The following is a 144179-nucleotide window of genomic DNA, read 5'->3' as shown; positions in this document are numbered from 1 at the left end:
TTCTTGGTGCTTTGTCCAGTTGGGTTTTGAAAACTTCTAAGGATGGAGATTTCCCATACTGTCTGGGCAGTGAGCTCCAATGTTTAGTTGTCCTCAACGTGATTTTTCTTTATCCAGTTGAACCTCCTATTTCAGTTTTATATCATTGTCTCATTTCCACCGTGTCCGCTTCAGTAAAGAACCTGGCTCTTACTCTTGGTGACTTACTCTTCACTGTTGGAAAATTAGTGTTGGGTTGCCTCACCCCCTTAAAGACTTTTTTCCTTTAGGCTGACAAACCCATTTCCTTAGGTTCTTCTCACAGGTCATGTCCTCTAGACACTGATCACCTTTTTGGCTGGGCTTACAGCTTACCAACAACTTCTTCATACAAGAGGGCCTGACGGTGCAGTACTACAGATTTGGTCTAGTGAGGGCATAGCAAAGAACAGTCCTCAACCCCTCAGTCTTCTGGTGTGCTGTTGTCACAGCCCAGGGCATCATTCATCACCCAAGGAGTGTTGCTGACTTATGTTTATCCTGCTGGCCCACAGAACCCTCAGGGTCTTCTCAGAAGAACAGTTCCCCAGCCACTTAGTCCCCAGCATGTGCTAATGCAGGGAATTTAATTCATCCCAGGTGTGAGACTTCGCAGTTTTCTTTGCTGAATTTCATGAGTTGAATTTCCCTAAGCTAAGAAAGATACAATAAGTATTAATAATGAGCAGGTACTCTTTTAACCTTTATTCTGCCTGAAGCACATGATTTTGTTAGATAGGAAATTTGTTCTTAAGGTTGGAGTCCAAGAAAAATAATGTTTCCTATGCACAGCTTGGTGGTAGTTACTTTGATTTGGAGGTGCCTACACTTACACTGCATGTTTTCATGTATTCCTTTAAACTTATGTCTTTAAATAACTAGAAGCTAAATTTAAATGCTAAATATTTACATACTTTACCTTTTCAAATCAACTTGGAGGTTTGCAAATTCCTGCCATAGAAATATGTTTTCTGGTGTTCTGTTAAGGTGCTTGAAGATGCAACGGTTGAGGAATTTGTTCTCTTTATGAAAATATTGTCTGGGTTAAAAAACTTACAGAAAATAAGTGGGAGGCAGTGGAGCTGATAGCTGAACAAGCTGGCCTGGGGCAAATGTGCAATCCATCTGATCCAGATTGTGTGGACAGACTTTTACAGTGTACTCAGCAGGCAGTGCCACCCTTCTCAGAGTTTTTTGCTTTGCAGGAGGAATACTGTGGAAAGTTACTGGCTGTAGCTTCTCTTCAGTGGTTTTCATTGTGTTAGAATGACAGCATACAAGTACTTCTCCACATTCATCATCTAATGTATTAAAATGTTAGAAAATATCCTTAAATCCTCTGAATGCAAGGATCTTTTGTGTTATTCTCTGCTCTTTGACATGTTCTTTCAAATTTAAGATGTTACAGTGAATGAATGACAAAATTCTCTCACTGGGTTCATGAATGTGTGAGTTTGATTATTTCAAGTCTAGTGCCAGGCACATGCAACATTTAAAGGCCTATTCTTGACTTACAGGCAATCTTTTCAGCCCCTGTTGCAGACAGCCTCTGAGTTTAAACTACCTGGAAGGGTCTCTGTGTTTTAGGAGTTAGAGGGAACTAGCAAAGCTTTAAGGTAGCTGTGTGGTAGGCATTTATTTATGAAGGTGGCAGAGTGATGGGGGAAAACATTCAACTCCTTCAAACTCAAAGAGTACCCTGAATCACATGTTTTCTTCTGCAGAAAAATGTTCATTCCACAAAATTTGTTAATTACTCCTGTGAGCAGGTTCTGCCAAACCTTAGCTCTTTGGCTACTCCAATAGAGGGTCTTGATATCCAATTAGAGCTATGCCAGAGCTAAAATGTCTTTGAAATTGTAAAAAAAAAAAAAAGCACCTCAAGTGAAAACAGCTATTTTAAAAATTGCAAGCTCCTTTCCGAAGAGTTTTTCAGTTCTTGGCTTGGAGGCAAAAGATGCTTGCTGCATTGAGGCATGACTGAGCATTGCCTTTTAAAGCATGTGTCATTTGTCTCAAGCTTTTGAGGCAAGGGTGGAATAAATAAATGGGTGTAATAATTTTTATATTACTGTCAATTTATTTTTTTTTAAGCATATAGCATTTACTGAAATGATTGTTGCATGGCTTGTGCTAATTTAGCCTCCTAAGGGAGTGCCTTAATGCCTGTAATTTTGCCTATGTTAATCAGTGCTGCAGGTTCAGTTAAATCTGTCTGAATCTCACTTTGAAAGTGGGCTGTGATGCAGACATGGGAGGTGAAGTTTTGTCTACCATTAACAAATGATGTTTGTTGGGATTAGACACACAAACCTGTATTTCTGTTTGAGGACATGAAAAACAGACTAGGTATGCTCATTTTTGCAATCTATCCTGATATTTGGGAGGGGTTTAATTGTAGTAGCTGACCAGCTGCCTGTGCCAGCCAGAAGACTCTTCATCAGGGATTGAAGCAATAGAGCAAGGAGTGATGGGTTCAAACTCAAACAGTGGAGATTTAGGTTAGATATAAATAAGAAGTTCTTTACTGTGAGGTTGCCCAGAGAAGCTGTGGCTGCCCCATACCTGGCAGTGTTCAAGGCCACATTGGACAGGGCCTTGGGCAACATGGTCCAGTGGAAGGTGTCCCTGTCCGTGGCAGGGGGGTGGAACTTAAGATGATCTTAAGTTCCTTTTTAGCTGTCGTGGTTTAAACCCAGTCAGGTAACTTGTTCACTCACTCCCAGTGAGTGGTGCCGAGGTGACAACAGTCAAGGTCCGTGTCCGTCTCCCCCCGCCCTGCACCGGGGCTCTCCCCTTCCCCGCTCCCAGAGGAACGGGGAGGAGGATCGAGAGAGTGCAACTCCTACGGGTTGAGACAAGAACAGTCCAGCAACAAATCACCACCGCTACTATCAGCTAAAACAATGATAAGGGAAAATAACAAGAGAAGAGAATACGATACCACCGGCCAAGAAAGCGAGTTCCACCCGGAAGCCCCTGTCCTTCCGGGTAACTCCCAGTTACCCCCCACCCCGGGCATGACGTGCTGTGGTATGGAATACCTCCCCGGCTAGCCCGGGTCAGGCGCCCCGTCTCTGCTTCCTCACAGCCTCCCCTCCTCCCTGGCAGAGCATGAGCCTCACAAAGTCCTTGGTCAGGGTAAACATCACTTAGCAACAACCGAAAACATCAGCTTCACCAACACTGTTCTCAAACTAGAAGTCAAAACACAGCACTGCACCAGTTAACGCAAAGAAAAAAAAAAAAACATGACTGCTACTGCTGAACCCAGGACATTATCCACCCCTTATTCCATACCATTCACGTTGTGCTCAGATCCCACATTTTCAATACACCATCGCTCTCCCACATATATACATCCATATACATACAGACCAAGAGGAAAAAATCATTTTCTTAGTGCATGGACCAATCCCTATAATGCTGCCGAGTCCATTCGGTCCATGATGTTCCAAGTTCATTCTCTGTTGGGATGATGGCTGGAGGGAAGTCAGGGCCAGTCGCTGGTGACCTGGAGACATCTAGTTGATGGGCTATAAAAGCATTACACAGCAGGCAACGGCATACAATTGAGTTCACTGGCTGTTTTCCCCTAAAATCAAATCCCCTTGAGGTATACATCAGACTTCCCCATCTTCCCGCATTACCCACCAAGTATATCCAGGTCCCTGAGCAAAAGCAATCCCACGAGTGGGTTTGCCCTTACCTGAAGCAGGAATAACCCAGACTGTCTTCCCCAGCAAATTCTTCATATGCACCACGGGAACTTTGTCCCCCTCTACAATATGTAAAAGTTCTGACTGGGCTGGGCCAGCCCTGTTGGCAGATCCTCTGGTGTTGACCAACCAGGTGGCCTTTGGTAAATGTGTATCCCAATGCTTGAAAGTTCCCCCACCCATCGCTCTCAGTGTAGTTTTTAACAGCCCATTGTACCGTTCGATTTTCCCAGAGGCTGGTGCATGGTAGGGGATGTGATATACCCACTCAATGCCATGCTCTTTGGCACAAATATCTATAAGGTTATTTCGGAAATGAGTCCCATTGTCTGACTCAATTCTCTCTGGGGTGCCGTGTCGCCACAAAATCTGTTTCTCAAGGCCCAGGATGGTGTTTCGGGCAGTGGCATGGGGCACAGCGTATGTTTCCAGCCACCCGGTGGTTGCTTCCACCATGGTAAGCACATGGCGCTTGCCTTGGCGGGTTGGTGGCAGTGTGATATAGTCAATCTGCCAGGCCTCCCCATATTTATACTTCAACCATCGTCCTCCATACCAAAGAGGCTTTAACCGCTTGGCTTGTTTAATTGCAGCACATGTTTCACACTCATGAATAACCTGGGCAATAGTGTCCATTGTTAAGTCCACCCCTCGGTCACGGGCCCATCTATATGTTGCATCTCTGCCCTGATGGCCTGAAGTGTCATGGGCCCACCGGGCCAAAAATAATTCACCTTTATGTTGCCAATCTAAGTCCATCTGAGCCACTTCAATCTTAGCCGCTTTATCCACTTGTTGGTTGTTCTGGTGTTCCTCAGTGGCCCGACTCTTGGGTACATGGGCATCTACATGACGTACCTTCACCACCAGGTTCTGCACCCTGGCAGCAATATCTTTCCACAGTGCAGCAGCCCAGATGGGTTTACCTCTGCGTTGCCAGTTGCTCTGCTTCCATTGCTTCAACCACCCCCACAGGGCATTTGCCACCATCCATGAGTCAGTATAGAGATAAAGTACTGGCCACTTTTCTCGTTCAGCAATGTCCAGGGCCAGCTGGATGGCTTTCACCTCGGCAAATTGACTCGATTCACCCTCTCCTTCAGCAGTTTCTGCAACTTGTCGTCCAGGACTCCATACAGCTGCCTTCCATCTCCGATGCTTTCCCACAATACGGCAAGAGCCATCAGTAAACAAGGCATACTGCTTTTCACTTTCTGACAGTTTATTATATGGTGGGGCCTCTTCAGCACGCACCACCTCCTCCTCTGGTGACATTCCGAAATCTTTGCCCTCTGGCCAGTCCATGATGACTTCTAGAATGCCTGGACGACTGGGATTTCCTATTCGAGTTCGTTGTGTAATTAGTGCAGCCCATTTACTCCATGTAGCATCAGTTGCATGATGTGTAGAGGAGACCCTGCCTTTGAACATCCAGCCCAGCACGGGCAACCGGGGTGCCAGGAGGAGCTGTGCTTCAGTGCCAATCACTTCCGAAGCAGCTCGAACCCCTTCATAGGCTGCCAGTATCTCTTTCTCAGTTGGGGTATAGCTGGCCTCAGATCCTTTGTATCCCCGACTCCAAAAGCCGAGGGGTCGACCTCGAGTCTCCCCTGGAGCTTTCTGCCAGAGGCTCCAGGTAGGACCGTTCTCCCCAGCTGCAGTGTACAGTACATTTTTTACATCTGGCCCGGTCCGGACTGGTCCAAGGGCTACTGCATGAACTATCTCGCGTTTAATTTGCTCAAAGGCTTGTTGCTGCTCAGGGCCCCATTTAAAATCATTCTTCTTCCGGGTCACATGATAGAGAGGGCTTACAATCGAACTGTAATTTGGGATGTGCATTCTCCAGAACCCCACTGCACCCAAGAAAGCTTGCGTTTCTTTCTTATTAGTTGGTGGAGACATTGCTGTTATCTTGTTGATCACATCTGTGGGGATCTGTCTACGTCCATCTTGCCATTTTATTCCCAAAAATTGAATCTCCTGTGCAGGTCCCTTGACCTTACTCCGTTTTATGGCAAAACCGGCTTTCAGCAGGATTTGGATTATTTTCCTCCCTTTCTCAAAGACTTCTTCCGCTGTATCACCCCACACAATAATGTCATCAATGTATTGCAGGTGTTCTGCAGCTTGCCCCTGTTCCAGTGCAGTCTGGATCAGTCCATGGCAAATGGTAGGGCTGTGTTTCCACCCCTGGGGCAGTCGGTTCCAAGTGAACTGGACACCCCTCCAAGTAAAAGCAAACTGTGGCCTGCACTCTGCTGCCAAAGGAATTGAGAAAAATGCATTGGCAATATCAATCGTGGCATACCACTTGGCTGCCTTTGACTCTAGTTCATACTGAAGTTCTAGCATGTCCGGTACGGCAGCACTCAATGGTGGTGTGACTTCATTCAGGCCACGATAGTCTACTGTTAGTCTCCATTCTCCATTAGACTTTCGCACTGGCCATATGGGGCTATTGAAGGGTGAGCGGGTCCTGCTGATCACCCCCTGACTCTCCAGTCTACGGATCAGCTGATGGATGGGAATCAGGGAGTCTCAGTTGGTGCGATATTGCCGCCGGTGCACTGTTGTGGTCGCAATTGGCACTTGTTGTTCTTCAACTTTCAGCAACCCCACAGCAGAGGGATCTTCTGAGAGACCAGGCAAGGTGGACAGCTGCTCAATTTCCTCAGTCTCCAAAGCAGCAATACCAAAAGCCCACCGGTACCCTTTTGGGTCTTTGAAGTACCCTCTCTTGAGGTAGTCTATGCCGAGGATGCATGGAGCCTCTGGACCAGTCACAATAGGGTGCTTTTGCCACTCCCTCCCAGTCAGGCTGATTTCAGCCTCCAGCACAGTCAACTCTTGGGATCCTCCTGTTACTCCAGAAATATAGATGGGTTCCACCCCTTGACAGCTTGATGGCATCAGGGTACACTGTGCACCGGTATCTACTAGAGCCTTATACTTCTGTGGGACTGATGTGCCAGGCCATCTGATCCACACAGTCCAGTAAATCCGATTGTCCCCTACCTCCACCTGGCTGGAGGCAGGGCCCCTCTAATGGTCGTCACAGCATTGGACACTTAAGTCGTGGTGAAAGGGATTATTCTTCGTTATCACAGGAGCTGGAGTAAAATCAGCTCTTCCACTCCACCTGGGAAACTGCTCACCAGAGACTGAAGCCGTAGCTCTCATGGGACGATCAGTCTTGGCCCTTGCTCCCCTCTTCAGTTCACTCACCCATTCCTCCAAAGCTGAAGTAGGTTTTCCATCCCACTTTGTCATGTCTTCTCCGTGATCCTGCAGGTAAAACCATAGGGTACCCCGTGCCGTATACGTCCTGTATCTCCTCTCTTGAACAATAGGACGCCTTTTGTTAATAGCTGAGACGTGTGTTGGTACACGTGAGGAGCTGGATAAATCAGATACATCGTCCCTCAATTGTTCGAGGTCCTGGGACAGTTTTTTCACAGCTGATGTGATGGAAGGGGTGAGGTTGTCTTCGAACTCTCGGAGTTTATGAACCATTTCATCCACTGTTAGTGGCACTATGTCATTCCAGGTCACCGTTGCCAATGAATGGGCATATGATAACGGTGCATTCCGTGTAAGTTTTCGCCACATGGGCTGTGTACATTCAACTTCATCTGGATCTATAGGTGTCTCCTCGTTATTCAGCTTGATGTGATAGAGCATCTCTACGATGGCCGATTCCCTCAGAGACTGGATGCCTTTGTCTGTAGTAGTCCACTTGGCTGAACGACTCATAACATCGTCCTTGTATGTAAACCTTTCTTTCACAGCTGCCAAGAGCCCCCTCCAAAGGCTGAGGGACGTTTTCTCTCTTGCGATTGCTTTGTCAATTCCCCCTTCTCTAGCAAGTGATCCCAGCTGCTTGGCTTCTGTACCTTCTAGTTCGTGACCATCGGCCCCATTGTCCCAGCATCGGAGTAACCAGGTGATGATGTGCTCCCCTGGTTGACGGGTAAAATCTTTTCGCATATTCCTCAGCTCGGTTGAGGTCCGAGGTCGAGAAGTTACCTCTTCTTCTTCGCTATGTGATGATGACTCCTGATCAGATTCTGGACCGGGTGGTGAATTCATTGGTTCTTCATCTCGCTTCACCCTTTTTGCCTCCTTTTTGCTTGTTCTCTTGCGTACAGGGGCAACCGATATTGGTACGAATTGGTCCCCTGATTTGGCTGCAGTGATTATCACTGTGGTTTGAGTAGCGACTGTACTTGTCGCTGGGGTTGGTGCAGCTGCTGTGCTTGGAGCTGGGGTAACCGCGCTGTCTGTTGCAGTTGAAGTTTGAGCAGCTGCTGTACTTGCTGCTGGGGTAGCTGCTCTGTTCAATGAGGCCAAAGTTTGAGTAGGAACTGTACTTGTTGCTGGGGGTGGTGCAGCTGCTGTGCTTGGAGCTGGGGTAACCGCACTGTCTGTTGCAGTTGAAGTTTGAGCAGCTGCTGTAGTTGCCACTGGGGTAGCTGCGCAGTTCACTGCAGCCAAAGTTTGAGTAGCGACTGTTGCTTTGCCCTCAGATCCGCTGACATTCTTTTCCTTTTGAAGGTGCTGGATAGTGTTGAACAAGGCCCTGTAAGCATAGGCCAAGCCCCAGCACGTTGCCATGATTTGTCCATCTCTGGTATGGCCAGAATGACCACACACCTCATTTAAGTGTTTTACTAATTCTTCTGGATTTTGCAGTTGTTCGGTAGTGAAATTCCAAAGTACTGGAGGGGCCCACTGACCTAGATACTTGCCCATACTATCCCACACACCCTGCCACTCATGGCTGTCCAGCCTCGGGGAAAATCTCTCGGTCCTCCTACATCGTCGTTTGACTCCAGACAAGACCCAAACCTGAATCTGCTTAACTCTTGAAATCAGTAGTGGGCAAAACACACTGTGTGCGTGTTAGCATGGTGATTCCCATCACCATCAGCAAACAAGTCTCAACAGCATTAAAAGGCCATTCAAAAAATTCAAAACTCTCAAATGTAAATGGTCTGGGGGGACGACTAGGAGGGTAAAAGGATGTCTCCTTCACAGGTTGAGCACCTGAGAAGGAGAAAAAAGATGTGTAATTGCTAAGCACCTCCATCATATACCTCCCAAAGTATAAAGGTGGTGACCACACTGGGAACATAAGCCAGATCAGTTTCATGATCAATGATTCTATTGTATTACAAGTCATTACCATAAAGTACAATGGGACAAAAACCTTAGCCCAAGCCCCACACTTGAAAAACACTAATACAGCCAATACCGGATGGACGTAAGATATGATATACTGAAACTGTGAGATCAAGAGGAACAACCTTGAGAGCCAATAAATCAGCATTGTGACGAGTGACTATCAATCCAGTCAGATCTGTTCTTATCTCAACCCCTCGTGCCCCACGTTGGGCGCCAAAAAGAACTGTCGTGGTTTAAACCCAGTCAGGTAACTTGTTCACTCACTCCCAGTGAGTGGTGCCGAGGTGACAACAATCAAGGTCCGTGTCCGTCTCCCCCCCCCCGCACCGGGGCTCTCCCCTTCCCCGCTCCCGGAGGAACGGGGAGGAGGATCGAGAGAGTGCAACTCCTACGGGTTGAGACAAGAACAGTCCAGCAACAAATCACCACCGCTACTATCAGCTAAAACAATGATAAGGGAAAATAACAAGGGAAGAGAATACGATACTACCGGCCAAGAAAGCGAGTTCCACCCGGAAGCTCCTGTCCTTCCGGGTAACTCCCAGTTACCCCCCACCCCGGGCATGACGTGCTGTGGTATGGAATACCTCCCCGGCTAGCCCGGGTCAGGCGCCCCGTCTCTGCTTCCTCACAGCCTCCCCTCCTCCCTGGCAGAGCATGAGCCTCGCAGAGTCCTTGGTCAGGGTAAACATCACTTAGCAACAACCAGAAACATCGGCTTCACCAACGCTGTTCTCAAACTAGAAGTCAAAACACAGCACTGCACCAGTTAACACAAAGAAAAAAAAAAAACATGACTGCTACTGCTGAACCCAGGACATTAGCCCAAACCATCCTGTGATTCTGTGATTCTATGATTCTGTGGTGGGTTAATCACTTTTAGGTTTAAAGTTAAGCCTTCGTCCTTTTCAGTTAACACTTTTCAGTTAAACCTGGCTATCCTTACATATCGGTTTTGAAGCTTCTTGCTGAAATGAGTTCATGGAAAAGCTTGAATCAAATTTGAAGAAGCTGTTGGATAAATTACTAGTAGCACTCATTCAACTTTTACTTATGTAATGCACTTTCATCGTAAGTTTCGATGAAAACTTATTTTAGTTTTGATAATTAATGGTTTTTAAGAAAACATTAATAATGGTTTTATCCATTAATTATTTATTCTTTTTCTTATGTGGCTATATCAAAGATAGCTCTGTCTGCAGCAGAAAATCAAACATCATTTTGCAATTCAAAGCCTTTATAGGCTAGAGAGCTGCTACTATATAATGCTTTTAATCCAGTAAACCCCTGTGGTTTTGTTCTCGTTTTAATTTTACAGTCATGAGAGTCTCATGCTGACCTCATTAAAGGCTATACCTGCACTAACAATTCTAAGCACTAAATTCAGTTCTGTTACAGAAGCACTGGCAGTACATTGTTGTTCTCTGTGGTAGCAGTGCTACCCTAATGTCTCCTCTGAGTCAGAGGCGTCAAGTAAGTGTAGGCAAACCATCTGCACCAGGTCTTCATGCAGCAGTTCATCATGTTAGTATAGGCATGCGGGATACTTCTTAAATTGTGCTAAAGAAGCACAAATCAGATAGGTAGTAAAATTTATTAACAGATTGCTTTTACATTTTTTAGGTTCCAGTATATTGCTTGAGGGTTGCAGGTGTATATTTGACAGCTTTGTCTAGCACTGCAAGGCAAAACAGCAGGAAAACTCCTCTTTTCCTCTCCTTGAAAGCAGAAGAGGTAAGTATTGTTCAGGAATTCTGATTTTTCTACTTGAATCTACCAAAATAATCATTGACACAGATGAATGGGCTGCAGTCTGTTGTAAGTATGCAAACAGATTAAGGGAATAACACTGCTAATATTGCAAATGGATCTTATCTGATGCTGCATTTTGCCATCTAAGATCCTACAATCCCAGACTGGTTTGGGTTGAAAGGGACCTTAAAGCTCATCCAGTCCCAAACACCTGCCATGGGCAGGGATACCTCACACTAGACCAGGTTACTCCAAGCCCCATCCGAACTGGCCTTAAACACATCTTTTATTTTCTGCTGTTAGCTCCTCACTGCATCCCCATATATTTGGCTTTTAACTGGGCTCTGTTTTTGTTATGAGGGGAAATTTTCATATACTGGGGAGAGGAGGTTTAGTGGGAAGTACATTGGAACATTAAAAGCAACTACTGTAAAACTGCCAGAAGCCTAAAAACAGTTGTAATGAAAACTCAGAAGTGTACACACTTTTCACTATTGTTGTAGTGATTTACTGGGAAAAGCAGTCAGTTTTACAACTTCAACAAATGTAGTTGGCATAATTTAAAGCTACTGGAATAGTTGTTCAGTGGTGTTTCTTCTTTTACAGAACAATATCGAAGTGGCTGCATTGAAAATAACTGATAACACTAATGTCCTAATCAAGGCAAGTCCTCACATTGGGTAGGAGTAAGATAACACAGTAGAGCAACCTATGCAGAAGAAAGGAACAGATTAATAGATTTTAACAAGGTTGTGCTGTGGTATTAAGTTAGTCGGGGGTAGCCAGCTCAGAGTTGCTGCTGCTTTCCTGTTTCTGAAGAGACATGGATCTCCTGTTCATGAAAGCAGCTTAGCTTTTGCTGCTGCAGCTCTTGGGAGGGTGTCACTGCCTTGTTTTGCAGTATTAGTTGAATGTCTCTGGAGAAGGACACTCCACAACCCTCAAGGCAGCCTGTTCCAGTGCCACCCTCAATGTAAAAAGTTCTTCGTCATGTTGAGGTGAAACTTCTTGTGTTTTAGTTTATGGCCACTTCTCCTCATCCTGTTGCTGGGCACCACTGAAAAGAGTCTGGCATCATCCTCCGGCCACCTGCCTTTGAGATACTGATCTGCACTGATTAGGTCCCCTCTCAGCTCCTTCGGTCTCTCCTCAAAAGAGAGATAGATGCTCCAGACCCCTGATCATCCCTGTGGCCCTCACTGGAACCTCTCCAGTAGCTCCTTGTCTGTCTCATACTGAGAAGCCGGCAGAGGTGGCCTCACCAGGGTCGAGTAGAGGGGGAGGAATCACCTCCTTCTGAGTACTGCCACACTCCTTCCAATGCACGCCAGGACGTTCTTGTCCCTCCTGGCAGCAAGGGCACACAAAGGCCATATCAAAGCCATGCTCCCAAAAAGGCAGGATTCCTGTGATGTCCCTCACTGGCAGCCGTTCATGAAAACGGCTTCTCCCCTCCCTGTGCGGCTTCTGCTTCCTCTGGAAACAAGGGCTTGCAGCTTGGTCTTTGTTCCTTTTGGTCATGACATGAAATAACTCCTGACCTTTAAAAGGGAATGAATGGAGAAAAAATTCAGTCCCTGTGTTCTAAAGGCACTTTTTATGCAAGGTGAAAGCTTGTGAGCTTTATCTTAAATGGGACAGTTTGAATTCATCCCATTGTTCTGTAGGTCCCCAAGGTCAGAAAAAACTAATTCGTTTTCCTCACAGCAGGTGTAGGTAGATCAGTGATTTCCTTGTTCCTCTGTGGCCACTGGCATGTTGATTCCCCAAGCTACCCCATTTCTAAATTGTTTCCAGTACAGCCTTTAGTTTATTATTATTGCAACACACAAATACACCTATGGTCCTGATCATTAAATATTGCCATGTCAGATACATGAGCTTAAGTGTTACCTCCTGCATCTCCTTCTCCAGGCTCTCATTCCAACATGAAGAGAAACTCCTACTTCCAAAACATCTGTAAAAGTCCAACAGGCACAAGCATTAGCAGTATTTTCTTAGATTTTTAACCAGATAATCCCAAAATTGACAATAAATTCCACCAGCCTCCTTTCTCCTCTTTATGTTGCTCATCCAGGAAAGATGACAGAGCACCTTACCATGCCAACCTGAAAAAGCAGCCAGCATGCATATTAACTTGCAGTCTCTTAGGTAAAGTATTAAACCTGTTTAAAAGAGAGAGTGTTGTTTAGTCTATAAATGCTGTAAATTGGAGGGAATTCACCTATTGCAGGGTAAAATGTGAGAGGAGTTGGCACTAAACTTGAGCTGGGGTGAGATGTGCCTGAGTTGAGAGCTGTGTTTTCTTTCTGAATATACTTTGAAGTGAAGTGTTAAGCACATTAATAAAAAGGGTAGTATGATGCCAAGGAGAAATATATTTGCAGTGTGTAGATTAATTTAGAAAGCAGATCTAAGCTTTAGTAAGAACGTAAGAAGTACAAATGAATCCAGTTAAATAAAATCTAATTTTAATTTGGCCAAGGAAGGTGACTCTACAAAACAGGAGGAGCCAAATCACTTAGCACATAGCTTGTGACTGGGGTTGGCAGCCAAATTCAGAGACAAATCTACATGAAGGAAGTATAAATAAATCAGTGTAATTTATAGCTTTATTCTCCACCCCTTGACATGCAATTGAATGCAACATCAGCTGAGATTTTAATAGGTCCATACAACTTCAGTGGTCAGATGCAGCACTGATGTATGAGGAAGGGTGAAAGAAATTCCATACATCGGTGTAATTCTAATGGTGTCAGAATTAGTAACAAGCGTGGAGATAAAATACGCAAATCATCATTTAAATAAGATATAAATCATCACTTAAATGCTTTTAAAGTCACTCTTAATGCCTGGCATCATGATTTAGTAGTCCCTTTTATTATGTCTGAATTGGACCTGTTAACTCTGACACATTGACAGCTGAAAATATCCAAGCAACTTGCTTTCCTCCAGTTATTTCCTTTGAAAGCAGTTTGAGAGGCTTTAACAAAGCAAGTATTTGCCAAGGTCAACAGATCATAACTTCTGCACGTCAGAATCAAACTATATAGAAATGATTTATTAGACCAGCTCAGATTTCAGTGGAGATTTCCCAGAAATTTAAGTACTGTGAGTGATCCGGTTCCTAACCAAAGAATTGGTTTCTTGATGCAAGACTATTTCCTGCAAAATACTGCAGAGGGAGCTCGAAGCCTAGGAGTGTTCATACCGAGCCTTTTGCCTTCGTGTTCTCCTGTGAAAGAAGCAGGGGAAAGAGGGCAAAGAACAGCTTCATTTCTGCAGAGCTCTCGGTGAGGTCACCAGGACATTCAGGCCACAAACACCTATTTGGAGACTGTGGACAGGAAACAGTGAAACTGCCCATAGCAGGGCCTGTGCATTGCCAGGGGGCATAAATATATCTGGGGTGGCTGAAAGGTTGCTTGGGAGGGTTCAAGACTGCTTTAAAAAGCTGTATATTAATTCATGTGCCTTGAATAGTCGATGATTTGGTAAAATGTACATGGCTGTATTAAACCACAGGTGACCACGATAACAGCTGACAACAGGCTGAGAGAGCTGTATTTGTTCAGTCTTGAGAAGAGAAGGCTCTGGGGAGACCTTAGAGCAGCTTCCAGTGCCTAAAGGGGCTACAAGAAACCTGGAGAGGGGTTTTGGACAAGGGTTTGTAGGGACAGGACAAGGGGGAATGGCTTTAACCTGACCGAGGGGAGACTGAGCTGAGCTCTTAGGCAGAAGTTCTTCCCTGTGAGGGTGCTGAGGTGCTGGCACAGGTTGCCCAGAGTGGCTGTGGCTGCCCCGTCCCTGGCAGTGGTCAAGGCCAGGTTGGACAGGGCTTGGAGCAACCTGGTCTAGTGGAAGGTGTCCCTGCCCATAGCAGGGAGTTGGAACCGAGGGAGCTTTAAGGTCCCTTCCAATCCAAACCAGTCTGGGATTCTATGATTCTGTGATAAGTTTGCATGGAAACTTCAGCAGGTGCTTTGTGTTTTCCAGCCAAGGCAGCCTGCATTTCTGGTTGGCCCTTCTTCGCTCTAGCATCAAACTCTGTTCTGCTGTGGGGCTGTGGAGATGTCTTTGTTTCTGCAACTGCTGCAATCCCTTTGATGTAGTTTGATTTTCTATTAGGGCACATTAACAAGTATATGAGTTGCTAAATCTACCTTTGATGACTGTTTTTCTCTGTTTCTCTCAACTTAATATTTTTCTGTAAATATTAATAGCTTGCTTTCTTTTTTCAGCCAGCCCCTCTTCTCCAACATGGGTTATGCTTGCAGCCCGCTGTTCACACACCACAGCTAGTTTTAATCCAGCAATTTCAGATGCTGATTGCAACAGAGCTACTTCAGCACAGTACATGGTGTGCTCAAATCAGAGATGGTAACACAGATACTCAAAGTAATCTCTTTTCTGAGGCCCACAGCAAGGTTAGAGTAAGTTTCCAGTGTTAATACCTGTATTTTTCTTGTTTGCTTTTGTTCTGAGCTATGTACCTACTTCTTCATACCTACTTTGCTTACCTTTGATATGTTTAAAGCTTAAGTTTGTTATGTTTGTAAATTTGATATGTTTAAAGCTTAAATTGAACCACTCTTAATTCACTCCAGTTGCATGAGGTTAAAGCTCTGCTCTGGGTTTGTCAAGTGCAAAGGATGTGCTTCTGTAGGGTCTCCTGTCTAGTTTCACATAGCAGAGAGAGGTGAAAGACTCAATGGATATTCAGGTGTTCTATCAGGTTGGACAGAGCCTTGGGTGACATGGTCTAGTGGACGACGTCCCTGTCCGTGGCCAGGGGCTGGAACTACATGATTTTAAGTTCCTTTCCAACCCAAACCATTCTGTGATTGCCTCTTGACAGTCTTGACGGTGTAATTTCTTTAAATAATATGTCGGATGAAGAGGTAAGTCAATAGGTGTCTTCAGAGGTGGAAGCTGGAATCAAGTCAAGGAGAGCTTGCCGGTCTACTGCTCTTTCTTTACAAGCTGCTTAGTGATACTTAACAGATCAGCTGGGCTGATTAAGGGGGAAGTCAAATTGTCAAAGGGGGACTTGCTGCTTCTTTTAGTAAGTGGAAGGAAAGGGGGAAACATCCATACAGTGGACATGGCATCAAAATTGAAGGCATTTCATTATAATAAGAGCAATCTGATGCAAGCCCTGTGGATGGACAGCATGTTGGTTTCCAAAGCCCTGCAGCTAGAGAGGGGGGTACTCTTGCCCTTTTGAGTAATAAAAAACATGATGGGGTGCAGTTTCTAGTCACCCAAGTCCATAGAAACTAGAGTATTTGAAGCTAAGTGTTTTTTAATGAAGCCACCTGGATAACATTTCTAACTTCATCAGACAAATCTATACTAAAGAACCCAGGGAGGATTTAAAACTCCCATCCCTGGCAGTTCTGAGACACAGGTTGGACAAGCTCCTTGACATAGACTAGACCTCTTTTATCCTGTCTCAGTGCTAAGAAATTGTTTCTCTTTTGAGGTCCAATCAATTGTACACTTCTTTGATTATAACTGATGTTTTCTTCTCAAGGAAATTAGGAATCTTGCTTTCTTTTTCACTCCTCCAGTGAATAAACTGATTTTCTTAAAATTGGTTAATGCACTTATCCAGTGTCTCTCATAGATTGTTTGCAAACTCCTAAAATGCATGTTTTCAGCAAAGACAGCTTTTTTTGTTGTGAATTAACTGATCTATCCATGTTTCTTTTATCAGATATTACCTCTCTGTTGCTATAGCACAGAAGGAACTGCTCTAGCAAAGAAGTTAAAGTTGTGAAGAGACTTAGTATTCTAGGAGAAAACTGTGACAAAAGAGCCTATAAGAAATGTCAAATTCTTGTGGGTTGAAAGGGAGGAAATTAGAAGCAGAGTGTGGGAAAAGTAAATAAGTATTGAAAAGAAAGTGAACTTCTGCATGAATAGGTTGTATACAGAGAAAAGATCTAGCCAGGTAATAATAACAAGCAATAAGCTGTTAACAGATGCTTGAACTTAATATTGAAACAGAAGTGTTGATATAATTCTGTTGATACAGGTCTGTTGTATTATTGTTGGCAGAAGAAATCAGTTTAACCTTAGGGGAAGGGTGAAAATTGTGGACTTTTTTTATTTTTTCCAGTTAAAACCTCTGACTTGACTTTCTACCTATTTTCGTAGCGAATTTTCATCATACCATGTAAGTATGAAATCGTTCAGAACAACATTTCACATGCCAGTAAAGCTGTGTGTATACATTAGACCAGCACATTTCATTCTTCTAAACCATATTTATTACTGAAGCTCTGCAACATCAATATAGCACTTGGAAAACCAGAAGAACAGAGAAAACAGAAAACAACGGTTGTCTGCACAGGAATGCTGTTGTGAAATAAGCCTCCCCAAACAGCAGTGAATGGTCATTAGATCTCTTTTGAGTCATAGAATCATAAAACAGTTTGGATTGGAAGGAATGAATCAATTCTATCCAGTTGCAACGCCCTGCCACAGGCAGGGACACCTTCCACTAGACTAGGTTGTTTCAAGCCCTGTCCAACCTGGCCTTGAACACTGCCAGGGATGGGGCAGCCACAGCTTCTCTGGGCAACCTGTGCCAGTGCCTCACCACCCTCACAGGGAAGAACTTTTTCTGGCCCTTTCTATCTCTATTCTATTCAGTCCCTGCTGAAACTAGTCTAAGTTGACATGGGAAGAGCATTGGAAGTGTCCATTCTCTGAGGGTTACCTTAGAATCACTGTGTGAGGCAGGTGTTCTGAGCAATTTCCTCCTGAAGATAAGCCTATGGCAGAGTATGACCCAGGGATATGAAGTCTTGTGTTAACTTATGCCGAGGAATCTCCACATGCCTGTCTTCTGCTGTGCCATAACAGAACCCCACAGAGATACTAGCATGGGTCTGAAGGCAAAATACCTCACTTAGAATGAGGAAGAGCCACTGGACTTAGGTCATTTGTGCGTCCAACACTCCCTCTGGCCCATTGACTCTCAAACCCATTGTTGGGATCGTGCCCCATGGTGCAGTGGTGGGCTCTCTGACTGGCTGAGAATGAAGTCAACGAAAATAGAGGAAGTTTCTATTCACCCAGGCAAAGAATCCAGTGGTTCTTATTCCAGGCTTGAAAGGTTCCTTATTTGTTCTTTATTTTCCTGAGCTGCTGTATTGCTAGTTCCCAAGCCCAGTAAAAACATGAAAAGGTAAATACTTACCATGTTAAGTTTTATTTTATTGGTTAGAAAATAAATGGAGGTGTTCTTCTTCAGTCTTCTTTGCATTGGAAAATACAATATTCAGAGCAGCTATAAAAAAGATTAGAATAACTTAATATTAATTACATGACATGGTCTAGTGTGAGATGTCCCTGCCCATGGCAGAGGGGTTGGATTTAGATGATCTTAATGTCCTTTCCAACCCAAACCAGTCTGGGATTCTATGATTTTGCAGAACGTGGGTAGTTTTTGCACTAGCTTGCACCATTTGGAAGTGTTTCTTCCAAGCATGAAAATATTCCTATACCACAGGACTAGATCCTCCCAAACAAGGCAAGGGGTTTTTTGCCTTTCCTCACCAACTACAGAAGCACTTTCAGTTAGAAAAGGAAAGGCAGGGATTTATTTTTTATATCTGTGAATATTCCAGCATTAATCTCTTCTGTATTAACAGACTCTGCTTTGGACCTGGTCATTATCATGAAAGTGATATGAAAAATGTAATCTTTTCCCAGCTATGTCTTTGCAGCCAGACTTTTTTCAGACCAGAGAATATCCTGGTCTCTAAATGTCTTCCACGGTTACTAAATTTTTGCTTTAATAAACATAAAGGAATAAACGTGGTCATACTTGCTTGATTTCATGAATCATGGAATGGTTTGGGTTGGAAGGGACCTTAAGGCTCATTCAGTTCCAATCCCCTGCTAATCGACCAGGTTGCTCCAAGTCCTGTCCAACTTGGCTTTGAAGACTGCCAGAGATGGCATTTCTGAGTTAAACTTAGCTCATTACAGTGACTAGAGGTAATGACAAACCAAGAGGGTAAGGGATACATTTCCTTAAAACAAGTATTACCCTAGATATCTGTGATTGTCAGTGAAATCACCCATTTGAGGAAAGATCAGTGGTTATCTGTTCTTCCCCTTAGGCATGTGCCAATACAGTATTTTCCATATGTCATTATCTCTCTATCATTGAAGTTGGAAGGTGTAAGGGTTTCTTTCCAATTCAATTAGGTAGGGAGTGCCTTGTCTGTTTGAACACAGTACCGTTATTATCCAGAGCCCTCATTTCCTTTTGAAATATAAATAGTTTTCTGCAAGCAGTCAGTGACACAGGATATGAGTAGGTTAGTTACTCATGAGGGATTTAGGTATAATAAATAAAAAAGCAAATCTGATTTCGTCATCCCTTTTCCTTGATTCTTCGGGGGGAAATATGTTTTTCCGCTCTCTAAAGAAACACTTTCATTTGAGCTAGTGTTGTAGTTAGAACCAGATGTGAGTTAGTCTTAAGCCACCATTTGGAATTCGTTTTCATACACAAACATAAGGGAAACTTGTTCCCAGAGATGAAAAGTCTCTTACTGAGAGAAGATTGGATTAATATAATATGACATATAGCATTTATGTATTTTCCTTCTGGTCTGCATACTTGACAAGTAAGGAAGGCCATATTGGATGGGGCCTTGAGCAACCTGGTCTAGTGTGAGGTGTCCTTGCCTGTGGCAGAGGTTTGGAACTAGATGAGCTTTAAGGTCCTTTCCAACCCAAACCATTCTGTGATTATATGATTCTTTAAGTTACAAACACAACAGCTTTATTAGCTTTATGCTAGCAAGAGCTAACATAACTGTATATGGTGAGGGGAGTATGGGTATATGTATTGTAAAACACTACCCAAGCAGAACCTAAGTTTAAGATAGCCAAAAAGGGCATACCAGAAGCATCCTGGTGAAGATGAGAGAATGCTAATGTCCACAAGACGATTGGGACCTAGCCAAGTAGAGAAAAGGTGAAGAGGACAACCTGAGGAAGACTTCTTACTTCATCTGAGGAAGACTCCTTCATCAGGGCGACCACCAGAGGGGGCTGCGCAAGCGCAAAAGAGGCTGATGTCGTAATAGACTGATGTAGCAATCCTTGATGCGTATGTATTAGTCAATGATGAAATCTGTGTTGAATATGTATTAGTTACGAAATTTTTAGTGTATAAATTGTGAACGCAATGTGATGGGAGACGGAACCAGATTTGGGTGCATACCCCTGGTTCCCAGCACCTCAATAAAAGCACCTCATATAACCATCCCGGTGGTTATGTGTTTGTCTCGACGCTAACAAACTGAATCTCAGTTTTACTTCTTTTCCTCTTTGAAGACATGAAGATGACGTAACTGACCACATTTACTCTCAGGACTTCCACTGTTCCTTCCCTGCTCCCAACTCCCTCCCACTCCCAAGGGTGCCCGAGTGGAGTAAAATTCTTCAATAGATCTAGGAGTGTGGCCCAGAACCCACCAGACTGCAGAGCTGCTGACCTGGGAGGCCATGCAGGAGACTTGGAATAGTCTTAGCCTGCTAAGATTCAGTACTCTCCCACTTGATGGTGACTACTTGCAATTACCTACCTTCTTTACGTACAGATGTCTTTTGAAGATTAACAGTAAGAAGTGCAAGCTGCTCATCCAATTACATGCTTCTACCAGGACAGATGGGAATTCCATGCTTGTGAGCACTGTGCCACAATGATGGTTCAAAGCAGACAGCACAGGCAGATCAACCACATGCCTGCACATCACCTTTGGGGCTTAAGAACCAAAAGCCTTGTGCCAACTGGGAACCAACTTCAATGTTGGAAGCTGTGTGAGAGCTTATAAGTTGTTCTGATCAATGTTTAAAAGAAGTGTATCCTAGAGGAACCATTTAGTTTTGATTGCCTAGGATCTTATTATTTGCAGTTTAGTACATCACTGGGGAAGGCACAGTCACCAAGCCCTTACTGATGTCAGTCTTCTCACTTTTACTCTTCGTTTCCTTCCAATGGAAGTGTTCAAGGCCAGACTGGAGAGGGCTTGAAGCAACCTGGTCTAGAGGAAGGTTTCCCTGCCCAGGACAGTTCCAACCCTTCCTGGCAGGGGGTTGGAACTGGACGAGCTTTAAGGTCTCTTCCCACCCCAACCATTCTATGATTCTATGACCAAAGCCTTCCATCTTCCACCTGAACACAGTATCAACAAAAACCTCAGCAAAAGCCATCTAATGACCTGATGATATTCCTTTCTCTATCTGCACCTTTTCCCTAGCCTCCATTCTTATATTTGAAGTAGAGAAGATGAACACTCTTTTTTTCATTTAGAAGTAAAACCAAGGAATAACCTTTCCTTTTGCTCTAAGGAAGGTGTCTTAATACCCACACTTAACTCTTGCTCTGAAAAATGGATTTGTTACACTGTTAAGCTTGTTCAGCACAAGAATTCCTCTAAATATTTTGATTCTTTTTCTCATGAGCATCCATATGGATACATTTCCCATTTGGGCATGACTTTTTTCCCCCACAGAAAAATGAAAGCTGTAACCTCAAAACTTTCAAATTTGTGGAATGAAGTTCACATGACTGTATCATGCCTTAGATTTTCTGAGTCATTTACCTCATGGGAAGTAGCACAACTTCCTTGCTGCTTGCACAACTCAGGTGAATGAATGTATTTTGGCTTTACCTGACACTTTCGCTTATAAAAGTAACCAAGCTTCACAAATTCTTATTGTAACTTATCAAGAAGCAATGCTTAGTCTCACGTAAGGTGCACTGCAGTCAAGGGGAATCAAAAAAAATACTTTCTTTGGCTTCAGGTGGCCTTGACTCAGGTGGCATGCATGGTATTATTAAGGAAGGAGCTTAAAATTACAAAGAAGCCACATTAGTAGCTTCTTCTTCACAAAAGGCCTGCTGGGCTTAAAAAAAGAAGGAGGTTAAAGAAAGAACGTTTTTCTGTGCTGTACTAAAAATGGCATATTGTGTTTGGTCATGGAATAAATAGTACTCAAATGTGCAAAGAATTGAAGAAGAGTTTGAATGGAATCCATATAAATTTTAAGACAGTTTCTTCAGTGGCAAAAAAGGGGAAAAAAATGTTGCTTGCTCTGAAAACTTCATAGGAAAATATAAATGCACTCGAGTGATCTACGGGACTTCAGGAGAGTTCAGATTCCTGAGGTGGTAAGATGAAAAGTATCTAATTTTATTATTGCTTATTGGAAATCACAGCAGCCAAAAAGATCATTAACAGCTCAGGACCAGAGAGCATGGAGGATTTAAAAATAGAATAGTGTCTGTGCCTTGACGTGAGACTTATTCACCCTTAAGCTATTTAAGACTGCAAAATATTTGTAAGACAGTATCTTAGAAACACAATGACATGGAAATCCAGAACATTCAGACTCATACCCACCCTATTGTGCTGACAGGATGATTTCCTAATACCTAATGAACCCCTAGCTACTATTTTGTCTTCAAGAACTGACAAAACAAAACCAGTTACCAACTAGGCAGAGATTTACCTGCTTCTGGTTTTCATATCCACTACCTCGAAACAGAATTCTCACTTCTAACTAAATTTTGTTAGTTAGAGCATTAATATTTTTCTGGTTAAAAGGGGAGAATTGGTATGAAGCCACATTAAATGGGAGAAGGAGAGAAAATTGGAAAGGACAGGCCAGGTTCTGAGCGCAGCTTTACTTGTGCAGGTCCCACAAGGCAATAAAGGTGTGACATACACAGTGGAGCCCTTCTGCTTCCTCAGTCACTTCCCTTCAGAGCTGAATTCAGCAAGACGCAGCAGAAGGAATCCCCAAGTTTAATTCCTTCAGTTTTACCATTTCATTCGTAAGAGTGAATGCATTTTTCAGTTTAAATGAGCAAACCAAACAGCATCCCTCCTTGTTGCAAGCCCATTTCAAATGCCTTACTGAAAGTTCTTACATGTTAGATCCTGCTTAGTGCCTAAAACTAAAATCAGAAGCAAATTAAAGCTCCCAGGGTAAAATCAATCAGCTAATATTCAGTGTTTAGGTCAGTGCTGGCAGCTCTCCCATTTTAGGTGGGATTCACTTCATCCCAAAGTGAGAATCTAAAGCAGCCCAAACACAAGATCTACCTTGGATGTTGTGGGGAAGATGTCTGGAAATGAAGTAGTTGGTACCTGCAGATCTCAGTTATGGCCTCTGCCTTCCAAGTACACAAACGGCATCATAGATGCAGTCTGGAGCAAACTGCAGCATGAATTCCTGCATTTCTCGAACAGTACTCAGTTGCGTGTTCAGATCCCAAGGAGGACTGGGAACAGAACCTGTCCCACAGAAGAAACTCGTGCATATTTATTTCAAATAAGCATTCAAAGGAAAAAACAAAACAAACCCACAAAAAAAAAAAACAAAAAACCACCACAAAGCACACAAACAACAAAAACCCCCAAACAAACTAAACCAGAATTTATATATATTTGCTTTTCTTAAAAAATCATTCCATGAAAGTTTTATAGTTCTCCAAGTAGTAATACAGGGGTTTTATATATACAAAATTCCATTTCAAACAATTTACTGTACAAAAGAAAGTATAAGCAACTGTTAATATTTCATGATTTCAGCAAATAAGGAACAATTATGATAAGTATGTGTTCAGGATATAGTTCCACCATTTACAGGAATGTCAGTATTAAGTCGGGAATACTTTTGGATAAGTATTTACAGATAAAATCCCCTTTGAGGCGGTTCCCCAAAGATTTCTCTTCTGAATAGGTAGTTCACATTTGGCTTTCTTCTGGATCGTTTGGGTTCCAAGGAATGAGAGGAAGAACATGGATGTACAGACAGAATTCTGCTTGATCTATTCCCACTCACAGTCCTGTTGCAGTCAGTGGGCCTGAACTAGTAAATACTACCAGGAGTAATGCTTGTGTGAATAGACCAGGCAAGATTTGTCCCTACAGTTGTAAGCTATCAAATTTACAAATCAAAGTTACAAATTTTTAAAATAGTGGCATTCCTGCAGGTCAAAGTATAACAGAAACAAGAGTTAACAAAATATAAGCCCTTTATTAATAAAAATCTTTGGTTGGATCAATATCTTAAATAAGCTTCAAGAATACTTGGTTAATACCATTTTCTTTCTTCCACACAATTACTCTTCTGGTACCTTCTTTGGACAGACTATAGAAATATATCAAGTTTATCACATACTTTAAAACAAATAAATAGATTAAAAGCTAAATATGGCATTTTTCTTTTTTGAAGTTCTAGCATTTATCTTTAAATTAGTTTGGCAAAGAAAAAAAGGAAAGGAAAAGGGAAACAACTAACTTCTCTTGAAAACAGTCTTTTGATGTTTGGTTTTGTAACAAACCATACAGTAGTTAGACTTTAAAGGAATCTTTCATTTTTGTTTTATTTTTCAGTTTGATATTTGTAATGTAAGCGCCATGGACAAAACAAAGCAATAAAAGAGAGGAGGTTAATTGCACCAATATTATTTGGAAGTGCAGTTTTGTCATTTGACAAAGCAAAACTGAAATGTCCTATGCTTCAAGAGGTGTATTGCTGGGATTTAGCTAGGCATTTTAAGTAAGGACTTTAGACTTCTACTTTAAGGAAGCTCCTTGTACAAAAGACAGAGTATTTTAAGACAAAAGAAAAGTCCTGTGACTAACTGACGGTCTGGTCCTATAGCCATAGTGCAGGCAAAACTTCCATTGAGGACAGTAAATGGGACGTGGTTTGGATTTACCCCTCTGGCACAGCCTCCTTGAAGTGCCATTCAACAGCAGAACGTCTGCAGGAACAACTGGCTGTGAAAACCTCTTCTGCAGAGGATAGAGGGCTACAGACAAAAGCCTGGCTGAGAAAGGGATGTGCTAAACTAATGGGAAAAGGGAATTTCCTCAGCAACACCAGTGTCTGAGTACTAGGCAGGGCTCTCTACATGTGCTAATTAATTCAGGGCATTTAACCAAATGCTCTGTGATCATCTACCTTCTGGGAGGATCTCCAGGGTTGTGCTGCTGCTGCCTGGCCGTAAGCAAGGAGCTGCTGGGGTTCTGCAGACACACAGCTGAAGCAACTTCATACCCACATCAGCCCTGCACTGGTAAGAAAGAACTTTTCCAGGTTCATTTTTCTGATGTTTCTGAAAAGACCAGTACCCTGGTGCTTGTTTCACACCTCCAGGGTCACACTCAGATGTCTGCCAGCAGAGCTACAGCCTGACAGGGAAAGCATGTCAGTCTGATAGGCTTTACATGGTGTCTGTCCTGCCAAAAGGAATACTAGGGCACACTCTAAAGCTGATTTTGCATACACTTTATGGAGTTATCCCATAGACCTTCAAGCCTGGGATTTCAAAATTTTTTTAAATATTTTAAATTACTAGTATTATCACTTAAATTACTAGTATTATGACTTAAAAGTTACCTTTAATTAGTTAATTAATAGGCTAAGGTCAGATTCTCAGAGAATATCAAGACATACTAAGTACCTGCATTTCTTAACACACACCACCATCAATAGTGTTATTAAAAATTCCCTGCATTGCTGCTTGTGCAAAAGAAAAAAACACATTATCAGAAAAAGACTGTGGTCCTCCATGTTTGTAAGAAGAGCTTTTCTCACAAAGATGGGAGTAAAATGGCAGCACATCCTTCAACATGCACCAGGTTGTCCATTAATCAAGTCCTGCTCCAAATGCAATGGCTTGTGTATCAGTGGAATGCCCTGACATACTCAATTCCCTCCTCTTCTAGACATCAAGAGGGTATGAATGGCAGGAGGACAAGCTTCCACTGTGGCTCCTGGAGAGTCTGGGGCTGTGATTGTTACAGTTTTCACCTTTTTTCTTCTCCTTGTCTTTCCAGGTTTCTAGCAACTGCAGCTTCCCTTGCTCTTCTCTCATGAAGACCTCCACCATGAGAACTTTCTCCTTATGAATCTGCTGACTAATGTCCTTGGGAATGTCTGGGATAATCCAGTCAACAAATTCACTCATAAACATGACCAAGTTCTGAAAATGAAATTGTGAGAACATGTCAGCAAGATCAAATGAAAGGATGACTGTAGGGGAAGGGGCCATTCTCAGTGTACTTATGAAGGCAGAATAAAGAAAGAACAGTGTTTGAGTTGGGTTCAACTGCATGTCACAAGCCTGATACCAAGCCAAATTCACCTCTACTCCTTGCTAGAAGTAGAGAAAAATGGCAGACACAGATCTCTTGTTTTATGTACAAATACTGTCACAATCACCTAGAAATCCAGTAGAATACTGCCATTGATACATGCCCTAAAAGTTTCACATCGGAAGGACAGAAGCAAACAGCAAGAAGTAAAATGATGCAAGTTAGTAAAATACATTCCAATGAAATGTTCCTTATTTAAAAACTCTAACTTCGGAAATTTTGGACATTTAATTTCTTGGCTAGGTTTAGAAATTATTTGGGATGAAACTGATGCTGCTTCAGTGAATTTGTTGTTGCTCCCCTGGAGAAATTGGTGGGATCTAATCAATATTAGCCTTGTGCTTTGCTGCTTACTAAGGTTATTCTGTTGCTTCTGCATCAAACCGGTTCAGGGATTCTCTGGGGGTTACTTTTTCCACTGAGGATATAACTGGCTCTGCATGGGTGAAGAGGGTGAATAAGGATGGGCAGCTGAGAAAGAAGATCATTATTTTTTTTGACCTAATAGCTTATTTCCAAAGGTGGCTTGCCTTATGCAGCTAAAGAAATAGTATAACTCTTTTTCTTTCTCAGATAGAAAGTACCTGCAGTACAACCTACCTGGAAAACTATCACAAATGCTAATCTTGCTGCTAGGACAGCCCAGAAATCCTTTGAAATGTCATACTTGTTTTCAGACCAGGGGGGTTCTCGATAATCTTTGTATCTGCAAAACAAGACTCAGTAAATCAGTGATGTCATTCAGAAATTTTAGCACTATAAGGAATTAATACCAAAGGGTTGAACAGCAAATCAAGCCTTCTAAAAAAAAGTTCACTACTACAGTATGAGACATTATTAACCTCTTAACAACTGAAAGCCTCCCACAAGCTTTACTCCAAATTAAAGGTCTTCCATCTTACTACCCTCTGATTAGTACACATAATACCAATTCTGCATAAAGACGAAGTAAATTACACAGTTAGATAATTTATTTTAAGATCGGTAAAACCCAAGCCAACCTATATTTATAAGACTAATTTTAAAGACACAAATACTGATCTCAGATCCATGGGGTGTGTTATACTATGTAGTATTCTCCTTGCTCATGATCAGCTCATGTTTGCCATATAGACAGAAGATGAGTATTTTGCCTTAGCTGTTGCTCACAGAAAATCTATGAGCTCATCAACAGTAACTTGTTAGAAACGGGACCAAGAAAAACCACACTAAACTTGAATCACAGCATGATTCCTATGTTGAAGCAATTAGGGTTCTATGATTTCAAATTATTTAAAAGTCCATAGAATATAAAGGAAATGATGAGATGGGAAAGAGTCTAGGAGTAGAAAGCAAATAAAACTGGCATTTTTGTACTGGACTTCTATTCCATAAATTCTGTGCTAAAAATATGTTTGCAACCTTATTTATCCTGTGGCTGAGATGACCAGGACAAAATAAAAGGAAGCAAAGCTAGTCAGCTTTCTCTTTTTTCCTCCTTGAAATGTCTCTTCCCTCCTTGTTTTCCTCTTCTTCACCTCCTTTATCCCCCTTTCAGTTTTGCTGGCCTAAGTGCTTTCACTGTTATATTACAAGGGCCTGTAGGGACAGGAAAAGGAGGAATGGCTTTAAGCTGAAAATGGGAAGATTGAGATGAGCTCTTAGGCGGTTATTCCCTGTGAGGGTGTTGAGGCGCTGGCACAGGTTGCCCAGAGAAGCTGTGGCTGCCCCATCCCTGGCAGTGTTCAAGGCCAGGTTGGACGGGGCTTGGAGCAACCTGGTCTAGTGGAAGGTGTCCCTGCCCGTGGCAGGGGGTTGGAACTGGATGAGCTTTAAGGTCCCTTCCAACACAAACCAGTCTGGGATTCTATTATTTGGCTTTGGTCCCCAATTCTAAATGTTAAAATATTTGTTTTGAAGGTGATGCATATGCAAGGAAGCTTAGACAAAGTGTGTGTTTCAGCACTGACCTAGACTGCTTCCTAAGCCAAACTATGTGACAATAATTTCCTTTAAAAATGAAAAGAATATGTAGATATTGTTACAGGCATGCAGATTTCCTGTACAACAACAATTTAAATAGGTCTTAAGTTCCAGTGGAGAAAAGGATGCTATTAATCTCATCAGGAATTGTTACAGAAACATCATATCAACAGCATGTGGTATGACAACATGACATCAGAGTAACATCGTTTTCTTCCCTTAAAGCATCACTGTACTCTTTATCATAATTTATCTCTTTTCTTGAAAAAAGGAATACATAAGAAAAATCATTGCATGGACAAACACTGACTTGAACAACTCTAAGCCCTGTTTCCCAAAATAAGCAGGTTTTGTGGTTGCTTAATATGTAAGTGAAAATGTTCAAGGCAATGGATCCATCTGATAGAAAAGGCTACCAAGGTGCTAAAAAGGTCTTGAAAATACAAGGGACCTGCCCCAAGAATGTAGAAATTTGTCCCATTCTTAGTCAACTGTGAAAATACTTAACATTAGTTATCATTCAAGAGAGTACCTGCATATCTGAACCTCGTAGCCAAGATCCATGGGGTCATTGGGAGCTGTTCCTGCTTGAAAATCGCTGACATTAAAAGAAGACAGTGTATGGTTCACGAAGCCATGCATGGTGCCATTCTCACTGTACATATACAGGTACACGAGGCGTGGAATGAAGTCGGATGTGAATGAGATCACAAATGCCTAAGCCATAAGAGTAAAGAGTGAGCGCAACATTCAGGCAGTGGTTAAGTTCATAATATCCTCAAGTATGTCTTGTCCAAACAAACTCATGCAACTCAGGGACTGCTTTAGTAAACAAAGGGGGAGATTCCGGCCAACGGGGTCCTAAAAATGGAGTATTCACTGATGCAACAAGGTAGGATCTATTGCTTACTTTTTTTAGTTGCAGAATATTAGGTGGAATAGCTCCATGTTGACTGAGATTCCTACCTGGATAACAACTTGGACTCTGCAGAGAATGAAGCGGCCATACTCCCAAGCACCAGAGGAGAGCAAAATATGGCACTACATAAGCCACAGCTTGTCCCTGATGCATTGTATAAGGTCCAACTGATTGATTTCCAAGTAATTTTGTGTTCCGCAAACAACCAGCAGTGAAGTGACTCTTTAAATTCTCACTGCATTGTAAAATCAGGTATGTATTTCAACTCCATCAAGAGAAAAGGATGAGCAGGCTGAGCCCAGTTTTATATTAATAGTCCCCAAAACTGCATTGTATTTTGTGATTTAAAAAGGCTTTCTAAAAATGTGCTACAGAAAATGCAAGAGAACCAGTTCAGCTGAGCTCTTCAGGACTTTAGCCCTTCTTGTCATTCTTATGAAACATTCTCACTGGTATTAATCTCATGTACATGTGGAACAAACGCAGTACAAAACATTTTACTTCTTTTACAATAAAGAGGCGTAGTACATAGATCAAAGAGGGGAAAAATAACACTGGATAATGACAAAGAGAGACTACAAGGAGGAAAAGAAAAAAAAAACAAAAAAAAAGGAGACATTATTTCCAAAAGAAAAGAGAGGAAATGGTAAAGACAAATGAGGGCAGTCTGCCAAATAACCAAAAGAATGGTTTGGTCATTGCACAACAGACACCTGTGAGCAAAATGAAGGGATTTCTAGTCTGGGTAATGGTGGAAAAGCCATAAGGGCACATGGAGACGTGGCTATAAGGCCCTACACGGCCCCTGTTTTTCTGTGTCTCAAATATGTTTTCAACTTGTCATTCATCTTTTCTTGTTTCAATTAATGAAACTGATGATGATCATCGTGGATGTCTATTCATATAGAATATTAGGTAAGTACATACATTAATATATAAAAGTGAGCTAAAATTTTCTAAGGGCTGGGATGTTCTAATATTTCAGAAAATATTTAAATCTACTTTCTCTTGATTTTAAGGGATTTACACTGAAATAAAACTACTAGAGCAGAATGGAAAAGCAGGCCTATTGAGTTAAAATGTTATTCATGCCAAATTACTTACATTTATGATGACGGCAAGCTTTCCAATACCTCTGAGGATATTATACCAGATTCCTGAGGAAGGAGACAAACATGTAAATGCTATTCCAGTCACTAAATTGTGATAAATTACTTTTTTAGTTAACAGTGTTAGGAGCACTTAAGACTGTGCCAAACTAGCGTTATATTTTAAATTAAAAGCAGAACAAATTATAAGAGATTAATTTGACAACCTGTAGGCAAAGGGAGCCCAACTCTGTCAATGTTTAGGCACCTATTTTTTGAGGTCTTAAGTTAAAAACTTCTTTGTGGAAGAGGGAGGCAAGTGTAAGACAGAGGAATGCCTGCATAGGTAGAAAAGAAAAACATCAGGAAATCTCATTCACACTTTTCAAATGCCTGAGGAGAAGAAAGCTACAGACAGGGAGCTGGAACTTTCATACACATGGTGCAGAACATACTGATTTACCAGCTTTAAAGATCTACCTGAATCTGTGTCTACACCTTCTCATCACTCTTGATCCTAGCTCAGTTTTGAGAAAGCAAAGCTCCAGTGGAGCCACTTGATGGGATTTTTCCAGTTGCATCTGGAAACCACACAGGTACGGCTTTCCTGAGCATGGGCTCTGTGCAGACAAAATGTAATACCAACCAACCCTATGCTGAATCAGGTTCAACCCCTCCAGATTTAGCCTGAGAATGATGCATGAAGTACCCCAGCTCTGACCCATCCCCCTCTGGAGATCCCACTCCTCATGGAAAAGCTTCTTGATGAAGAAATACAGGGCTGCTACAAGATCCCTGTGGTTACAGTGCTGACGAGCCACTCTCCTATTCTGGGTCTGAAGAGGAAGAAAGATGTAGGAGGCTTTACACAGGGAGATATCCCTGTAAGACTCCTCCAGCCTGGCCAAATCATTTGCTTGAAAACTAACTGGTCTCCTGGCACAGCAGACAAGCCAGCCTGGACAGAACTGAAGGTCAGAAGTACAGAACTGAACTTCAGGAAAAGATATTACAGTAGCAGTGGAAACAGAGATAGATCTGTGTTTGCTGCCAGTGGTTGCCCACTGCGTTGAGCCGGTGGGACTTTCTCCCTTTCCTAATTTTTCCTGATTCTGCTGATGCCTGCCCTAAAAGCTTGTCTGGTATGTCTGTGACCATCTCACAGTCTCTGACTTCAGATCGTCTCTGAAAGAAGTGGGCTTCTTTCACCCACAAGATCAGGATTGAATTGCACCCTCTCAAAACCAAAAGAAAAACCTCAAAACCCCTACCACAACCATAAAACCAACAACACCCTGCCTAAAACGTCTCACCAGCAACCTTCACATACATCATCAAGCTGAGCCAGCCACAAAACACCCCCAAAAAAATGTGGTAAAGGCAACAGCATGCTAAAATGCATTGTGTTCTTCAGCTCTAGGATGATCTGAAGGCACAAGGATGAGCCCAGGGAAAATCTCTGCTTCCACAACTGGAATAAACACTGAGTTTGGTAACAGATCATGAACTCCACTGCTCTGGCTGAGTGGTCCTGTAACATGAACAATTACTTGAATGACCTTTTTAATGATAAGTAACCAATGCTTGGGAGAAATAGGTTCCTCATTACACACACCCATAGCTGTTACCCCCCATAGTAGGGGGAGGATTGGCCTGGTGTCGCCATACTGCTGCAGAGCCCAGTCCCACCTAAATTCACTGAAGCTTTCAGCTTAACCCTTCCAACGTTAATGCTGTGTAGGTTTGAAGGGATACATTTACCCACAGACTTCTGAGTCTTCTCTCATTCCCAAGGGTATTTCTCCAGGCTAACTCCAGAATTATTAAATGCAGGAATTTTTACTTCTGCAAGAAAACTGCGTGGCCAGGAAGGATTGTTGATGTGCAGAGCCAAGTGAGATATTTAACTATTGCATTGATCATTTTGATTTGAAAAATGATATTGTTTACTTAATAAAATATTCGAGCTCTGGTGTTTCTATTTTAAAAGTAAATCCTTGATAAGTTATGACAGTTCACAGTTAAAGTGCAGTCTAATGTTTTGAATTTTCCTATAAATATCTTCCTGTTAATGAAACTAACTCAGTGTAATAATATCCTGCCATCCATCCAGGAATAAACAAAGGGATAACAATAGCAATGTGTGCTTACCTATATCCTTTGCTCTGACTGCTACCGGTCTCCTCAGCTCAGTAACAAACTTTTTTGCATCTAGACGGATTTCAATTATGTTGTTCAACAAAGCAAACAAAGGTGCCAATGGGAAGGATGCAACAAACAAAGTCACAAACCCAAACTGAATAACTAGAAAGAAAAAGAAACCATTTCATTAGCTGTGTTCAATATTTATCAAATTGCATCATCCCATCAGTGCCATCCCATTAAATTCTAACAAGATGACATGTGCTGTGAAACTAAATCCCATTTTTGGCATCAGGCAGGGTTTGCCTGACTGCTGTTTCATTTGGGCACCAAAGGGCCAGTTGCCCCTCTTACAAAAGAGAAGATAAATTAATCAGAATCATAGAATCACTTAATCACAGAATCAACCAGGAAAAGACCTTTAAGATCAAGTCCAACCATTCCCCAGCACTGCCAAGGCCACCATGAAACCATGGCACTAATGGTCTCATTGCACAGTTTGTGAACACCTCCAGTGACTCCACCACTGCCCTGGGCAGCCTGTTCCAATGCCTGAACACCCTCTCAGGGAAGAAATTGTTCCTAATCTCCAGTCTAAACCTCCCCTGGCACAGCTTGAGGCCATTTCCTCTTGTCCTGTCACTTGTTATTTGGGAGCAGAGACCAGCCCCCTCCTGGCTCTATCCTCCTTTCGGGTAGCTGTAGAGAGTGAGCCTTCTCTTCTCCAGACTAAACCCCCCAGGGCCCTCAGCCATTCCTCACCACACTTGGGCTTCAGGCCCTTCACCAGCTCCATTGCCCTTCTCTAGCTCCATTGCCCTTCTCTAGCTCCATTGCCCTTCTCTAGCTCCATTGCCCTTCTCTAGCTCCATTGCCCTTCTCTGGACCTGCTCCAGCACCTCAATATCATGGATAAAGAAACTCCTAAACTAAATTTGCCATCAGTGAGACTGGCACAGGAGTGATCTGAAGGAATGGGAATATGGCAGCAACTGTGTGAGCTCTATAGAAATGTGCCATACTCCACCCAGCAGGTTTTTAGCACTCATTCCCACTGGAAGCTTCATCTTCTGAAGTATAGAAACTTGCAGGCTTCAAAAGGGACGTGACTGATTCTCTGCCTTTATTGGGAATAATTTGCTTCCTACAACCTGGGGTCATACTTGCTTTTGTCTGATGAGGACATGACAATGATATCATACTCACCCTGATACTGTCAGTGCTCCACCTTTCTCTTCCTCTGTTACTTCTAAATGCTGATCTCAGTAACTGCATCTTTTCATATTTTTAGGAACTGACAGCATGACCTTGTAGCTTGTACTGTGAAATTTCAGTCTGTTTCCCCTACTCTGAACATCAAGGTCATCAGCTATTCTAATTTGCCTCTGCATTTACTGGAAATGCAAATTTTTGGTGTTATTTTACTTCATTACCCTTCACCACTGTTTTGCTTAGTCATTTCTTAAAATACTAAATAAAGTTGCTCTTTTAAGAAAGATCCTTCAGGAATGCTGGATACTGTAGCAAACAGCATTATAGAATCATGGAATCACAGAATCAACTAGGTTGGAAATGATCTTTAAGATCATCAAGTCCACTGTCAAGACCACCACTAAACCATGTCACTAAGGGCATTATGTTGAGCAGTTCTCAGCCTTTCCAAGATTAAAAGTAGGAAAAAAAATAGAGTTATGCAGCAACACAGAGCTGATATCCAGTGCTTAAATTTCATATCACTCACTAAACATAACATGTTATTTTAAAAATCCCAATTGTATGTGATGTGTTAAGTACAACCTCGCCTACAGGCACTTATCCCTAAGAAGATTTAGTCCAGATTTCATTAAAAAGAAACAATCCTGTGTGACAATATGCAGTGGAAATTATCAAATCTGAATTAAGTAACTTATTTCCAATGCAGGGTGCAACTGATGAGAAAGTGACAATCTCAAGTTTATGCCATTTAATCATTTGCATTTGAAACTTGACAGTGATATATCACATGGCTTGAGAGAAAGTATCTAAACAGGGGAAGTTCAGCTTAGATCTTAGGCAGAAGTTCTTCCCTGTGAGGGTGGTGAGGCCCTGGCACAGGTTGCCCAGAGAAGCTGTGGCTGCCCCATCCCTGGCAGTGTTCAAGGCCAGGTTGGACGGGCTTGGAGCAACCTGGTCTAGCGGAAGGTGTCCCTGCCCATGGCAGGGGATTGAAATTAGATGAGATTTGAGGTCCCTTCCAACCCAAACCAGTCTGTGATTCTGTGACAATATGCTGCCAAATTCATCCATGAAGCAGCCAGTGGTTGGCTTAAACATGCTACAGTCCGAGACTATATACTTCAATAATTAAGTTATGCCTCATATCTAATGTCCACTTTATCTACAATTCAACAACCTCAGCTCTCCATCACAGTTTGTCAGAATAATTGTGGTTTAAAATGCCTTCTTCTCATCCCACTCACTCATTTCCATATACTCAGGGGTAAGTCCAGCAAAAGGCTCCAGGTTATAGTCCACTTCATAGCGCTGCTTTTTTTTAATGTGCTCTTCATGGTCTAAAGAATGCTGACGCTTTAACTTCATGTAGCGTATAAATTTCTTCATTTTTCTGGGGGAAAAGGGAAGGATTTCATTAGCATGCCCTTGGGGGCACAGTGCCTATTTTGCAGCTATTTTACATTAGCAGACATAATGAGCTTCATACCTATTTTCATAAACACTGTGCAAGAGCAGAGTACAAGTCAAGGGGCAGTGGACACACCGTGTATTTCACATGTCCTAAAAACCATGCGTTTAATAAAACCCCAACAAGAAACAAGCAAAAATTGCTACTTACGGGATGCCAATCTCAAATAAATTGTTCTGGATCAGCTGCTTGCCCAACATGATAATACTGAGCTGGATGCACAACTCCATTAGGCAACCTCCTGGAGCACACTAGGGTGGACAGAGGAAACAACAGTCAGAACATCTGCTGCATCCCTGTGGCAGAAGCAGATGGTGCTCACACCCAACAAGATCACAGACAGAGGGAAAGTGAAATTACCTCTTCCATTCGGAAAGAGTGGAAAATGTAGACATAGTCTCCTGGACGTCCAACAAATCTAGGGTACAATGGTTAGAATTATAAACTTGCTATGGATTTTATACTTTTGATATGTGATTCCTAAAGTCAAACTCTATGCCTTTGAATGGGACCACTTAGTGTTTAGTCCTGAAAAAATGAATGACATTATCTTTGGTTTTGTTTTAAAGAGCAAGTCCTGTTTACCGAGTAAACGACTTGGTAAAACTGCAAGTGTTGTGCCCTACAATATTCCAGGCAGAAATCCTCTGAGGTAATCCTCATTACTGTTGCACTAGCTGGAATGTGCCACATGGATACTTTATTTTAGCTTTATGTTTTCCTGCTGATTGCAAGAAGAGAGATGATACTTGCTATGACATTAAATTAGGAGTGGTAAATAGAAAACAGTTAATAGTCTGGTGGGAGATTGTAGCTGAATGCATAGATTTATTAGTACAGGAAAAATATGGACCTGTTGGAGAGGGACCAGAGATGGGCCAAAAAGTGATCAGAGGGCTGGAGCACCTCTGCTATGAGGAAAGGCTGAGACAGATTGGCTTGAAGAAGGGAAGACTCCAGGGACACCTTATTGTGGCGTTTCAGTTCTTAAAAGGAGCCTATAAGAAAGATGGGGAGAAATTTTTTAGCAGGATTGTTGTGACAGGATGAGAGGTGGTTTTAAACTAAAAGAGGGGAGATTCAGGCTGAATGTGAGGAACAAATTTTTCACAGTAAGGGTGGTAAAACACTGGCACAGGTTGCCCAGCGAGGTGGTGGATGCACCATCCCTGGAGACACTCAAGGCCAAGCTGGATGTTTTTCTGGGCAACCTGATCTAGTTGAAGATGTCTCTGCTTATTGCATGGGGGTTGGAGTAGATGAGCTTTGAAGGTCCCTTCCAACCCAAACTATTCTATGAATCTTTTCTATGGTTATCTTAATAAATGGCTTTAACAAATTTGAAACTGCAGAGTACAAAGTCTGTGCATTATCCCATGAGACTGAAGAGGTTTGGGGTCAATACTGAGGCATGCTTAAGCCAGATTTACTTTACTGTCTGATTATGGTCTTAGCTCAGCAGCAGCTGTCTCATAAGCAACGAGTGGAAACAAGGAACAGCATTTAGCATAACTCACCGGCCTTTGAAGAAAGCAACATAGAAGATGGGTGTGTAGGCATTGACGAACTTCAGGAGGAAAGCCTTAAAAATCAGCCGCTCTTCAAAATTCTTGTCAGTTTTTGGCACCTCTGGAACAAGGTGAAATACGTAAGAAATGTTAAGGAATTAATCCTACCTGGAACATTTAAAGATCTTATAAAGGTGGGCTTTGGAAAACATGAGTCATCTTTTCATAGAATCATAGAATAGTTAGGGCTGAAAAGGACCTTAAGTCCTAGTTCCAACACCCCTGCCATGGGCAGGGACACCTTACACTAAACCATATCACCCAAAGCCTCTTCCAGCCTGGTCTTGAACACTGCCAGGGATGGAGCATTCACAACCTCCCTGGGCAACCTGTTCCAGTGCCTCACCACCCTCACAGTAAAAAACTTCTTCCTTATATCCAACCTAAACTTCTCCTGTTTAAGTTTGAAACCATTACCTCTTGTCCTAGCACTACAGTCCCTAATGAAGAGTCCCTCCCCAGCATCCCTATAGGCCCCCTTCAGATACTGGAAGGCTGCTATGAGGTCTCCACGCAGCCTTCTCTTCTCCAGGCTGAACAGCCCCAACTTCCTCAGCCTATCTTCATACGGGAGGTGCTCCAGTCCCCTGATCATCCTCGTGGCCCTCCTCTGGACTTGTTCCAATAGCTCCATGTCCTTTTTATGTTGAGGACACCAGAACTGCACACAATACTCCAGGTGAGGTCTCACAAGAGCAGAGCAGAGGGGCAGGAACACCTCCTTCGAGCTACTGGTCACACTCCTTTTGATGCAGCCCAGGATACGGTTGGCTTTCTGGGCTGCAAGCACATACTGCCTGCTCATGTTCATTTTCTCATCAACCAACACCCCCATCTCCTTCTCCGCAGGGCTGCTCTGAATCTCTTCTCTGCCCAACCTGTAGCTGTGCCTGGGATTGCTCCGACCCAGGTGTATGACCTTGCACTTGGCATGGTTAAACTTCATGAGGTTGGCATCAGCCCACCACACAAGTGTGTCAAGGTCCCTCTGGATGGCATTCCTTCCCTCCAGCGTATCAACCGAACCACACAGCTTGGTGTCTTTGGCAAACTTGCTGAGGGCGCACTCAATCCCACTGTCCATGTCACCAACAAAGATATTGAACAAGACCGGACCCAACACCGATCCCTGAGGGACACCACTCGTTACTGGTCTCCAGCTGGACATTGAGCCATTGACCACAACTCTTTGTGTGCAGCCATCCAGCCAGTTCTTTATCCACTGAGTGCTCCACCTATCAAATTGATGTCTCTCCCATTTAGAGACAAGGATGTCGTGTGGGACAGTCTCAAAGGCTTTACACAAGTCCAGGTAGATGACGTCAACTGCTCTACCCCTGTCCATCAGTTCTGTAGCCCCATCATAGAAGACCACCAAATTGGTCAGGCAGGATTTCCCCTTAGTGAAGCCATGCTGGCTGTCACCAACCACCTTGTTGTCTTTCATGTTCCTTAGCATGCCTTCCAGGAGAACCTGCTCCAAGATTTCACCAGGCACGGAGGTGAGACTCACTGGTCTGTAATTCCCTGGGTCATCCATTTTCCCCTTCTTGAAAATGGGGGTTATATTTCCCTTTTTCCAATCGTCGGGAACTTCACCTCTCTGCCATGATTTCTCAAATATGATGGACAGTGGCTTAGCGACTTCATACACCAGCTAAAAAAAAAAGCTGTTTATCTTTGTTTAGCTTTAGCTTTTAAACAAAGGGGTATATATTTGATAGAATCAGAAAACAGTTTGAGTTGGAATGGACCTTAAAGCTCATTGAGTTCCAACCTCCTGCCACAGGCAGGGACACCTTCCGCTAGACCAGGTTGCTCCAAGCCCTGTCCAATCTGCCCTTGAACACTGCCAGGGATGGGGCCGCCACAGCTTCTCTGGGCAACCTGTGCCAGCGCCTCACCACCCTCACAGGGAAGAACTTCTGCCTTGTATCTATGTATGAAGAGTCCCTCTTCAGCATCCTTGTAGACCCCCTTCAGATATTGGAAGGCTTCTCTTCTCCATGTCCTGATGTTGAGGACACCAGAACTGCACACAGGGCTGCAAGTGGGTTCTCACGAGAGCAGAGTAGAGGGGCAGGATCACCTCCTTCGATCTGCTGGTCACACTAAATAATTTGTGGCAATATATATACACACACACATAAATGCAATATGGCCACACTGAGTGGTCAATCATGGAATCATAGAATGGTTTGGGTTAGAAAGGACCTTAAGATCATCTAGTTCCAACCTCCTGACTTCTGAAGATATCACCATTCAGATGCATTACAACAGTAATCCCAATTTCATTCCACATCTGGCTGACCTCCATGACAAACGTTTGCAGATGGACAAGAACTTACCTGAAAAAATTTCTGACCCTTTTGTCACTGATGCTTGTTGGAAATTATTCAGAATTTTTTTTCCTACTGTGTGTGGGTTTTTTGCACCATACAATTTTGCCTCTCACAACATGTTTTATGCCAATTAAAAAATGGCAGAAGATTTAAAGAACAGTTGTGTGATAGAGAAGAGGGAAGCTCAATATTAGATACAGGAATTTCTGCTGCTACCTGTAACTGGGTTAGCATTACCACTGCTGAAAAACACCCTTGACAAATGAAGTCAAATCTATGTGCCTTTTGCTATTTGTAAGTAGCTGGTTAGAATTTAGCCCCACATTTGAATTTCCTGAGTTTGCTCATCACTTTGAGGTGCATCATTTGTCATTTGGGTCCTCTCGCTCGAGCAAACATCAGTTGAGGATTTAAACCTACCAATCTGAGTGAGCCACCTCGCAATGCAGCCATATACTTCATCCAGGATGATGATGACAACCAAGTTGATAATGACGGCAGTGGCAGTGACAGTGACCCGAACACTGGAGCGGCCCGAGGGAGTTGAACTGATTGCCAGCGCTGCTGCAGTCGAGATCCTATATATGATGACTCCAAACACGATAGCGAACGTCAGCCCTACCTACAAGTAAGAAAAGCATAGCCTCTTATGAAAGATTTAACTATAAATACTTTGGGACTTAGTGGTGACCTTAAAAATGGGGTCTCTGGGCCAAGTCCCCCAGTTCTGCATGAAGGCTCCCAGCCACTTTGATGAACTGTGGGAGAATACCCTCTTTTGCTAGAAATTTGATCATCACATGGAAAAAATGATACAAGGATGGCATAATCACATGCAAAGGGATATTTTATTTTTTTTTTTCCCCAAAAAAGCCCTAAAGGTAAACTGCTTTGAATCATAGAATCACAGAGTGGTTTGGGTTGGAAGGGACCTTAAAGCTCATCCAATTCCAACCCCTTGCCATGGGCAGGGACACCTTCCACTAGACCAGGGACCAGGCTGCTTCAAGCCCTGTCAAACCTGACCTTGAACACTCCCAGGGATGCAGCATTCACAACTTCCTTGGGCAACCTATACTTGCTGATATTAAAAGTATTAGTGGGCTTCCTTTCAGCCCTAACAGCAACAGCATAGATCCATTGGATTTGCTGAATTATAAAATCAAGCCAGCGTTGAAGCAGAGAGGAGTATTTCAGCTTAAATCTGCACATAAGCCGTCAAATATCCTACTCAAGCTCACTATGCTGTCATAATCCCAAACTGAAATTCAATCTGATGAATCAACACACATCTTGGGAATGTAAAGGTATACAAAATCTTACTCAACTCTTCTTTGCTTAAATAGATGAATAATTTTAAAATGTGATTCTTATAAAGTCCAAATTCTTCAACTGGGGTTACCAGATTTACTGCAGTTCCATTCTCTGAAAATACAATTACAAAAAAATAACCCAATCTCAAAAAAATTAAATTAACTGAGTTGGTCTGGAATAGTCTACCTTTAGAAAGGGCTTAAGCTTTTCTATGCATCTGCCAATGCAGATGCATAGACCAATGTGTTCTATGTCTTTAATTATTATTTCTTCAAAATTTGTTTTAAATGCTGATGCTTTATCAGCAAATGGAAGAAGGCTCTTCTCATCCTTCTTGCACCTTTTTCCTCAGTGCTGTCTTTGCAATCCTGTTGTTTGTGATATGCTATAACCACAAATTTGACTGATTTATTAAAGATCCTTGCAATCAGGATTGCAATTGGCAACATCAATTTTTGCTTCTGTGACCCCATTTTTCATAGAATCCCAGACTGGTTTGCATTGGAAGAGACCTTAAAGCTCATCCAGTCCCAACCCTCTGCCACAGGCAGGGACACCTTCCACTAGACCAGGCTGACTCAAGCCCCGTCCGACCTCGCCTTGAACGCTGCCAGGGATGGGGCAGCCACAGCTTCTCTGGGCAACCTGTGCCAGTGCCTCACCACCCTCACAGGGAAGAGCTTCTGCCTAAGATCTCATTTGAATCTCGCCTATCAGGATAAACCCATTCCCCCTTGTCCTGTCCCTACAGGCTCTTGTCGAAAGCTCCTCTCCAGCATTCTTGTAGACTCCTTTTAGCTACTGGAAAACTGCTATAAATGTCTCCCTGGAGACATTTGTCCCCTACCCTATTTAGGTATTCTTATTTATTACTGGAAAGAGATGGAAAAGTATAAATTCCAACTCTTGAAAAGATTTTTAGATTCTAAAACACTAAAACGGTTGAATTTTTTTTCTCTGAGGAAAAGCCACAGAGAACCACATTAGTCTCAAAGTCTGTCATGGTTTCCATCTCTTCTGTTCTATACAATGAGTCAGTAACAAAAATTACAGATTTTACTGAGTGATGCTTACCATGAAGATAATGCCAACAAAATTGGTTAAATAGGCTGGAAAACGATCCTTCCATGTCAGCTTTTCTTTATCTGTCTAAAATGGAAGGGGGGGGGGGGGGGGGGGAAAGGGTACGTTTAATAAAGACAAAATGTGATTTTGCACACATGACAAAAACAGAGAGGGGGAAGAACAGGCTGCAAATACTCAATCAGTTAGAAAATGCAGACACAGTGTTTACAGTTACAATTCCAGCCAGGCAAATTGTTTACCCTGTATCTAGGTTCAAATTGGCCAAAAGCCTGCCCCAGGAGTATAAATAAACTAGATTTTCTGTATACTTTTTGAGGGAAACTTGAAAATAGGCTGTCAGAAACCATGAAGTAAGGTTTCTCTTACTGTTAAATATTTTCTTTTCCCTTCCCTAGAAAAATCCTCCTTCTTCCTCTTTCACTCCCCAGTTAATATTTGCAGCTTTGCAGTTGCACAACTGGTTCCGCTGAAATATGGAATCATGGAATCCCAGACTGGTTTGGGTTGGAAGGGATCTTCCAGCTCATCCAGTTCCAACCCCCTGCCACATGCAGGGACACCTTCCACTAGACCAGGTTGCTCCAAGCCCCATCCAGCCTGGCCTGGAACACTGCCAGGGATGGGGCAGCCACAGCTTCTCTGGGCAAAGGCTAGCTGCTGCTGAATAACTCCAAGGTGAAGACACAGTTGGCAGGGAAGACCTTGTTAGGGTGTGAGGTAGTTCCCTCAAGACGAGTGATTTTTGACTACCTGACTACCCACATGGGATTCAATGGACCATGCCAATAGTATTAAGATGCATGCATATTAATAACTCTTTATAGGATACCCTAAATCTGGTCAACCAGCCACTGCCTGATTTGGCTATGAAAATGTCATTTACAACAGTACTGGTCATCTAGAGTCTTTCATAAACTTTGATGCCAGGAATTGCTTCTAAACACCAGAAAATAAGCAGTGAAAGGAACATCAGGAAGCCGATGCACACATTACAACAAACATCAAAATATGACTCCAGTCCTACTTTTATTACATGCACATTGTCTCAGGAAAGTGCAAGCAACTCTTCCAACACACAGCCCATGCTCCACTGCAAAATGTAATGTCAGTCCAGGATGTAAATCTAAGATTAGCCATGCAGTGCCATTCCCAGTGCATAGAAACAGTGTCCCAAAGAGTGCTGAAGAAACAAGGGGAGGGAGGGGAAGAAACCAAGAACTGAATGTGAATATTAAACAAGGTTTAACAGCCAAAACCAAATTGATATGTGTCTTCCATAATTACTCATAATTTGAGTTTCTTCATAAGTTTGAATAAAAAGAACCAATTTCACCCCAGCCATGACTGTCTTAACTCTTTGTCTCCATTTGTTTGCTGTCTCTTCTGGAAAATATCGGTGCTTCTGATGGCAGCCAAAGGAAACAAAAACAGGGTTGGGCAATATAGCATTACAAAGCACTGTTAAATTGATCTCCATAGTCTCTACTGACTCAGCATATGTAGCAGTTTAGCCAGAAGTGAATGGTCTATTAGTTTGTTTAAGGCTCTGTGTTTCAGCTTTCAGTTAATAAAACAAACACCACCAAAAGACAAACTTGTGCCCCAACTCCTAGGGTAGATCAAGCGATCCTGCAAAGAATATTCCCTTTTTAATTTTGGATTCTGCCCTTCTTTTACCCTGATGATGTATAAAGAATGTCCAAAAAGTTTTTCTTTTTCTTTTTTTTTTTTGTTCTTTAATTGGACTTCTCTTGAAAAATATAAGCAGTTTCTTGTTTAGCTTTAGATATTTCTCTTTAAGATTTCCACACTGTCTTACAGCCATTGGATTTGAACTTTAACAGTCTAGATCCCAATGCAAGATAATTACCAAGTCTTTCAGAAAAACCTCCCTTTCTCACGTTTCCCAAATTAGTAACATCCACATCGAACACAGCCCAAAGAGCTATAAATAGTCTGGTTAAAGGAAAAAAAAAAAGGAGAAAATCCTCTTTTAATTGCTCAGCTTTCGTACTCCACTATGTGGAGGCCACCATTTTGTCTGATTATCCTACAGCCGTCCACATCTAAGTTCTGAATTCTTAATATACCAAAAAGTACAGTGAGTCGCAGGTTTTTAGCGGACATATCTGTATTTAAATATGGCTTAGCCAGCAGATAAGAGGGCAGCAACCCAAATTCCTTCCCTTCTGCAAGAGATTTTAAAGTAGTGGTGCAAGTAAGGCATCCTATAGATCAACGGGAGCATTCCACCAATAGCTTTGTAGAATTTCTTAAGAGAGGCACAACTGTACTCAAGTACCATGACAAAGAACCATGCACATTTAGTTTAACGCCAGTCCAATCTATATATTCTGTCTTTTAAAGCATGTTTCATGTTAATGTGGTTATTGCAGTTGTATTTTCATAGGTTTTTCATAAAAATCCCAGTTTAGTGCATGATTCCATGCTGCTATGTCATTGCCAACAGATACAAAAGAGTAATTTCTGCCAGCAGGTTTTCTTTATTGCTGGAGCTTTTACTTCTCTTCTTCAAAATGTAGTCATACAAATGGCTGAATTCGTGCAGTGAAGGGGGAATAACCTCTGGTAAGGTGGAAACCAGGATGTAGGGAGAAAAGGAGCTTTTCCACATGGGTGAGCTGCTGACAGACAGTAAGAGGGAAGAAATTACAGCCTCAGTGAAAGCTGCTTATAGGGACTATGCTGTCTGTTGGTGAGATGCAAGCGCTCCTGAGGTGAGCAGCAGCACCTTTTCCACAGTAAAGAACAAGTTAAAAGCATAAAGTGAGCGCTACCTTATTCAGTGGGATAAAATGGAAGTAACGTTTTGTAAAAGGAAGAAAGTTATTATCATCAAAGCTGGAATGTGGCAAGGAAATTGGTGTTAATACTCTTTATAAATGCTCTAGTAATGTTTTATATACAACCAAAGTCTAGCAAGACAGAGAACTTTCCCTCAGAGGCTTTAGCTACTGAGACCAGCACAGAATGATGTGTTTTGTTACAGGTTTCTCAAACTTGATTCATTAGCCTGAAAGGAGCACCCCTTCAGTCAGACTCAGTTAGTTTCCCTAAGCCACAGTCTTGTATCTAATTAAAGTATTGAAGCCGTTCTAGACTTGTCAGGTCTAATCAGGTTTTGTCCACTGGTGTACATCAAGTATCCCATGTATGCTGGGACCAAATACATCTGGAACTTAAAAACAATACACAGTGACTCTGGTTGTTACCTATTTCTTAGTCTTGGGTCAGTGCCTATAAAGGAACTGCTTCTTTTTCAGTCTTTTCTAAGTGAAACAGATGAATGTTTTTACCATACCTCTTTATGTTTGTGTTCTTTTCTCAGTGATTTTTCTAAAACTTTAGCTTCATACTCCGCTCTTGGATGATCCTGTGAAATAAATCATATTTAATAAAAAGCAAAACTTATTTACTTTTTATAGCAGATGGATATGAACTGTTTGGCAAGTCATTTTCTTGGCGATTTCCAAGTTTTCTAACTTAATTCCAGTTCCCTCGGTATGCCATTCACAGCTCTAGAGCAGCAACTACAGAATGATTTGGACTCACTACCACACACCTAGTTGCAATGCTATGGAGATTAAATTTAATACCTGAGAGTATAGAGCACAACCTGCAGATATCATGGTTCATATCGAGTAACATTATGATTGGATTTTAATTCTCTTTTTGATATAATTTAGAGTTTGCATGTCATTGACTGTAATTTCAGTGAGGGGAACAGTTATCTGCTGTAAGTATATAAATACTGGGCTTTGGGATCTCAGAAAATTGTCCATTTGGGGTCTTTGCCTAATCCGGTTTGGGACAGCATCCACAGATTACCCAGGGTGTTGAAGTAGAGGATGTAGGAAGCACTCAGAAGTAAGAGTCAGCCAAAAGATTCAGACAGATTCACAGATTCAGAATTCACGATAATTTTGCATTTACAAAAGACTCAGAATTCACAAGTATGCATTGGATGGGAAACAGAATGGAGTTGAAAAAAGTCTGAACAAGTGGAGAAGGGGAGGGTATAAAGGCAAAGAAATCAGTGGGAGGTCTAAAGAAAATCTGATGCTCGAAAAAGAAGAGGTGAAGATCAAAAGTTGCATTCATCAGTGGACATGTAATAAAAAAGGCAAGAGCAATTAAAAACAAAATGTTTTCCAAACCTTGACTGCCTCCTTCAGGAAACCAGAAAAAAACATGAAAAACAAGGGAAAAAAAACAAAAAAAAAAAACAAAAAAACAAGAAACAAAAATTTGATTACAGAATGTTGCAGATCATATTGGACTTACATTTTAAAAATCACATGAAACAAGCATATTTACAGTGGATGGCTAGACACTACCAGAAAATACCAGTTTACTCCTGTTCTATATTATTTAATAATATTACTGTAAGTATTGTATAGAATCCCAGACTGGTTTGTGTTGGAAGGGACCTTAAAGCTCATCCAGTCCCAACCCTCTGCTATGGGCAGGGACACCTTCCACTAGACCAGGCTGCTCCAAGCTGTGTCCAGCCTGGCCTTGAACACTGCCAGGGATGGGGCAGTCACAGCTACTCTGGGCAACCTGTGCCATGGCCTCACCACCCTCACAGGGAAGAACTTCTGCCTAAGAGCTCACCTCAGTCTCCCCTCTGTCAGGGTAAAGCCATTCCCCCTTGTCCGGTCCCTACAGGCTCTTGTAAAGGTATAAACTAGTTGTCCCTAAAAACACCAGAAGATAAGACACTTTGGGATTTTGCCTATCCTTTGAAACCCTCATTCTTCAACATATTACTAGCTAAAGTATCACCCAAATCAGCATAGGAGGGGCTTAAATTAATTGCCTAATCAATGACTTTATTATCTAGCACTGACTACACAAAATAAAGCATAAAATATACTGTATTAACAGCTGCTGGTTTTGTGGTGTAGAGCTCTGAACTCAGACATGAACGGAACAGACATCAGAAAGATACAGTTAATCCTTTCTACTTTCATTCATGCTAACAACAAGTTACCAAAAATAACAGAGCAGTATAGTATCCAAGAAATAAATCCCTATAGGCTCTCCCAGGAAAATATGTATGATCTAGCTAAGCATGCCTAAATATATTATGAAGGAGATAAACATATGAAGAGGAAATAATTCAAGAAGACAAATTCTGGGGGTGAGTGGAACAAGAACTGTGCCAGGCTTTTCAAGTTGTACAGTGTTAAACCCAGGGCTCATGAGGTTCCTAGTTTCACGTGAGCAATATTTGTTGTGTATCTATTTAGAACATCTAGAGATATGACAAGGGCAGTCATACTTCTTTTAATAATAACAACAGTAAGAAAACAGCCAGCAGCCAGCCAACAACATATGACAGGAAAATGGATGGGCTTCTACCACCTCTTAAGTGCAGTAAGTCCAGGGCAAGACTATCCTATAGTCCAGGAAAGTATCTCCTTCTTTGTAAAGTGATAACGTTAAAGACGAAAAGGTGGGATACAGCTTCTCAGCTGGCTAAGGATTTTCCCTCCTTTTCTTCTAAAACTTCATTGATTTTTAAGACTTTTTTTCCTTACAGATTCAGCTTTTTCCCCTTCATTCAATTCAGTACATGTAGTATAAACCTGGCTATGGATATTATTGTTTTTGTTTTAGCCAACACAAAAAATCCATCACCTCTGCACTGTGTTCCTCCTGTTTCCCCAAGCCCACATGTCTGGAAATATTTTCTTAGGTATTTTCCAAGTCAGGGCTTGATCCTGCATTGTTAACAGGAATTTTTCAGTGGTGTTTTTCTTTTACAGTGCTGTAACTTTATCAGCTTCAGAATGTTCATTTCTGATTTACAGCAGTGTGAGCTGAATGAGGTCCTTAACTGTTAGCACCCTGACATCAGCACAGCAGTGAGGTCTGAGCTGTATATTCCATGCTAGGCGTTACCCAACTACACACTTTAGGGTTGGATTTTATGGCTATATAATTATATTTCTATGGCTACAAGATGTACTAATCATACGCTTGCTATAAAAACCTCAAATAGTTCATGTACAGAGAATTTCCTTTCTTCTAAATGACTCAACCGCCCCAAGAGCTGTTCCCCGTGAAGCAATGTCTATCAGATCAGGGCAAGGAGCTATGGGTAACGCCACAGTGGAAGTTAAAGAGCCAGAACTGAAAGGACAAACCTCCTCCTCTTCAAACCCAGTCAGGTCCCACCTGTAGTTGAGACGCATCTGTTTTCTCTTCCAGTGTTCCATAAAGGTGGCAGCTGAAACAACAGTTTAATAATTAGTTTGACATTTTTACCACTGGGATTTGCCGTAGGAGGCATGCCAGCCACGCTCCAGATTGCCTCAGGTCTGAGGACGTGCAATATTGTGTCATATCCCACAGGTTATCTTAGTTTTTATTACTGTTTTATTCACCATTAATATCTTCTACCTAGGAAATACTGATGTGCTAGGGGCCAAACTTTGTATCTAGGTAAGCTAAAAGAAAGGGCATTTGTTACATCCACAGCTTTACGTAGAAAGATGCCTACAACTTTTCAGAGTTCTAAGAAACCCAAACTTAATGAAATATTTGTTGGTGTGACTAATGATATTGTTGGTCTTCATCTGCATATAACTCCATCTGTAAGTCCAAACAAACCTCTGTTTTATCTGTATGAAATATGAATTATATAACTAGCCTTGTACTGGTGGTACAGTTATTCCCTCAAAGACATCAAGATAAAGCATTTTGATATTGTCATAATTATATCCATCTAGTGGTCTTCATAGCATGGCTATCTCTAATCATCACACCCAAACCCAAATACTCATGACAGTGTGAAAGCTGCATGTGAGCATGCTATTAAAGAGAAAGGCTTTAAGGGTTTTTATCATTAAAACACTAATTTTCTTTTTGATGGAGAAGACTTACAGACAAGAAACCTCATTCAAGCAATTCTTGAGTCCAAATGAATGATTGAGGTCTGTATCAGTCTATCTATCTGCCCCTGATGCTAAGCAAATTTTCAGAGGACACATTTAGATGCTGGGAATACAAAACTGCTGTATAATAAGTGATTAGGGAAGAGACAAGTCTACCAAGAAATGGTGTTCCCAGAGGAGTTTCCTGCGGTGAGTATTAACAGATGTGCTCAGAAACATTCATTTCCAGAAAAAACAGAGGCAGGGAGAGGATAAGAAAGCTGAATAAAGAGGAAAGGACATCCTCATGACTGGAACCAGGCAAGGGTCATGACATTCATGTGCTTTCCGAGCAAAACTCTCTGCGCAAAACTTACAACTGAACCTCTTTACAAACGATTGGCTTCCTATAAACTGGGATGGCCCTAGCAGTGTTTTAAGAGGGTCTGTGTCATTGTCATGGACTCGCCTTCCCTCTCCCCACCACTAGCAATTCTCACACTGGGGTCTGCAACTTCGACAGTGGAAAGAGGGAAAATGAAGATGCCGTTTCTTAGTGCTACTCAAAGTCCTTCTGTAGCACAGACTTATACCAATGCAAAATGAAAAGGCTGCATCTGAAACCCAGCCAGCCCATTCCAAAAGTTCCCAGTGAACATGCCAGGTAGTGATGCCACTTTGCCAAGTCCACCTGCATCATCACATTTCATCTGGGCCCATATGCATAAGTGGAACTTAAAAATTCCCCATGGTTACTGTCCAGATGATCTTATCCAGATTCTCTGACATTTTTAATGCTGTTCAATACCAAACAGCACTGGGCCACAGTCCATGTTTAATGTTGAACTTCTGACCGGGGCTCAGTTCACTGCTATAGCTGTTTTAATGCTCGTGTGAGTGAAGTTTTCCAGGGTGTTACAATACCACCATGATACAAAGAAAGCCTGGACAAATGTTTGCTCACAATCATACCCCTGAACGCGGGCTCATTTTCTTGCTATGCGAAGGAGGAAACCCAAGTAACCTCCTCTTCCTCAACTCTTCGACTGCACATGAACCTAATAAAACTTCTCTTTATGGGCAGAGATGCTCACAAACAGCACCAGAGACTCCATGTGTGCCTATGTTTAGAGACAGATAGTTTTGATTGAGACTACTTCCTTAGAACATAAAGTGCTCATTTCATTTTTATTTTAAACCATTTAGACAGGAAATTTCCACTAACCCAATTTAAAACTATGTGGACAAAGTCCTGAATTCAAAATGACCTCTTTGAAACAACATTTGAGTTTATATGGTATTGTACCACAATAAAACTTTATGTTGACCCTGAAAAACTTGAGGGATTTCACATCCCACTCCTAAGCTCTCTCAAATATTAAGCCTGCTTCTGTATAGAGCACAGAAACTGGCTTCTGCCAATGTGCCTTACTTTGCCCAAGCATGTAAAAATAAGGATGGATGGACCCCTAGTTGTTTGCTAAGGAAAGGGAGGGAAACAGCGTTACTTTTTGAACAACAGTATTATATGCCAAGAGTCATGTGGAATTCCCTTTAACGGTAAATAAGGGAGACCAAAACCAATACTTGACTCTCTATATGGGAGAATAAGACTATTTAAAGTCTCTGACACTGCATCCTGCTTTGGGGTGTATCACATTTCTCCCTGTATGCTACACGGCAAGATGATGATCTGTAAGATAGTGATCCCTCCTCTCTTCTGTGAAGCTAGTTGAGTTCAACTTCCCAGACCCACTTCCCAGCTTTCCCTCCGAACCTGCCATGCTCCAACTCCAGAGTTCTCAAAATCCCTCTGCAGGACTCTCCTTGTTCTTTTCGTTATGGTACTTGATAATGCTGTTAGCACTTCATCATTACGTCATTATCTCAAATGGAGACCTTGATCAAAATTATGTTGAATGGTACTAAAATCAGTTCAGATGAATGGTAATGTAAGAATGGTTCCCTACATACTAGAACAAATAAAAACTCAGGCTATAGTTTTCAGATTAAATATAAGCCAAAACCAGTTATTTGCTAACTCTGTACAGGAAGGGCAAACATCATCTTGTGCTGCTCTCCCTGTCTCTGGGAATATGTGGCCAAACTGCTAAACTGGTGGAAACAACACACATTTTCCTGTTCTCTGAAGCCTCTATAGGGCTGCCAGTTACAAACACAAGTTTTGAACCCCATCCGTTTCCATTTATCTTAACAGGCCATCTTGGTCCCCAGCGAAGATGACTGGAGGCTCCTCTCCTCCAGCACCCATGCTGGAGGAACCATGCACCCCATGGGGGTCTCCTTGGGGGAGGAGAAAAGCCCTCAGTAACCATTACTGAAGACAAATATTTCATGAGAGGGTTAATATTTTTTAACCAAGCTTGACAGACATGCCAAAAAATGTTAAAGTGACATGCTCAAAGCGCAAGGGCAGACAGCATCCAGAAAAATACCTCTAATGCCACCATTCTTGCTTCATAGTCTACATGCATGATGTCTGCCTGCTTAATTGCATCTCAGAACAGACTCAGGAATCAATGTTGGTTTCTCCTGAGACTCCAAAGGCCATTACACTTCCCTGTGGAGCCCTCCCCTCAGCCCCGGAGTACATTAATGTATTTCTTCTGTAATGGTCTAAAGTGGAAGCTGGCTCTGCAAATAGGTTTGGGTTATTTATTTATATATTTGTGTTTTGGCAAGCTGTGCAATCCCGTTAATGAAATTTTGACATACCATACAGCAGTTTTATGACAGATGCCTAACAGTTTCATTTGACATTCATCTCAAGCAACTTTGTGAATTTTAGCTTTCAGTCCAGAATATAAATTTGGGGGTGACAGTTTCATGGGGAAAAAAAAAAAAAAGGAAAGAAAAAAAAATGGAAAGGAAAAAAAATTAGGAAAGACAAAAAAAAGATAAGTTATTCATATAATTAACTGCCTATAAATAAACTGCTTTATCTCTTCTGTTTCTTCCTGTTGTATTCTAAAAAATTAAAAACTTAACATGAAGGCATGTATCTTCTTACCCCAGAGAGCCATGAAGACTGAGAAGAAGACAGTTGCAGGGTTATCAAACAGATGACTTGCACGAGCAGTCGCACAAGCAGAACTCATCTTCCAGTAACTGCATGTTCTGTCACACAAGGGACACATGGTGATGTTGTTTCTCTGGTCACACATTTCCATACTGCAAAGAAGCAACAAGACAGAGAGAAAGTATGGTCATTTTGGCTCCATCTTCCATGTTCCACTGCTCTTTCTTCCTTTGCACAGCATCTGCTTCTGGTTTGTAGGCCCAGCAGATCCTACCCTCCCAGTGCTTCCCAGCTCTTGCTCCAGCAAGCGGCTCTGCTCACAACCTAGCCCATTGTAGAGGCTGAAATCCTCACACAAGGCTGCTGTCTTCCTCCATCCCCAGCCCTACTTGTTTTCCAGGGAATAGGAGAGATGCAGTATGAGATGCATAGGGCTCTATGCTCTTTACTATAGGATCTTACAGTAAAAAAAAAAAACAAATCTTGAAATTAAACATCATTCTGGTTTTGAAATACTAACTACAGCAGTAGATAAGGGACAAGAGAAGTGCTGAGGATCAAGAGTCTGGAGTTCAACCAACTTCTCTTCTGTGCACTCCATCTGTGAAACAGCAACAGCAACCCTCCCTTTGACTTTCTTCAGTTGCTGGAAGCAGTACAAAGCAATCTTAGTGAACAAAAAAAAACATCTATTTTTTGATATCCATTATCTGCTTTGTTACTCAGGGCTTATGGTTGCAGTACAAACTGTGTAATTTTCATCTTCAGCTGATGATACAAGCAGGGCAAATAATGCTAAACCATAGGGCTTTAAGAACATTATAATACAAAACTTACTAAAATGAAAAATAGTACAGATTTTGTTTATCTGATCACAGTGGCTTACTTAAGGCATATATATTCTTGATTCATCTTTATGTCATACAATGCCTTCTGCAGCATTTTATGATGGCAAGCACTAAACCCTGTCATTAGCAGTATTTTGTGGTTTGTTTTAACATAATGAACTGAGTTAGGGAAAAAAAAAAACCACCAACCACCTGCGCAACTGGCCAAGAATTATTTTTAGCACATCAATGCAAATTGCACAAGTCAATTTAACAATAAATGCTAATGATTTAAAACCATGCTGCAGCTCTGTGGCCTACTCTTAGCCCTTGAGAGTGCTCCATAGCTTGCTGCCAGCAGGAATCAGTGGACTGCAAACTCGCCATGGACAGGGACACCTTCCACTAGACCAAGTTGCTCCAAGCCCCATCCAAGCTGGCCTTGAACACTTCAGTAACAAAACATTTCTAGAGAAAGGTACCTTTGAGATTCTAGTGTCCTCTGATAATAGAACTGGTTTATTTCTTTAGTTTACCTAGGTATATTCTCATCCACTGTTGCACAGCCATACAGGAAAACGATAATCCCAACAACTGAAGCTGGAATAAGCATCTGTGTATAAACTCCCAGCCAGGCAAAATATAGTCCAATCTTCTCTCCAAAGTACTTTCTGAAACACATTTTAAAAAGAGAATTGAGAGAGATAAATATTTTCTATTTCTTAAAATATAACATGGCTAAAATTATGAATTGCAGCTGGATTAAGCATGAACAAAGTAAGAGACAGTGACCTGTGGGAATTTTTGTCTTCTCAGAGGACTTTCTTTCTCATGATGCTTGGAGTTAATCCAGCGATAGAGGCACCATGAAAGTAAATCAGTCAGACTAGTAATTTTTTCCCCTGTGTTTCTGCTGTGTAAATTGGTATCTTTGGATCTTCTGTGAGCAAATCCTCCTAAAAAAGCACCACATTTTCTTCAGAGAATCTCAGCTCTCACCATGAGCAGACAAAATTCATTAAAAATATATCCCCTGCAAGCTTCCACACTAGGTGGGATACATCAGTGTGCCTCTAAACTCACAGAAAACTCCTTTTCTCCCAGTGAATGTCTCATTCTCTGGAATCCCCCAGGGTGGCACTGAAGGCAGCATCCCTGTGGGGACACTAACACAAGCATCACCATGCACAGGTTCAGTGTTCCCCATGGAAACATGACAGGAAGGGCTGAACTCTCACCTCACCAGGTCGATTGGCTGGTACTTGTAAAAGACACCGTAGCTTGCCCACTCCTCACACAGGAGCTGTGAAACAGAAAGGCAAAAGAGAAAGCTAAAGCAATTGGACGTGAACATTTTCTCTTTTGGGCCCAGCAAACTGCGGAGCCCAGGCTGCGGATCCGGTCTTACCGCTTTGTGGTTTCAACTCATCAGCTGCCAATACACGCAGAGTGCATTAAGTATTAAAAACAAATATGCTGATTGGGCATGCTGTAATACAGTGATGAATTCGAGTACATTAAAAGGCTCTTCAGCAACTGGATTGATGGATAACTATAGCAGGGACAGGGAGAGTAGCCCTGATTTTATGATCTGCAGAAGGTATCTAGCAGAATGGATGTGAAAGATAGACATGCTTTGACTTAGAAGACAAAAAATAAAATCTAGAATGAACTGTTTTGTTTTCACTATACAAGCTAGTATATTCATCATCCATCAAGAGGTGCTGTGCAGAGGCGCCTCAAAGGCTGCATTTAGGAGGTTTTCAGCTTTAAAACTAACAGAAGACAATGATTTCCACTTATCCTTTTGGTTAGGATAGAGGCCAAGGAAAACAACGATCCCCATTAGTGATTTATAAAATTGAGTCCCTCACAAAAATAGATTCCTCTGAGACCTTCAATTTAACTTTTACTTCATAAAATACATAAATAGTGCTTCTCAGATCTGATTTTTTCTTAATTCAGTTCAGCTAACAGAGTGAACAACAAGTAAGCGTGCATACAAAAATACTAGAGAAGACAAACTGTGCTCGCTGGCCACCCAGCCATCACCTCCTCTGTGGAACAGGGGGAAAAAAAGCTTGACATCTGCTTGTGAAGTGAAGCCTCCCTTCGCTGCTTTTCTCCCTGCTTCAACACAGTGACATGAACTGGGTAGCAGGTAGTAGTTAGTTCCTAACTACTGATATTTCAGAGAGATGCTTTGATGGTCACTTCCATTTTCATTAATTCATCTAGCTACTTTTCTCAAGTGTAATAGCATAAACTGATTAGTGCTGAAGTATTCATTTTCATCAAGCATTGGGTAAAAAAAAGCAAAAGAAAAAAAGGGCAGAAAAATTCAGAGCTTGGTTATACAAGCATCCAGCAGTGTGTGAGGGCTGCACAACCAGCCCAGATGTGGAAGATACTATAACAGGGAATCAAGACCTAAACCAGTTCATAGAATCCAACACTGCTTTGTGCTGGAAGGGACCTTAAAACTCATTCAGTTCCAACCCCCTGCCACATGCAGGGACACCTTCCACTAGACCAGGTTGCTCCAAGCCCCATCCAACCTGGCCTTGAACACTGCCAGGGATGGGGCAGCCGCAGCTTCTCTGTGTAACCTGTGCCAGTGCCTCACCACTTCATAGTGAAGAGTATATTAAGATTAATCTTGTTCATAGAAGAATAGACCAAACAGGATGTTTTTGTTTCAGTCGGTAGGCTATTTTATCATGAGAAGCTTGACAGATGTCAGCCTCCTACATCTCTCCAGTGAAAAGCCACGCTGCTGCCTGGGTCCATTCCTACTTCTTGCCTTTTATCACAGAGAGGTCATGCAGCCAACAGCATTTCTAGAGCAGTTCTGCAATCCTCCTGCCAAAGCACTCACACAAACTTTCCAAGCTGAACTGCTGTGCTTCTTGTGCAAATGGATTAAATCATTCAAAGTATTACACCTTCTTTACTTTTACAGAAATACCACATCAAAATCCAAGTGGAGCGTGGATTTTGCCTTGCAAATTTTGTTTTTATTCTGTTTTAAGTTTCTTTCAACCGTATTTTCCAACAGTTTAAGGCCAGCTGCCTATGCCTGGGAAACAGTTAATAATTTGGGACACCTCAACATCCTTGTGCACTATTATTATTTATTTTTACTTCATTTTTACAAGCTAAGTTTGTGCTAGCTATGAGATTTTTTTTTGTGACCTAAACTGGTCAGGCATATCAGAAAAATGCTAAACTAAGGAGATTTTGCATCAGTGCCATGTTTTAGTTTTGTACAACATTCAAACTAAGTTTGTGCCTAAAGTACAAATAAATTCTCTCATTTATCCTGACATTTATCAGCCTGATATTCAAAGCACAGCCTCAAAGATCAGTGCACAAGCCCTAAATATTTACTTCCTTTCTATGCCTCAAATCTTGAATTTTGTTTTTGAAAAAGGCACAAGCTTGGCCTAGCACTGGATTAGATTAAAGAAAGCTTCGAGAAACCAGAAGAGATGTGCCAAAACACACCAAAAGATTATTTGAGGCAACTGGAGTCAAAAGCCAAGGTGCACATTTCCAAACACAGAGTGAACTTGTGAAATGAGTGAACTTGTGAAGTTTGAAAAGTTAGTAATAGAGATGATAACTCAGATACTTTAATAAAACATGGACTTCATCCTATTTTTGGTTGAGCAATGCGTTGCTTAATAATGAAATGACAGGTATGTGGTATTTTTATCACAAATCAATAGAGGTGGGGAGTGAAAATAAAAGTTGCTGTCTTTTGATGAGCCATTTGCACATTAAGAACCAGAAGACCTTCAATTTTGGGTACCTATTTTTATACGACCAACCTGAAGGGCTTTAGATGAGCTTTTCCTACAACCTGAATGTTCACAGCATTTCTTTGGAGATGTGACCATAAAACAAACTGTAAAGTTTCAAGTCTAAAAACCTGACATAAATGGCACCCAAATTTAGTGGCTCCTTCTGGGAGAACTGGTTATAATACCTCTACTTTAGACTGTGTGTGATGCACAGACAAAAAACCTCTCTTCTTTACAGAAGTGCGACCAGGAGTATGTAAATTCAATACTTTAATACAATTTCTACAAAATCAACATTTCTGGAAAGGGTGAAAGAATTGCTTTTTCTCACAGAAATATTACCTTCTAATAATTCCTACTCATTTTACCACAATAAATTTCTTTCAGTGTACAGACAATAAAAACACAATTTCAACCCCAGACTTAAGCCAAAAGTGATGCAATGCAGCAGTACACATCCATGGGGCAGTTCCTGGCTGAGCAGCCCACATTAAAGCTTTGCCGATAATGTCTTATTTCTGATAAATATTCAACCTTCATCTCTCCCAATAACTTTTATGCTTATGTTTTCAACTGCCACCCTTATGTCCCCACCAGTTCTGAACCTCACACTCCAGATCACAGCACATTAATTCAGCAGAGGTTGCAGTGTTGAGCCCAGAGCTCGCCATGGAGCACAGCAGGATTTATGTCAGATACAGATACCAGAATACAATTAAGCGTATTCTCATCAGAGCTGGTCCAAAATTACACCATCTGAACTTCAGGAGTTCTATGTCATTGCTGTCAGTACTCTTACCAACATGGCAAGAAATGTAACATTATAAAAGACCATATTTGGTCAAATTTAAACCTTGGAAAATACTGTATTTCTACTACTTGGCATTTAGTGGCTTTTTTTTTTGGTGGTATTCCAACAGGTGACCCCTCAGGCTGGGACCCCTGCAAATACATTAAACCCCCTTGATATCAACTTACTTTTCTATCATTAGGTTCAATATTTTCACCTTCATAGTCGCCCTTGAAAAGAAAAAAACAACAGAAAATGTGCGTCAGTAGTGAGTCTCATCCAGAACTGCTTTGCATCTTGCATACCCATGTATCCCACTCATTTAATGCATCAAAACCAGAAAAAGCAATCTGTAAAATAATGCTGTATTTTAGGAGGTCATTTGTCATAGCACACTTTGTCTTCTGTTGGCAGGCACATTAAGAAAGAGTAATAACATCTGTCACTGGGGCAAAAGAAATGAATAAGTGATAAAGGTGGCCTAAAAATGTCAAGGGAAAGGATGTGGTATTGCCATAGTATTTGAGGTTCAGCTCAGTCCACTTAAAAGAGAAGAGACCAGCTGGGAGAGCTGATCCTTATCTAGACTCTCCAAACACTCAGGGCTGATTAGATTTCAGGTTTTAATTTGGAGCTATTTTTAAATATGATAAAGGAGTAAACCAAGACAATAACTTATATACAAGACTATCAGTAGCTGTCTAAAGACGTGAGACATGTACATGCAGAGAAGTTATTTAACCTTTCTCGATTTCTAAGCAGTAATGGTGTAGTTTAAGAATGTCTGACATTTATGATAAACATCAGGCAGATAAAAAGGCCGTTCTGATCTCAGCTACACCGAGATAAAACACTTGTGGAACCATGCAAAAACAGTGTGAATGTGGGGAGCAGACAACTAAGAAGACATACTTCATCTTCACATCCCATGCCAGAAAAATGGCTCTTCTATGCTCACACAGCCAGCACATTGTGACCGGCACGACTGCCACATCACCTTGAAATCTGCCAAGCCTCGCTGTAAGGGTCTAGTTAAGAGCAAGTGTGTTTGTCAGTTCCAGTTGAACCTGTGCATCTCTGGCAGGATCAAGTAGGAGTGCCACCAAAAGTCCCTCCCTCTCTCTAACCCTCTCAATAAACACTACAGTTAAACACACTCTTGACATCTTACTCAACTGCTCAAAAGTAGACTTCAACAGGAAGAAGGTCTGCAGGCACATCCAGTCCCACGAAAGATGTCACTTCAAAGTCTTGCTTATGGTTCTTATTGTCTCTGTACTTGCAAGGAGGATGCCAGGGAGATGTGTATGAGGGAACTAGCCACTTGCTGCCCCAGGAATAAATATGTTTCCTAGCACTGATGCCAGGGATTGTAGGTGCAGAAGGTCAGCAAATAACAGAAGCATTTCATTTGCTAAGCCACCAAAACAACTCTTCTAATGTTACATTCAAATGTCAGTTATGATCATCAGAGGCAGAACAAAGGTGGGGGATTCATTAAAAGCAAGCAGAATGATGGAAACAACCTGCAGAGGTTACTGCAGTCATGATACAATCAAGCAGGAGGTCATGCCCAAAAACACTCATGTTTGAGATGATGCCATTAATACATAACACATTAAGGATTTCTTAGTGACAGGTAGTAGACATGTAAAATATATTGCAAGATCACTTACATCATGCAAAGGATATGCAGCACTGTAAACTCCATTGGCAAGCAGGCTGGTGATCCCTTAAAAAATAAAGACATAACAGTTATTTATAATTTTGAGATGAGACAGTCTCACTTTATCATCCTTCCTAAAGATTTCCCTCAACAGTCAGATAATGATTTTCCTGCCATCTCATTCCTTTCCATGTAGTTTCATTTTTAATCATATAGGTTATTAAATACAACTCATTTTATGAAATGGGAAACTGCAGAGAGCAAGAGGAAGTCATATATATTTGAGAATCAAGAATTAGTAGCCAATGACTTGAAATGAGTTATTAAAATAAATTGCATTTTTTGAAAAGTCAGTTTGATTGAAGGGCAAGCCTGCAGATTTGAAAGTGTGTAGCAGAAGGCTGGATCACATGAAGAATATGGCTGGAATTGACGGCATATGGGAATACGCATACGCACGCATCATCCACACAAAGTGTTGAATTCAGATTTCAGATTGATTAGAGAAATTGTAGGGAAAGCCTTTACAAAGACCTTGGCATAATACTCACCATATTTACCACATTTTCGTCTTTTATTTAAAAGGGTAGCTTCCTTCTTTCTTCCCTCTCCTTTCCCTGTTTATACATCCGTTTATTAGTGACATGCATGAGGCTGAAAGCAATTAATGCTTCATCTATAAAATGTATGTGTCAGAAGGGACTTTGAGGAGTCCTGCTTTCCCAGGTGTGGTATTGCTCCCTAACTTGGGGCCAGCGTACAGGTGGGTTGCGAGGACTTAACATGTAAGTTTGGAGGAGCACAACACTGAGGGGCTCCCGAAGGTCACTTGGCTGGAATTGGACCTTTGAGGGCTACAGCCCTCAAAGGGAGAACATGAAAGAAGTAATGTGGTACACTACGACATTACTTCTTTGATGTTCTTGCTGCAGCTGCTAGCACTAATAGAGCTACTTCCAATTATGGTGTATTACCCGCATCTGAAGGTGCCGTGTTATCCGTGAAGATCTATTTGGGGATTTAACATATCAGTCTTGGGTGCTGAATCAGACTAAGTCAAGTACTTAATGAGACATTAGGCAGAAGTTCTTCCCTGTGAGGGTGGTGAGGTGCTGGCACAGGTTGCCCAGAGAAGCTGTGGCTGCCCCATTCCTGGCAGTGTTTAAGGCCAGGCTGGACGGGCTTGGAGCAACCTGGTCCAGTGGAAGGTGTCCCTGCCTGTGGCTGGGGGTTGGAACTGGATGAGCTTTAAGGTCCCTTCCAGCCCAAACTATTCTATGATTCTATACTTGTCTTTGTGCAAGGCTAAGTTCATTAATGCAAAATATATATGGCATCTTGGAGAATTTAAAAGGACTTAGAAAAACTAAAGAAAAAAGATGTACTACAGTGTGCTCCATGTTGCCCATCAGTTCATTGATAAGAGCGTGGGATTAGATTTGGAGGAACAGTGACTATGAACCAGGAAACAGCTAACTGAACAGTGGGTTCCTGAGACTTTTTTGATTGTTCTTGAAATGAGAATTTTTCAAGTTCCTGACCATTTTTGAAATACTAATCACCTACTGGAGGAACTGCTCCAGGAGTGCTCAGTATCTTGCAGTACCATTGATTTTCAAAGTCCTATATAAGATTACAATAGCACTATGAATTGTCTGCAAATGTCTCCACATATCTGCAGAAACAACTAGTAGGGCTGTGAGACCAAGAGCTACATAGTACCCTTCCACATCTTAGCATTTAACAATAAAGGCCCATTGATATTTTCACACATTTTCATACTAAACAACAAGGACTGCAGTGTTCACTAGGCAGCTGTCTTTTTCCTGCTGGGCAGAAACGTTGCAGCATTATCTGTGTTTGCTCAAATCTGTTTGCCACCTTTGCTGGGTTGTAACCCAGCATTCCAGTGCTGGAACACAAAGGACCTGATTGAGTTAGGCTGAGTGTACCCATGGATGGGCTAGCCTAATGACATTTATTAGGTATACTGTATGGCCTTGCTAATCTCAGAATGGTTCAGGAATCCTAACACCTTACCTTCCTTTAGCCTCTACCCTATTCAACTAATCTCTAATGTGTTTCCCATTTCTGGACACACACAAAAAAGAAAGATAAAAATAAATAAATCGAGTTAACCAATTACAAAGCAAGAATTCAAACTGAGCTGTATGACCTTCCCCTTTCAAGAGTGCAAATTTCCAATGAAAATGATCCAGCACCAGGCTCAAAAAAGGTCCTGAAAGTCACAGATTAATTTGGATTTCACATGCTACAGGGAAGCAGTTCTGTTAATACTGGCTGAACACCAAAATTTAGTATATATAAGGACTCAACAATTGTACATTGTATTTTGTTACTTCAATAGAAAAGTCAAAGCATGGAAGTAATTTCTGGCATAATTATTCTTCTATTATTTGATGTATTTCTAAGCAGCTCATGGGTCAATATTGAACAGAACTACCTGTAATTCAAGTTCCCATTGTTTTATTTAAGCGCTTGTAGGCAAATAAGTACCATAACAGATTCCAACAGTTATCAAACATTTTCTCACATACATTTTTCTCTTACAAATTTGTTTCTATTCACTTACTGTTAAGAAGCTTGGATCTGAAGGAATTCGTCCTTCTACATTCTATGATTTGGTTTATCATTAACTATTTATTAACTCTGGTCCCACAGTCAAGTATACACCTATCTATCATAATACACATAAAATCAAGTTTCTAAGTGCCAACAAATCTTTAAGGTGACTTGATTTGCAATTCATGCTTACCTGCATTATGAATTTAGTTTTTACAGTGAAGCCCTAAGGCTGAAATCCTAAAAGCGACTTGCCATGGCAGTACAAACTTCACACTCACTGACTTGCAACAACTGCTCTAAGGGCTAAGAGATATGCCAACTTTCAGTCCATGCCTTAGTCCTTGGCTGTTTAATCTGGGTCATCTCAGTTCCATTTAGGACAGTGTTTGGGGCAGTCATCAATTAAGACCATTCGAATTAAGTCACTGAAAGGCAATCCCATGATAAAAATGTAAGGTTCCTACTTAGAAGGAATGAACCAAAACACAGACCTTCACTGCAGTTATTGAAATTCATGGTAATACTCTCATCCACACCAGTATGTGCAAAATTGCACCAATGCAGAGCAGGTATCAGCCACAGGTTTATATCACTATCCAGTCCTGCTGCAAAGGACCCAACTAACATCTGCAGGGCCTATATGCTCACCATTTAATTTAGAGTTGAACCTATAAATTCACATTTGAAAAAAATCCAAATGGCTACATTAATTAAATTAAATTTCCAAATAAAACAATTATATCCACATACATCAAATTAGAGAGCAGGGAAAAACCTAAACTCCACAGCTTGCAATTATTTTCAATACCTGAAAACAGTATCGATCTTAGAGCTAAATGAAGTTCCTTACCCATGCTATATTTTGCTTTGGTACATGTTGTTCTTTTCAATATTTCATAAACCTATAGAATTAAAATAAAAGAAATGAAAGGGTTACTTCAGATACTGCCAGTGAAAAGCACGATCTTTTTGTATACAGCTCAAATATTGGCAAAAACACGATGCCGATGAAGTCATCATTCTTTAATAAAAGTCTTGGTATTCAGAAGAGCAGGGCTTAAAGATTTCCATGCAAGAGAGAAATGCTTAACGAAATAAGCAGCTACCAACATAACTGATTGTAGGAAACAGAGAAACATATAACCTGTCACATATCAGAAATGCTGGTTTTGCTCATGGTAGACATCGATCACTGATCAAAAGCCCTCTTATACCAGGACCACGTGGTGTGCTGGACCAGCTCTTCCCTCACCTCTGATGGCACAAGCTGGCTTCAACCCAAGGATCTCAGCAGAGCTTCAGGCTCCTAACATATCCACAGCATGCAGCTGTTCATCAGAAACTGGACTAACACAGGCTGACCTTAAAACTTCTGAGTTTGCACAACCTCAGTGGCAAAACAGATGTATTTATTTTAGGATTTATTGCATTTATTGTTAAATAACCTTTGCACATCTCACCATCCTGCCCGAGCAGCGAAGCTTTCAGCCACTCTTGTGCTTTTAGGCAAGCACTGTATCGGTGTGAGGCTTGCTGGGGAGAGGGCACTAGGGCACTTAAAGGCACCTGCTGCCCATTGCCTGGCCTGCCAGAGGAATCAGGGACCAGTTTCCTTTGGGATGACCACTAATCCATGCACTAACTTGATTGCCACCCAATTTCCAGAGGAAAGAAAACGAGTGAGGGCATGCAGAGCAAGCCCCACAGCTCATCTGTCTGTCATCATCTTGGAGCTCCATGAGTTCAAGGGCTGTCACAGAGATTTCCAGTTATATAATGTATATTTTTATTTTAAATAAGTGAAAGGTCCTTGGCTTAGCTTCTATTCATCAAAGACCCACAGGCAGTGATTAGATTCCTGTTCGTTTTGGAGTGGGTGAAAGGGTCAATATTTGCACTGTGGTTTAAAAATACCTATGAGAAAGGCAGGACAGAACTTTAAAGAAAGAAGAACACAAAGGATAAAATGATGCTTGGGAAACATTCAACATGTCTTCTATTACTGGGTGACTTACAGGGGTTTCACACAAAGCAACATACTACCAGCATTTTTGTTATCTGCCCAGTGTTCCTTGACCAGTTTACAAAACCCCCATCTTTCCTCTTCCTCCCAGCCTCTGCTACGAGCTCCTTTTGTTTCAGTTAGCTTTGCTCACCCTCTTGTTCTACAGTGCCATTTTGTCTTGCCGTCATTCCCAGCTTGTTGCCATGAAATTTAACTCTTCGTGTGCTCCCTTAAGTTTCTTGTACTTACAACGGTTTTTAACATACAATTGGACGTATAAAAGAAAGTCTACAAACAAAAGCTGGGTTTTTTGGTTTTTTTTGTTTGTTTTTGGATCTCAACTGAAATCCTTTATCACAACTAAATCAATTCAATGTTTGTCTTTTTTTTTTTGATAAAAGCATGCTCACAGTCACATTCCAATGCACTGATTAGCAGCAGTGGAATGGGGCAAAGAGTCCACATTATACTTGAAATGTGTTGCAGCAAGTCTGCTTGTCATGGACCCTTCTGACTGCCCTGGATTTCATATGGGCTGGATTGCAATTCCCCCCTCAGTGGCTATAAAAGAGGCTGCTCCTTCTTCCCCGCTCCATTTTATGTTCTGTAAGTCACAAGAAAGCACTGGAATGTAGTTTGTGGTATCATATTCCTGTCCTAGCCTTGATTTCTTGTTTAATTACAAAAGGAGAAGTCCTGAACTAGCACTGAAGAAGTAGAAAGACCGTAGAGCTGGCAAAGGGGTTATTAACACCACGACTAAGGCAATACGCCCCATACATTATTTATATATGGTACTTACTATAGTGCTCCTTGTTTTGCTGTCAAAGAAGGAATCTCTGTCAGACAAATCAAATCTGTTAAAAGATTAGAAGGAAGCCCATTAGGTTAAAAAAGAGAAAAAAAAAAAAAGACAGTAATTTTCTGCTTTTGTTGTTCACTTCAATATTTCTATTGTTCCTGTGGATCTCCCATAGCTAATATTGAAGAACAGCTTGTAGAAACCTCTTTAAAAAGAAAGTACGTCTCAACTGTCATATTTTAAAGAGTTCGCCAGTTATATATTTCTAGGTTTTTCCATACAAAAGAGACTGTTGATGCTCACTGAAGAATTCCCAACCACTGCTGGCCTTGAAATTTCTCTTGCCTCCCTTATTCAGCACAGACACAGGTAGGATCACTTTAAAAAGCCACCACTGCAAAAAGCATAAGGTACATCCACACCTAACCTAAGGAGCACCTTTGGGGCCATCTCCTTAGCTGCAGGAACATCCTACATGCAAGTCCAAGAACTTGTCAAATGTCACAAACATTTCCTGGCCCAACTAACACACACAACTACATCAGTGTTCTGCATCTCTTGATTAAAAACTAAAATCCCTTTATGTACCATGAAGAAATCCTGCCCTAGGACTGTTATTTGTTCCAGCTGGCACAAACATAAACACAACCTTCAAAGCTTCTCCTTTGGGATGCTGGCCAAGGAAGAGGAGCCGTAAAGCAATCCAGGGCAGTCAAAACTTTGGCTAGGCCTCACCTTATGATTTTTTCTTACACCCACATTCACAGCTTAATCTTTCTGATTAGAAATCGAAGGCAAAGCTACCACCAACTTCATCACGTTTCCAAAGACAAGGCCTGGTTGACAGAACATGTCTGAGCTCCCCATACCGGATGACTGAAATGATTCTGGAATTTATCAACCCACATCTTTGGCTACAGGTTTCACCAAGCATTTTGTTTTACATGGAAAAGAGACTATTGCAAACACATTACAAATCATGTTTGGCAAGTCAAAGAGTTGATATGTAGAATTACACAGATACGCATTATATATCACAACAGTAGCTAAACCACACAGATTTCACAAGAGGGGCTCTACAAGCCTCATTCCTCAACAGTGAGTAAAAAGAAAAAAGTATATTTACTGCAAAACGGAAATATTCTTTATAATAATCACAGAATCCCAGACTGGTTTGGGCAGGAAGGGACCTTAAAGCTCATCCAGTTTCAATCCGCTGCCATGGGCAGGGACACCTTCCACTAGACCAGGTCCCTCCAAGCCCCGTCCAACCTGGCCTTGAACACTGCCAAGGATGGGCAGCCACAGCTTCTCTGGACACCCTGTGCCAGTGCCTCAGCACCCTCACAGGGAAGAACTTCTGCCTAAGATCTCATCTCAATCTCCCCTCTGTCAGGTTAAAGCCATTCCCCCTTGTCCTGTCTTTACAGGCCCTTGTCCAAATCTCCTCTCCAGATTTCTTCTAATCCCTAAGAAAGTGCTGGCATTCATTTTCCCTGTCACCTTTTGGTGTCTTAGCTACTAGCAGAAAGGCTGGAACCTCTTGACATAGACATTTACAGAAAGCTTTCACTTACAAGTGCTGCTTCTCCCTGGAGAAGGGGTAGGAGAGGCGCTTCACTGTCTGAGGTTTGTGTTCTGCTACTTTTGGCTGGATGGGTTCTGTTATTTTTTGAACGACAGAATTAATCTTTTTCAGAAGACCGTGGGTCTGATTGATCTGATACATCTGAGTGGGCAAAGAGAAAAACAGTAAAACTTCATTGCTTTTTGCTTACCCTTAAATGATAGTGAACTGTAAGGAATAAACCGTCAATTACATGAATACATCACAATAAATTATCAAGAAGTATAGCTTGCCTTCTTGAAAACATTCAGAAAGACAGAGATGGATGGGAAAACCAAACCAAAGCAAGCAGAGGAAGGCTACTGCTCTTCTTCTGAGCCAAAACATGGCCTGTGTTTGATTCCAAAAAATCAGACTGAGATGTGCAATGGACATACAATCAGCACTGGCTCCTGAGACACCAGCTCCTTTGGCATTTACTATTTTCATTGTGCAATGGGACAAAAAAATGAAGGAGTCACTGAGTCCCTGTGCAAAACAGCAGAAGTGGTCTCCTCTCTCAGGGGGCTTTCCTGGGGATATTGTGCAGGTTTCAGGAGTTTCCCCTTTTCCATATAAAGGAACCACAATATCTTGAATTGCAACTGCAATTCTGTAGCACTAAATGCAGAAATTGTGTGCAGGTCACAGAAGAGGATTTTACAGGCTTCTCTCTCTGAGCCACAAAAAACTACGTGCAGAGTCAGGGCCAGACTCCCACTGCAGGAAGATGCTTGTGTGGAAATAAGGCTTTAGGGGTCTGAAGGTGTTCTCAGGCACATCACTTCTCCTGGGCAATGCCTGCAGGGCTCGGTGACCTCTTTCACACTCAGTAAAAAGCCCCACAGAATGCCCATATAACTTCTCTTTTGTGGCAAAGCAGCTTTAACCACAGGATCACAACAGACATTTTTTTAATCTTATTGTGCTTTTGATTAAAATCAGTGGCGAATGAGGCAATAACGGGGATTAATCTGAAATCCAAACCAAAAGTATGGCTTTAGTGTTGTAACAACTGATGCTGGGGTTTATGACTGTCTCTTGCTCCATTATAGACTTCCCTCTGTAGTCTGGAACGTGCACTTAGTAAGTGTTTAAATATTAATCCATCTCTAAGCTATGTTCAGTGAACAGGTAGCAATCTATCACAGATGAATTAGAACTGATGAAAATACACTGTCATTTCTTTAATGATACTTCAAATCTTCTGAAAGGTAATTTATTTTGTGGTACAGTAGTCCCAACTCCTGTAAACATGACTAATGATGTATATGACTATTCACTAAACCCCGCAAGACTGCAAATTGTTACCCTCATAATCATTTTTAGCAGTCCAGTGTTTCGGGTGAGGAAAAAGCCTCTGAAACACACACAGAAATGTCATCATCAGTTGCAACCTCTTCTTTTAAAACACACTGTGAGGATGAGACATCATATGAGATAACTCCCACTGTGTACAGGTACCTGCCAGGAATTCTGGATTTCCATTCCTCCTTCCATTTATTCTTTCTGCTTTCCTGAGTAAGCAAGCCTGTGGCACTTATTTTCTGTACAGATTAGTTAACTATTTTAAAAACACTTATGGGAAGAAAAGTCCATGTTTATAAGTTGCTCAGAGATATGTTTAAACTATACCTTCCAGAGGAGCAAAAAAAGAAAATCAGGACTTACCTTTTTTGTAGGCATCTTGAGCTTAAGAAATTCAGCCTCTCGACACAACACATTCCATGGTGCATGTATTTTTATGAATCCAATCCCATGGATTTTAGTCTTTAATGAAAAAAGCAAGAGGTTACTGAAGAAAAGAAACTAGATATTTTTCCCCTTGTGTTTCACAAGTATTTCAGGAACAAACTATTGTTACTATTACCACCAACACAATAAATCTCCTTCGTTTGGGACAGCTAGTTTCTAACAACAGAACAATCACTGAACACCTCTGCACTGAGCTGCTATAAAATTTGACTCAAAAATGCTATTGTCTTCCAGAACAACTACCACAAGGTTAAACCGATCAAAATGGTTTGGGAAATAAAAGCTAATGACTATGGACACAAATACAGACTAAGGCAGTTAAATCTGAAGTACAGGCATCCAGCCAAATGGTATGATTTCTTGAGTGTGTTGAGCTGAAAGAATCCCTGCTGCCTCCTAAGAGCTGCTCAGTGTCTCAGAGGATCAGAACTGCAGGAAGAAAGCAGTCTCAAGTACAAAAGCAAACATCTCCATTAAAACACAAAAGATTTTAATTAGGAAAACTGGTAGGTAGAATTAAACAAAAAAAAATTAAAAAAGGAGCAAAGTTAATGATAATGTTCACCTGCATCCTACAAGTTCTCTAAGCTGAATTTTGTTCCCGACACTCTCACATGCACCTGTATTGACTCCTAAGGAGTCAATAATTTCAAAGGAGTCATAATTTCAAAGCCACTGGAGAAATTACTTTAAACTAGCAGGCACTCAGCAAACAGAAGATCAAGAAGCTTGAATGAATCTTTCTAACCTCACTGCTCTGTCAATTCAGGCAGTAATTATAATAACTAGCTTTCATGCAGCAACATTCCACACTGGCTTTCTAGAAATCAGTTACTCAGAGGTCATAAATAACTGCCAGGCTTCTCATAGGGCATGGCTTCCAAATCACCTTTGGATTTATTTCACGGAAGGGAGTTTCAGTGACTTAGCAAACATAATCTGTTTAAGAAACCTTTGCTCTCTTTGCAATTAGTATGGCCTCCAGTGCAACTTTGGGGTGTGCTTTTCAAGCCCAAGGGATTGCAGGTTTTTCCCCCTACACTGAATGAAGGATATGGAAGCTGGGGGAAATCCCTGTGGCTTCCTTTCATCTCTATACATTCCTGATCTGGTTTGGTATCTTGTACTGAAAGAGCAGAGTTCTCTCTCTTTCATGGTGTTCTGGCTTGAACTCTGAGCCCTCATCTGTCATTTCAAACAATATTACATGTCATAGGTGGGGACCTCCCACTTTGCTAGGGATTTAACTATCTATGGCTGGCACAGCAAGCTTCCAGTTCACTACAACAAATTGCAAGTTTTAGAGAAAGTAAGTCTTATATCCATCTGGGGGACAGAGAAGTGAAAGTGGTTTTTTTTGCATTATAACATGCAAAATACGTGTTTTATTTCATAGATCATATGAATCAAAATTCCCAGACTGGTTTGTATTGGAAGGGACCTTAAAGCTCATCCAGTTCCAACCCCCTACCATGGGCAGGAACACCTTCCACTAGACCAGGTTGCTCCAAGCCCCATCCAGCCTGGCCTTGAACACTGCCAGGGATGGGGCAGCCACAGCTTCTCTGGGCAACCTGTGCCAGCTCCTCAGCACCCTCACAGGGAAGAACTTCTGCCTAAGAGCTCATCTCGATCTACCCTATGTCAGGTTAAAGCCATTCCCCCTTGTCCTACAGGTCCTTATTAAAAGCCCATCTACAGATTTCCTGTAGACTCCCTTTAAGTATTGCAAGACTGTTACAAGGTCTCTCCCTAAGATAAACATATGATATATATATTTTATATATCTTTCATTATGTATCTGCATGTAATTTGTGGGTAGTAGGTGGCAGATTTAGTTTTTTTAACACTCTGATCACAGGTCTGATCTCAGCTTTTAGATCCAGTAAAGAAACCCAGCATAAATGTTTACCCTCCTTCACAGGAATTTCAGGTTGGATCAGTTAATTATAATAGTTTTCTTTGAAGTCAGTATAGCCCTGCTTATTCCTACTAATCACACACTGGCAGTACTTCACACACATCATTTTTCACAGAGTCTAATGGTCTTTTAATAGAATATGCTGTTTTCAGGGTACAGGTGAAAGTGTTACAAGCTGTACTGTTCATATCTAAGAATGGAAAGAGTAAACTATAACACAGACCCACGTGCTCCAGCTAAAGCATGTACTGGAACCTCCTGAGCAAATTGCATTCCCCTGAAGTCTCTACTGAGGTAGAGAAATGTCACTGTCAGTATCAGATATTTTTCATCAGAACTGGATTTACCAGTGGCTCCAAACCACAGCATACTGTAAACCCACCAAACTGGGATTAGTACTTGGAGCAAAGTTGAGAGCAGTCTAAGTCTCGCATCTAGACGTGGCAACACATCAACAAGCTGTGCAATAGTGGATGTGCCATGAATCCTGGCCAAGAAAAGTAAGGAACTTCACCTCACTGCAGCATTAACACCACCACGGCCCATTGCTGTGAAGTGAATTAAATCACTGGGCAAGGATGGAGCTGCCAGAACTGGAATCAAATTCTGGAAGAGTTGAGCTTTTATAACATCTCCCAGGATTCAATCACTAGTTATCCTTATCTTTGTCTTTGAAATAGCTCCTTACATCCTCATCGTGTTCCAGTTCCAGGCCAGCCTCCACAAGGTTCCCTTCGTACTCCTCCCTGCGAAATCTCTTGTCATCTTCATGGTAATCCATGTGAGGCTCGCTTTCCCCCATCTCCAGCTGCACTCCTTTCCCAGGAAGGGGCTGCTCCTGCTTGGTGCTCCGGGCGGTTGAATCATTGTGAGCTCTCCTGGTGACTGTCCTCCCCGCTGAGGACTTCTTGTATTGATAAACTAGGATGTAGTCTACTTTTCTCTTGCCATCTCTGAAGTAGAGTCCATATTTGCAGTCAGCATCTGGATTTTTGGATAGGGAATTTAATAACTGGAAACAGGGAATGAGGGTGTGGAGAAGGAGAGAGGGGAAGAAGAATGAGTACACATGCCAACATGGACACCAGACAGACCATATCCTTGTATCAAGGACTCCTTGCCTGGAGCACACACTGACCTATCTTCAAACAGCAAGCAGAGGGGAGGAGCCCCCCCAGTAATACTCAAACAATTTTGCAAGTTAACACCTGCAATTTTACAGCTAGCCAGCTGGATTTCATTGGCCAGAAATAAATAGATAAAATGACGGGGATTTAATCTAACTACCAGCACACTAGTTCATAAGTCATCTACTTGGTGGATTTGATTTTCTCCTTTGGGGGTTAATCACCACTAAGATCATCTGTCTTTTTCCACTCAAAACATATCTGGGTTTCAATTCTGACAAATAGATTAATATCATGTGGAAACATTTCTCACTTCTCTTATCTATCATTGCAAGTTTGTATCATCTGAGAAAGAGATCATCTTAGATACAGACTGAAGGGAGCCAGCTGGTCAAGAATCCAGGCCAAAACTACAGATGGCTCATAGCCAGGAAAGTTCACTGCTTACTGAGTCCATCACCTTTTTTTTCCCCACTTATAAAACCCTTGTGGCTTCGCAATCTAATGGTGCCAAAGGTTTTATCCCCATCTTGAATTGACGCTGTGTAAGTGCTGCAAGATGCGAGAGATGTAAGACTTAAAACACAATTCCATTTCCAAGCATTTATCTGAAAAATTGCCCAGGGCAACTGTAGAAACATAAAAAAGTACTAATTATTAATTTCTCCTTTCAATAGCACTTCCCATGCCTAATTCACAATTCTACCCTTGGAGATACACAGACCATTAAAAAGCATGAAAATTCACTGGTAACTTGCATTTGTTTTTACAAAAAATGCTGTGTGGATTTTTTTTACAAAAAATGAGTGGATAATTTCAGGAACATTTTCTGGCCTTTAATTTTACATAAGTATGTTAAGCCTCCATGTAGGGAAAAGGACTTCTGCTCAATATGATACCAATTGGCTATGAGTTAGAAATTCTATCAGTCAAAATCCATTTGGGATATGTATACCTTCTGCTTTCACACATAAGACCATGAATCTAAGTTATCTAGAATGAGCTCTTTAAAAAACAGATTAAAAGAGCAACCTCTGAGTTTACTGCACAGTATATCACAGGCAATATGGCCAAAACGTCATCAAAACCCACCCAATGTTACACAGATTTGCATCTTTCTTTGAACATCCTTTTGGGGAGGGCAGGTCCCAGCTACCTTAACTATAAATCATTGCATCTAAGAGACAGACTGATCTCCCTTTTTTGCCTTGGCAAAATTTTTACTCAGACAACAAACTCAAGCAGGAAACCCCAACTTCCTGAGTTTGGAAGGAGGAGGAAGTGTAAGTAATTAGACACGTGTAATAAGATGAGCGCAAAGCAATACCAAGCAACAAGGAGGACTGCAGAGAGCAAGAGCCCGAGATGCCAGGCAGTCTGAAGTGGGAATGAGGAACATTTGTTACCTTCCAAAGCCTGACTTGATTATGTCTGCCCAGGGCCAGCTTGGCCACAGATCTGCATCTCCTCAGTCCCTCACAGCTTCACTCCATGCCTGCCTTTGGTATGTTTCTCTCTCCTTTTCATGGAATCCCAGACTGGTTTGGGTTGGAAGGGACCTTAAAGCTCATCCAGTTCCATCCCACTGCCATGGGCAGGGACACCTTCCACTAGACCAAGTTGCTCCAAGCCCTGTTCAACCTGGCCTTGAACACTGTCAGGGATGGGGCAGCCACAGCTTCTCTGGGCACCCTGTGCCAGGGCCTCACCACCCTCACAGGGAAGAACTTCTGCCTAAGAGCTCGTCTGAATCTTCCCTCTGTCAGGTTAAAGCCATTCCCCCTTGTCCTGTCTCTACAGACCCTTGTCCAAAGCCTCTTTAGGGCACTGGAAGCTGCTCTAAGTTCTCCCCTTAAGGAGCCTTCTCTTCTCCAGGCTGAACAAGCCCAGCTCTCTCAGCCTGTCTCCAGAGCAGAGCTGCTCCAGCCCTCGCAGCATCTCTGTGGCCTCCTCTGGACTCACTCCAACAGCTCCACATCCTTCCTGTGTTGTTGCCCCAGAGATGGACACAGGACTGCAGCGGGGGGTTCTCCCTAGAGCACAGTAGAGGGGCAGAATCCCCTCCCTTGACCTGCTTCTCACACTCTGGGGTTGCAGCCCAGCACATGGGGGGGTTCTGGGCTGAAGCACACACAGCTGCTTGCAGTGGGATCCTCCAGCATCACACCTCTTTTCCATTGAACTTAAACCCTTTGCTCCAAATACATAAACACAGAGTAAAACAACTTAGCATTTGCTGCCACCATGTCATTCACTCTCTGTCCTATTCCCGCTTTCCCCTGCTCCACATCTGTCTTATTTAGCCATAACAATAACATATTCTTCAGGGCATAGGCTGCTACCTGTTTGTGCCCTGTCTAGATATTCCTATTTAGCTCTTAAGCATAACTACAATATAGAAGTCCATTATTAAGTATTCCTTTCTGACTGCTTCATAATTAATGGCATGCACATGTGAATCCAGAATATGTTTCTAAGCGAGCTGACAGTCTGCTTGTGGCTGGCAACTCAGTTAGTTATGCAGATTTCTATAGAAGCAAAATATACAGAAATATCAGCTAACTGGATTTTCAGGTTATAAAACCTCAAAGTAAAGAGCTGTAAAGAACATACAGGAACACTGGGATTTCTTTGAAGGCAACTAATTGTATTTATATTTTAAAGCTGTATTAATCATTGATTAATTAAACATCAATTTCTGAATTACAGAATTAGTGAGGTTGGAAACCACCTTTAAGATCACCAAGTCCAACCATACACCAGCACAGCCAAGGCCACCACTAAACCATGTCACTGTGTACATTGTTTGTGAACACTCCCAGGGACAGTGACTCCACAACTGCCCTGGGCAGCCTGTTCCAATGCCTGAACACCCTTTTGGAGGAAGGAACTGTTCCTAATCTCTGATCTAAACTGGGCTGAACCCAATGCAGGGAGATAAAATAGGCTGAAGACTCAGACCCAAAAAACTCCCTACCTTCATTGTGTTGACTTCATGAAGGACAAATTAACTGGTCTGTTCTGGAGACTAATAGATAAGGGAAATAGGCAGGACTGAAAATGGCTCTAGAAGATGACAGTGGGGAGCACACACCAGGTTTTTCTAACTGCGTGAGGAGCTCAGGAGAGATCAATATATCCTCTTTTCCTAGAGCATACCCTGGCTGGAGAAAAGGGCACCAAAAATCCGTCACGTCTCTTTCTTTGAGCCACTGCACGGGGAAACGGAGGGGTCACACTGCAGAGACTGAATGAAAGCTTCTTCACATTGCTTTGACCTTTTCTGTTGAAAAGCTGACCCTTGTGGGGCCTCACTGATGATATAGGAGAAGGTGCTGCACTGTAGACATACTAAAGCCTCAATAAGTATATTAGTATACAAGAATAGCTTTATGTCACTGTGAAAGGAATGCAACTGAAAAACTCAAAGCCTGTTGCTCCTGTTTTGAAGAAATCAAGGGTTAGATTATTTTACGGATGGGATATTAATGCTGAAAGGTACTCAGGCCACATCCTTTCTTGAAGTGCTGCTACAATGAGAGTTACACTGACCTGGACCATGTAAAGCTCATGTCAATTCAGCTGTAAATGAGACAGAGAAACAACATTTCAGTTTACCACAGCAGGAAGGATGCTTACACTCTGACAGAATTATTCCTCCATGCTCCATCCCAATTAAGCACAAGCACAATGAATTCAACATTGCTTTGTCTGGTACAGCTTCCCCCAGGGAGAACTGTTACATAGCTCACTCCACCTCAGTTCCTTCACCTGAATAAATTCCTTTTTATGTGTTTATGACATAACCAACTCCTAATCCTTTTGGGTACTCAGATTATTTTTAAATTTGTCTTAAAGAATCCACCAACGCACAATTAATGACACTGGAAATTGAACCTCTATTGTGTGCTACAGAATATTAGTTATACCTACATTAACAATAGCTGTTGCATGAAATTTTGGACATTTTTTCTGTTCTGCTGTTTATGGGCCAAGAGATTTAAAGGCTGTCACAGCCTCGTTGCCAGATTCTTTACTTGGAGAACAGCCAGATCCCTTTTACACTACAGGTTAAATAAGGATCCCTTGCTTTCCTTCTTCACATCAAAGAACAAACCCCACTAAATTAGCGTGTACTATGGCTGGTGGCAATCCTCAGCACCTCTGAAAAAAAAAGGAGGGAGAAGATTCCAGAGAATCCTGGGAATGGAAAGAATGAGAAATAAGCTCAGGAGTAAAGAGCAGGACACCAGTTATGACATGTCTAGCAAGTCATTTACTCACTGTACTCTCATGCTGGTCATATCCTATATCCTCTAGAGCTCGGATGTTGATGATATGGATCCCCTTCTCCTCAGCAGGTAGACAAGAATATGTCTTGTTCACCCTCATTTCTGTCTCCTCTGGAGCCTCGTTGAGATCTTCTGGTAGAAAATCCACCCCACAGAACTCCCTGTCTGCATCTGAAAAGAAAAGGCACAGTTTCATCATGACACTTTTAATCCCAACCCTTGCTCCTCCCAGAGCCACCCAAAAGGTGAAACGTATCCTGTTCCTGCCTTCTTCTGCCAATGAGCCCTTGTGCAGGGCTCCCACCCCTTCTCCCTGCCTCCTCCACAGTCCTCTTTAGCCCTGCATAGGTTTCCTCCTCTGGAGGAGGAGTGCTCAGTTAACTTTTAAGCACTGCTGTCTCGGGATGTGTTTACTCTGTGGTCTCATAAAGTAGTTTTATTTATCAGTAAAAGGAAAAAAGGGGGAAAAAAGACAGTCTGAGAATGAGCTGGTGACAATAGGTGGCACAGAGTTTTCCCCTTTTCAGTAGGCATTTTCTCCTTCAACAAGCACTTGTTCATGCTGAAAAACTAAGCAGTGGGTTTCTTCTCAAGTCCCTATGTACTGTATCTGATTTATGAAACCATTCTTATTTAAGTAAATCTTGAAAGTCTGAGGTTTGCCCCCTCTCACCCTGCCAGACATCCATATGTTTCTGCTTCTTACTGAAGTCTATAGATGGGCTAAAGGATTTCATGTGAAAATTTCCCTACCAACTAAGCAACCAGACAAAATGCAAACTAGTGGTTGCATATGTGCATTTATGCCAGCAATAGAAGGCATAGAAGGCAAAGTTTTCCAAGATTTTATTCATTTTGACATTAAAATAAAACACTGCAGCATTATGGCCTTTTTATTAACCACACAGGAGCTGGATTTACTTGTCTAACGAGTGAAGATAACGCAAGAATTTTAGAATGGATCCCAAATTAACTCTCCCCCAGAAACAAACCACAAAACCAAGCAGAGGAGCATGCCCTAATAGCAGCTATATTACAACAGGCTGTTGTTGCTGCAAACAGTCAACACTGTCCCTGGAGCAGATAGCAGCAGATGTCTTACACAATTAGCTCATTAGGAAAACTACTTCCCTCCTACCTAGAGCTGCCCCTAAGCTTATGAGGAGAAGATAGATATCACCTGTTCATTAGCTATATCTTAGCCTAAGAGCATGTTACTCCTCTTCACCAAACTACTGGTCTGGATTTGATTGAACTTCAGGGATGCTGTGGAAGGAAGATACCAGGAAAATTTCATTCCCAAACAAGTTTGCAGATGAAGTAAAACTGAGGAGCACGGCTGATAAGCTGGAGGGATCTCCAAAGCCTGGAAGAATTGCCTGAGAACAGCCTCACGGAACTCAACAAAGTCAGATATGAAGTCCTGCACTTGGACAGACTAGTCTCAAGCACAAACTGGGCATGAAGTAGATAAAATGTAGTTCCACAGAAAAGGACTTGAGGGTCCAAGTGGACAGGTTCAAAGTGAGTGACTGTCTTCAGTGGTGAAGGGTAGCTGCATATAAGACTCCATTAGTAAAAAAGCCAAGACAGTAGATCTAAGGAAGCAATCTTCTCCTTTATTTGACACTTGCCAGAACACAGCTGCTGTGCCCAGTTTTGGCTCCCCAGCACAAGAAGGACATTGACAAACTTGAACAAGTTTGTGTAAGAATGGTCAGAGGCCTTAAAGTGTACAAGTAGAGGCTGAGCTACCTGTATTTATGAAGCACAAAGAAGACAAGGCAAATGATGGGACCCAAGAGCTGGAGTACCTCTATTATGGGGACAGGCTGACAGAGGTGGGCTTGTTCAGCCTGGAGAAGAGAAGGCTCTGGGGAGAGAGACTGTAGGGGCAAGACAAGGGGGAATGGCTTTAACCTGACAGAGGGAAGATTCAGACGAGCTCTTAGGCAGAAGTTCTTCCCTGTGAGGGTGGTGAGGCCCTGGCACAGGTTGCCCAGAGAAGCTGTGGCTGCCCCATCCCTGGCAGTGTTCAAGGCCAGGATGGACAGAGCTTGGAGCAACCTGGTCTAGTGGAAGGTGTCCCTGCCCATGGCAGGGAGATGGAACTGGATGAGCTTTAAGGTCCCTTCCAACAAAAACCACTCTGTGATTCTATGATAAACATACACTCCTGGAACACATGGGAATTGAAACAAATGTGATAAGCTGCAGAATCCGATGTACACATTTTATTCTATAGCTGTAAAATACTCATTTAGTAATACAACAACTTTTGGAACTTAGTCAGCATAACAACCTAGGGTTTTATTTAGAAGAATGCCTGAAGCAACTTTCTAGAAACAATAACATAAGTGCTATAAAAATCCTGTCTCCTTTTCCTCGTTTCACATTTTGTTGGGCTTGTTTAGCCTGGAGAAGTCTCTGGGGAGACTTGAGAGAAGCATTCCAATACCTAAAGGGGGCCTAAAGAAACCTGGAGAGGAGCTTTAGACAAGGACCTGTAGGGACAGGACAAGGGGGAATGGCTTTAACCTGACAGAGGGTAGACTGAGATGAGCTCTTAGGCAGAAGTTCTTCCCTGTGACGGTGCTGAGGCACTGGCACAGGTTGCCCAGAGAAGCTGTGGCTGCCCCATCCCTGGCAGTGTTCAAGGCCAGGTTGGATGGGGCTTGGAGCAGCCTGGTCTAGTGGAAGGTGTCCCTGCCCATGGCAGGGGATTAGAACTGGATGAGCTTTAAGGTCCCTTCCAACCCAAACCAGTCTGGGATTCTATTGAGTATGGATCTGACTACGCTGAGTATTTCACAATGAACCTGTGAACTGAAACGTGCTAGTTTAGAAACTGCAATTGGGATGGATTAGGTTTGGAGCAGAAAATCACATGCTTCATTGAGTATGAACAAGCTAACTGTGCTCTGGAGCTGCACACTGAGCAGCATTTGTTAAGTCCACAGTAGAGAGCAAGGAGACCTGCTCAAATGATTCAGCGCTATTGTGCAAGCCCAAACAATCACCTAGCTGCGAGCATATATTTACACTGCTGTTTACCCATCTGTAACTTGGCAATATACTGGAAAGAACAAATACCTCAGGTAGACAATGAATCATACCAGTTTGGTTCATTATATCTACTGGAAAAGATGTGAAATGGGAGAACTTTAATGATACAATCTTAATTACAGCAAGTTGTATTTCTCTACTTCAAGATGATGTCAGGATTTAATACTAAGTAAAGCCATCCAAGCCACTTGGGTAATTACAAACGCACAGGGATTATACCTACTGCACTTATGCTGATTTGGCAGAGGTCAAACCAGTCTCTTGTGGAACACAAGAGACTTTTTATATGGAATAGTTTTTTAAAGACTTAAAAACATCAACCTCTATTTTGAGTTAATTGTATTAAACAAGGACAATAATTTCATCTCAAATTCATGTTCAGAATAATTTATGGCAGGATAGTAGATGCAATATGAAGAGTATAAAGCACATGTGTGTCTTAATTCCTCTAGAGTCACATATTAATCTCTCTGTTGGGAGCTGAAAAAGGAGAGTATTGTGAAAATTGCTAGCTTTGCTGCCTTCTAACATTAACTAATCCACTCTCTTCTATTTACTAAGCAGAAAACACTACAACAATGGTTTGAAGACGCATTCAACTTATTTCAACATAGACATATAACCAACTAGCCCTTTCTCCTCCATATACACAGCTGCAGTTGTTAGGAAACCCATGGATTTCAAGACAGCAGAAGTTCCTAATATTCCTGGAACATAGACCCACGTGATGCTTCTTTTAGTTTATTATGTATTGCTTTGTCATTTACCTGCATTTGTTACGAACTGTAGAGCACCCTGCCAAGAACACAATATATAATGATACACTTTAAGGTATTCCTTGCCTTGAATCATCCACATTCTGTAAGAGTGCGGAATGCTGAAAAGCATTTGATACCAATTTTTATCCCACCCATGAACCAGGTTTGAGGAAGTATTTGGTGAACATCAGTGTATAGAACTTCTACCTTCCTTAGCACCAGTGCTGCTGGGTTATTCCCATATTTCCTGTTAATAATGTTCTATTTTTCATAGCTGATATAAAAGAACAGGCTTTTAGGTAGCATTTATATTTACAAAGAGCTCCATAGGGTATGTGACCATACAGCTGTCTTAACAGCTTTTTGGTAAGGGGTGAGGTAAAATGAGACAGCAAGAAAATAACCATAGATATTTGCAGCAGCTCTCCAACTGCCTTGATGCTCTCTGGGGGGATTTTCCCAGAAATCTGGGGATGTCATGGATTACCCTAAACCACCAGCTGCAATTCAGAGCATGGAGATACTACAAGGACCTTGAGAACTGCAACAAAATTAGATACGTTTTAGCCATTCTGAAAAGACTTCTATGTAAGATGCACCAGGTACAAGGGGCTCTCTGCCATTTCCAGCACTAAATACACATGCACTATATTCATCTGAAGTAGATCAACTTATATGAATGACAATATAGGAAACAAATTAATAAACCCCCTTCAAACTTGCAAACATATGATCCTTTGTTCAAACTTCATCTGTAAAAGTCCTCAAACTCTTCTTGCAAGAATTAACACTATTTAATTGATAGATTTTCCACTGCAGAAATTTGACATGTTATGCTTTAACTTTTACTTATTTGGATAATGCTCCGTCCTTGGGTTTTGATGACCAGGTGAACTAGAACTGAAAATCTGCTCTAGAAATGGGTATATTTTCTGCATTACTAGCCTCAGATTTGATCATCTACTTTTTACTTTAGTCATAATCACATCTAAACACTGAATATTGGCAGGAAAAAAAACCAAACAAAAAACGCAACCAAACAAAAAACCAACACCAGATTTCTTCATTAAAATAAATGGAAAATTGCATTCACACAACACAGTTTTAACAGAAGCATCCTGTACTAGTTCTAAAATGGAATTATCAAATCAGCATGATGATATATATATATATATATATATATATATATATAAATGAACAACTATTTCATTTGTTAGTCTAAAACCAGTGACTTTGCTGAAGCTGGCTTCTTTGAAAGTGGCTAGAACAAAAAAGTCAAAGAAATCTAAGTAAGTTTGCTGTACTAGTTTTTCTCAACAAAGAAGAGGCATAAGTGTTGCAAGACAAAATTATTCAAGACTTTTAAATGTTCACATAGATATCTTTCTGACTCAAGGGAGAACTTAGAGCAGCTTCCGGTGCCTAAAGGGGCCAACAAGGAATGCGCAGAGGGGCTTTGAACAAGAGCCTGCAGGGACAGGACAAGGGGCAATGGGTTTAAACTGACAGAGGGGAGACTGAGATGAGATCTTAGGCAGAAGCTCTTCCCTGTGAGGGTGGTGAGGCCCTGGCACAGGTTGCCCAGAGAAGCTGTGGCTGCCCCATCCCTGGCAGTGTTCAAGGCCAGGTTGGACAGGGCTTGGAGCAACCTGGTCTAGTGGAAGGTGTCCCTGCCCATGGCAGGGGGTTGGAACTGGATGAGCTTTAAGGTCCCTTCCAACACAAAACAGTCTGGGATTCTGTGATTATATAAATAGGGATAAAATTCAGAACATAAAATTGAGGATCACAGAGGATGAGTTCCCCTAGTGAATTGATATTATAATGACCTAACATCAGTTCTTCCCCAAAGTATTCTGAAATACTATCTCTATGGAGATTAGGTTCCTTAAACTGAAGACATTTGTTTCTTATGAATTAACCAAAAGTGGTGTGTGCAGCTCTCAGAATTGGTAATGACCTAGCAATAGTGAAGAAGCATACTGAGGAAGCTGGGCAAACACAGAGAGATATACATGGAAAAAACAAAACACAGAGAGATATATATGGAAAAAACAAATTATACACACACATATATAAAGAAAGGCTGTATATTTTCTTTATACTATGCTTTCTGCAGAAGAATTGCTAGTATATGCAATATCATAGAATCACAGAATGATCTGGGTTGGAATGACTGGCTTCCAACCCCCTGTCATGGGCAGGGGCACCTCACACTAGACCAGTATGTCAGATATTTTCTGGATTTGGGTTCTTTTTTAAAATCTTTGCTAGATACTGAGTGATTTCTGCTTACTATACATTGCCCCCTAGCAGTAGAATCCTCCTCCAGCACATTTGAAACCATTTCTCTACCTCTTGTACCTTCCCAGTTTCAAAGCTACAGGTTAATCCTTGGGCTAAGAAAAAAAACAAACAAAAAACCACCATAATTCTTACAAGCAATTCACCTATCACTTCTTTTCCCTTTCTGGTGCTTTATTGTTTTCTTTTATTTTTTCCTCCCTTCCTGATCTATTAGAAGGTTGTTAGACTTGGAGCCTGAAATCCCTGCTTTGTCCCCAGGAAAGGCAAGGCAAATGTCAAGGCAGCTGCAGTGTGCCACCCCAGCAGTGCCTCTCATTCCTGACCTATGGGTCATTCCTGCTGGCCAGCAGAGCTGTGCAACGGGAATGCCAGAGAGGATCCCCGCCGCTGGCAGGGAGGGCAATGCTTTTTTAGGTTGCTGACACCTGTTGACGAGGCACTGGCAAAGGACCAAGAGCCCAGCCAGGAACCACTGTGCTCTCCAAGAAGCGCTCATACACATCCTGAACATTTGTTCTGTTGAAAGTCCAAAAGTTAAGCACTGATAAGATCCACGTCTGTGACCATTTAAGTTTTCCCTTGCCTCTCCAGCTGGGAACAGCCAGATGTTGCCTCTAGCTGCACTGCTTCAGGAGGTGTACTAATACCATTAACTAACGTGGCAGGCAAAAGGGCTGCTGGAAAAGGCAACCAACCTACCCGTAGGCAAGATGAATGCTGTCAGGGATGTTGCCACCTCCTGTTCTGTGAGGCGACACTGAGGTGACTCCTTGCCACTTCCATCTGCTGTAGGAGGACACCCTGGAAATCACCTATCTCCTTGCTTTCGCATTTCTTTTCAAACGCGGCTGCAGCCTAGGCCTGTACATGTTATTACCTTAATGAAGCAAACAGGAGGTTATGATCCAATCCATCAAAAGAAAAAGAATAAACGGTGAAATGAAATTTGGATTTCAAGGCCAGTTTCCTTTACAGAACAGAAACACTTTTAAAGCTGGACAATCTTAATATAGCACTGACAACTTTATTCTCACTTCATCTTCCACTGAACAGCAGAGCCCTTTCAGACATACTGTGATCAGGATTTGGGAGTCTGAAAATCAACTCGTATCACACAAGTGGAGAAAATTCAGCTCCTGGCATGACTATTTGAAATGTCATTTTGCTTCCTCTATTTCTCCAAACTGCCTTACCAACACTGGGTCTCCAGAGTGGGACTGTAGCTTTTTTGGAAGGCCCTTCACACCTTTAAAGTTATTGATCTATTACTACCAGCAGCATGCTAAAAGGAGGTTAGAAGAACACACAGCTATATGAAATCTTTTATATTCCTGCCTTTCTATTTTTGTTTTTAAAAAGTCATTTCCTGTTTGCAGTAGGTAGCCATAGGCTTTAACATGTCTGACCTGACACAAGAATTATGACGTAAAATGTAAAAAAGGTGGAGCAAAATCACCTAAAAATTGTAGTGATAGTAAAATGAAATAGCATTTTGAACAATATATAAAGGACCAGAAAATATAAATTCTATGTATCAAGACTCATGCTGCCTGTTTATTTAGACCCTGGAAAATCCCACATTTCATATAAACACACAAAGCCTCTCCCATCCCCATCCCACATTTCATATAAACACACAAAGCCTCTCCCATCCCCATCAAGACAAATTTGCACTTCCCCCCCCCCCCCCCCCCCCCGCTACTTAATGTCTATTAAGTAAGTCTGTTTTCAGACTTATTCCTCAATTACTTAAATTAAACATCAGCTACCAGACACTGGAAAAAATATTTCAGCTTTGCTTCTGTTGCTATTCAACAGTAAGCAGCACTGAAGCCTTGCTCAAGTCCACTGCAGATTGTGCTTTGCAAACTGTAACTATAGCTTTACACATTGATAGTACTTCAGAGAAAATAGAGATCCACTAAATCTACACCCTATGAATCATATTAGTTCTGTTTTGAAGGGTTATGATGCTCGTCATTTTTGCTTGTGAGTTCCAAAGGAAGGCAAATGTTACTAATGGGAGCACTAAAATCAAAGGAAAAAATACTAAAAAAAAGGGATTATGGGGAGAGAATTAGTATCTACTGGGACAATGTACACCTAAACTCTCACAGCAGCTTTTAGAAGTATCTGAATACATTTAAAATATTAATTAGCATAGAATCCCAGACTGGTTTGTGTTGGAAGGGACCTTAAAGCCCATCCAGTTCCAAGCCCCTGCCATGAGCAAGGACACCTTCCACTAGACCAGGTTGCTCCAAGTCTTGTCCAGCCTGGCCTTGAACACTGCCAGGGATGGGGCAGACACAGCTTCTCTGGGCAACCTATGCCAGCGCCTCAGCACCCTCACAGGGAAAAACTTCTTCCTAATGTCTAGTGGACTTCTTCCTCGTCTAGAGGAAGGTGTCCCTGCCTGCGGCAGGGGGTTGGAGCTGGATGAGCTTTAAGGTCCCTCCTAACCCGAACCAGTCTGGGATTCTATGAAGATAGTCTGGGTAAGAAAGGAAAGAGCAACTCCTGCCAAGAGCAACCCTTTGACATCAGTGCAAGGAGACAGAAATCATGATTTGTTTTCATACTTTCTCAGAAAGACATGGAAGATGTTGTAACCTTGTTATTTATATAGGGCCAAGGTTTCATCCTAGAATTTAGGAGAGGGATTTATTTTCCTCTAAAGTGTGATTGAGTTTATAAGCTTAAGACAAGGGCTTATTGTATTTTTCTGTTTTGGTTAGCAGAATAATGTTTCATTCGTTGTCTTTTTTTTTTAAAAAAAAAGGAAAATGTTCTGTTCGCTTATTTAGCAAATGTTTATCAGTTTGGTGAAAAAAAAAACTCAACAATGGAATAAAATGGTATTAAACTTTAATATATTGCTTATCTTCAAGCATTGAAGCGTTTAGAAAAAATAATACTCTGCATGAAAAAAAAAAGGTTTTGCCAAAATATTTAGAAAAGTAACTTATTTGAATACTGTCCTTTAGTGTATCTATTATTGCATAAACTTTTTCCATATAGATTGTAAACTGCTATTTGCAAACTTTAAGTTTGTTAGTAACAGATACTCTATGTTGGTTGCTTCAACCAGTTTACAAAACATATGATGCATTTTTGCCAGAAAGGTGTAAAGTCCCATGAATAGTCTCTCTATTTTTTATTTGATTTTAATATATTTAGTCTCTTCAGAAATTACCTTGAAGTGATTACTTTTAAGCATGCAATACATTTCTTGCTGATTAAGAGAAAGGAATTTTTCTTTCCCTGACCACAGTAGTGATGTCAATACTAAAACTTTAGAGCAGCTCCCAGCGCCTAAAGGGGCTGCAAGAAACCTGGAGAGGAGCTTTGGACAAGGACCTGTAGGGACAGGACAAGGGGGAATGGCTTTAAACTAACAGAGGGGAGATTGAGATGAGCTCTCAGGCAGAAGTTCTTCCCTGTGAGGGTGGTGAGGCACTGGCACAGGGTGCCCGGAGAAGCTGTGGCTGCCCCACCCCTGGCAACCCAAGCCAGTCCGCTATTCTGTGATTTTATTATTAATGTCCCACAATAACACATCACAAAAATGGTATTTAAATTGTATTTTGTGGAAGGCTGGATGCTTTAATGGTACTGAAAAAGTATACACGTAGCTACGACTTGACCCAACCCGAAGCTTTTGAAGTGACAGTTCTCATGGGAGAAAATATCTACAAACCAGCAATGTCATCCCTGAAAGTGATGTTCCAGCAGAAAAAGAAAAAAAAAAAAGTGCCTCATGGCACCTACTCCAGCCTGGGTCACAGTTCTCACATTGTCCTACTGGGATCTCCCTGTACAAGAACATAGAATTATAGAATCAGACAGGTTGGAAAAGACCTTTAAGATCACCAAGTCCAACCATGCACCAGCACTGCCAAGGCCACCATTAAACCATCTCACTGAGGGACTCATCTGCATGGTTTGTGAGCACTTCCAGGGACGGTGACCACCACTGCCCTGGGCAGCCTGTTCCAATGCCTGAACACCCTCTGGGGAAGAAACTGTTCCTAATATCCAGCCTAAACCGCCCCTGGCACAGCTTGAGGCCATTTCCTCTTCTCCTGTCACTTGTGACTTGAAACAAGAACATATCAAGCTTTCTCTGCTAATCTTTTATCTTACTTAATTAGACCTCTGGCTCTTAGAAAGGACTCAGCCTGTCACCTTTCAAATGTGATTTAAGAAGCCAAGCACCAAACCCAGCCAATTGTAGAAAATTCTGAAATACTATTTTTCATAGCAAAACAATGACTTGCTGGTTTGACAGAAAGGGGCACATTTTGCTGACCTTGAGGCCTTTTTAGCGCTTGTATCCTGTTTGGCTTCTGTCCTTCTGCCTATTTATTGGGGAAATTAATGGTACAATTCCCAGAGGTTTGGATGACTTCATATAAGCCACTTCAATAAACAATCTGGAGTACTGTTTACATATGGAAATTCTTAGTAGCAGCACAAAGTGACTGGTGGCGCTGCTACTGTACCCTAGGAAAATGATGCCTTAGGTAAAAAGAGGGAAGGGGAACAGGATCATCTTGTACAGAAAGACATTTAGCTTTCATTAACCCACCAGCATCACCAGGGCACACCAAGGCTCTAAGATTTACAAATTGCAAAATATTGATTCAGTTCAGCAGATAAAAACTTTCCACTCAGCAATGACCTTTTGAAACTGTGCCCTTCTGAACAAAGCCTTGTTGCTTCATCATCAGGAGCCCCATGAGGTTGTATCTTCATGGGTTACAGTCCTCATGGGTGCAATGGCTGGCAGTTCAAGCTGGGACACCAAGCTTCTGCAATTCTCAAATCCATCAATATCCCCACCACCAGCATGATGGCCATTCTGCCCTTAAGCTGGACTCTTTCTGCTGGTTTAGGGGTGGATACTTACTGGTTTTATTATTTACTGACAGTTCTGCTTTCTCCGTACTTTGTATCTATCATAATGAGGCCCTTAGTGACATGGGCTAGTGGTGGACTTAGCAGTCTTGGCAAAACAGGTGGACTTGATAATCTTATAGGTCTTTTCTACCCTCTATGAAAGACAAGGCTGCTTCTGCTCAAGTCCTGGTGTCAATCATAGAATCAGAATAGTTAGGGCAGGAAAGGACCTTAAGATCATATAGTACCAAACCCCCTGCCATGGGCAGGGACACCTCACACTAAACCATGTCACTCAAAGCTCTGTCCAACCTGGCTTTGAACACCACCAGGGACAGAGCATTCACAACTTCCTTGAGCAACCCATTCCAGTGCCTCACCACCCTCACAGTAAAGAGCTTCCTCCTTATATCCAATCTAAACTTCCCCTGTGTCGTGGTTTAAACCCAGTCAGGTAACTTGTTCACTCACTCCCCCCCTTCTTTCCCTCCCCCTACTCCCTGAGGGACGGAGAGGAGAATCGAAAAGAATGCAACTCCCACAGGTTGAGAAAAGAACAGTTTAGTAACTAAGGTATAACACAAATCACTACTGCTACCACCAATGATAATAATGATAAAGGGAATAACAAGGGAAGAGAATACAACACCTCAGCACCAGCCAACCGATAACTCACCCCCCAAGCCCGACATCTGCTCCAACCCCGCAGTCGCCCAGCCCTTCCGGCTAACTCCCAGTTACATCCTGGGCATGACGTGCTGTGGTATGGAATACCTCTTTGGTCAGTTTGGGTCAGGCGTCCTGTCTCTGCTTCCTCCCGGCTTCCCCTCCTCCCTGGCAGAGCATGAGGCTCACAAAGTCCTTGGCCAAACCAAAACATCACTATCAGTTCTGTTCCCAGGCCAAAAGTCAAAACACTGCACTGCACCAGCTACCAAGAAGGAGAAACATGACTGCTACTGCTGAACCCAGGACACCCTGTTTACGTTTTAACCCATTACCCCTTGTCCTACCCCTACTGTCTGCAAAGAAGAGCTCCTCCCCAGCATCCTCATAGCACAATAATGAATACCTTGAACTTCTCAGAGTATGTAAAATATAGCCACATACAATATGATGTGGTTATCTTTCTGATCTCTTGCCTCAGCTGCTGTAAGAAATAGCTCCTCTCAGAAACTAGACTTGCTGTCCACAATGAGAATGTGTGATTCCCTCTACTGAAAGAGGTGAGGGTGATGAATCTTCTGAGTCTTTATACACTGCCCAAAAACCTTCACCTCCAAAAATCAGCTGAGGTTGTTGCTCAATCTCTAGAAAACTTCACCTGGTACATCAGTTCCTCTCAAACATATGTTTTAAGGGGTATCTTTGTAAGGGCCCTTCCAACCCTAACCAAACCTCTTTTTGCTATCAGTAACAACTTCAAGTTGCTGTGTTGCTCGAGTTCCCTTATGATGGTGTTAAGAGATGGCTAACACCCCTCCACTCCAACAGCCACCTAGGTCTTCTCTGTGGGAGACACATATCCTGTTGAGAATGCCTAGTTACCACTGGTGGCAGAGGTGCTCTCAGAGCAGAACAGCAGAAAACAGTGTCAAACCAACCTTTTGACTTACACTTTATGATCAAACTGCAGCTAACACCTTATGATTGAACTGCACACCTACTGCCTGTCAGCCCTGTGCCCAAAAGCAACAGGACTTCTTGATTCCAAGGAACACCCACAAAAATACCTTTTCTATGACTGTAATTCCTTTACAACCCCATCAGGGCTCTCAGTACGGTGGAATGTGATTTCTGATTAACAGGCTGTTCTTAACTGTCTGCAGAGGTAATACTTGGTGGCTCTGTCTAGCATTGCAGGATACTTCAGGACTCCTTTATGTATCAGTTGATCTAAGTACAACTATCCATCTGTGAGACACAGCTCAGGAAAAAGGCAAAGGACAATTTAGGGTATATCAAGCAAGAGACTTCCAGTAAAGATGAAAAAACATCATTTCTCTAGGATATGGCCTGCAGTATTCATCACCCCCTATTTCAGCAACATGAACTCAAACTTAAACAGATGGAGAATGACTCGGGGGGGAAGGGGGGAGGTGGTGGTGATGGAAGGAGAAGCTTGTCTTTCTAGAAGACAATAAAAGAACTACCCCTTCATTACTCTCTTTTCCCCCTGAGTCAAGAAACCAAAGGGCAATGAAGAACAAATAAAGCACATATGTGACTACATTAACATTAACATTTAGATCATTAGAGATAAGCCTCCAAATCAAAGACATGAGGTTTCTATCAGAGGAATGGAAGCAAAGAAAATAGAAAATAAAAATAAATAAATACATCAAATCAAACTATTTTTATAATGGTACTTGAGAAATTCATGAGTGGGATTCTGTAATGTGGTTCCCCAAAATAGCAAAGATTTAGACATGATGACCCAAGAGTTCCTGAAAGCAGCTGGAACAGAGGCCATGCATACACAGAAGGTTTCTCACTAGTTCCTTTCCTGTCATGTAAAATGGATTTTTCCCTCCAGGTTACAAATAAATTCCAGCATTAACATAGGGCACCTTAGAACAGGACAAGGATAATGAATGTTCCCCACAAACAACAATTCTACCTGGAAACCCAACGGGAAGTTTGCAAACCCTGTTGGCCAAATGCCTCTCTCCCATTGCTTTCTTCTAAGACATATTTTCTTAGATTTTTCTTCATTTTTGTTGATGTTCTCTCAGCATTAACCTGTATAATACACACTTTTCTTGCAAAAACCTGCTTGAAACTGGGTAAGATACTCCAGGTCAGGCTTTTCCAGCCCTGAGCCGAATTACTACATGTTCCCTATGACATAAGATATTGTGGATTTATGCCTAGTTTATGACTTCTAGACCTTCTTCTGAGGAACTGCTATTTAACCAGCTAACCATTTCTACTCAGGTGGAGTGTTTTGTATTTGTCTGGTTCTCATCCCAAGTCATGAGAGCACATCCTTTTCCAGGAAGGTATGCACAACCAAGTCTGGTTTAACAATGTAAGATGTAAGGCTGCTGGTACCACATCCAACAGTTCACAGTCCCATAACACAACATGCTAAATGGTAAATATAATCACTTTACTGCTTCAAGTTCCAAGAAATTTCTGGTAGGGTAATTTGTCATGAGCACACTTAATTTTAGATCCTGTCCTGCCACAGCCAGCATAAAGCTGGCATAGTATAGAGCTACCATTAACTCATTTGGGTGACTTTCTTAAGGAATCTGATAGAAATGCAAACCATAGTGACCATAGTGAAATAAAACCAGCACTTTGGAGTAACCCAGTAGTACACAGATGCAGTGTCTAAAATTGTGGAATCAGGGTAAAGGTTTGGTTTTGATATAGTAAAACTTCAGTTCATAGGTACAGGAAGAGATTCTTCTCTGTAAACACATCTGATGCAAGATCACAAAGAGAACTTATGGTAACACATACACTAATTACACTAAAAAAACAATCAGGGCTCCAGAACAGATAATAATGAGAAATGAACACTGAAGGAAACTTTGATGTACTTCTTAGATAACTATGGTACTTTAAAACTGGATTCAGTTCAAACATCTGAAATATCTCAGTCTGAGATCTACATTTCAGATTGAGAATATGTTGATTCACAACTAGATTTTAAAATAAATACCCAGAGCAGAATACAAACATGGATTTAAAAACACAAGAACAGACACCACTAAGGACAAAGCTTGTCAGTCCTGATGGAGGGAAACACAAACCTGTGCATATTTAAGCAGGCTATTTGTCTTGCTGATGCTAAACAAAGATTTCTCAGAGTAGATAGGTCTGGTTCATTAGTAACCTGTAGGACCAAGTTGAAAAGGTAATTCCAAAAGCACTGGCATTCCAATAGTGACAAGGATGAGGGATAACAACACAAAGCAAAAGGACAGAAAACTGCAGTCATTCAAGCTTTTCTAAACATGCCTTCTTCACCCATATTCCCATATAGCAGTATGGGAATAACTTCTATAATAATTTCTATAACACCCCTCACCAGAAAGCCTTCCAGCTTTTCAAATTAAACAAATTAAGCAGTAGCTCTCATTAATATAGCCACTCTTAAGTATATTTGAAACTAAGGCATGGAATGGGGCATTCAAGGGGAGACAGGGCGCTCCCAGTTGCAAGTATGCATGGGCTTACTGCCACCAAAATGTCCCATCACATTTCCATCATGTTATTCTCAAAACAGCTGCTGTGCACCAGCTCTGATGGAGTGTTTAATTACATTCAGTAAGCGTGGCAAGCCTGCTGCCACTCCTGCCTGATGGCCATCAGCATGGCCACCAGGATGGGTAACAGGACACAGACCATGGTTGTCACCTCCAAGATGGGTCCTGGCACCAACACAACTAAGTTACTGCTAGAGCCTAGCCCTTGACCTCAAGGCCAGTTTGCACAGGGCTCGGAACAACCTGGTCTAGTGGAACGTGTCCTTGCAGGGGGTTGGAACTGGATGAGCTTTAAGGTCCCTTCCAGCCCAAACCAGTCCGGGATTCTATGAACTCAGGGAAGCTTTGGTGCCTATCTTCCAACACAACATTTCCAAAGCCACCTAAACAAGCAGCATATGAAATCTGAATCACTACAAATATTGTGTTAACTCACCCTTTCTTTAAGAGGCAAAGGAATCAGCTCTTGTAATATTTTCAGCATGTTAATAGCTGCTACTACCAATGAAAACACAGGTGGAAATACTTTTCTAAAGCCCTTTCAAAAATGTTTGCATCTCCACAACGGATGATCTACCATGCTCACACACTATGTGATGCTGAGAGCAGACCAGGGATTTCAGAACCAGTCAGGAGTCAAACATTTTCTAGTGAAGGGCAGCATGTCTTTCTTTCAATCTTTCAATGCCTACTGGAGCTGAGTTACAACCAGTGGAAAACACTATTAGAAACCCTACAGTCCATAACTCTCATGGTTCAAATTCATTATTGGAATACATCAATATGATAAGACAACGTGCAGCTTCTTCTCAAGCCTAAAAAAGGTTCTGGATCCCATGCTACCATCTCCCAGTCAGAAAGTCCTGCTCACAGGGCAGTTTTAAAGAAAAGAACCAACATCAGAGTGCCTCCTGTTTATAATTAAGAGCTTTAATAACACTCCACCTCCTTTCTAATTTGTCTTTCAGTCTGCCTTTTTGGCCTGTTCTCAGTGACAGCCTCTCACAGATGTTGACCATACTGTAACGCATACTTTGGTGACTATCAGCTTCACTTACTCCAGACAGATTTTTACTTAATGGCTGCTCCCCTCCTCACCCTGAGAATTAAAAGCCACAAGTTATTCCCTCATAAAGCCTTATAAAGAGAGCTTAAAGGGTAAGCTTTAGTGCTTTCAAAAAGCAGAAGGTTTCAGACATCCATCAGTTTACTTCTATATGGACATTTTGACTGGGTTTAAGTTTTGCACACAGTAGGTAAGGAAGGACAGGATGTTCATTTTAAACTATGAGATTATTGTGTAAATTAGGATGGAAAGAAATCATAGAATCCCAGACTGGTATCGGTTGGAAGGAGCCTTAAAGCTCCCCTGCCACAGGCAGGGAGATCTTCCACTAGACCAGGTTGTTCCAAGCCCCATCCAACCAAATAGCAGTAGCAAGTCCAAGGAAGGGTTAAGGCTCAGACTCTGTAGCAGACTCATAATTGACTGATTGAGGTTTTAAGCAATAGAATGGTGAGAATGGAGCAAAAGCTGATGAGCTAAAGCTGGTATTACTGTAAGATCCCTGCTTCTAAAACAGAACACCCTACTGGTGCATGGGGGGAGGCTGTGAAAGGCTCCAGTTACAACCCTCATAGTCCAAATTCATCATTTTATTGCACAAATTTAGTGAGGTGAGATAGATATTTTCCTCTTTAACAGACTTCCTTGATCCTATGCTGCTGTAATGCATCACTAATACAGAAAACACAAAGTGAAGCACTCATTCACACAGACTTTGGTGTACTCTCACTGTAAGACACCAGTTGATGCAAAGAGCTGATAGGATTCAAGAAGGGCTTTGACATGTGTCTTACAAAAGCAGCCTCTCAAACAGCACTTTACCAACCAACCCAGAATTCATGTTTTGAACCTGAAAGAAAATTCTTCAGGGGCAAACTATCCTCTCTCTGTTTTCTGTTTCAGGTAAGACATTTTGCACCCTTCTTGGAGAAGGCTGCAGGACATGCCTGGAAGCAAACTGGGGCCTGAGGGAGCTCCAGCCTACAGGAACACACCAGGTTCCCACAGCAAATTTCTGTGCCCTTCAAATGAGGTGATGCCTCATTTATCGATGGTGCCACAGATGTATAACAGATCAGCCTAAAATGGGAGCCAGAAAAGGCAGAGCATCACCCATATTTACGCACTTCCAAGAGCTTTAAAATTAATCCACTTCCTCCCAGGTGCAGCCTCTCCAGACTGCCCTTAAGAATTCCAAAAGAATTCTTACCTTTCATCCTATTTCCTCTGGATGTATTTGGTGCTGTGAGAGCATAGATGGATGCAGAGAGACAGCAAAGCTGCCTGCATCAAGCATGCTCAAGCACTGGTGAACAAACTGTTTCTCTATTTTGAAGACCCTGATGTTTAAATCTTCTTTTGGTCACAAGTATTGATCAGATAATGTACTGGTTTAGACATCTAACCCTCCACTGAACAACCACATGGTTTGGGAGTCTGCTCAGTTATGCTTGGGGCTGACCTCCACCAGCACTACTCTGCTCAGTGGTACTTACCACCAACCTCAAGTGCACACCTGATAAAAGAACAAAAGGCATACAGAAGAATGAAAAAATAGGAAAAAGAAAAAAACAGGAAAAAATCTGGATTCTTCTGCATGAACCCTGGGAACAGCTCAGGAGTATTATCTCTTACCTGCAGACAGAGACCCAGAAATTCCCCCAGCAGAAGGATGGGGGGGGGGGGGGGGGGCATGTCCCCCACAGCCAAAGACCTGTGATTCCAACAACATCCAGCTGCTCTTTGCATCCATTGCTTCCTGCCCAAATCTAACCAGTTATTTACCCTAAAACCCCAAACTTAAAGAGCTGGGGCATTAACTTTTTGGTGTGAAAAAGAAAAGAGAGAGGAAAAGAAGGGAGAGACAGAGAAGACATACAAAATTAAACAATCTACCTTAAAATAAACTCTGCCGCATTATCTGTCTCTTGTCAAAAGTTATTAGGGAATGAAAGGGACAGACTGTCTCCAAAGATACATCCCATGTGCAAGTGACATTAAAACTTGTCAGAGATTTCCCTCTGTTGATGTGTCTACTTATCCTTAGTGCCCACACATGTGGGCAGAATACGCTGCTGTATATTCCTGTACGGTGGAAGCACTTGATTTGTTGAAGAGAAAGAACACTCTTTTTCCCCCACTTAATTTTACTCCTCTGATGCAACAGGTCTTTGTCTGTTCCTCACATAAAACAGAAAAGTCCTCGACTAAAACCAGACTCCATGTACTTATTTTTCCTTAAAATTAAAGTAAATAAAACAGGCAAATGTGAACAAAAAAATGGAACTGATCTATCAAAGAACTGTAAACTGATTTTCCTTCACCATACATTCTTCACATTAAGAAATTACTGCTGATCAACATTAAAACCAGGCAAATTAGGTGGTGTTTAGGTGAATAAGAGGCTAAAATGACTCATGCGGACAAGTTACAGGAAGGGATAAATGAGATGCTGCTTCAGTCCAGACAGCAATTACCTTTTGGGAACTTGGTGTCTGCTCTCCAGCCTTCACTGAACATTGCAAGTACGGTTTCTAGAGAACATATCAAATCAAAACTGAACCACCAGACCTGATCAATGCTGGGGGTTGTTTAGAAACCACAGCTTTCATGTGGTTGTGGACGGGCTACATTCCCATAAAGTTTTAGTTTGTATTAAAGCTACACAAGGGGAGTGCAAGGACACTAGAAGAGTTCACAAGAAAAGTTCTGCCCTGGGGATAATGTGAAAAGGGTTTGTTATGTGGTGAAAAGAGGCAATATAACCAGAAACAGTCAAGGAGATTTAAAAAATATATATATATATCTGCAGTTAAATATCTGTATTTTTTTCTTAGAAGAAATTTCAAATGAAAATTAAACCAAGCAAAGCGAACTACAGCTATTTCTATCTATTGAGACAGAAAGCATATGGATAATGGGAAGGAGAAAAGAGCAAGAGAAACACTTCTCCCTGAAAGGTGAACCCCGGGGGTGCAATTACACGAGAGTTTAAGTGAGTCAGGATTTAAGTTGTGTGTCAGAAAACTGTCTACACATCAGCTTGACAGATGGAGAAAGAGATCTTACCCGTTTAACCTTGGTCAGAGCAGATTAAGCGCAACATTTCATTTTGTTTCTTCATTCATTTGTTGTTGGGGAACCTTTTGAAACTCTTTCCTCCATAATGCAAGTATCTACTTTTATTTTCATTTAACTTGAGCATCACAGAATGGTTTGGGTTGGAAGGGACCTTAAAGCTCATCCAGTTCCCAACCCCCTGCAATGGCCAGCGATCTCACGCCAGACCATGTTGTCCAAGCCTCCAACCAGCCTGGCCTTGAACACTGCAAGGGATGAGGCAGGTACAGCTTCTCTGGGCAACCTGTGCCAGCACCTCAGCACCCTCACAGGGAAGAGCCTCTTCCTTACATCTAAGCTGAACAACAGCAAAGCATTTCTTGCCCCAGACTGTGAGGAATCCATAGCCTGGGGGGCTGCAACACTGTGGTGCCTTCCTAGACTGCTCCTCACGGTATCCCAACACTGACAAAACACTGGTTCACAGGACCACATCATCCAGTTTTAGAGTTGGTACCAAGTCAACCAGAAGAGAGAAAAGTGCCTTCACATCACAAAAATAATCTTTGGCCACCCCAAAGTTAGTGCAGGCTCATGGCTGAACCCAGAGAAACCCCATGGTCACAGAAGGTTCCAACTTTTAATATGGTTTAGATTAAAATCCTATCTGTTTGCACAGCTTCAATGAAGTTAGTTTTCAATGTCAAGGCCCAAAGCAATGAACTAAACCCAAAGAACGTAACATGGACAGTCTCCAATATACAAACAACTCTTTGTCTCCATGAAAAACTAGAGAACCAAGAAACTGAAGTAACTCTACAAAAATGAATTTCTAATTTTATAATAAAGGCCACATGGTCCACCCAAGCAAACACAGCACTGGAGAGGCCTAACTGATGAGTTTTAATCAACCACCACTGATTGCATTTATGACTTCCATGGATTTTAACCATCTCAGGACACATCCCCATGCCTCAGTCACTAGGACCTGCAGGACTCGCCTTCCTCCTTAGCAGAGCATTGGCAGAATTAATTATTGAGCACTTAAATCAAACAGGGAGTGAACTTACTCCAAAGCAGGAGTTCATGAAAAACACAAAGCACAAACAACACCACCATCCTCATTTTTGTGTTTGAGTTTGAATCTCTTATCTCACTGAAAAAATTCTGGTCTGGGTTGCACACAAACTTAGTTTGTACACCAAAGTTAAATAGAGTTCAAAACAGCAGAAAATTAATGGAAATGTCATTTGGAGGTTAAATATTACAAACACCTTTTGCAAGATTTTTTCACATCAGACTCCAGATTCTGCCCTAATTTGAAAATAAACCAATATTCTGAACCCCATTTTCCAAATACCACAAACCCAAACTCAACCTCTCTTCCACTGGCCATCATTATTAGCAAAAAGTCACTGAACAATAACGCTGGCATTGTATGCTCATGCAAGGAATAGCACTTTTCGATGCAAGCTGAAAACCCATTCAGTTAAGACTATTTTATTGTGGAAAAGGACGTGGAAACAGAAAACAAGTTAAAATGATAAAGAGACCTGAATAGAAAACCCGTGGTTATAAATGGAACAGTTGCTGTAAGCAGATAGTTCTGTACATCCACATCTGTTCCAGTTCAAAGCAGTTCATGTGAACCAGGGAAAAGAACTATTTTTTCCCTTAGCTTCACTGCTGCAAATCTATCTGCACTCAGGCCAGGGCAGAGAGGAGGAAGAGGGATAAACCACCATTCCTGAACTGGCTCAACCCAAATTTCAATGTGACAGGGCTGCCACTGACATCTCTTTTTGCCTTTCTTCATTCTCCCCACCCCCCAACATTAAAACACTTTTAGAAGAGAGCAGCAACATTTGCAGATACTTAGGGCAATTAGAGTTTGGTTTTGCTAAACCGGAGGCATCTTTAGCTTAACAAAAAGCTCTGGTTTTGTTCCCCTACTCAGATAGTTTCTGTTTCACAACTGTCCCTTCTGGAGCCACTTTGATGATAACGTGGGAAAAGCAAGTAGAATAGCCAAACAGGGAAATAAATATATAAAGAAAGAACAAGACTGTGCCAGGACTCATTCAGGTTCCAAAGGAGCTCAGATTTCGTGCCTCGGGATAGCGGAAACACTTTGCCTGTTGGGTCTTTGTGTCTGTAATAGCCTCTTTTCTCCTTTTAAATCTTAAAAATATAGTCTGAAAGAGAGTAAAACAAGACAGCAGCTGCAAAAAAGAGGTATCAAACCTTGTAAAAGCTGAATTAGCTCCCTGGTTTGGTCTGGTAGCAGTACCAGACTCCAGAGGAGGCACATTCCCCTGGAATCACCTGGTTATAAGAACTCTCTTTTCCTACTCATGTTATTAAATGACACCACATATACACCCTTCACTCAGTAAATGACATTAAATGTCTTTTGGGGAGTTTTCAGCATCAGCTTGTTCATGTTGAGGTTGAAATATGTTTGCAAAGGTCTCTGGTTTTATTGGCCATCTGCAAAACAGGAAAACTTTGCGCAACTGAGTCTATGTCGGCAACTCCTGCTCCTGATGGACAATGTGTCCAAGTCAGTCAATACAGAGTAATTGCTGGACTGAAATCAATTGCAGGCTCCCAGGAACTGCTTTGACTGGGTTTTCCTTTAAAGATCTAGTGCCATGAGTGATGAGATGCTGAACTCTGCTACCATTAGACATGTGCTTGGCTGCACAAATTAAAATGAATGGCACAATCTTTGCTGGATTCCAGAGCAGAGTTCACATGAAACACAAAGATCCTCTACTTCAACTGAATAGTTCTAAAAACTGCTTCCACAGATGCATAAATGAAGTATCAGGGCTGTATTGTGAAATACTGTTTGTGTTTGGTGGAGAAAACGCTATGCAGAAGCATGCTGCAGGCTTCCCTTGGAAACACAGGCATGGAAGATGTTGGGATACAACCCCAATGAGCTATTTTGTGAAAATATACTTAAAAGAAAAAGGGAAATCTTTCATTAATTTATGTTATGAAGACAACAAATACCTTGCTTTGGAAACTGGCTCTTTTAACTGAAGGCTTGTCAGCAAGATGTTACAATGAAAAATTTTAATAAAACTTAAAATAATTCATCTGCCATTTAGAAATAACTTGCTTTAAAAAGCTCAGACTTAATTTTTATGCCTCTGGTATGTAACAATGTTTAAAACCTAATCCAAAACCTGGTTTTGCTCTTCCACTGGTAATTAGTATGTGGGTTTTGTTTTTTATTATCCAAAGACTCAGTTATATTGTCAGATGGACTTAAATGGTTAAGATTAATTAACAATAATGTATGGCAGCACAAAAAAGTCATGAGGGCAGGATAAGAACAGTGCAGGCAAGCACAGAGAATTTCTCTTGGGTTGATGACTTGTCATTATTCTTAGCCTGTTGCGGAGACCAAATTCATTCTCAAATGAAAATGATTAGCTGTGATTTTAAAAAACAGCTATTTCATTCAGTCAGATTTTCCTGTAGGATGACTCTCAACAGTCCCCTGCAAAGTAAAGAGAAGAGTGAATCAACATAGCCTGACAGTCTAATCTCCACTTCTGAACCAAGGAGTACCCAGAACAACTTGACCCTATTGAATTTGGGGCAGACACGTGCCGCTTTGCTCTTTCCATTCTCACCTACACAATGCCCATGGTAGTTTTCTGAATCTTCTCTCAGCTGAATCTGAAATGAAAAGTGAACTAAAGTGACAATTCTCATTTTCCGTTACTTGTCAAACCCATAAATTCAACATATTCATTCCTGCCATATAACAGAAGTTGTGCAACAGCAAAGAATGCAATGCAAAAGGAGTCGATCGACTCTTCTGGCAGCTCACTAAAGTTTATGAATCCTCTAAGATCTGTGGGTAAAGAAATACATTGCACTTCTAAAGCATGTCCAAAAGGGCTAGGACATGATTTCTGTGTTCAGCCTTTGCCTCTCAACCTGGCTCCCTACCATGGGAGTTAAAGGAGGATCTTCTGTACACCCTCAAGTGCAACTGTTCAGAAACAGGATCTGTTCTATTTGGAGAGCCCAGACATCATCTTAAATCTCAGGGCACATGGAGTATAATATTTCTACAAGACGACTGAATTTGAAACACAGACCTGTAGAATAGAAATAGCTGTTTCTCTTAGCTGGAGTATATCCTCTCAACGTACCATAGGCTGTTCTCTTATGCTTTTTAGCCAGTCTCAGCTGTCAAATAGATTATTGACAGAGATTGTAAAGATGAAATAGCATTTCAAATCTATGCCCCTGTTGATATCAACACTAAACCCTACAGATAAACCGATGGAGCCTGCAGACACAAGCCTACTAGTACACTGCTGCTACTGATAGCCCCAGAATAATCCCTTGAAATGAAAGTTTTGGTCATGATGATAAAAAATTGGAATATGTTGACACTCACTCTTCATTGTTCTGCTTGTTAGGAAGTCTGCTTCTCCCATGAGACAAAGAGTGAGTCCTATTATCTCCCAACACACAGCTATGTGTATACACAGAGGTCCTGAGAGCATTAATTCATATTGTCCAGTCCACCTTGTAATGGGTCTTTCCTATTTAACGTACGTTGTAACGGACAGATGTGCTCCTTCGCAACAAAGAGAGGACTTCCCAAAATATGTTCTGGGAATGAAAATGATGCTTAGAATGTTTCAGGTCAGATTACTTCACATTTCTAGTAAGTAAACAAAATTCTAGCATGTTCTGCTACTGTTGTACAAATCAGGCTTAGATTTTAGTAGGCAATCACCAGAGAAAAGAGACCTACTTCCTAAAGATCCCAACAACATGATTTCTGAAATGTGTTTGATTCAAGTTTATGACTGGTTTTGGGCCACACTATTAGCTGCATGATGAATTGACTATTTGCCCTAGGAGGATAAATTTGTTAATGTTTGTTTCTAGAACAGATTAGATGAAAGTAACCGTTGCCTTAGATGTTGGTCTGATCAACCCTTGGGTATGCAAGAGGAATAATTAAAGGGACTCTCACATGGGTTACATTATTTGAATGATAAACTAACCTTGAAAATACACTCTGCTTATTTTCAGCTCTTTGCACAGAGCTGCAAGGTCTTACCAACTTGGAAGAAGATGCAGAAAGCACCTCTGTGCTGCCTTGTTTCATATGCAAGACTCCTGAAGCACGACCCCAGAGCCAGCCCTTTCCCTTCACAAGCCCCAGGCTCCAACTCCTACACCTGGCTAAAATCCTGGAAAAAGCCTGGCTCAACATCCTTACTTTGTGACTCAGGCTCATTTTTGTTTATACTCTTGTGAGCTAAAGAATGATGATGACTAGTAGCCATATAGATAAATAAAGTATATTAAGTCACAGGAAGTAAGAAAGGGAAAACCATTAATTTATTTTTAGAAACCTGTTCTTGCCATTCATCAGAAAAAGAACATTCAAAAGTATGCAGCAAGCTACAAGCATCTGGACAAGGTTTGCTGACCACATACCAACATTCATACAACATGCAGAGAACCATTTTCCTTCTTTAGACCACTCTCAGACTCTGTGCCAGGAATACAGGATACAGACAATAAAGTAGTAGTTTTCACTAGTGAGCCTTGGGAAAGGGTGCTCTCACTGCATACAGAATCACAGAGTGGTTTGTGTTGGAAGGAACCTTAAAGCTCTCCCAGCTTCAACCCCTGCCATGGGCAGGGACACCTTCCATTAGACCATCCAACCTGGCCTTGAGCACTGCCAGGGATGGGGCAGACACAACTTCTCTGGGCAACCTGTGCCAGCGCCTCAGCACCCTCACAGGGAAGAACTTCTGTCTAAGATCTCATCTCAGTCTCCCCTCTGTCAGTTTAAAGCCATTCCCCCTTGTCTTGTCCCTACAGGCCCTTGTCCAAAGCCCCTCTCCAGCTTTCCTGTAGCCCCTTTAGGCACTGGGAGCTGCTCTAAGGTCTCCCTGGAGCCACCTTCTTTTCAGGCTGAGCAAGCCCAGCTCTCTCAGCCTGTCTCCAGATCAGAGCTGCTCCAGCCCTTACAGCATCTCTTTGGCCTCCTCAGGACTCACTCGAGCAGGTCCCTTTTGTGTTGGGGGCCCCAAAGCTGAACACAGTACCAGGTCCAGCTGCTTTGACATGGTCTGCTTAGTCTTATCCTTGCAGTGGTTCTGCCTCTGATACCTCCCTTCAGATATATTGTGGCACCAAACATTACATCCCAAACTGTTACATGCATCCCTTCCATCAGCAGTATCTATACCTGATCAAACACAAAAGATTGGCTTCTCTATAAAAATACACCATAGCAATGCTAACCCAAACTAAAGAGATGATTTAATATGAAGCTGAATGCTCTACTCACAGAAACACAGCAGCAAATGCAGCATGCCCACACAATCCTTTCTCCTCCTCTTGCTGGGTTGCCAAAATTGCCTGCATCCATCAGCAGAAAACCTTTTCAGGACAATAGTGCCGCAGCTTGCTGTGATGAATTTAATGGTATTTGCATAAAAGCTGTCATCTTTTGCAGTCTGCAGTAGATTTCTTCTGGGCAATCATAGCACAAGCATAAAGTCATACCATATTTTGAATCCCTGCCTGCCAAAATCCAGGAAGAATCGCAAAGCACATTCACTGACATGTCTTGTGGTACATCGTCAGCCAAGATGCTATAGCACTAATGATGTGACATAAATACAGAATAGATTTTGCTTTGACTGTTAACACAGCACTAGACACATTTCTGACACTTTCCTTACTTCAAAGCAGTTGAAAAACTAAAACTTTGAGTGATGTGTAGCCCTGAAACCTCCACCTTGGCTCTTGGTCCTCTTCTTAAGAACCATTACAAAACTCCCACAATATCATGCTAAAAAGCAGTTTAAAATGCATTCCGAGGACTCTGAATTTATTACTTTTACCTGTGTGATGTTGCTGAAGTCAGTATCTGCTCACTTTTCCTACTTTTTTTTTAAAATGTGTTCTGAACCTCCACTGGAAATGACATTTGGTTGCCAACCTTTTCCCTTTCTCACTAGTTTAGTGCTGTGAAATGTGTTCTTCTCTCTCTAGACATTTTTTTTCCTAGTGAACCTTACTTCTAAACACACCGATCCCTACTGCACATCCCAAGTTTGTTCTGCAAGCAGAACTCCAGCTGACATTAATGAAGAGTACAAGAGGCAACAAATATTTGCAATGCGTTTAGAAAGCAAAGGGTTTTTTTTTCTCATTTTAGTACATAGTCAGCAAGTTTCTCTCTACACAAGATACAAATAGTGGGAGAGGTAAGCCAGCAGGACTGGGAGCCAGGAATACTTAACTTGTAATCACTGATGTCATGATGCAAGTTAAATAATTTATAAGATAGAAAAAGAGCAGTTAATGCCTGCAAACCACTTAGCCTTTTCATAACAGATTTCAGGTTTTAAATCTTCTTCAGAGCACTTCTAGTCATGTGCAAAGAGCCATAGGTGTTTGTATCGGCTTAGAAAACGAAAAAAGTTCTATTTTTCAGAGCTGCAGCCTGAAAGGACATTTTGACAATTCTATAGATTATTAATGCACCATTCTTAGGAAAAATCCAGGTCCTCGCACAGATACAGAGCTGCCAAGAGTCAATCAGATATGTAGATAAGGTAAGCAGGCAAAGCTACTAAAGAGGAATGGCATTGGATCAAGTGTTACTAGTGCATTTTTATCAGATCAAATCTGGAAATAGTTCCCATAATGGCTGGAAGGACACACTGCAAGCAGAAGATTCAAAGACATAAACTGTGGAAGTCTGAAGGAGAGAAAAGGAGAGAAAAAAAACCCTGGCATGTGGGCCAGCCACAGAGGAGAGGCAGGGACAAGACCCTGGAGACAGCAAAGGAAGCTGTAGCAGCACAACATGGGGTGCAGCACAAAGAAACACAACAAACGAGGAGTGAGGACAGACACAGGACAAGGGGCAGTTGCCTGCAGATAATGGTGAAAGGATACAGGGAGACTAGGAGGCAGGGAGAAGGGACAACCCTCCCACCAGAAGGTAGTATGACTTTGAGAAATAAAGGGATGAGGGATCCAAATCAAAGGCTAAACCAAATAAATAAAACTCCATTTCCCTTGAGGGCCTGTGGGCCAGCCACTGAAGTGGCAGTAGGGACAAATGTAGTCCAGCACTAGGAGCTTTGCTTCTTGTGTGTCCCAAGCCTCCCCAGCAAGGCAGCCACTGTGTTTTTTTCTAAAAGGCCTGTATTTACCATAAATTACCTCACAGTGATAACAGAGACATCACTATCCTTTTGTGCTTTTCAGAGTACCGGAAAGAAATTGTGCCCTCTTAGTCACATTACTCCATGACATCTAACAGTTGACACAAGATGACTTAGCACCACTGAAAATAACCCTGGGATGGGGCTGCAGCAAGGCACATAGGCTGCCAACACCCGAAAACATGGCATTTGTAAACCCCACAATGGGGTTTATACCTACAACACAACTGCAAGTCCTGCCATCATTCCAAGTCTGTCAGTGAGCACTGGGTGAGGTCAGGAAGGTGAATATTCCCATAATAGCACAGATCATCCCCAGTTAAACTCCTTTTGTAGTCTGAAAGTAAGCAGAACTATTTCATGCCAGTATTGTTGTCTTGGCTTGTAGAATGAAATATGAGGATGTCACAGAAGTACTTCAGAATGCCTGAAAACACTCACAAGAAATAAGAAAGGAAGAAAGAAGTGGTGACTTGTTCACGGAGCTGATCAGTCTAATGCTTTACCTTTCAAGTGACCCAAGAACTCTACATAAACTTTATATGAAATGAGTGTTTGATAGCTCAGGTACTTTCAATTCCCCATCATCTTACCAAAGGAAAATGCTAAGGACTTCAGGCAGGCTATCCTGTGGAGACAGCTCTTCCCTGTGCAGACTGCAGCAAATGAAGATGTAACAGCCTTTCAATGCTACAGTTCAAAGATTTAGGAGTACCTTGATAACACACAGCAGGATATAGAGCTCTGTGTGGAGGCAAACAAAATCTCATTCCCAGGAAGCCAAAACCCTTGCTGTATGGTGGTTTACAGCTATGTATCTAAGGCTGGCTTTCAGTGAGAGCAGCTTCTCCCTCCTTCGCCTCCTGGAGAAGTCTCTGGTCAGGAGTGTATCAGAGGATGGCTTACTGAGGACCCAGTGGCATAAGACTGTGAAGTATCCCCATGAAAAAGGAGGGGAGATGAGCAAACTTAGCATTCACCAGCCTTTCACACAGTAAACTCAGGAAGTTTGTCGTACCTGTCACAGTCCCTTCCTTTCTTCCCTCTCCCCAAAGCGAGTCTAATTTAAAGCAAGCCTTTTTTTTTTTCCCCAACCACAGCACGTCCCCAAGAATTTCCTTTCCTCAAAATCGCCAGAATCCAAAGGGTGTAATTCAAATCAAAAGGGGCATTTTTCCCTTCCTGATGCCAATAAATTCTGCTTCCCAGGGTTAGTCTTCTGCCTGCTGCTTTGGCCAGCTACTTTTACCCTGGATTTCACATCCCACCCATCCAAACACAGCATGCAGCCATCGGGCTACATGCACATCACTAGCACACCCACCGATCTGGCACTCCAGTGCCCCACTTCCCACCGTCTCAATCACAGAATCCCAGACTGGTTTGGGTTGGAAGGGACCTTAAAGCTCATCCAGTTCCAATCCCCTGCCACAGGCAGAAGCACCTTCCACTAGACCAGGCTGCACTAGACCTTGAACCTGGCCTTGAACACTGCCAGGGATGTGGCAGCCACAGCTTCTCTGGGCAATCTATGCCACCGCCTCACCTCCCTCACCTCCACTTGCAGCAAGAGACCTATGGTTATGTTTCCATGCATATTACAGTCTCCAGAAGAGGTCCGAGTGACTGACACACTGCCCTGCTTCCTGCCAGCCTTGCACAGGACAAGGGAGCACAGCTATTCAGCATTCCCAAGGCATATGCCTGCAGCCCAGCACCAAGCCAAAGCAGCTGCTTCAGATGTGTATGTGCTCATCCCCTAGAAATTAATAAGTTATTGCTACAAATTAAAATACTAAGTTAATGATGTGCATGACTGTGAGTTACAGGGCTGGAAAAGGAGTCCTAAATAAATCAATACGGTTATTAGTCCCTTGTCATCTCTGATTATTTATCAGCTTAATATGCTTCATCGTTTTCACTGCTAATGGAAATAGCTGCAGTGCTACCATGGGAAGCAAGGCTAAGACATATGAAAAACCTACGAGGCTGTGCTGAAGTCCCACCTCCAGACAGAACTATGTCTTCCAGAGGAAAAAGAGAAAGCATTTCATTTTCTGGGCTGGTAGTCTGATGACACTGAAGTTGGTGACAAAAACTCATGGTTTTCAAATGGGTGTTCCCTCACGGAATTTTTGATTGTTGAAATGCAGTGGTTAAAGATTTGACTCCTAATCCCGGGCTTAGTCCTGAGCAGTTGTCCCAGTGCCTCTGAAGCGATAGGATATCACCATGGTCCTCTCAGAGGCCAACATGCCAGTAGGTTTCCCCAGAGCCCACCCCAATTGACCTTCATTAGGTACTTCATTACCCCAGAACATGAGGAAGAAACTGGCATCAAGTAAGCTGGCAGGCACTAGCTGTGGTGTCTGGGTCCTCAGGGCACAGATGTAGCTAAGGACAAGTGGTATCCTTTTGGCCTTTGGTGGCATCCTTTCATGCCACCAAAGGCCAAAAATAAGGTACTGAGGTCACTTTTTTCCTGGTTAACAAAAAGTAAAATAGCACTTTGGATACAGGCAATTGATAGGATTTACCCAGAGCTAAGTGGAGTTTGGGCTCCACTTGCTCCCCTGTCTCCTATTATCCTCTCATTTACTCCATCTTTTTCCTAACTCTTTTTACCAAGCAAGTTTCCATCACTGACTGCAGGAGGCTTATTGAGTATAAGGACCATGTAAAAACCTCAAGAACAGGTTGCCACATATCTCTCCGATAGATGCAAAAAAATTGCCAAACAATTGGTAAGATTTGTACCACAATACATGGATCCATTATGGAATTAGGCAGGACTTTCATCTGACAAACAGCTTTTACAAGCAAGCTCTTTTGGGTGGGTGATCAACAGAGATACAAACACATGACTCCAAGAAGAAAAGTGCTCCTTGAACTCACTGATGAGGCTGGTGTGCAGTGTTCACACTGCTAATGGGTGATCTGGTACATTAAATGACAATGTAAAATACCATGTGAAGTTTCTCAAAGCTGAAGAGCACTCAAACAATTTCTCAGGGCTCTCTCCCTCACACTGTGATGATAAATTGCCACCTGCTCCATGACTAATGATAGAGCTTTGTTAGTGCCATTTTATCATTTAGTCCTCTTACCAACAGCTCTATTATAGAGTCATAGAATCCCAGACTGGTTTGCGTTGAAAGGGACCATAAAGCTCATCCAGTTCCAACCCCCTGCCATGGGCAAGGACACCTTCCATTATACCAGGTTGCTCCAAGCCCCGTCCAACCTGGCCTTGAACACTGCCAACTTCTCTGGGCACCCTGTGCCAGCGCCTCACCACCCTCACAGGGAAGAACTTCTGCCTAAGAGCTCATCTCAACCTCCCCTCTGTCAGGTTAAAGCCATTCCCCCTTGTCCTGGCCCTACAGGCCCTTGACAGAACTCCCTCTCAAGATTCTTTGTTAACATGCTTTGAGAACACTTCAGCTTCCCATGCTTTTCTTCTTCCCATTGCAGTTTTGAGAATTTCAAGCTCCTTTATTTTGATAAAGAAGTTAATGGGGGACAGCCAGTGGCCCACAGAAACCCTATACCCCAGTATTTGGATATCAAGCCCAGCTGGTTTATGTCAGACACTAAAGAAACAATTTTCTTTCCAAGCTGAGCACTTGGGCTAGCCTACAGTTTGATGAGCATACAGCAGTTCCTTTAGAAATGGGCTGATCTCCAGTGAAATATTTGGCCATTTAATGAGTAGGCTCCAGGATAACAGTTTTCGTGGGAATCCAAAAAGAAGTAGTAAAGACTAGGGCTCCCCATGCTATTCTTAGCTGCAAACAGTTAAGATTTGGAATTTTGATTGGAAAGCATGGAATTTAGAAATGGTGCCATTCTAAATTTACTGCACTTGTATACAGTTCAGCTGGATAATCGTATGTGTTCCAGTATGTTCCTGGTTAGCATCTCAGTTTGAGTTTTATTGTCTCTAAACTGGTAGAAAAATGCAGTCAGTAAATAGTGCTTTGCAGAATTTGTGTTCTAGTGAGTGTGTGCACAAAGGTTTTACACACACAATGTGGATGCAGATTTTATATAAACACCTCTGTGGGTGCACATGCATGCACACAGACACCGAGCTGTGAATTATTTCCAGAGGAAAGCCAACGAAATTCCCACCCCCTACCATTTAAACGATCGCTCTTTGGCTCTAAACATTCTCTAAATTCCCAGCCAAGGAATGTATTTTCCCCTTCCAATACATATAATTTATTTTGCTGCACACATTAGTTAATGATACAGAGCTACATGATTTTACAGACCCAGCGCATTTTCTAAGACCTTTTTTGCTTTGCTGCTCTTTGGTGGCCCAGTGCAAATTCACAGCAGTCATCAGCCCAAGGATTTGTCATATCTGCTTTGTACTCCAGCAGTTTTTCATAATTAGATTGGCTTTCCGGGGTTAGACAGGCTTTTAATTATTGTATTAATGGAGGTAAAAGGGACTTTACACTGGTTCATCGTTTGGGGCGGGGTGGAGGGAGGGGGAGTCATTACGGGACACAGCTATTTTATTTCTTTGTTACTTTGCAGAGATTATTCCTGAATTTTTAAATATAGCCGATAAAACGCTAATAATAAATCCCTTATCGGGGCACTGGGAGCGGAGGCCCGAGGCGAGCGACCGCCCGCAGAGCCGAGAAAAAGCTCACCCCATACCACCCCATTCCCGTACCCCACATTCCCGCAGACTTACGCGGTGCCGGCAGCCTGTCCAGGTGGATCTCATCCTTATCCATCTCCGAGCAGATCCCCGCAGCCCACTCGCTACTTGGTATCAAACTGAACTTCCCAGGATCCCTCCTCCTCTTCCCCCTTCCTCCTCCCCCTCCTTGTTTTCGGGGAGGGCCCCGCGCATCCAACTAGCAGCACCACTCGGCGTCCCGGCCACACTTTAAATAAGGGCGCGGGGAGCGCGTCCCTCCGCGGTAGCCGCCTCCCATACGCGCCGCGCCGGTCCCTCCCCGCGCACCCTGCGCGCAGCTCCGCGCCTACCTGCGGGGGCAGTTAGCTGCCCTGACCTTGGAGCTGCGCCGGAGCGACGGCGGCAGCTGCCTGGCGGGGACAGCGCGGCCGCGAAAGGTCAGCACGTCCTGCGCGCCGGCGGAGACACCGGGGGCACCCCGGCGGGGCAGAACCCTCTGGGACCCCGGCGCGGCAGCGGTTTAATCGCTTCCCCGCTGCGTTTCCTACCGGCGATGGTTGTTCTAAGAGTTCCCGCGCCTCGCAGCTTAACAAAAAGGGTTCAAAAAGGACCATCCCGTGCCGATACGCTTCCGGAGCGGAGCTACTGGCGGGGTCACACGCCTACCCCCCCCAGCCGGGGTACGGCTGGACCGCTCCCGGCTCCCCGCTGCCCGTGCTTCCCGCTTCTCCAGCCGCGCCGACCGGGCAGGAAGGGCCCCATTGCGAAGGGAGGCTCTGCCCTGCCTGCCACGGTCGGACCCAAGAGGGACGCGCCGAACATCACCGGCAGACTCAGGTCCTCGCAGAATAACACCAGGTTACCTTGTGACCACTGGGTTTTTAGAAATCACAGTCACAGGCTGGTTTGCTTTGAAAGGGACTATAAGGCTCATCCAGTTCCAAACTCCTGCCATGGGCACGGACACCTTCCACTAGACCAGGTTGCTCCAAGCCCCGTCCAACCTGGCCTTGAACACTGCCAGGGATGGGGCAGCCACAGCTTCTCTGGGCAACCTGTGCCAGCACCTCAGCACCCTCACAGGGAAGAACTTCTGCCTAAGAGCTCATCTCAGTCTGCCCTCTGTCAGGTTAAAGCCGTTCCCCCTTGCCCTGTCCTTACAGTCCTTGTCCAAAGCCCCTCTCCAGCTTTCTTGTAGCCCCTTTAGGCACTGGGAGCTGCTCTAAGGTCTCCCTGGAGCCTCCTCCAGGCTGAACAAGCCCAGCTCTCATCCTGTCTCCAGATCAGAGCTGCTCCAGCCCTTGCAGCTTATCAGTGGCAACCTCTGGACAAATGTGAGGTGTGAAATAGTTGCCACTACTTTTTGCACCTCCAGCTGTGTGGCTACTGTATTTGCCATGATTTTTGAACAGGTTTCCAGGCTTATCCACCTCCACAGAGGTGCCCACACAGATTCTCTGGTATTCTCCAAATCTGCTGCTCGATCCCATGCTGCGCTGTAGAAGCCCACTCAAGCAAAACCAAAGCCGCACCATTCTCTGTTTGCTTTCTCTTTGTATTGTTTTTGTTGTGTTTTTTTTTTTTTTATCTCAGACAAGCACTTAACCCTCAAAACTGCAAAGACAGAAGTGCACAAGGGACCTGCCAGAAGCAAACAGGCTCAGCAGTATTCCCAACATCTGGCAGGCACTCCTGATTGGGTCAAGCTCCTGGCACTCCTGTCCCCAGCACCCATAGAAGGGACACTGCTGAGTAGCATCTAATCCTACTCTCAACTCTCCTTTGTCACCAAAAAAAGAGCAGGTTATGGCTTAGAGAAATCTATGGGACTGTAGTTTAAAATCAGAAAAGCATCTTCGTCTTTGTGGTTGGAGGTTCGACAGCAGGGACAGAAAACACGTCAAGATAAAGTTATATTTCTATATATTTATGCATATGGACTCTTCCTTCTTGGAATATAATCCCTAGATGTTTTGAAGCTGAGTCAGTATGTTTTGAGGCTACGTTTTGTATCTTTTTAGTCGTTTTTTTTGAGATGGCGTTTCAACTTGCATTTATTTAGTGTATTCTTTGCTGAAAACAAGCAAGTAGCTTGTGTTGAACTTGAAGCCTCACTTACCAGCTTGCTTCACCAGAGATGCAAGGCACTTGCAGAAAGAGCCTGCTCTTTTTCTTTCCCTCAAAATTAACATTTTGGATGGAGATTTACAACAGAACCAAATATGACCACAAGACCAACATGGATACTTGTTTTATGACTGGAAATAGCACTGGATTCCAATGTCCTAATCTCATCACAACTGCAAGCTGACCAGCTTGAGGCAGGCCAGCTAATCAAGGACATCATTTTGTAATACAGCAATAAAGCCAACATTACTGGCTCATTCCAGGTGTCTACATGTTAATGAGCAATCAGGCCACAAAGATGCTGCAAGGAGCACCTCTGTTCTGGATCTGGAGGGATCTTCAAGGTTCCTTCCAATCCAAACCAGTCTGTGATTCTATGATTTATTTGTAGTGTCCTGAAAATTAAAATACATTAATTTTCTAGTATTATTTTAGGAGGTCTGGAGCTGACATGGCCCAGATTGAAATGGAAAAAAATCTTGGTGGGATGTGGTACCTGTGCTTCACCTGGGAATACCAAGAGGCAGGACAAGGTTCCTTCCCATTCCCCTGTAAGAGCTATAGCAGATCCCTTAGCTGCTTTGGAGAAGCCCCTTGTTGGAAACTGCTGTCAAAAGCATGGGAAAATCCTGCATCTGGAGAGTTTGCCTGGCCTCCATCACTCCATGCTGCTTCCCACACTACTTCATTTTCCTGTCAGTATTTCCTGGGCTCTTCCCTGTGTGGGTGTACAGACTTTGTAGTTAGAGTAACAAAAGCTGGACCACTCTTTCACCTGAAGTGACAGGACAGAGCAGTGGGACTGCTCTGACTCTAAGAGCAGAGGAAACACCATTTGTCTTTTTAAGAGTCCCATGAGCTAAAATAGGCTGTTGGGCTGATAGGAAGCAGAGCCTCCAGCTACAGCTTTCTTCCTTAGCATGAGATAAACCCTGTATGCCATCTCAACACCTTCTTGGGAGAAGACTGGTAAAGGGATGGAGGAGCTACTGTCTATATAATAAAACTGCTTTCTTAACAATGAGGAAGGAGACAGTGCTGCTTGGCATCCACATCTATAATAAGTGCACTCACTGGAAACATTTAGAGTCTGCTCCTGCACAATGTACTGTGTACCTTTGTAACAGCAATAACGATGCAGTTCTTGGCTTCTGGAATTTGGAGCTGAGCAAAGGAAGACTCTGGGTCTTTCAGTACTCATAATCTGGGGAAATGCCAGGGCTTAAGGCCCACCATCCCAAATGGCAGAACAAGCCCACCAGCCACCTCTGTGCCTTGCACTTGCCTCTGGACTATTTTTATGAAGTCCTTTCCCCTTTGGAGGGGCAGGCAGTGAAGGCAGGAATACACTTCAGCTCTCTTTTCGGCTGGGGCATCCGGAGATAAGAGCCCATATCCCTGGCAGCCACCCGAAACAGCATGAACACAATCACATGATGGTGAAACAAACCCTGGCCGTGGCTGGGACAGCCTTCAGCATGGCATGCGGCACTCTCATTGGTGCACTCAACAAATAAAAATTCAAGGGATACGTTGTATATGAAATAGAGAATCAGGTTCCAGGGAGCCCTAAAATCACAGGCAATGAGGGAAAGACTAATGGAATAATAAATCACAATATCAAAACTGAAGCATATCTGAGAAATTAGCAAGTGGCAAGATTAAGATGAACAGAAAGCCTTTTTGCCATGTAATATACCAAAACCATAAGATTATGATGTAAATTGTAATACAGCACTAAAAACTCTGGCTGTTGCTACATTTTCATGTGATACAAGCCAAGTCAGAAGCACAGATTTTTTTAAAGAGCACTGAGAAACATTTATGAAAAATAGCTCCATGGTGTCTACCATACAAAGTAGCCTGGCTATAATTTTCAGCTCAGTAAGCTCTTAAGCCTCTGATTGTTGGAAAGGCATTTGCAGGGAAAGACATTCTGTTTCTTATCTCCTTCCTTTCTGCTTCCCACTGACAGGCCCTGAGTCCTGGGCTAGATGGCAAGTCTTTGGGCTCTGTAACACTGCATTGATGCAGAGCTCATGTACTTAAAGCACATAATATTTTGTTTGTTTCAAATTTATTTAGGTCAAGCGTAGATGTATGGGAATTATTAAGCAGATACTGCTAAAAACATTATTCCATCAATGCCCCAATCTTGCAAGTGCTACTGTGCATATTTATATGAAATATTACTTCTGTAAACAGTCTCGACTTTCTTGAGTGTGTGATTTAACGTTTTGTCGAAATGGAGTGAGAAAACCATTACTGTTTGTAAATAGTAATGCCTAGTATAGCAAATAGATGCTTAACCTGAAGGCAGTTTAAGGACTGAATCAAACAATGTCTACAGTAAAAAAACATTTGCTACTTTACAGGTCTTTGTGCCAGTGGCAAAAGCAGGTTGGGGGTCACCACACATTCCCTAAATTCAGAATAAATATTCAGGATGACTGATTTTCACAAGGTTAGCCAATGTAACAGGAGTGAAAAATGAAGTTCTGCATAGCAAAATTTGCAAGACAGAGCCCTCCCTGCTTCTGCATATGTAAAGAATATTTCCTTATGAAATGCTTTCACCAGTTACCATTATGGATGCAGGCAGGGTTTTCCCATTAATGATGCTGAAGTTTCCAAGTGTCATTTGACAGAAGTTAGAGAAACCTCCCACTTTCTCCCCCTGCAATTTACAGTTGGAAGTGACAAAGCCCAAGAGGCCAGCCAGGACAGGAAGAGAGAAGATTTGACTCAGATGATGTGAGTCATGGTTGGTTTCCAATTCTCTCCTTGCTGCTCCTGCAAGGAAACTCTTACAGCCATGGCAAGCTGACTGGAGGGGTGGGAAGCAAAACTGAGCCCACTCCAGCTTCTTTTAACCCTCTGTCTTTGGATCCATTCCCTCCTCATCCCAAAGCAGATTAGCTGGACCCAAGCTACTGCTGATCTGAGTTTTCCTGATTTGTTTCTATGAGGTCATCAGTTTCAAGCTTCTGAAGGAAGTTGGTGCTATACTCAAGAATATCCTTGCATGGAAAACAAGCAGGGGGAATTAGAGGGTTGTACAAGCCTGAAGGGCTACAACCTCATTGGCATTACAGAGATGTGGTGGGACACTGACTAGAGTGTTGGAATGGAAGGATACAGGCCTGTGGCAGTGGGATTGGAACCAGATGATCTTTAAGGTCCCTTCCCACCCAAACCATTCTATGATTCTATGATTTAGAGAAGTTTTTCCTAATCTCAATCCCTTCTTGCTATATGGCAAGTCTATTAGCCCACAGCCATTTCCATTACACATATATGTTCCCTTCTCTTTGATCTGCATGGCTAAACTTACTGATTACTTTCTTAAACTGAACCTTCAAGTAACTAGGATAGAAAAAATACAAATTTGCTCCATAGAGAGCAAAACAGGGTAAAGTATTTTCTTGCCACTGTTTGCATTCCTTGGAGCCAGCATCCTCCTCAGCACACGTTTAGGGCACTAACAGTGGTTCAAATTAATGCACTGTCAGCAGCTTGGACACTGGAAGACCATACCCTATGTGCTACAGTCATCTACAACACATCTACAGGGCAGAGAGACAGCAGAAACAGCATCCTGCACAGACTTACCAGTTATCAGCAGATATGACTAAAACAGCTCAAGATTTGATACCCACTGCAGGTTAGACTCCAAAAAGCCTGGAGGTTAGATAGCGCTTCCAGAAGGTTCTACTGGTGCTTCTAGCCCCTCAGTGTGACCACCTGCTTGCCATCAGAGATCACACCATGATGCTGGGCTCCCTATCCAGCCCACCTTGTGGGCAGCTAGGGAGGAAGCTGAGGCCTCTATTAACTCTGTGCAGGCTGTAGGCATCTCTGGTGCGTGTGGTCCTCTCACAAGTGCCTTTTAAGCACTGGGAGCTGAGGATTTAAGAGTCTTATTTTACAGTAACTTCACAAAAATGGATTGAGGACTTGTGTAAATGAGTGAATATCTGAAGTTAAAGCAGTACCAGATTGTAATAGAGCAGCAAAGAAGCTGTTGCGCTAATATTTGGATAATATTACACATGGATCTGCTTTTTTGCACCATTACTATAGTGCAAGTCTCAGTGATCTCCATACAGTAATTATTTCCCACGTAACATATAAATATTATAATGTCTTTCATGGGCGTGAGACATCAGCAGGAAAATTACACATATGACTGTCACTGAATTGTAGGTTTAAATTGTGTTATTTCATCCTTTCAATTATCATTGCTGGTAACAGGTGTCTGGTAGTTTTTCAGTGTGTTTGGTTGTGTTTGGGGTATTTTTTAACTGGTTACAGTATCTATGTTAATATCCACAGTTTATCACCAAGGTGTTTGTGGTTTAAACACATGAATCATGAATTCAATCAGGATCTCCATGAGGACTCCCTGAAAACAGGAGAACAATGACCTGAGAATCCAGCTTGGGGCTGTGACTCAGTAGCAAGTTCAGAGTGATTCCCCAGTGTTTTCCCAAACACAAATATCCAAGGACCTGCATGAGAAGCTGGTTAAAGAAACAGTTGTGTTTACTTTTCCAGCCTCAAACCTCTGTGTTTCTGTGGCACAGGTATGGAAAGAAAGAAGTACAGAACCTTTTGAAGAAGAATTAATATTCAGTGATCCATCTGGGACAAGCCAGAGCATCACCTGCAATAGAAGGGTGCTGGCCTTGTAGTCAGGTATGGTTGTATCTTCATGTCTTTGAATATCAAAATGATCCAAGGAAGAATATAGACATTTTGGTGTTCTGCTTTGAATCTATTGACATTAAATAATGCAGCAGGAATTGTTTCCTTTTCAGATTGAACAGCATGTACTTTCTAGCAAGGTATCTGCAAATATAACTAACTTGTCTATATCCAGCTGAGTAATTATTAGTAACAAAGCCATGTCAGTTGTTACTGGATATAAATGCACCAGCACATAGCACATATGGATGTTTTAAAAGCTGTGGCTTTTAAACATGTAGCTGATGCTGGATCCAGTGTGTTCCCACAGCCCAGGTCTCTGCTTTCTTCAAAGCACCACCGTCTAGGCCATTTCTTCCCCTTTAATGTCCCACTCTCCACCTAATCTTAATAAACCTCTTTAATTGCACCACATGGGAGTTAATCTGTCATTTTGCAGCTCACCCTTAAGACTATCAAGCAGACATCTATCTGCAAGAAAAGGAAAAAGGGTGTTTGCAATCCCATTTTTGTCAGCACTGTGAGCCAAGAGGTACCAGGTCCTGGAGTCTGCTTTCAGAGGCGAGCTGCCTTTCAGGAAAACACAAATTACAGCAGCCTCTTACTGACCACAGATGAAAAGGGAATTCAAGGGAGTTTAGGCAGTTCTGTGTTTATCATTCATGTATATCAAAGTGGGAAATAGATACCCGCACACAAATTTCTGGTGCTTCATATTCTTCTCCAAATCAGCTCTTGAATATTCCCTTTCAAAATATAGGACCTTGAACAGCTTTTAAGATTTGCTGGACTCTTGTGTTGTGCTGGGGTATTTGTCACCAATACAGCCTTTAGCTGGTCACTGCTCTTTTCATAACTGAGTCCAGCAGTTCTTTCCCATCTGCTGGGTTGCTGACATGCTTTGTCCTATGCTCCCAAGTCACAACTGATGGGATGGATGCAATTTTCTGCCATTAACCAGGACCACAGTACAATATGCTTGGCAATATGGCCACTGACCCCAAATTATGATTTTTTTTCCCCATTCTGTGTTGCTGGACAGAACACAAATGGGGAGATCTGGTCCTTCATTACCACATCTGTAACTTTTTCTTCTTTCACCTATTTTATCAGTTGCTTCAACAATAATTTAAACCCAGGAGACTTATACTCAGTTCTTCTATCTTAACAGGTTGAGTTCCTGAGGGAATATGCCAACACCTGTACTGAAGATGGGGATATCAACACCTATGAAGTGATGTACTCGGCACAAGGTGTGAAAGGGTACCAGTGACAGAGTAAGAGACCTTCCAGTGTCTGATTCTGCTCCAAGTCCTTTTTCACAGGCACAACTTGCACAACCAACAACCCCCACATGTATAGTACCCCAAAAGAAGTCCTCAAATGTCTTTCACCATGAGATAATAAAGAGTATTATTTCATTATTGATTATATGGATGGAAACAATAAACCTGAACTGAATAAAGATAAGAAATGTCAATGTTCTTTATGAATATTTGTTTAAATACTTTAGAAAAATACACTTGCTATAAACCTATACATGTCTAATTTATCAGTGGGATTGGTATCATCTGGAAGTATGTAAAAACAATTCTGAAAAACTACAAGTTAAAAGTCTGGTTTCAATCCTTTATTTTTCCCCCCTCTGCTCTGATTTTCACACCTCTATCAGGTTTAGTTATTTAAGTTTTTTTCTCTGAACCTTGTGTCTTAAGAGACTTGCAGACTCCATCAATCTTTATCATGCTCTATTAAACACAAGAGGGCACCAACAAGCCAGTGGAGCTAGGTAGAAACTGTTCTGTCATAGAATAAAGCAGAAAATCAGTTACAACTCTTGAGAATGAGGTGGATTTTGAAAATAAAGGAAGGAAAGCAGTGCAATGCTTTATCATTCCTTTATCTGAAATGACTGGGAAAGTAATCCCTGGCATGTGCATATTATGGTGCCTCATTTCTTTCACTAGCTACAATTTGGACTATTTCCGATGGCAGATGGTTCAAAAGGAAGGTGGAATCCTGTTTCCTTGGTTTTATAAAGAGGGAATATAGCTTCTATGTTAAAATAAAAATACCAAATAACCTCCAGAATGCAAAGTTGAGCCAAAAGAGCATTAGCCTGTTCTTTAACATAGAAATGTCAGCAATATTTCACTGTGAAACACCAGTGAAGTGATCAGTGAATACCAAGTGCAAGGGTCCTGCACCTGAGTCAGGGCAATCCCAAGCACAAACACAGACCGAGTGGAAACTGGGTGGAGCAGCCCTGAGGAGAAGAATCTGGGGTTGGTTGGTGATGAGAAGCTCAGCATGACCAGGTTTCAGTGTGTGCTAGAGACAAGAACCTCACCATATTGGGCTGCATCCGCAGAACACGCATGAGCAGCTGGTCAAGGGAGGGGATTCTGCACCTCTACTGCACTCTGGGGAGACCCCCCCCCTGCAGTCCTGTGTCCAGCCCTGAGGCAGCAACACACGAGGGACATGGAGCTGTTGGAGCGAGTCCAGAGGTGACCACAGAGATGCTGTGAGGGCTGGAGCAGCTCTGCTCTGTAGGCCGAGAGAGCTGGGCTTGTTCAGCCTGGAGAAGAGAAGGCTCCAGGGAGACCTTAGAGCAGCTCTCAGTGCCTAAAGGGGCTACAAGAAACCTGGAGAGGGGCTTTGGACAAGGGCTTGTAGGGACAGGACAAGGGGGAATGGCTTTAACCTGACAGAGGGGAGACTGAGATGAGCTCTTAGGCAGAAGTTCTTCCCTGTGAGGGTGCTGAGGCGCTGGCACAGGTTGCCCAGAGAAGCTGTGTCTGCCTCATCCCTGGCAGTGTTCAAGGCCAGGTTGGATGGGGCTTGGAGCAACCTGGTCTAGTGGAAGGTGTTCCTGCCTGTGGCAGGGTGTTGGAACTGGATGAGCTTTAAGGTTGCTTCCAACACAAACCAGTCTGGGATTCTATGATTCTATGTTTGTATTACTCAGATTTCCAGTCCGTTTTTGGTTTCTTTGTATTTTCATAAACCATCTGACTAAAAAAGAAGTCTTGAAATATAAACTCAGATATGAAAGTTCTTAACGTAGTTCTTAACATCTCTTGAAATATGGCCATCTGCACATGCAGACAAGTAGAATCTGCCCTGGTGCAGAGGGTGCGTATGAGACCAGATACCACATAAATCATAAAAACATAGTTATGCTCTGATGGAAGGGCAATGTGAGCTGTGCTTCACTCGCCTGTCTAACTGCTGCATTTCTGCTGTGCTTTCTAGTCCCATTGCAAGATCCTAGGTCAGATTGAAAGATCACACATGTGAAAGATAAGTTGCTATTCATTTTCCCACTGTTGCTCATAAAAGCCTAATTCAAAGGATCATGATGGTTTAGTGCAACAAATGAGAGCAAGTTGGTTTTGGGGCTCCAGTGAATGGTTTTGACAATGGTTCTAACTTTTCCATCTGTCTCTTCTTTGACTTCAGACACTGAACGTTCCCTCCCTAGGTATTTCCTGCTGTCTTAGGTGCACTCTCATTCTTCCTGGGTTTTGATGTTCTAGTTCCCTCCCTAGGTATTTCCTGCTGTCTTAGGTGCACTCTCATTCTTCCTGGGTTTTGATGTTCTAGTTCTCAAGGTAATTATCTGTCTAGCCCTTCCCTCTTCCCAGCCTAAACAAACATTGCTAGAACTTGTTTCCAAAGGAATTAACACTTTACAGGTGAGCATGAGGTCTCAAAGGAGACTCCCCTGACTGAGAGCTCATTGAAATGGGACCTCTAAGTCAGCAGGTAGCAATCACAAGGACAAAATACGTTGTTTTACAAGTGCTAAACTATTTTTGCTCATATAAAAGCACATCTGAGCCCTGCACAACCCTGTAGAGCGTTAAAATGATTTAGCAATGTAGTCATACCATTAACAGGACAATGATTCCTAGGATGATGATCCAAGCATGAAAGTTTCAAGCTCTATTCTGCTTGGGAAAATGGTTCTACAATGACACAGATCTCACCATTAAGATTTTCATGAGAATTCCTCATGTTTGGACCTGCACAGAATTGCTTTTACCGTTCTCTGTGTTCATATAGGTAATGACCTCTCTGTTCACTGCTCTGTTCACCAGTCTGCCATGCCCAGGATGGATTTATTGGTGCATTCCAAATCATGAAACCTGTAGATGGGATAACCTCTACTATCAATTTAGCTGTCCTGGAACAAAGATAGAGGTGGTTGTGCAGAACCAAAGGCAGAAGGTCTTTGGGGAGTTTGGGGAAGGCAGGAGCAGGGCACTCGTGTAATCATGGCTGTTAAGTTTCTTTGTTCAGATACCCTCTAATTGATAGACATGCAATTACAAATGCTTGTAGCCTTATTTTTCACCTAGGTAAAAGTGCTAATTCATGGTTTCTGGATTTAGAAAACTCTCTTGGTTTTGTAAATATATATGTGTTGAAGATGTAATATGTATTAAATTCACCATAAACTCAGAAGTACCCTGCGACTTCAAAATGGTTTTGTGGATAAAACACAGAAGAGGGAGTAAAGAGATGCGAATCCTTCTCACACCATTAACTACCTTGCTTGTGAATATGAGTCAACCAAATTGTCTGTGCTTTATTTCTAATGTGTAAGTGCTGACAACATTTCCCTGGTTTACTAGGGAAAGAAAGACCACCACTCCTGCAAACTTGAGACCAAAACCTGGCTTTTCCAACCTTTGCAACAGTGGCTTCCAACTGCACTTACCAACCCTTGAAATCAGGAGAGTCTCTGGCTTAATAAAGTTTGTACGTGTGTGAGAGGGGCTTTTTCTTCAGTCACTTCATCTTAAGTAGCTGGTGGGATTGAGTAGAGAAGAGGAGCAGTTGGAGAGGAGTGTCCAATCAATGCCCAAGCCAAATGTTTCTCCATTTTACTTAATTCCAACAATACTAGTGGTTTTTCCTGAACTGTGCCACATGCCTCCAACTGTGTTTATGATGCAGGCATTTTTGTGCATGTGCGCTGGTAGCAGTGTTGATTCCTGCACTTGCAAAAGTTAGAGTTTTGCTTGTGCTGAACTGCACAACATCACTTCAAGCAGAATTGTTCCTGTCTTGTGCTGCTGGGACGTTTGAAAGTCAGCTTGTTCACTACACCTAACCAAACACTGTCCTCTGAGGCTTTTGGTCAGGGCTTCAGTAATGGATATTTGCTGACATCCTTCTGTCTTGCTTCCTTTTCATGAGTCATCATTCCTATTTTCATGTTTACCTCCTCTTTTATTTTACCTCCATTTTATTCTTTTTGCCTTCCTTTAATTTCTGTTCTTTTTATCTACAGAGATTTTACATATGTGCCCTAGACTTCTGCCATGCCTTCGGTAGATCCCTTATATTGAACACGACTGCAGCGTCTATCTCTGCAGTGTATCCAAACAGTATACAGTTCAAGTGACAACCCCAGGGAAGGTAGCCAAGAACACAAAAGCAATCTCTATCCCTGCAAAAACTATCCTGAATTTTCTACTATTCATATCAAACATCTGTTTCTCATCCATGCATGGTACTTAACAGATCTTCCTCAGACATACAAATCAACTCTTTGGGGATTTGGATACATTGCTTTAGGGAAGCAAGGTACTCCATATGTGATAATGAAAGTATACAGTGATTGTGGTTCCACACAAATAACTTTCTGTGGTAACACTGACTTAATCCATCTCTCCTCCTTTACATGCTGGGACTTTTATTGCTGCACTCACTCCTTCCCCTCACTCTGGCTCTGCAAGCATAGGAGAAACTACTGAGGTAATTTAATGTTTTATTTTCAGTTGAATCAGTTCCTCAAACAATCTCACAATATCATAGAATAATAGAATCCCAGACTGGTTTGTGTTGGAAGGGACCTTAAAGCTCATCCAGTTCCAGCCCCCTGCCACAGGCAGGGACACCTTCCAGCAGACCAGGTTGCTCCAAGCCCCGTCCAACCTGGCCTTGAACACTGCCAGGGATGGGGCAGACACAGCTTCTCTGGGCAACCTGTGCCAGCGCCTCAGCACCCTCACAGGGAAGAACTTCTTCCTTATATCTAACCTGAACTTCCCCTGGTTTAGTTTAAACCCATTGCCCCTTGTTCTATTGCTACTGTCCCTGATGAAGAGTACCTGTCTGGACAGCACACATGCTAGTGATGATCCAGAGCAGGAGGCAGCTCGGAAGAGGGGCAAGAGTTAAGGGCTACTCATAGCATCCTCAATAACTGTGCTGCTGAATGTGGCACTAGAGCCTGAATTGAAATCAGTTATAGAAAAGTTAGAAAATGTCCCATTGTGAATACTGAAACTTCTAACATCAGGGATGCCAAGTCTGATGAAATTTCCTTTCAGGAACTAATGCAGACTTCCTGAGTTTTATGTCATTCACAATGTCAGCTATGGCATGTAATGTTTCAATCAACCTGAAATAAAGTGTTCTTCCAAAGCATGGACGTTTCCTGCAGACAGGAAATTCTACTAACCAAGCAAGTAGGAATAAATTCAAATGCTGAATCCAACCTGGTTTTCTTGTTGTTACATTTAAATTTCCACTCAATAAAAAACAATAGAAAGAAGCTCTTGACATGATAAAGATAAGGCTGCAAAAGCAAAGTACCTAACCTTTCCAAACCCAAAGCCTCAAACTCAAACTCAAAAGTAAAGCTTTCCGGCCATGGTGCTCTTTCTTATCTGTGCTGTGGAGGTTTGCTGCAGATTGCCCTTTGTTTTGCACACTGAATTTGCATTGATGACAAAAGGAACTTTGATCTGCAAAACTGAATTTCAATCATGAGCTCCAGAGATGTACTTTAAAAGGAATTACTGTCTTCTGAAGGCATTTGAGATATGAAGAACTCAAGAGCAGTTAGAAATCTCAGCTATACTAGATAATAAAATAGACCAGGAAATGAGAAAAAGATAACTAACCTGAATATAGAAATGCACAGAACTCATGTAACTCATATGCATTCATACATTCATCCCTTCTCCCCAATTTTTACCCTCTGCATTTGCCACCAGGGGCCTACAAGAAACCTGGAGAGGGGCTTTGGACAAGGGTCTGTAGGGACAGAACAAGGGGGAATGGCTTTAACCTGACAGAGAGGAGACTGAGATGAGCTCTTAGGCAGAAGTTCTTCCCTGTGAGGGTGCTGAGGCGCTGGCACAGGTTGCCCAGAGAAGCTGTGGCTGCCCCATCCCTAGCAATGTTCAAGGCCAGGCTGGACGGGGCTTGGAGCAACCTGGTCTAGTGGAAGGTGTCCCTGCCTGTGGCAGGGGGTTGGAACTGGATGAGCTTTAAGGTCTCTTCCAATCCAAACTGTTCTATGGGTCTATGATTCTAAGTCTATTTCCAGTGACAGAGGCCATAGTTGCCATCTCTTCAAGTGTCTCTGTTTCAGTGGCACAACATGCTAGAAAGAAAATGAAGTAGTAGCAAACTTGTGCTCCTTGCCTTAAAAGCATGTGGCTGTGAAAAAAAGGTGGTGGTGGAGGTAATTTCAGCCTTGCTGTTTTTGAATGTCGAACACTCAGTGATGAGAAAAACTTGATCTGGCAGAACTATTTCAGCACCTCCTTCAGCACTGCAAAGCTTTAACAATTATAATAGCTCTTATGGGTTTTGTCAGAATTGAAGACAATACCCTTTCCTCTGAAATGCACTTCTTTGCTCTTGTTTCTGGGGAGTGAAACCCCAGTGAGTTTCATTTTCTGTTCAGAACATGAAGCAAACTAGTAGTAGGGAATAAAATCCAGAGGATGTCTTTCATCTGCTTTGGCCTGGATCTGATGCCAAGAAAACTTCCAGCAAGATGAAGGGGTAATCAGGCATCACAATCAGGAGAGTCCAAGGTAGCTCTGATAAACAGCTATTGGACTTGCAGGGGAAGGAAGGAGTAGGATAGAAAAATGTTTAATGAGGTCTACATGGTGAGAATCTGTTTTCTTTCACTGGTGTAATTCTGGTTAAGTCAATAAAGTTACAATAGTAAGTGGGAATAGTAACAAATATTTGGTCATTAAAGAACTTCAAGATGATTTCAGGCAATATGATGATTTGATTTTGATAAGAGGCTAAAGCATTTTAAGTATCATCTAGTGTAGGGCTGAAGTATTTATATACTTTATTAGCATTCATTTCATAGTGATCACAATATTATAGTGCCAGATGCCTATTTATAAACACCTCCAGATTCACAACAGCACCAACTTTATTTATGCGGTGAATATTGACATGTTTGTCTTAGGAAATGACCTCTTTTGCCTGAGTGTCTTTAATTAGTTCCGCTCGCTGTCAGCCTCTGGAACTAGTTTTTGGATGTTTACTCTTTCTGTTCTGTATGGCCAATCCTTGCGTAAGGCCAGAACTTGGGTGATATGTTGTTCATCTCTGAAGCTTTGTTTAAGTGTTTGGAAAAGGGAAAACTGGAGGTTTCTATAAATCTGCCAGAGAAACATAGCCAGTTGTGTTTGGGATTTTTTGGTTTAGGAGTTGAAGAAACTTGGGAATGGGCAGGAAAAGTTGAAATGTGTTTTTCTAACAGCTTGAAACATTGCATTTCATGTTGATATTATAAACAGTGAAATGCCCTGTTACCTTATTTGGTTAAAAAAAGCAGACAAGCTATATATATAGTGGGTATTCTGCCTGAAAGACCTCCTTTTACAACAATTAATTACAGTGTGTGATAGTTGGCATACCCTATTGGTGCTACTGAGCTGAGCAGCCAAATCTTGCAAGTTTCTGTTTGAAGGTTCAGTTCATAACCCCTCTGTTTGGATTAAGAACAGAATGTTTGTGCAAATTTTCTTGCAAAAAGCTGAGCTTCCAATGTTTAAGGGAAGTGGTATTATAAAACAGGCCATGTCTCCAAAGCCATCTGAAAAGGAACAGCAAAACAGTTTGAAAGGCAAACATACCTTTCAGAAACTTTTGCCCCCCCTCCCTTTTTTTTTTGTTTTAATGAGATGAATTTTACAGCTGACAAAGGAGAAATTAGACAGTATTTATTATGTTCAACAAGCATTCCATCCTGAGGGTTTTTAAGCTTTATAACCAAGATTCCCACTTATCTTTGATTACACAATACTCAGTGACTGGAAGTGTAGCTCTGTCCCTGTCTACAGTGTTCTGACATGAATCACCACATAACTTCCCAATATGTTAATGGGATTTATTCAAGAGGAAGGAGTTGATCTCAGAAGACACATGTCAATGCTTGCCCATGACTTGGGTGTCAAGTCTGGTGTCTAGAGGTGTAAAATTGCAATGAAGTACAAGTATTTTTATAGGAACATGCTTTAAATGGAAAAGTGGAATAAAAGAAACACTTGTGGAATTCTGAGGAGAGAGAATTTACCCAAGAAGACTTTGCTGATGCAAGATTCATATAAAGCACAGTATTTGAGATGCTGTAAAAATACATCAGCAACCTTCAGACACCTGCACTAAGAGGTGCAGAATCCCTTCCCTTGATCAGATGCTCATGCTCTGGGGATGCAGCCCAGCACATGGGGGAATTCTGGGCTCAGGTACATACTGAATCTGAGTCATGTTGAGATTCTCATCACCCAACAACAACCAAGTCCTTATCTTTGGGGCTTCTCCATCCAGTCTCCACCCAGCCTGTATTTGTGCTTGGGATTGCCCCAACCCAGTTACAGAGCCTTGCTAACAAAGATGTTAAACAGTGCTGGTCCTAATACCAGTGCCTGAGGACCACCACTCATCACTGATCTCCAGTTGGAGCTTGTTCTTACTCAGTTCTCAAAGAAGACCTAAAGCTGTGCCTAACCCAGTTAGCCTCTTGCTTTGGAGAGTATTCTGCTCCATCAGAGAAAAGGCTTCTGAGCTGCTCTCTGTATGTCAGCAGTTCTAATAGCTGTTATTGTATGGCATGAAAGAATCCGGTGGGAAATGTAACACCAGGAGTTCCCAAATTCTCACCCCTGTGTAAAAATTGGAAGACTAATAGGGCAAATACAGAAGAAAATATGAGACTGTGCTTCTGCTTTGAATGTCTGGGAAACTGGCATTTTCTTGCTGTGTGTTTGTGGAATCAGGCTTCATTTATTAACAGCAGGTTTTGCCATTCAACTGACAGTCAAAGCTGAACAACCAGTAAAATTAAACTATTGATCCAGAATCTGTCTGTATATTGTATATAATTGGCGGAATAGTCTATTATATGAGTGTGCTTCACATTAATATAGTTCCAGGGATTAATGAGATTAAGAAACATCACTGGAGGCAATGGGCAAACTTTCAAATCTGTTGTTTCTTGTGAGGGTGTGCAATTAGAAATGTATCTAGTCTCATTCTTAGATCTCAGACTTAGACTGCAAAAAACCCTATGACAATCACTCCCATGCAATATGAGCTGTTACAGTCACATAGCTGAGAAAAATGACAAGGGCCCTTGTTCTCATGGGGGACTTCAACCTCCCTGACATCTGTTGGAGCGACGGTATGACCCAGCACAAGCAATCCAGGAGGTTCCTTGATTGTGTGGAAAACAACTTCCTTCTGAAAGTAATAGAGGAGCCGACAAGGAGAGGTGCCATGCCTGACCTCGTGGTCACCAACATGGAAGAGCTCATTTCAAATGTGATGCTCCAGGGCAGCCTTGGTTGCAGTGATCACGAGATGGTCGAACTCGAGATCCTCAGGACAGTGAGAAGAGTGTGCAGCAAGCCCATTGCCCTGGACTTCAAGAGAGCAGATTTTGGCCTCTTCAGGAACCTGCTTAGTAAGGTTCCATGGGATACAGCCCTAGAGGGCAGCGGGGCCCGAGACTCTGGGTTGCCTTGGTCTTCACTGGCAAAGGCTCTGACCACACCACCCAAGTCTTGGAAGGCAGACAAAGGGACTGTGAGAATGAAGACCTTAGGCCCACTGTAGGAGAGGATCTGGTTCGAGACCATCTTAAGAACCTGAACATACACAAGTCCATGGGACCTGATGAAATCCATCTGCGGGTCCTGAAGGAGCTGGTGAATGAAGTTGCTAAGCCACTGGCCATCCTATTTGAAAAATCATGGCAGTCAGGTGAAGTTCCCAATGACTGGAAAAAGGGAACCATTTTCAAGAAGGGGAAATGGCTGATCCAGGGAACTACAGACCAGTCAGTCTCACCTCTGTGCCTGGCAAAATCTTGGAGCAGATTCTCCTGGAAGGCATGCTAAGGCACATGAAAAACAACAAGGTGGTTGGTGACAGCCAGCATGGCTTCACTAAGGGGAAATCCTGCCTGACCAATTTGGTGGCCTTCTATAATGGGGCTACAGAACTGATGGACAGGGGTAGAGTAGTTGACGTCATCTACCTGGACTTGTGCAAAGCCTTTGAGACTGTCCCACACGACATCCTTGTCTCTAAATTGGAGAGACATCAATTTGATAGGTGGACCACTCAGTGGATAAAGAACTGGCTGGATGGCTGCACACAAAGAGTTGTGGTCAATGGCTCAATGTCTGGCTGGAGACCAGTAACGAGTGGTGTCCCTCAGGGGTCGGTGTTGGGTCCAGTCTTGTTCAATATCTTTGTTGGTGACATGGACAGTGGGATTGAGTGAGCCCTTAGCAAGTTTGCCGATGACACCAAGCTGTGTGGTTCGGTTGATAATGCTGGAGGGAAGGAATGCCATCCAGAGGGACCTTGACACGCTTGTGAGGTGGGCTGATGCCAACCTCATGAAGTTTAACCATGCCAAGTGCAAGGTCCTACACCTGGGTCGGAGCAATCCCAGGCACAGCTACAGGTTGGGCAGAGAAGAGATTCAGAGCAGCCCTGCGGAGAAGGACTTGGGAGTGTTAGTTGATGAGAAACTTAACATGAGCCATCTGCAGTGTGCTCTTGCAGCCCAGAAAGCCAACCGTATCCTGGGCTGCATCAAAAGGAGTGTGACCAGCAGCTCGAAGGAGGTGATCCTGCCCCTCTACTCTGCTCTCATGAGACCTCACTTGGAGTCCTGTGTCCAGTTCTGGTGTCTTCAACATAAAAAGGACTTGTTGGAACAAGTCCATAGGAGGGCCACGAGGATGATCAGGGGACTGGAGCACCTCCCATATGAAGATAGGCTGAGAAAGTTGGGGTTGTTCAGCCTGGAGAAGAGAAGGCTGCGTGGAGACCTCATAGCAGCCTTCCAGTATCTGAAGGGGGGCTACAGGAATGCTGGGGATAGACTATTCTTTAGGGACTGTAGTGATAGGACAAGGGATAACGGGTTAAAATTTAAACAGGGGAAGTTTATATTGGATATAAGGAAGAAATTCTTTCCTGTTAGGGTGGTGAGGCACTGGAATGGGTTGCCCAGGGAAACTGTGAATGCTCCATCCCTGGTGGTGTTCAAGGCCAGGTTGGACGAGGCCTTGGGTGATATGGTTTAGTGTGAGGTGTCCCTGCCCATGGCAGGGGGGTCGGAACTAGATGATCTTAAGGTCCTTTCCAACCCTAACTATTTTATGATTCTATGACAACTGAAACATAGTGTAGTAAATAAAACCTAAACAGAAAACTAAGCCATCCCCAAACTCACAACATACATTTACAGTTATATCCAGAAACTATGGATGGGGCTATTTTCCAAGAGAGTATTTATTCAGCACCGAGATAGTTTTTATTCAGTACCTGTCTCTAAGTCACATTATGCAAAATCCGAACTTCATAAAGTAGAAATATGTAGAATGTTAAGCAGATAGCTCTTTCCTTTCCTTCTCTTGATTTGAGTTCTATACCTCCAGCAAGATGGTCTTAACAACACAGCTGTTCCAGGGATTAGTAAAGAAGGGAATAGATGAATGGGAAGAAAATGCTATCAAGCAAGTAGAGCTAAGGAAGGCAATTCTGAGTAAGATTTGTCAGAGGTTCTTCTGGCTTCTGAGAATCTGAGGGGTCTTGTTTCTGGGATGTCAAGTCACAGTAAGGGAGTTGCCAAAAATAAAACCTAATTAAGGAATAAATAGAAATCCTATCTAGTTTAGAAGAACTCGTCATAGGGTAACAGTTTCCCACAGGCTTGGATATAGCTAGGGAAATGGTCCTTCTAAGGATCTTTCCGCTCTGGAGGAATCCCCCTTCCTAACTTCAACATGTTATTACAGAATTGCTCTCTCCAGCTGCCAAAAAGAGTCCTTTGAGAAAATAAGTATCCTGACATTTTCTTCTGAGGTCTCTTCTTTCTCATTTTCTTTCTGGAAAGCTTTCCCTGAGAGCATGAGTCAGTGGCTGTAGTGGGATTCATCACATCATAGACTCTGATCTAGCATATAGAAGTACATCTTTTCCATAGACTCTTATCCCCCAGTCACTACTGCTTTATATGAATGCCCTTCATCAGTGCTCAAGCAACAAGATAACATCTGCCATATGCTTGTTCTCTCATCCTCTTCCCAGTGGGAGAAGAATCACAGTGAAGTACGTATTTATTTCTAAGGGCAATGCAAGCTATAGGCTTGATAGACCAATAGTAAGACCTTTAACCAAGGGCATTAAAATACTGCTTATTAGTTTTCAGAAGTTCTATCAACATAAGATGTGCAGTACTTTGAAAACACACAGGTTGCAGCTAACAGTGAATATGAAGGAATTGCATCACAGTATAACTAGCTCTGAATTAAAGTAATTGAATTTATAGGAAGTAGTTCTAAAATATGATCAGGATTAAGACTGAAACTGTAAGAAACTTGGCCTTTTTTGGACACAGATTACTCAAGATTCCTATGCTTGTCTCAAAGTGCTCATCCATGAGAGTTTACGCATCTTGATTCTCAAAGGAATCCTAAGAGCACATCAAAAGTTGAAGGCAAAAGGAGAGTGGTGTAATACTCAGAGGACCCAGCCTCTTATTCACCTAATGTATGACCTTTAGTATCTCTCTGTGCCTATATATTTTTCTATTCTTGGTGTGCTTAGATTGTACCTTAGAAACATGAATCCTATTGGAGCATCTTTGTTACTATGGTTCAATCTAACTATTATTAATTAAAAAAGAAAAAAAAAAGTTGGGAGACCAATAGGTGCTTTGGACCAGGACTCAAGAAAACAGAGTTTATCTCTTGGGTCCTGCACAGACTTCCTAGGTAATTTTATAGAATCATTGAATGGTTTGGGTTGGAAGGGATCTTCAAAGGTCACCTAATCCAACCCGTCTGTAATAAGCAGGGACATCTTCAACTAGATCAGGTTGCTCAGAACCACATCCAGTCTGGCCTTGAATGTCTCTAGGGATGATGCATCTAATTTAAACAGGTCTTTCCCTGTGCTTCCATTCCCTATCTGCAAAATTAGTAGTTTTGGTTTCTTTCTGTGTCTTGCCTACTTGAATTTTAAATTCTGTAGTGCATGGACATCTACCAAAGTGTACGTATCTACATACAGCACCTCAGCACAATGGGACCTCAGCCACTATCTCTAACATAAGACAGCATTGCTTCTACTGATTCAGATAAAGTTTTGCCCAGTGTTGAAGAGCAACCACATATGCCACAATGATTCACACTTTTTCCAAGCCTGGAAGACAAATGGGCTATAGAATTCTAATTCAGATAATTTGTGAGGTTCACCAACTCTTCTAACCATTTTTGTAAGTCTGCCTTTTTAGATAGTGAGAAAATGTAAAACTAGATAAGCCTAATCTAGTTTTGTATTTTGCTATCAGCAAAATACTTACTCAGCATAGATTTTCACTTTACATCAATTACAGATAAAATTACAAATCTGAATTCCTTACTGAAGTTATAATATATCTGAAGGGGGGCTATAAGGATGCTGGGGATAGACTATTCATTAGGGACTGTAATGATAGGACAAGGGGTAACAGGTTCAAACTTAAACAGGGGAAGCTTAGGTTGGATATAAGGAAGAAATTCTTTACTGTGAGGGTGGTGAGGCACTGGAATGGGTTGCCCAGGGACACTGTGAATGCTCCATCCCTGGTGGTGTTCAAGGCCAGGTTGGACAGAGCCTTGGGTGGCATGGTTTAGTGTGAGGTGTCCCTGCCCATGGCAGGGGGGTCGGAACTAGATGATCTTAAGGTCCTTTCCAACCCTAACTATTCTATGATTCTATGTTGGCACAGCCATTGCCCGAGTATGGATTCCTGTAGTTAGTCCTTGTTGTTCAGTCTTAAAGCTGACACTGCCATTGCTATATATATGCCAACAAAGGCAGGAGGAGATGCTGGCATCTCCTAAAATTCAGATCATCTCATAAATACAGAAGTATTTACCCCACAGTCAATCCGATTGCTCATATACAGAACTTGGGATTCAGCAAATCTAATAGTAGACTGCTATACAGGTAAGTTAAGTTTGAAATTTAGGTGACAGTTATTGTTCCCTCTTCTCCATACTTACTGTGTCTTACAAATTACCCTTCTCTTCCCACAGCAAAGAGACCTCCTTTTAAGTTCATTTCCTTAAGGAAATGAGAATGTGTATCTACTTCATTTAAAAAGACTGACTATAACTGTGTTTTGGAAATCTTTTAATCTAATGATGAGCTGCAATCCTTCTCACTATGCTGCAGACACCATACCAAAACAAAGTATTTGCTAACACTTTACTCTCCAAGTGGATTTGCACTCCTCAGAGGACTGATGTGCTAAAGGAGAAGGCATAAATAGGGCTATAGACATCTTTGGTGAGAGTCACTGCAGCTGAGTCACTGCAGGGATAAACGTACTGGGGCAAATTTAACTCCTTTCCCTGGGCATTTCAGTTACTACCTAGAGGTGCCAAGTAACTTATTCTCTACAAGACACTTGGTGTGTATGTGCTGCCAGAAGGGAACATTTGTTTTAGTTATTTCACATACAAGTAGCTCTGTATTTTTCACTCTTTATGGTAAATAACTGTTCTAAAATGCAGACAGTAAAAAAAGAAAAAGGAACACATCAGTATTTCCAGAAAGCTCTTCTTAATCCCAGCCTAACATCCTTTCACCTCACTAAAGTTTCACCTTATCTTCTGCCTTTGTACTGCATACTGCAGCCAACTGCAGGTTCAATAGGAAACTAAGGAATTCTTGGTGGTGGGTTTAGGTTTTTGTTTGGTTTGTGTTTGGCTCTTTTTTTTTTTTTTTTAATATGGAAAAATAGAAGAAAATTTCTTGGAGAATAAATGAAATGCTTCTAGTGTGGTGAAGTGACTATGTCCTCTTTCAGCTGACCAGATCATTTTCAGAAAACACCAATGCATCTTCCCCTACAAAAAGGTTCAGATAGGCCCTTCTACCCTCACAGCTTTGGTTTTTACCTTAATGGGAATTGGTACCACCAGAAACTGGGGCACTTGTTTCAGCCCATTAGAGAAATGCAGGGTTTTACTCTGCTTCAACAAGATCAAGATTTCACACATTTTAAAGCAAAATAAAGGTGCTGAGCCATGTTGGTAGAAGAAGAATATTGTGTAAACAGGACTGGAGGCTGGTGTATAGTAATTTTTGAGAGCAGATAGATAATGATCAGCTGAAATGCAACTATATTTATGTTAATCTTAGTTCACTGAAGATGATGGGGTTACTACTTAGAATGACATGGCACGGCCAGCTGGGAGTAGGACCAGCTTAGTTAACTGCATCATAGCTGATGTAGAAAAGGAACAGTTAGTTTTCATATCACAAAGTGAAATACTGGTTCAGTCACTGCCAAATATGAAATCTCCTTAAAAATCACTTCATATTACCTCCCTCTGAACTTGGTGTGATGATTTGATGAGGAGCTGAAGAAGAAGTAAGGCAGAATGTATCGAAGAGATTAAATGGGAAGAAACATTCCTATAACTCAGTTTATTGGAAAAGATTCAGCTACTTTCTTAAATACGCCAAAGATTTCCCTTTCCTGAGTTGCATGGGGAGTTATTTCTCTGTTTTCATTTCTTACATAATGAAAAGCAGACCATTTATTTTAAAGTAAAGGATGATATTATGTTGGAATTAGCAATGATGAAAAATTTAGACTCCCTGGAAAGAATATTCAGTGTGATGTTATTATTGCTTCACTTTAATCCTTCAAAATGCATCTTATTCTCAAACTCTCCAAATTAAATTATTTTCTTAAAAACCTTTAGGTTCAGAAAATCATAGTTTTTTTATAATATTCTCAGCTAAAATAAGCTGTATACTGTGTGAACTACAATAACAGTGTACACTGTTGTCATGCGTTATTCAAACTCCTTTTCAAATGTGAACTGCTTCTCCATCTGAATTAGAATGGAAAGTCTAGTTTTATAATATATATAGTGTGTATATATATGTATTTCCCTGTCTGTGGTACAATATTTTGTTTAAAGACAGCACCGTGTATATTTTATCCCACCTTGCTATCACACCACTATTTTAGACAGTGTGAATAGAAGAAAGTGTATATAGCTTTGTAGCTTTATACTTCTTTGTATATAGTGTGTATACCTTTGGGTACATCACAGTGCATCTTTATTCCCATGCATGTTTTTAAATAAATACTTCATACTTCATTTTTTTAATAAATACATCTAGTGATATAAATGCAGAATATGTGCATGTACTATGTTACTCATTCTTGAAATAAGTAAAACAAATTCAGGTAAAATAAAGAATACTTCCAGCTTATCTTTCTGTTATAGGTAGTGTTCTTTTAAGCATGAAATATTTGCCCTAAGTCACTGCAATTGGGTCTGTCTCTAGGCACTAACACAGTTCAAATAGTATTTAATCATAATTATTTGGAAGTATTCTGAAATATCTTTCAGAATGGCTCCTGTAGCATGGACTAAAACAATAATGCAAATTTAAGGGAAATGCTTATCTCTAACAAAGTGAAAAGACAGTAAACCATTCCTTTTCAAAGCTTTCTACAGGCTGAACTAGTATATTGAATCAAAGACGATCTTTCTGAATGTGCTGCCCACACATATGAATATCTGAGTGCTCCTGCATTTATTAGGTCAAATCTTGGCACTTCCAGGTGCTCACAATTTCCCAACCTAAATATTCTTTTAAACTGGTTTTCCTTTGATGGAATGACAATGAACGTTTTTCATCTTTAACAACACCTCTTAAGGTTGCTCTGGCAAGTGGAGCTACAGGAAGCTCTCTAAAGGCACAGAAGGACTACAGAGCAACACCCCATGATCTGGATACCCCAGGGTGCACCCAGCCTTGGCCTCAGCCCCACCAGAGGACATGTAGGCTGATGGCATCAATGTCTTAGCAGCCGGAAATTGGTATGGCAATGAAGGAGGCAAGCAGCAGATGAACTGCTGATAAAAGTTTCAAAAGAGAAGGAGCACAAGCTATGAGGAGATGGTGCTCTTGTACTTTGTACTCAATTCACTGCTGGTAGCCCAGCTTGGCACAAACTTCCTCCCTGTTTGATCAGTCCTCAAAACCCCATCAGGATGGGTGCTGCTATCTTCAGAGACCGATGATGATTTTATTAAAGCCAAGAAAAAGTTGTTTTTTTCAAGAATGAGCAGAACACTCCAAATCTTTTGCAGTGCTCTCTTTCCATTGCTGAAGCATCCTGTACAGTGGCTTTAAAACACAAGTAGTTCTGATTCACCAGTCAATACTACCCATATAATGCCAACACATGGGAATCATTTTCCACACCTGATATTAAACTGAAAAGGATTCAGGATATATATTTGAGTATAAGAGCATGATTTTTTTCTTCGTTTACTGCAGCATAATTAAAAACAGGTATTCCACTAAAATACTATGAAGATATCTAATTGCTCCTCAGAATTGCCTTTGTATAAAGAACAAATATAGTAAGACCACTGTGCTATTGCTCAGACTTAAATCCACTGCTGGGTAACACCAGGTTCCATTTTGATTATCTCACAAAAAGACTTCCTTTCACCCTTTCTGTTTTTCATAGAATCCTAGACTGGTTTGTGTTAGAAGGGACCTTAAAACTCATCCAGTTCTAACCCTTGCCATGGGCAGGGACACCTTCCACTAGAGCAGGGTGCTCCAAGCCCCATCCAACCTGGCCTTGAACACCGCCAGGGACAGGGCAGATACAGCTTCTCTGGGCAGCCTGTGCCAGGGCCTCAGCACCCTCACAGGGATAACTTTTTCCTTATATCTAACCTGAACTTCCCCTGTTAAAGTTTAAACCCATTGCCCCTTGCCCTATCACTACAGTCCCTGATGAAGAGTTCCTCTCAAACATCCTTGTAGGCTCCCTTCAGATACTGGATTCTACACAAAAATTGTCATCAAAATTACATTAGCAATGAGTCAAATAGATTAACATCATTCGATTCCTACTTGTTTGAAGAACTTTTCCCTGGATTTCACACTGCAGACCTCATGAGGCCTTCCCATCATATTGACATTTCCTCTCCCAGCTGGATCAGAAACACTGCACTAAATGTTCCCGTGCTACATAGAGCCTTTACCTCTGGCCAACATCAAGCAATGCAGAGGCACAAAAACAATTAACACAAACAAAAGTTTGCTGAGCTACACAAAAATGAAGTATTTTGGCTGAAGTTTGGGCTGCACTTCATGTCATAAATATTTAATCAAAGGCTAACATGACTGGTTTCAGTCACAATAAAAAACATCTTTTGGAGGCCTCAACTTTCGTTCAGTCCTTATTCAAACAAAGAGCAAATTCATGAACAGAAAGGAGTGAAGAATTAAAGTGACTTTCTACAGTAACACCAAAATAAGGATTAAAATACAAAACAATTTTTATCTTGTATATATGCGAACATGCCAACAGGCATTATAAAGATTTCAATACTGCTAGTACTGCCCCATGTACATTTATGATTACATCATAGAAATATGGAATCACAGATTTGTTTGGTTTGGAAGGAACCTTAAAGCTCCTCCAGTTCCAACCCCCCACCATGGGCAGGGACACCCTCCTCTAGACGAGGTTGCTCTAAGCCCTGTCAAGCCTGGCCTTGAACACTGCCAGGGATGGGGCAGCCACAGCTTCTCTGGGAAACCTGCGCCAGTGCTTCTCTACTAGTGTTGGAGTATTTTTTGCTTTCTATAATGACCTAATTGGATCCAAATGCGGTAGGTTCAGGTTCATGGGACTTCATTTTGCAGAAAATTCACTTTCTGGTTGTCCCTCTTCAATGCTCAAACTCCGCCCAGCAAATTCGTAGCTTGCCTAGAGTTAAGCTAGATTGAAATGATTTTCTGCAGAGCTAATAAAAAAAAAGAAAGCCTGGGAACGTCAAAGACAACAGAGGAGGAAATGGTGAGTATTAAAGGGAAAACAACCTCCTATTTTTATTCTAAGTACTCTAGTCATGTTAAATTCCATCACAGGTTCTTGTAAGATGTCACAGACACAGGGGTCAGCAAAAGTTTTGCAACCATCTATCTATTTTGTAATTATTAACTTCAGCACTTTACTGTTCATGCTCATTTCTGTGAACTATGTCAGACTTGATAAGCATCAGTGAAACAGAGATGTCACTTTGACAGTGTCTTTTCTAAACATTATTTTGATGACAAATATGATCTATTTATAACGTTTTAAATGTTTTTCCAGTTTCTGAATGGGATTTTTTTTTTTAATTTATTTTTTGTAGTCATGTTTGCAATATGATCTGTAGCACTAAATTCAATTAAGCCTAGGTTTATTTACTCCTGTTCTGGAATCATTGCAGAATCGTAGACTCAAGGAATTGACTAGGTTGGAAAAGACCTTGAAGACCATAAGGCCCATGAAAAAGAAAGTGTCATTTGCACAGATACCAGCAGCAGAATACACAGATCTAGATGAACACTGCTCAGAGCCTGGGAATTCCTTTGATTGCTTCAAAGGAATCTGTTGAGAAAACAGGATACTATTTGCATAATATATCAAAATGACTGTTGGTTTTCCTTTACAAAGGCACAACAAACTTCCTGACACAGATAATATCCTAGCAACTCCTTGTGGCAACTGGCACGCTACAGCAACAGAAATATTTTCAATATGTTTTTATGGCATATTAGTCTCAGCTATTTAAAACCTGGAGCAATTGTTCTTCATTTCTAAAAATGGATGCTAAGAGTAAGTCCTTAAAACTATGCATAGTCTAGAATCGAATTGTTTCTTTTTTATGTTAGGTGCTGAGGGAATGAGGAGGAATATTTTGAAGAGACGTGGTATTTTCTGTCATTAGAGATTGGTCAGTGTTTTCAGAGAATTTCCAGCAGTGTTTTACAATATTTTTTTTATAAATAGATTAGAGATGTTAGAGAAAGACTGCAATGTGACAAAGTTCACCTTTTATTAAGTATGCCATAAATATATATAAAAAATAAAACATCTGGCATAAAACATTACTGAGCTGAGGGACAAAAATCCTTCTTTTAATAACCAAGTATTAAAATCTCAATTTATCCAAAAATTTATTTATCAAAGGATTTATTTAAAAACAGTATATATAGTTATATAATTTATTTGATAGTCTTAATTTATATACAGATTTAATCTTGAAATTTGCTATGCTGTAGAGAGTTTGCGTGGATGTGAAACTCTTAAATGAACAACTAAGGAGTATGGGTCTATGATAGTAAAATGCCACTTTCTGAACTGCCTTTACATTTTAGAGTCAGTGACTCATATGACCTCATTCCATTACAGTCGATGGGACTTCATGGGTGAGGAGCTTCCTGAGGACCCTTCCTGAAGAAGTTACTTACTGGAGAAGGATGATTAGGTTAAATGCATATAACTGGAATAATCCAATAATAATTATTACAATAATAACAATAATAACTTTTGTTCATATGAATGATGAAATGTCTTCCATGGTGCCTTGAAACAGAAAGTGAGACCAGCTTAAAGCTGCATTAAATGGTATGCATAACCAGTCTGGCATTCAAGAACTATCTGTGTTTCATTCAAACACTTCTCTTCAGGTATATATATGGCAGTTTCTTGTTTTTCTTGTGTTTCAAAATTGATCAGACAAATCAAGCAGAAATGAAGCAATGCAGCCCCACTTACTGTGAATGACCTCTCTACACATTTCACTGGCTATAAAATAGAATATTTCAAAGACTTGATGATATCTCCTTGGATAACACCACTTTAAGAATCCAGCATGACAAACATTGATATATTTACACTTTTACAGCATTGACTGAATTTAATTATTCATTTGCTTAATGACCTAAGTCAGGACAAGTGTATTCAGAGCACCCTGTCATCAATCATTTTCTTAAATCTAAACATATGTCAGGTCACTGTGAAGCTGAACAATCCATCAGGTCACTTTGAAAGCTATAACTTTGGAACAGTTAAAACAAGTGGGATGTAGTTGCAATGAGTATTATAATCTAATTCCCCATCCTTTGACACATAGAAGTCAAGACCAGGCAAGTCAGCTTATGATTTTTAGCAAATGGAAAATAAAGCTCAGCATGCTTAGCTACTACTATAACTGGGATCTGTAGGAAGTTTGCAAAGGTTTCCATGAATCCAAGAATCTGCGTGGAGTTTTGCTTCATTTCATTAACTCAGTTGGGAAATATGATAAAGTGCTTAGGAACGTAAACACTCTGGTTTCTGAGTTTGTTGCTATACAAGTAAAGGGCTCTTTCCTCAAACTCATGGCAGACACGAGCATACACAAAGATATTCCACAGAGGCCACCCACACAGTTGTGGGAATTTCATTTTGTATTCGCTTCCCTTTTCTCCCATAGAAGCCAAGGTGTACCATGGCTAGTTTCCCATAAAGTGCTGAAAATGCTCAATCTGAGTCCTTAGGACCTTGAACACGGAACATACTCCCTCATGCACCACTGAGAAGCTTCTCTACTCGTACATACAACTGAGTAGTGAATTCCCCAGAGGAAACACTTAGATGGTGGAAAATATTGCAAGGATGTTCGGATGTTCTCCTCCTGCATTTCGACATTAATTTCCTGGATGCCAGCAGACCTGGTTCCTAATGCCAACCACAGGACCCACCCCCAGAGATGCCAGTGCTGGAGAAAAATCATTTTGGTTCTTGGCACCTATGTTTTACAGCTGCTAAGCATACACTGTGGGTGGTCAGAGTCATCGGTTTCCCTTCGGCAGCTAACGAGAGACAGAAGGGAGATAACAGCAAGGGAAAAAGCAGAGAGTCACAGGATGGAAACTCTAATCTGAGACATGTGGAGCCAAATTCTCTGGAGACAGAAATTAATTTCTCTCTGATCATGTCAATTTGTGATTTTGATGCCTTGCAAAAGTGCATTTTATGTCTCAAAGAGTGAAGGAGCAAAATGAACCCCTAAAAGCACATTTCTATCAAATATGTTCTTCATCTGCCACTTCCAATTTAGGATAAGCAAATGAAGAATAGCATCAGTATATTTTCTTAACATAGGCTAAAAATCAATCCCTTCTCCTTTATTATTACTATTGTATTTATCTGAAATTTGAACAGACAACTCTGCTCTGTGTGATCAGCAAGCGGCACTTCTGGGGTATACATAGCTGGTAATCATTTTATCTGAGGGGTTTTCAATCTATGCAAAGCAGTTTCTGGCATTCCAAATATGTGTATTCATCTTCATTGTCAGATTATTTCTTTTTCAGATTACTACTGGCTTCTACTAAAAATCCCAGCAAAGGGCTTGCTATCATCTCTGCAAATATCACTGGTTTAGGAAGATTAAATTGGAAACTAGTCTATTATTACTCTCTTGGAAGAAGCTGGAAACAGCTTAAGCTCAGCAGAGCTACCTTACTTTTGGCTACATGGTTTCCTAAAAGAGAAGGTAATTATTATCTTATAATCTTTAATTATAACTACCTTATAATCTTGACAATGTTGGTGCTTGATTTGCAGCAGACAGCAATATACAGATAAATTTTGCAATTTATTGAAGCAAAGTAAATTTCACTCTTCCCCAGATCCATTATTTGATAAAAAAGAGAGCTTTCAGGACAAGACTATGCTTCTAAAGGAAGGTGTGAATTCAACATAGACAGACATGTCCACACTGGGTTTAATCTGTCTAACATGGATGACAATGAGTGGAAGTGAAGATGAACATGTTGCCCAGGGAGGTTTTTGAGACTCAACTGGATAAAGCCCTGAGCAACCAAGTCTGACCTCATGGCTTGACCCTGTCTAGAGCAGGAGCTTGGACAGGAGATCTCCTGGGGTCCCTTCCAGCCTGAATTATCCTAAGACTCCCCAGGGGAGTGAACTGGGGTCAGACCTGACCGTGGGGGGCTCTGCATTCTTTCTGAGGGCACCTCAAGCTCAATCTGGGCAACCCATCCCCTGTAGTGCACTAAGGCTTTCCAAAGCACTCTAGAAGGTGATGTCACATTAGATGTACTGCTTTCGATAGACTCAGAATGGTTTGGATTGGAAGAGGTAACCTTAAAGCTCATCCAGTTCCAACCCCATGCTGACAGGTTGGACGGGCCTTGGAGCAACCTGGTCTAGTGAAAGGTGCTCCAAGCCCCTTCCAGCCTGGCCTTGAACACTGCCAGGGATGGGGCAGACACAGCTTCTCTGGGCAACCTGTGCCAGTGCCTCAGCACCCTCACAGGGAAGAACTTCTGCCTAAGATCTCATCTCAATCTCCCCTGTCAGGTTAAAGCCATTCCCCCTTGTCCTGTCCCTACAGGCCCTTGTCCAAAGCCCCTCTCCAGGTTTCTTGTAACCCTTCAGGCACTGGAGCTGCTCTAAGGTCTCCCTGGAGCCTTCTCTTCTCCAGGCTGAATCAAGCCCAGCTGTCTCAACCTGTCTCCAACCCTGGCAAGCCCTGTCGTCCTCTTATTCTTCAGGTGATGAAAAGGAGAAGTTTGGACTTGATCATAAGCATGATTGAGAAAAATATTATACAAACAAAGAGGGATCCACATCTCTCTGTGTGTTCCCATATGGTGCCCATCACTGTGTGTTGTCTGACAGGGAGGGTTTTTTTAGTTCTGAGTGAAGGCCAGTGCAAGGACATAGATCTCAATGCCTACAGCCACCTAGTGCCATAGGTGGTGCTCTTAAAGTATCCTGCCTGGCCTCTATCTGGACCTTAGGAGTGTCTTGTAAGGCTTTTAGCATGTGAATATCTTTGCTATACTGAGGTGGGTCAAATGGGATGAGACAGCAGATGAGAGCAACTGAATCAAGCCCTTATCCTCAGTAAGTCTGAATGGGAAATGTCTGGCCAGGGGCTGGAGTTTTGGTGACAGTTTCTCTCAAAATCAGGGTAGCATGTAGTTTTTGATTTTTGTTCTAGCAGTTTCTAAATTTCCTTTGTGAGAGACAAACTGGCACAGTATTTGATAAGAGGACAATATTTGATAAGAGGAGTGATTTGGAGCATCCTCTTTTCCTACTGAGACACAGATAGGGTTTGATCCTCACAACAGTATCAGATTCATTGCCTTCACATTGCTGCTGGAAAGCTCAAGCCATTCTCCTCTGGATGTACATCACTCGTGATCACTGCAGTAACCAAGCTGTTTCCCAGAATGAGCTACCCAGTGCTTGAGCAGCACACTTTTGGATAGGAAAGAACTTCATGGCCTGTGGACACTAAGACATCTATTTCTGGGCTCCCCGCCCTTTCCCTCCTGATCTGAGTGATCAAACTCTGCCCTTCAAAGCTGCCTGAGGCCAGTTCCTGGGCTTTGCAGCATGGCACACAGCCTTCAAGCACTTGCAGGCCCAAGAAGCTGTGGCTGCATAAGATTCTTTGAACTTACACACCATGCACTTGACTCCCAGGGCCACTATATGCATTGTCCTGGGTGGCTCTGCTTCCTTTGAGGCAAAAGCCCTGCAAAGTCAAGGTCATCTATGTCCCACAGGGGAGGGCAGAGTTTCTGCATTTAGATTGCATGTACTATTTGTCCCCTTTGGTCAGTGAGCTCCGCAGAGACCTGAAGTTTCCTTGTGTAACATGAAGTTGGCTTCTTATGGGAACTTGTGTGTGATCTCCAGGAGTTAACATCCTGAGGCTTGAATTAGTTTTAACACCTCTTTATTGGGTGGGTAAATATTTATATCAGATTGGCCAGAGTTTAGCATAACAACTTCAATTCTTCCTGTCAAGAAAGCCAGCACAGGTCACTTTGTCAGTGACAAGGCTTCTATATAATTAAACAACACTCACTGGCCACTAATTTACATGCATTATAACTCAGACTTAAGAACCTAAATAGACGAATAGAATAAACTTCACAGACACTAAACACTTACTTGCTGTGACACTATTTATATTCAGGACTACAGAAAGCAGTAAATCAAAGGAGGACTTTAGAATAGGAAGAAGAGAGAACAGTCTTCCTTTTCCAGTATTAATATTTCATATCCTTTTAGACATAGACAATACTTGATGCAATTGCTAGAAATGCATTTAGTATAGAATTTTAGATGAGGACTTGAATGAGTCAAATAATTAATGCTTCTGAAAGACATACCTTCAACCTTCTTTTAAAACACCTGGAAGTACACTAATGTTTTTTTCCACACATGGCACACAAACAGCCCCTTAAATCTCTCTCCCATGTGCCTGCTTACACATGAACAGGATGATCTTAAGGTCCTTTCTAACCCAAACCATTCTATGATTCTATATATGGATTACAGCATACGGACCTTGGGCTTTTAAAATCATCTTGGCCTGGAGTTGTCACAGTTGAGGTTCACTTCCCTGGCAAGCCTCTGTCACACTTTGAGCATGCTGTGACCTGATAGCCCAGCTGCTTTCCATCATCACTAAGCCTAATTCCTGGGCAAGCTTCTGTTCCTTATTAGACACGAGAAATATACCTTGTATACTCTTGTCATCTTCTTGTAGCTCTTCCTCTGGGCTTAGCTCAGGGGCTTCTGATACCATTTTGAACACATTTTGCAGCAAGGGATAATCTGATTTACCAATACCCATGTTTCTAAATTCTGTTCCTGTAGAAAGAAGACCTAAAAAATATCTTTTTCCAGGAGTATTGTCCGCTGGTCTACCATCCCAGTAGCCTGATAATACGTTATGTTCCAGCAACAGGCAACTGTATGTGTTGAGCCTCAGCTGGTAACCAACAACTGGGAGTCTAGACTTCTGCCTCTGTGTGTGTGAAAAGGACAGCAGCTGTGCACATACATAAGTACAATAACAGTTATGTACAAAATCATGTTCCAACAATGCATAAAACAATGAAAATAAAGACAGGAGGGAATCACAGTGGCAACAAGCTGGCAAATGAGGCAAAAACATTCTAATTGCTTTTTCTGGCATGGTGAAAGGGCCTACTGTATGATTCTAGTGCCTGGTGTGAAAAGAAGTAAAAGAAGATGAATACAAACCTATTAGAAGTGATTGCTCATGTGACAGAAAGTGAGTATCACAAATTATTTCTAGGAGTGCTCTGATTTCTTCTCTGTTTGCAGGAAATAAGATAAAGCGCATAGAGAATAAAAAGAATATTCTGTCAAAAAAGCACTGCACAAAACTAATCCTTGAACAGTCCCATCTGGATAAGCAAAAAGGATGGGGTTCAGGGTTTAACTTATTGTGAACATTGCAAACAATGAAGCTGAACAGGCAAGAGGCAGAGCTGGAATTCCAGTGGTCATTCATCTCTGCCATGGGGAAATAAAGAAATCAATTGCTGTTCGTGTTTTAGAGGTTTAAGTTCCTGGTGCTCAAATCTTGTAAGCATTTTTATTTTTCATTATATGGTTTTAATCAAACAGGGTGAAATGATGTAATTTATAACCATAATATGTATGGGAATATCATTGCCCATTCCTTTTTCTCTACGCAGTAACATTCAAATGAATGTACAAGTTTCTTTTTGCTTTGAACCTGGTACTTCTGTGTTTCACAAGATGTTTTATTTCAGTAAAACGATCATGAAGAAGATAAATTACATTATTGCTTTTGTATTTCCTTAGTTGATGTATCCTTTACTTCTTTTGGCAACAAATGAAAAGGTGACTAATGAGAGGTGTCTTCCAGTTGCAAGCACAGAGTTTTATATATGCCTTATCATGTCATTACATCAGTTATGGCAGTGATTTCTCAGCTCTTCTTGGCTGTTCTTTCAGTTTGAGTTTTCCCAAACATAACAAGGTACAACTAGTGCCAGTATTCAACTGTTATTCACATCAGTTTTCAAATGGGAAGGCCTTGATACATTTTATAGTACAGGAGATCTGTCAAGTCAATAAAGTCAGCTAAAAGTTTAGAAATTATTCTTAGTTTTAAGTGGGTTCTGTTTTACATACTCTTTGGTGCTACGTGAATGCATTGCTTAAGGCTGTGGTATATTTTACTTTGGGGTATAAGAACTGAAGGTACAAGCCCTGTTGTATTTTCCATGGCTAGAGACCTGTGGATGTTTATGATGTTTTTATGAGAGACACTTTGATGCCTTTCAGGGCAGGTGTGTGGAGAGAGACTCTGCAGGAGAGGTGGCTTCTTAATGGCAGAAGAGTATTCGCTGTCATAAATAATCATACAATCCCAAACTTGTTTGGATTGAAAGGGACCTTAAAGCTCATCCAGTTTCAACCCCCTGCCACGGGCAGGGATACCTTCCACTAGACCAGGTTGCTCCAAGCCCCATCCAACCTGGCCTTGAACACTGCCAGGGATGGGGCAGCCACAGCTTCTCTGGGCAACCTGTGCCAGCGCCTCAGCACCGTCACAGGGAAGAACTTCTGCCTAAGAGCTCATCTCAACCTCCCCTCTGCCAGGTTAAAGCCATTCCCCCTTGTCCTGTCCCTACAGGCCCTTGTACAAAGCCCCGCTTCAGGTTTCTTGTAGCCCCTCTTTAGGGGGCTTGTAACATGACTGTTACAAGCTCTCCCCTAACTGCTTATATCCATATTAGATATCTTACATTAAGATACAGTGTAATCCCATTTGCTTTGATTGAACTATTTGAATTCAGAGTGGTGGTTTTCAGCCCTCCTTTTGTAACAGCCCAAAGTAGATCATATTACCGCTACATTTTTTCTGGTATTAATTCACATTTTATTTTGTTCTTTTTTTCCCAGCCAAACCAGATTGGGCTTTAATATATTTAGCGTTTGAAAGGTTGCTTTATAAACACCAGCCTGGAATAACTTAAACTATTCTCTGCTAAGACATTCAGATTTGTCTGTGAAAGGCAAAGCAGTTGAGTGACCATGTTCCAAACAGCTTTAAAACTAAAAGAAAAATAATAATACAAATTCCTGTGTCAAGTACTTGGGTTTCTACCATTCCTTTCTTCATCCCACACACATTTCTTGCTGCTCTAGCCATGCTCGTCTGTAACATTCTCCCAACATTTATGCAGATGAAGTAATTACAGTTTCTGCCTTTGTGGTATTACTTGTGTGGCTCAGATTACTGCATGCTTATTATGTCTTCATGGTTTGAATTCATTACATGTGCACATGTCTATCCAGAAATGTGTTCTAAAAACGTGTTGTTTACTGATGGTATCACAGAATCAGATCAAGAACAGAACTGTATGAAAACTGCAGTAACTTGTAAGTTAAGTAAGTAAAGTAAGTAAAGTGTAAGTAAGGGGTGTAAGTAAAGGCCCCATGGAAATGCATGATGAATGTATTCTTCTTAAAGGACTTTTTGGAAAGGAATTTTAAGACTCCTGAAGACCACCTGAAATTCAGACCTAGGAACACCAAAGAACATTGTCAGACACACAGATTCAGTGACAGGAGAAACTAGGCTGGGGCTCAAAGGAAGCAAGTGTCTCTCATGTATCTAAAGACTAGAAATTCATAAAAAATGAATTTCTGTTCTCAGAGAGACACAGAATCATAGAGTGGGTTGGGTTGGAAAGGACCTCAAACCTTGTTGCATTTCAGCCCCCTGCCACAGGCAGGGATGCCTTCCACTAGACCAAGTTTCTCCATGCCCCGTCCAACCTGGCCTTGAACACTGCCAGGAATGGAGCAGCCACAGCTTCTCTGGGCACGCTGTGCCAGGGCCTCAGCACCCTCACAGGGAGAACGTTTGCCTAAGAGCTCATCTCAATCTCCCTCACATGCCTCAAATATCAACAAAAGAATATCTGGTGATGAAAACCCACAGAGATAGATGTCAGGTATTTTGCCTCCCGCTTGTGGAATTGCCACACAAAGAGGAAGTCTGTGATCTTGCAAAACTTTCTTTACTTTTCTATGATGCTACCTTTTATGACAATAAAGAAATTAATTTGATAACATGTGGACTAATTACACTGCAGTAAATGCTCTTACAGTGAACATTTTTCAAATGTCAAGTGCCATAGAGAGTGTCTTATTTGAACAATTTATTTGCAAAGGAAATGGGTGAAGACCCAGAAGGCCTGGCATGATTTTACTGGCCTTTCAGGCAATATGAAAGTATACGGGTACAAGCAGAATCTTAGATTCTATTGCTATTTCCCATATGACATAGAAACCACAATCCAAATTTTCCAAAACAGAGGGCAATAACCTTATTCTTGAATTTCCTATCACTGTAATAAGCAGAGTTCAGCTGTTCTCAGCTTCACCAGGCTGAACTGAAATAGAACAGCCCCACCTGTAATTATCAATTCATAAATCGCTCATCCAAATTGTGTATTTTTTGTAATTCAAGGTAGGCAGGAGGTATTATACTAACTTACAAATCCAGTCCTCGACCTCCTGTGTTTTGAAAACAGTGCCAAAGATGGAGCTGGAAAGTGAGTTTCTTTATGTTACAAGACACAGTTAGAATCTGTGAAATACAGTTTGGAAAGCATTGAAGAGTGGCAGCTATACACAGGAAATTTGATATGTAACAGATTTAGAACAGTTATGAGGAAAAACTTCCTTTAGGATGACGTCTAGGAAGTCATTTATCATCTCACAGAGGAGTCTGGCCCCTTAAAGTGTTTATCTAAGGAAAGGAAATGAACCCCTGTCATCTAATAGAAACAATATTTGATCCATTTCACAAAGAAGTACACTGGTCAAAAGAATTTTAAATAATCCTCAACTCCAGCATTTAGCTATACCTGCTTCTTG

At 41.9% G+C, this 144179-nt stretch overlaps 1 protein-coding gene across 5 annotated transcripts; it reads right to left on the bottom strand.

Moving 5' to 3' along the window:
- Positions 1–23736: 23736 nt before the first annotated feature.
- ANO1 (anoctamin 1) lies at positions 23737–106596 on the bottom strand. Of its 5 annotated transcripts, XM_057414383.1 has the most exons (28): positions 106454–106596; positions 74110–74288; positions 69387–69710; positions 66694–66792; positions 64994–65145; positions 63417–63471; positions 61460–61511; positions 58575–58640; positions 58034–58089; positions 56546–56587; positions 53000–53064; positions 52298–52432; positions 50926–51086; positions 47166–47248; positions 45168–45179; positions 44312–44383; positions 42314–42391; positions 40978–41052; positions 39010–39211; positions 36197–36308; positions 35040–35097; positions 34830–34930; positions 34456–34601; positions 32006–32158; positions 29871–29923; positions 28380–28564; positions 26486–26591; positions 23737–25713 (listed from the first exon to the last, which is right to left on the bottom strand). In XM_057414383.1, the coding sequence occupies exons 1-28, from the start codon at positions 106494–106496 to the stop codon at positions 25453–25455; spliced, it is 3126 nt and encodes a 1041-aa protein (XP_057270366.1). In that variant the 5' UTR covers positions 106497–106596; the 3' UTR covers positions 23737–25452. The 5 variants fall into 5 exon arrangements, with proteins under 5 accessions (XP_057270366.1, XP_057270362.1, XP_057270363.1 ...); XM_057414379.1 differs by lacking the exon at positions 42314–42391 and having other exon boundaries at positions 106454–106594; XM_057414380.1 differs by lacking the exons at positions 42314–42391; positions 45168–45179 and having other exon boundaries at positions 106454–106593.
- Between the last annotated feature and the right edge of the window lie 37583 nt (positions 106597–144179).

This window comes from Pezoporus wallicus, unplaced genomic scaffold (genome assembly GCF_028554395.1).
Source record: "Pezoporus wallicus isolate ANWC-B61680 ecotype Strahan unplaced genomic scaffold, APGP_CSIRO_Pwel_v1 contig_5967, whole genome shotgun sequence".
Taxonomy (NCBI): Eukaryota; Metazoa; Chordata; class Aves; order Psittaciformes; family Psittacidae; genus Pezoporus; species Pezoporus wallicus.
Note: the sequence above shows the minus strand (reverse complement) of the source record. Positions and strands in the feature narration are given on the sequence as shown.

Bases quoted from the DNA above. Each gene is read 5' to 3' on its own strand.
- ANO1 (XM_057414383.1), bottom strand. From the start codon at position 106,496: ATGGATAAGGATGAGATCCACCTGGACAGGCTGCCGGCACCGC. The intron at 52,433-52,999 runs GTGAGAGTTCAG...AATGTGTTTCAG, and splicing joins CAGCCAATCGACCTGGTGAG to AAAGTACTTTGGAGAGAAGA. The intron at 35,098-36,196 runs GTGAGTTATGCT...ATTGTACCCTAG, and splicing joins GTTGCTTTCTTCAAAGGCCG to ATTTGTTGGACGTCCAGGAG.